Source organism: Thalassophryne amazonica, chromosome 11 (genome assembly GCF_902500255.1).
Source record: "Thalassophryne amazonica chromosome 11, fThaAma1.1, whole genome shotgun sequence".
Lineage (NCBI taxonomy): Eukaryota > Metazoa > Chordata > Actinopteri > Batrachoidiformes > Batrachoididae > Thalassophryne > Thalassophryne amazonica.
Genome location: NC_047113.1, coordinates 15,869,583 through 16,013,761, shown reverse-complemented (window position 1 = coordinate 16,013,761; position 144,179 = coordinate 15,869,583). Strand labels below are relative to the sequence as shown.

General features: G+C 42.2%; 3 protein-coding genes across 5 annotated transcripts; all 3 read right to left on the bottom strand.

Annotated features, from left to right (window-relative positions):
- Nucleotides 1-33,249: 33,249 nt before the first annotated feature.
- Nucleotides 33,250-33,979, bottom strand: LOC117520202 (general transcription factor II-I repeat domain-containing protein 2B-like). Its single transcript, XM_034181520.1, has one exon. It carries the CDS (start codon nt 33,800-33,802, stop codon nt 33,350-33,352), a length of 453 nt encoding a protein of 150 aa, XP_034037411.1. The 5' UTR covers nt 33,803-33,979; the 3' UTR covers nt 33,250-33,349.
- A 50,940-nt stretch (nt 33,980-84,919) lies between these two features.
- Nucleotides 84,920-125,951, bottom strand: lonrf1 (LON peptidase N-terminal domain and ring finger 1). Its single transcript, XM_034181559.1, has 13 exons — nt 125,391-125,951; nt 120,190-120,308; nt 116,632-116,754; nt 112,634-112,822; nt 112,411-112,537; nt 112,257-112,332; nt 111,894-112,008; nt 105,240-105,361; nt 104,939-105,097; nt 97,257-97,419; nt 96,975-97,124; nt 90,193-90,367; nt 84,920-89,069 (listed from the first exon to the last, which is right to left on the bottom strand). Exons 1-12 carry the CDS (start codon nt 125,686-125,688, stop codon nt 90,218-90,220), a joined length of 1,791 nt encoding a protein of 596 aa, XP_034037450.1. The 5' UTR covers nt 125,689-125,951; the 3' UTR covers nt 84,920-89,069; nt 90,193-90,217.
- A 5,840-nt stretch (nt 125,952-131,791) lies between these two features.
- Nucleotides 131,792-143,344, bottom strand: med7 (mediator complex subunit 7). Of its 3 annotated transcripts, none has more exons than XM_034181387.1 (2): nt 143,222-143,344; nt 131,792-132,856 (listed from the first exon to the last, which is right to left on the bottom strand). In XM_034181387.1, exon 2 carries the CDS (start codon nt 132,850-132,852, stop codon nt 132,088-132,090), a length of 765 nt encoding a protein of 254 aa, XP_034037278.1. In that variant the 5' UTR covers nt 132,853-132,856; nt 143,222-143,344; the 3' UTR covers nt 131,792-132,087. The 3 variants fall into 3 exon arrangements, with proteins under 3 accessions (XP_034037278.1, XP_034037276.1, XP_034037277.1); XM_034181385.1 differs by lacking the exon at nt 143,222-143,344 and adding an exon at nt 133,450-133,521 and having other exon boundaries at nt 131,793-132,923; XM_034181386.1 differs by lacking the exon at nt 143,222-143,344 and adding an exon at nt 133,457-133,512 and having other exon boundaries at nt 131,793-132,930.
- Nucleotides 143,345-144,179: the final 835 nt, after the last annotated feature.

Below are 144,179 nucleotides of genomic sequence, written 5' to 3'. Positions count from 1 at the left end.
AAAATTTACAGACCTCTCCATTCTTTGTAGATGGGAAAACTTGCAAAATCGACATTGGATCAAATACTTATTTGCCTCAGTGCCCCTAGGAACTACAAGTAAGCCTGCAGTCTGAGAGCAAAGCGCTCTATTGGGGTGATATGGTACTATGAGGTCCCTAAGATAAGATGGGACCTGATTATTCAAAACCTTATAAGTAAGAAGAATTTTAAATTCTATTCTGGAATTAACAGGGAGCCAATGAAGAGAAGGCAATATGGGTGAGATATGCTCTCTCCTTCTAGTCCCTGTCAGTACTCTAGCTGCAGCATTTTGTATTAACTGAAGGCTTTTCAGGGAACTTTTAGGACAACCTGATAATAATGAATTACAATAGTCCAGACTAGAGGAAATAAATGCATGAATTAGCTTTTCAGCATCACTCTGAGACAAGATCTTTCTAATTTTAGAGATATTGCGCAAATGCAAAAAATCAGTCCTACATATTTGCTTAATATGTGCATTGAAGGACATATCCTGATCAAAAATGACTCCAAGATTTCTCACAGTATTACTGGAGGTCAGGGTAATGCCATCCAGAGTAAGGATATGGTTAGACACCATGTTTCTAAGATTTGTGGGGCCAAGTACAATAACTTCAGTTTTATCTGAATTTAAAAGCAGGAAATTAGAGGTCATCCATGTCTTTATGTCTGAAAGACATTCCTGCAGTTTAACTAATTGGTGTGTGTCCCCTGGCTTCATGGATAGATAAAGCTGGGTATCATCTGCGTAACAATGAAAATTTAAGCAATGCTTTCTAATAATACTGCCTAAGGGAAGCATGCATAAAGTGAATAAAATTGGTCCTAGCACAGAACCTTGTGGAACTCCATAATTAACCTTAGTTTGTGAAGAAGACTCCCCATTTACATGAACAAATTGTAATCTATTAAATATGATTCAAACCACTGCAGCCCAGTGCCTTTAATACCTATGGCATGCTCTAATCTCTGTAATAAAATTTTATGGTCAACAGTATCAAAAGCAGCACTGAGGTCTAACAGGTCGAGCACAGAGATGAGTCCACTGTCTGAGGCCATAAGAAGATCATTTGTAACCTTCACTAATGCTGTTTCTGTACTATGATGAATTCTGAAACCTGACTGAAACTCTTCAAATAGACCATTCCTCTGCAGATGATCAGTTAGCTGTTTTACAACTACCCTTTCAAGAATTTTTGAGAGAAAAGAAAGGTTGGAGATTGACCTATAATTAGCTAAGATAGCTGGGTCAAGTGATGGCTTTTTAATTAATGGTTTAATTACTGCCACCTTAAAAGCCTGTGGTACAGAGCCAACTAATAAAGATAGACTGATCATATTTAATCTATTATTAGACTCTATTGGCTTTGCTCAAAAAGTAAATGAGTCCACCCACCACTTTAATCATATCTTAGATCTTGTTCTGACTTATGGTATGGAAATAGAAGACTTAACAGTATTCCCTGATAACTCCCTTCTGTCTGATCATTTCTTAATAACATTTACATTTACTCTGATGGACTACCCAGCAGTGGGGAATAAGTTTCATTACACTAGAAGTCTTTCAGAAAGCGCTGTAACTAGGTTTAAGGATATGATTCCTTCTTTATGTTCTCTAATGCCATATACCAACACAGTGCAGAGTAGCTACCTAAACTCTGTAAGGGAGATAGAGTATCTCGTCAATAGTTTTACATCCTCATTGAAGACAACTTTGGATGCTGTAGCTCCTCTGAAAAAGAGAGCTTTAAATCAGAAGTGTCTGACTCCGTGGTATAACTCACAAACTCGTAGCTTAAAGCAGATAACCCGTAAGTTGGAGAGGAAATGGCGTCTCACTAATTTAGAAGATCTTCACTTAGCCTGGAAAAAGAGTCTGTTGCTCTATAAAAAAGCCCTTCGTAAAGCTAGGACATCTTTCTACTCATCACTAATTGAAGAAAATAAGAACAACCCCAGGTTTCTTTTCAGCACTGTAGCCAGGCTGACAAAGAGTCAGAGCTCTATTGAGCTGAGTATTCCATTAACTTTAACTAGTAATGACTTCATGACTTTCTTTGCTAACAAAATTTTAACTATTAGAGAAAAAATTACTCATAACCATCCCAAAGACGTATCGTTATCTTTGGCTGCTTTCAGTGATGCCGGTATTTGGTTAGACTCTTTCTCTCCGATTGTTCTGTCTGAGTTATTCTCATTAGTTACTTCATCCAAACCATCAACATGTTTATTAGACCCCATTCCTACCAGGCTGCTCAAGGAAGCCCTACCATTATTTAATGCTTCGATCTTAAATATGATCAATCTATCTTTGTTAGTTGGCTATGTACCACAGGCTTTTAAGGTGGCAGTAATTAAACCATTACTTAAAAAGCCATCACTTGACCCAGCTATCTTAGCTAATTATAGGCCAATCTCCAACCTTCCTTTTCTCTCAAAAATTCTTGAAAGGGTAGTTGTAAAACAGCTAACTGATCATCTGCAGAGGAATGGTCTATTTGAAGAGTTTCAGTCAGGTTTTAGAATTCATCATAGTACAGAAACAGCATTAGTGAAGGTTACAAATGATCTTCTTATGGCCTCGGACAGTGGACTCATCTCTGTGCTTGTTCTGTTAGATCTCAGTGCTGCTTTTGATACTGTTGACCATAAAATTTTATTACAGAGATTAGAGCATGCCATAGGTATTAAAGGCACTGCGCTGCGGTGGTTTGAATCATATTTGTCTAATAGATTACAATTTGTTCATGTAAATGGGGAATCTTCTTCACAGACTAAAGTTAATTATGGAGTTCCACAAGGTTCTGTGCTAGGACCAATTTTATTCACTTTATACATGCTTCCCTTAGGCAGTATTATTAGACGGTATTGCTTAAATTTTCATTGTTACGCAGATGATACCCAGCTTTATCTATCCATGAAGCCAGAGGACACACACCAATTAGCTAAACTGCAGGATTGTCTTACAGACATAAAGACATGGATGACCTCTAATTTCCTGCTTTTAAACTCAGATAAAACTGAAGTTATTGTACTTGGCCCCACAAATCTTAGAAACATGGTGTCTAACCAGATCCTTACTCTGGATGGCATTACCCTGACCTCTAGTAATACTGTGAGAAATCTTGGAGTCATTTTTGATCAGGATATGTCATTCAAAGTGCATATTAAACAAATATGTAGGACTGCTTTTTTGCATTTACGCAATATCTCTAAAATCAGAAAGGTCTTGTCTCAGAGTGATGCTGAAAAACTAATTCATGCATTTATTTCCTCTAGGCTGGACTATTGTAATTCATTATTATCAGGTTGTCCTAAAAGTTCCCTAAAAAGCCTTCAGTTAATTCAAAATGCTGCAGCTAGAGTACTGACGGGGACTAGAAGGAGAGAGCATATCTCACCCATATTGGCCTCTCTTCATTGGCTTCCTGTTAATTCTAGAATAGAATTTAAAATTCTTCTTCTTACTTATAAGGTTTTGAATAATCAGGTCCCATCTTATCTTAGGGACCTCGTAGTACCATATTACCCCAATAGAGCGCTTCGCTCTCAGACTGCAGGCTTACTTGTAGTTCCTAGGGTTTGTAAGAGTAGAATGGGAGGCAGAGCCTTCAGCTTTCAGGCTCCTCTCCTGTGGAACCAGCTCCCAATTCAGATCAGGGAGACAGACACCCTCTCTACTTTTAAGATTAGGCTTAAAACTTTCCTTTTTGCTAAAGCTTATAGTTAGGGCTGGATCAGGTGACCCTGAACCATCCCTTAGTTATGCTGCTATAGACGTAGACTGCTGGGGGGTTCCCATGATGCACTGTTTCTTTTTCTTTTTGCTCTGTATGCACCACTCTGCATTTAATCATTAGTGATCGATCTCTGCTCCCCTCCACAGCATGTCTTTTTCCTGGTTCTCTCCCTCAGCCCCAACCAGTCCCAGCAGAAGACTGCCCCTCCCTGAGCCTGGTTCTGCTGGAGGTTTCTTCCTGTTAAAAGGGAGTTTTTCCTTCCCACTGTAGCCAAGTGCTTGCTCACAGGGGGTCGTTTTGACCGTTGGGGTTTTACATAATTATTGTATGGCCTTGCCTTACAATATAAAGCGCCTTGGGGCAACTGTTTGTTGTGATTTGGCGCTATATATTAAAAAATTGATTGATTGATATTTAAGATCGAAGCATTAATTAACGTTAGGGCTTCCTTGAGCAGCCTGGTAGGAATGGGGTCTAATAGACATGTTGATGGTTTGGAGGAAGTGACTAATGAAAGTAACTCAGACAGAACAATCGGAGAGAAAGAGTCTAACCAAATACCAGCATTACTGAAAGCAGTCGAACATAAAGATATGTCTTTGGGATGTTTATGAATAATTTTTTCTCTAATAGTTAAAATTTTATTTGCAAAGAAAGTCATGAAGTCATTACTAGTTAAAGTTAATGGAATACTAGGCTCAATAGAGCTCTGACTCTTTGTCAGCCTGGCTACAGTGCTGAAAAGAAACCTGGGGTTGTTCTTATTTTCGTCAATTAGTGATGAATAGTAAGATGTCCTAGCTTTACGGAGGGCTTTTTTATAGAGCAACAGACTCTTTTTCCAGGCTAAATGAAGATCTTCTAAATTAGTGAGACACCATTTCCTCTCAAGCTTATGGGTTATCTGCTTTAAGCTGCGAGTTTGTGGGTTATACCATGGAGTCAGGCACTTCTGATTTAAGGCTCTCTTTTTCAGAGGAGCTACAGCATCCAAAGTTGTGCTCAATGAGAATGTAAAGCTATTGACAAGATAATCTATCTCACTCACAGAGTTTAGGTAGCTACTCTGCACTGTGTTGGTATATGGCATTGAAGAACATAACAAAGAAGGAATCATATCCTTAAATGTAGTTACAGCGCTTTCAGAAAGACTTCTACTGTAATGAAACTTAATCCCCACTGCTGGTTAGTCCATTAAAGTAAATGTAAATGTTATTAAGAAATGATCAGACAAAAAGGGGTTTTCAGGGAATACTGTTAAGTCTTCAATTTCTATGCCATATGTCAGAACAAGAATCTAAAGTGTGGCTAAGGTGGTAGGTGGGCTCATTTACATTTTGAGCGAAGCCAGCTGAGTCTAATAATAGATTAAATGCAGTGCTGAGGCTGTCATTCTCAGCATCTATGTGGATGTTAAAATCACCCACTATAATTATCTTATCTGAGCTAAGCACTAAATCAGGCAAAAGGTCAGAAAAATCACAAAGAAACTCATAGTAACAAGCAGGTGGACGATAGATAATAACAAATAAAGCTGTTTTTTGAGACTTCCAGTTTGGATGGACAAGCCTAAGAGTCAAGCTTTCAAATGAATTAAAGCTCTGTCTGGGTCTTTGATTAATTAATAAGCTGGAGTGGAAGACTGCTGCTATTCCTCCTCCTCGACCTGTATATATATTATATACACTCAACAAAAATATAAACGCAACACTTTTGGTTTTGCTCCCATTTTGTATGAGATGAACTCAAAGATCTAAAACGTTTTCCACATACACAATATCACCATTTCCCTCAAATATTGTTCACAAACCAGTCTAAATCTGTGATAGTGAGCACTTCTCCTTCGCTGAGATAATCCATCCCACCTCACAGGTGTGCCATATCAAGATGCTGATTAGACACCATGATTAGTGCACAGGTGTGCCTTAGACTGCCCACAATAAAAGGCCACTCTGAAAGGTGCAGTTTTATCACACAGCACAATGCCACAGATGTCGCAAGATTTGAGGGAGCGTGCAATTGGCATGCTGACAGCAGGAATGTCAACCAGAGCTGTTGCTCGTGTATTGAATGTTCATTTCTCTACCATAAGCCGTCTCCAAAGGCGTTTCAGAGAATTTGGCAGTACATCCAACCAGCCTCACAACCGCAGACCACGTGTAACCACACCAGCCCAGGACCTCCACATCCAGCATGTTCACCTCCAAGATCGTCTGAGACCAGCCACTCGGACAGCTGCTGAAACAATCAGTTTGCATAACCAAAGAATTTTTGCACAAACTGTCAGAAACCGTCTCAGGGAAGCTCATCTGCATGCTCGTCGTCCTCATCGGGGTCTCGACCTGACTCCAGTTCGTCGTCGTAACCGACTTGAGTGGGCAAATGCTCACATTCACTGGCGTTTGGCACGTTGGAGAGGTGTTCTCTTCATGGATGAATCCCGGTTCACACTGTTCAGGGCAGATGGCAGACAGCGTGTATGGCGCCGTGTGGGTGAGCGGTTTTCTGATGTCAATGTTGTGGATCGAGTGGCCCATGGTGGCGGTGGGGTTATGGTATGGGCAGGCGTCTGTTATGGACGAAGAACACAGATGCATTTTATTGGTGGCATTTTGAATGCACAGAGATACCGTGACGAGATCCTGAGGCCCATTGTTGTGCCATACATCCAAGAACATCACCTCATGTTGCAGCAGGATAATGCACGGCCCCATGTTGCAAGGATCTGTACACAATTCTTGGAAGCTGAAAATGTCCCAGTTCTTGCATGGCCGGCATACTCACCGGACATGTCACCCATTGAGTATGTTTGGGATGCTCTGGAGCGGCGTATACGACAGCGTGTACCAGTTCCTGCCAATATCCAGCAACTTCGCACAGCCATTGAAGAGGAGTGGACCAACATTCCACAGGCCACAATTGACAACCTGATCAACTCTATGCGAAGGAGATGTGTTGCACTGCATGAGGCAAATGGTGGTCACACCAGATACTGACTGGTATCCCCCCCAATAAAAGAAAACTGCACCTTTCAGAGTGGCCTTTTATTGTGGGCAGTCTAAGGCACACCTGTGCACTAATCATGGTGTCTAATCAGCATCTTGATATGGCACACCTGTGAGGTGGGATGGATTATCTCAGCGAAGGAGAAGTGCTCACTATCACAGATTTAGACTGGTTTGTGAACAATATTTGAGGGAAATGGTGATATTGTGTATGTGGAAAAAGTTTTGGATCTTTGAGTTCATCTCATACAAAATGGGAGCAAAACCAAAAGTGTTGCATTTATATTTTTGTTGAATATATGTACATTATATGTGCATATGTACTTTTATATATATATATATATATATATATATATATATATATATATTCTATTTCTACCTCATTTTCTTATTTTATTGTATTGTTACAAGTATTATTATTATTGCTTATCCTTGTACTGCTGTTTGATGCACATTTTCCTCTTCTCACACCCATCTTGTGTGTTTTTTAAGAGCTGATGTAACGTGAATTTCTCCACTGTGAGATCAATAAAGTCTTATCTTATCGTATCTTACATGCCAACTCCACACTGAAAGGCCACAGGTGATAATCGGTCCCATGACCTTCTTGCTGTGAGGCAACATCATTAAGCACAAAGCCACCGTGCTGCCCCCTGATGCGGAAATAGTCGCATCAAAATGTATTACTTTTACATCGCTGCATAAACATCAGTGACCAGTCTGATTGTGAAACGGCAAAACTTGCTGCACAAATGTCCCCATCTTGACTATCATATAGCAGGTAAATGAAGAAATGCAGATTATAATTCCATTCCAGGATATAGTATGATTTCAGCATTTCAAATCTTCACCTAGCACAGTTCCCGGTCATAGGGCAGGTAGTTTGCTAGTAATAATAATATTACTTACCACATTTTTTTCACTCATGTGTGATTTTGTTCTTTGTGATGTTATCACCACCTCCTGGTGGAGGAGTACATGGGATACATACCAATTCATCTGAAAACTACACACAGTACAAATATGTAGGAATGTTTGTGCATTACTTTTTTGTATGTTCTACTTTGAGTTTTTCATGAGAACAGGCTGGCTCTGAACAGAGTAGGAGCCAGAACACATCCTTGATGAACTCCAGAATTCGCTGGGAAGAGCACAGAGACTCTGGCCTCACTCTGCATAGCACTTTAAGTACCGGCGTGCAGGCTGGTACTGATATCCAGCAACCCAGTGGGGAGGGATCCCACAAACACAGAATGGACACAGGCTGCAAAGAAGCCCTCTTATTATTCACCAGTTTTCAGCTATTGAACCAGAAAGTTACTTTGTGCTGAATTCTTTTCAGAAACGTGACATGACCTCTTGCCCTGCCCTCTCTTGTGTTGCTTTCTCAATAACACTGTCATCTGTGTTGGCACACAGATGCAGCACTGTGCCCTTTGCATGTGGACATAGCTTAGAGATGTAAGAAAAAGAATTTATGGAAATAATATGCATTAAAAAAGATGAGAGAGGAGCCAAAGCCAGAGCAGGCAGCTGTCATTGGTAGTGATTCAGAAGTCTATGAGGCCTCTCACTTTGTTCGTAAATTATTCATGCAATCTGTCAATGCTGCTGTTGAGGCAGACTCCTCTCCCCATGTGTTCAGTGATGACAGAAATCCTGCACTATGTTCACCGCTATCTTCGGTAAATCCCTCACAGAAGACATACATCCCACTTTCAAAGCTCCAGTACACACGGCTTCGTGTGGGTGTGGGTAGCTGCAGGAGTACATATGCACAAATGAGCCTGTGCTCCCTCTCACAATGACACACGCATAAACGAGTGCGTCCTTGAATGTCTCTTCATGTATTTTTCTCAGAATCTTCTGTTTGTCATTTGGATCTATAAGTGTTCCCTATGCAAAATAGATGCAAGTAAACAAACCGCAAAATGCCATAAGAATATTCCTGCACAAATGTGCACGTTCACACATGCACCCTGCACACAAAGAATAATGACGAGCTTCTTCTCTACTGCAGTTCAGACAAGTGACTGTTTGTCTGAAGGCACCAAAGACATATTCTTTTGGTGCTGAAAAACATGCATTATTGAACTGCCTGAACTTTCAACATCACATTTAAAACTCTTCACATCTACAAACAAAAGAGAAGAAAAAGTGAAAAAAAAAGAAAAATACTTGAAAAAATTCTAAAAATTAGCTTCCGCTAATAAATAGTGGACAATGTGTGTATAGTGTATTAACTTGGCACTGAGCCGTGCACAGACCAAGGCTGTTTCACATTCTCAGCTTTGTCCCTGCTGGGGTAAGTGGAACCACACTGATGTAAGGGTAGTTAGTACCTCACTGCTCTGCTACAGCCCCGCGCCAAACTTCATGAATTTCCTCGTGGATGCTGTTCACCGTCCCCTCGCCTCAGTCACAGGGCGGTGCCCATGCTTCGCTTGTTTTTTGAACAAACCAAAAAAACCGGCGCAATGAACTCCCTTGCCAAATCAGGCGAGCACCTCGTACCCCTCACCACGTTATCTCTGCGACTCAGAACGTGCGCAACATGTGAGACAACTTGTGAGGGGTTGAGACACATTTTTCTTTTTATATGATCAATCAATCAGTTTTCAATCAATTTTATTTATATAGTGCCAAATCACAACAAACAGTTGCCCCAAGGCGCTTTATATTGTAAGGCAAGGCCATACAATAATTACGTAAAAACAACCCCAATGGTCAAAACGACCCCCTGTGAGCAAGCACTTGGCGACAGTGGGAAGGAAAAACTCCCTTTTAACAGGAAGAAACCTCCAGCAGAACCAGGCTCAGGGAGGGGCAGTCTTCTGCTGGGACTGGTTGGGGCTGAGGGAGAGAACCAGGAAAAAGACATGCTGTGGAGGGGAGCAGAGATCAATCACTAATGATTAAATGCAGAGTGGTGCATACAGAGCAAAAAGAGAAAGAAACACTCAGTGCATTATGGGAACCCCCCAGCAGTCTAAGTCTATAGCACCATAACTAAGGGATGGTTCAGGGTCACCTGATCCAGCCCTAACTATAAGCTTTAGCAAAAAGGAAAGTTTTAAGCCTAATCTTAAAAGTAGAGAGGGTGTCTGTCTCCCTGATCTGAATTGGGAGCTGGTTCCACAGGAGAGGAGCCTGAAAGCTGAAGGCTCTGCCTCCCATTCTACTCTTACAAACCCTAGGAACTACAAGTAAGCCTGCAGTCTGAGAGTGAAGCGCTCTATTGGGGTGATATGGTACTATGAGGTCCCTAAGATAAGAAGGGACCTGATTATTCAAAACCTTATAAGTAAGAATAAGAATTTTAAATTCTATTCTAGAATTAACAGGAAGCCAATGAAGAGAGGCCAATATGGGTGAGATATGCTCTCTCCTTCTAGTCCCCATCAGTACTCTAGCTGCAGCATTTTGAATTAACTGAAGGCTTTTCAGGGAACTTTTAGGACAACCTGATAATAATGAATTACAATAGTCCAGCCTAGAGGAAATAAATGCATGAATTAGTTTTTCAGCATCACTCTGAGACAAGACCTTTCTGATTTTAGAGATATTGCGTAAATGTAAAAAAGCAGTCCTACATATTTGTTTAATATGCGCTTTGAATGACATATCCTGATCAAAAATGACTCCAAGATTTCTCACAGTATTACTAGAGGTCAGGGTAATGCCATCCAGAGTAAGGATCTGGTTAGACACCATGTTTCCAAGATTTGTGGGGCCAAGTACAATATCTTCAGTTTTATCTGAGTTTAAAAGCAGGAAATTAGAGGTCATCCATGTCTTTATGTCTGTAAGACAATCCTGCAGTTTAGCTAATTGGTGTGTGTCCTCTGGCTTCATGGATAGATGGATAGATATGATCAGAGAAGGACAGTGCTTCTGGAAGCAACTGAACTCTACAGGAGCCTCCAGCCAGCCCATAGAGTGCCTTGATTAAGTCCCTTTCACACTGGCGCAAATGTAGAGCTGCGTAGTTGAACAGCTATACGCCCACTTTTAGCAGCTCTACGCTGAGTTTTGCTCCCTACACAGCAGTATGTTGAGGGCTACATGCGTAGGACGGAAGAAATTACACGTTTAACTTTTTTTTAGCATAGAGCACTGGACACAGAAAACATGCAGTTTTAAGCAAGTCTGTGCAACACGGCGCTCCTGTACACATCCAAAAACTGAGTGTGTGCATCCAGAGCAGGGGCGTCAGACTGGGGGGGTAAAGGGCAGGGCTGGACTGGGGAAATTTTTCAGGCCGGGCATTTTTAACCAAGACCAGGCCACCACTAGGTATCAAAGGGGAAAAAAATTAAACCTGCTGTGACAGTATGGTTTTTTTTGTTTTTTGTTTTTTTTTTGGTCCCTTAAACCAGGGGTGGGCATCGAGGGCCGAGACACTGCAGGTTTTCTGTGTAACCAATCTCCTCAGCAGGTGGGTTACTGATGAGCTTCTGCTCTGAACATAAACACCTGGTTGTCAATGAAATCACCTGCTGAGGCGATTGGTTGCACGGAAACCCTGCAGTGTCTCGGCCCTTTATGGCACATGATTGCCCACCCCTACCTTAACCGATCAACGTGCACCAGGAGACACATACATTTTAACACTATAAGAAGCATTATGAAAAGTTCTCCCGAAATACAGTTATCATAGGCTTATCAAAAGTACGATCTATTGACAGTAGGTCACATTACTTTTTAGACATAATAAGCCGTCATTTCATTCAGAAATGTTACTTAAATTTAGAAATAGAAATTATATAAAAACATTTGTTATAGAAATACTGTAGGCTATACCATAAATAATATATCATTACTTGTGTGATACAATTCATCATATAAAGCAAGAAATGACTGGATGACTGGACCAATGACTGGATATAAAGGTTGAACTTTTGAAACTGCAATACACAAAAAGGCCACAAGATGGAGACATTTGTCTATCTCACTACAAGCTACAAGTAACATCAAGGATTTCTTTTATTACCAATTTGTGTTGCTAATCAACTTAGAGAATGACTCTCAATTTAAAGTAAAATGTTAGGTATGTGAAATTATGCCAGGACTTGGGAAAATACATTTTAGACAGGGACACCATTATACCACGCCACCGCACCGCAGACTCTGCAAAACAGCATACTTCGTATGACCGACACATGACCGTCACACATACGAGGTCTGTCAATAAAGTATAGGTCCTTTTTATTTTTTTCAAAAACTATATGGATTTCATTCATATGTTTTTACCTCAGACATGCTTGAACCCTTCCGCCACAGGAAAAACACCTCTGTTGGAAGCCTTAAGGACAAGTTGGAACATGCCCAGCTGTTAAACAATTTCTCAGATACTCACTCCACTGAAAGCCATCAAAAGCCATTAATAGCTGAAGTTAACCTTCACTTGCCATCATAGCCGTAGTGGTCCCCGCCTCACTTTATAGTCACCCTTTTTTGACTTCAATGAAAATATATACTTGTTTTATAAAAAGTAAAATAAAGACCTCTTTCTTGACCTCATATTTAACTGTTGACAGCACTGTAACAGTAAAACTTGTCATTTCTAACCTACATTGTTAATAAATGTAACTATTAAATTCTTTCTAACATTTAAATTTTCTCTAAACATTTTACTTGTCGAAATTATTATTATTTTAAGTAGTATTAGTAGTTGTAGTAAAAAAGGCTTCAAAACTGGACCTTTAATCTAGGGGTGTTGTGAAGGGGGGACATCCTTGCCCCACGCCCCCATTCCATCTGGATTCGCCCCTGCTTTGGCGTTTGAGCACAAAGAATGGATAACATTTATTTATGCAGAAAACATGACAGGTCAGAAAGTTTTATTGCGTTTTCACATTATGCGTTCCCCAGAAAGAGTGTTTATGTGCATTTGAGTGGAAAATAGTGTTAGTTGTTGACGCGTTGCGGAGGATCAGCTGTTTTTAACGTGCAGATATGGAGCGGCTCAGGTCAGCTCTAAATAAAGGAGGAAAAAAAGCATAAAAATGTCTTTGTAAAGCTCAGTACAGGTGTGCTGTTATCACCGCGCTTAAGAGGTGAGGACGAGTCATAGCTGCTACAAAAAAAAAAAAAACGCGGATGAAAAGCTCACAGCTCGCTTTACTTCGTTAAAAAAAAAAAAAAAAAATCCGCAGGCCAGTAGGCCATCAGGCCACCGGGCAAATGCCTGGTGTGCAATACTACAGTATCAGTCCAGCGGTGGTAAAGGCAGTGCTTAATTTGTAAAGTGGGATGTCCCGGAGCGCAGAGGATGGGTGGCTCCGGTGCAGAAAAAAAAAAAAGAAGGGGGGGCTTGCGAACAACAATGTGCGCCACACCGAAAATAAACTGGGCATGTATTGTAGGCCTAGTCACACCAAATCCGGATAGAGTACAAATTCCTCAGTGGTCCCTCGTTTATCGCGGGAGTTATGTTCTCCACGTTCACACTGGGCGACGCGAGCGACTGCAGCCACAGGTTGCCATGTAATCCCTATGTAAGGATGCATTTTGGCACCAAACAGCGCAGCGCGACGCTAGTGAAGCGACGGGAGTGAAGCGATTTTGAGCGTTTTGCGCGTTTGTGGCGCGATATTGTGTCACGTCACGTCATAAGCATATGTACATATGCTTATGTACATATGCTTATAAGTACATAAGCATATGTACTTATATTTGTACGTACACACACACACACACACACACATATATATATATATATATATATATATATATATATATATATATATATATATATATATATATATATATATATATATATATATATATATTGGTTTTTACACAGAATGAATGAGTCAACCAATCAGTGTTAGTGGAGGCTCATTTACCCATAATCCCTTTCGCATCAGTCTGTGTTTGTTACAAAACTTCAGAATTAGTGCATTATTTAAAATTAAAATATATGTGTTATATTTTAACTTTGTACAAATGACATAATTGACATTAATGGAGTTATTCTATCCGTATTAATTTTATTTATAAATTAAACCATAAGTCAGCACTGCTTTATTTTCCAAGACCTCCGCCTCACAGCGATACTGTTACTGAGTAGAGGGTTGAGCTTCGCTGCTCCTCTCAACTGCTTTGCTGCTACAAGCTATGCAATAAACAGGATCTTCCAGCAGAGGGAAGAACACACAAAGACAGAAGTGCTGACTCATTGTGTGGGTCATGATTGTCTTTGAGGCTAACAGAAGCAACTGTTGTATTAAAACTTAAATTCAGCTTGTTAATAGTTGCAACTGTACTGGAGACAGTACTGAAAGTTATTGTTTAGCTGTAGCTTCTAATAAATTTTTGAGTGGTTTATCGATTTAGCTTTATAAAAGATAACTTTTCAGTTTGCTGATTATCTGTTATCGAAGCTAACTTTGTGGTTAGCTGTGCCCACCACTGCCCACACCACACCGTTTTGTAGAGAACAGAGCTCACTTCCACAGAGGGAGAAAATAGCAGCTATGGCTACATACGTGGCAGTAATGCAACTGTAAAAACCTCATGAGTTGAATGTTTTAAATAGCGGCAAGGGCTACACGTGACTGTGCGCACACATTAAAAAGCAAACACACGCAGCTGCAAGCAAATCTACGAATGCAACGAACAAGGAAAAAGCCTGAGTACGCGCACATTTCAGGCGTACTTAAACGAAACACAACATCGCAATACGCAGTGTGAAAGGGGCTTTAGAGAGAGTGGCGACATGACGAGCCAAAAAAATTGGTCACATGACTCATGGTGCCATCTTGGGGCAAAAATAGCTGTCTGTAATCTGTCTGCATGTAAAGTTTGCTATTTTATTTATTTATTCACTGAAAATGGTGGGTTGCTGTGCATTTGGATGCACAAATAGTCACAGCAAGGGCTTCAAGATGTACAGATTCCCTTCAGATCTGAACAGAAGAAAAATTTGGTAAAATAAAGTCAGCTGTGTGGGATGAAAGCTGACTTTATCATCAAAGCTTTGCGAAGTAAATTTATTGTTCAGTCCCGTGTACAGTAAAACTCACCTAAACCATCATTGTATAAATCAGATATTCACAGTCAACAGACAAAAAAGTCCCAAAGTTTTTGTATTGTTTTCCATCTAATAAACACTGTGTATAATGGATTTTGTACAGCGGATGTTTCACTCACATCAGATAAATTGTCCCGTCCGATCACAATGTATTTCGAGGTACAAATTAAAGTTCAGTTCTAACACTCGCCGATTTGTGAAAAGTGGGAGAGGAATCATTTCTGTGATTAAAAGTCCGACCGTTTAGTTTTTTCAAACAGTGTTCAGAGTCAGACCCGCAGCCTGACGTGCACCTGTTAAATCAAACACAAAAGGCTGTGATTTGACACTTTTCTGCTTTTAATCCTTCATCTGCCATCATATTTTAATAGTTTTTATAGCGCGCACGCTGATAAATGGATCAGAAAAGTCTGCATCACATTTACTGTTATGTGTCGACGCCGGTTGAGGAGCGGACCTGCGTCTGACGGAACCCAGCGCTAAAACAACCAGAAAGCGGTTCCAATAACAAAACAATTTTATTTTTCCCCCTTTTGTGCAATACAAAGTGTACAAACGTAAACTGCGTCAGTCTGGCGGAGTGAAGGACGGCACGCTCTCCAGCGCCCAAAAGGATCCAAGCCCGGCGCTTCTGGACCCACGTTCACCGCCAAACACCCCCCAGGTGGACACGACAAACCGACTCTGCGAAGGATAGAAAAGGTGAGGTAAGTCAGCAGCTACAACTAATATCCTTCAAAGGCACACACTATCAGCAACACATTCAGGTCTAAATTTAAGCTTTATGTAAATGAGCAGCTTCTCACAACAGGTGGAGGATCATCAGTCCGCACGCCACGGCAGTGAGAAGCGAGCTGCACAATTCTCATCAATGTTCAAATATACTGCGTAACAAAATACCAAGTTACTGTTAACAATTATTCAGACAATCAATCACCTCTGATGTGTGCTGACAGCATGTGTCCCTCACCCGTCCTCCTTCACAGGCACGATGTGTCAAACCTAGGCGCGGTCCTCAGCGTCTCACAAACGAACATCACAAGGTCGAATTCCCGGCAATTCTGCTTGAATCACACATGGCTTAAATGCAGAACGCCATCTCATTATCTGCTTCAGCTGAAAGTCTTTAAGGTTGCACGTGAGCACCATCCACAGGTGCTACACATTACATTGATGAGGGTGAAGGACTCTTCTGCCAGCACCTTCTCCACAGACAATAAATCAGTTTGCATACCACCTGGAGAGCAAAGAAAAGAAAAGAACACCCAAATGTCCAGCCAAACCCCCCAACACACAACAGTACCCCCCCTTTAACAGGAAGCCTCCCGGCAACCAAACAGACCAGGCCCGAGAACAGCACTTCCCTCCGGGGTCCTCGTCAGGAAGCAGACAGCGTAACGCTCCCAAGGTCCACCGCAGACAGCAGGACAGGGCACCGCAGCTGGAAGGCCGGCTGGCATCAAACAAAAACCCCAAAACAGTCCCAGATACAACCCAACATACAAGAAAAACATAAAACCCACCCAAAACCTCCCCAGGGGACCGTCCCATCCAACCCCGGGAAGAAAAGAAAAACTCCCAAATGCAAAAACCCAACACAGCCCCACAAACACAATACAAACATAAATGCACAAAGAAAAATAACAAACAACCCCCCCAGAACGACTTGCAGAGCCCAACACCCCCCAGAAGGCTTTCACTGCCAATTCCAGGAGGAATAGCCAAAGCCGGAATCCCACAGAGGTCCCCAGGTACACATGGAGCAAACGGCGCCCCCCAGAGGACCATACCATTAAACCCCAGGAGGCACCCTCCCCACAACCCAGGAACCCCAGACCCGGCCACACTTGGCTAGTCGGCCCCACAAGCCAATTCCCCCCCAGAGGACCGTCCCATCAACCCTGGAGGTGGAACCTGGAAGGAAACAAAAAACACAAAAGTCCAACCCCTGGAGGACTACATTAAACAACCCCGGGGGCAAATAAAACAACCGATAAACCCTGTTACCTTCCCCGGCACCCCGAAAGACCCCAGATCCCTCCCAGAGCCTCTCGGCGGCTCAATTTTGGCGAACGGCACAAAACATCAAGCCGGGGAAGGGAACAGGAAAAACTAACCCGGCCCCAACCCCAAGGCGCAGTGGAAAACCGGAAATACGTCCAGTGTCTCAACCCGACCATACCCCAGCCTATCGGGAGGGGTGGAACTACCGAAATGGCGAATGGCAACAGATCGGCCCACCCCTCCAACTGAGGTATGTTCCCGCTGCCCCACACCCCGGCAACACCAATGACGAACGGTACAAAGGCCCACCGAGGCTGGAGTGGAACCGGGCCCTAACTAAACCAAAAAAAACGCCCCTAACAACCCCCCCCCAGGTGCAGAAATCTTCTGAGAATGCTCAGCGTGACCAACCTGCACCACCCCACAACCCACAAGACGAACGGTCTTGGGGCGAGTGAGGTTGGGGTTAGGGAAGTAGGGAAATAAAAAAAACAACAAAACAAAACGACCCCAGACCCAAACAGAAAATACCTAAATACACATAAAAAACCAACGATCAACTGAGTCCAGACGGGCTTCGAACTGCCTGTCGTTCACTCCACCAGAAACGCCTCTGACTCCCCAAACAAGTTATAACCCCTTTCAGAAAAAGAAAAACATAAGCCCAAACAATTTTTTTTTTTTTTTTTTGTGTGTGTGTATTGATTCGCCTGTCCCAGAACACCTGGAGAGATGTCACCACTATTTTTCTTGACGCTTATATGACGGGGCAATATAGCGGCTTCAGCTCGTCTGAGCTGCATGGGCTCATCTGCAAGAGGAGCCAAAGGTCCCGTCGGAGGAGTCTCAGTGGGGCGAAGAAGAGGCAGCCCAGATCTGTGTCGGGGAAAGCCCCGAGACGAAAAAACCCGTTCTGATGGCCGCCCTCTCTCGCGTCCATGCTCCTTCATCCGATCATCTAGACGAATCACCAAAGATATTAGCTCATCTAAATCGTTTGGCTCGTCACGGACTGCTAGCTCGTCTTTTAATGACTCATTTAAACCATCCACAAACACTCCTCGTAAAGCTGCGGCATTCCAACCGGACTGAGCAGAAAAAATCCGGAAATCCACGGAATACTCCGCCGCACTCCGCCTCCCCTGCCTGAGATTCAGCAACCGTTGGGCAACGGTATTCGTTTTCACCGGATGGTCAAAAACCAGTCAGAACTCCTGGGAGAAATCCTTAAAGGATCCTAACAATGGCGAGTTATTACTCCACAAAGCAGTGACCCAAGCTAAGGCGTCACCTCGGAGCAAATTTGTCACATATGAGACACGGCTACCATCAGAAGAGAAGGAAGCCGGTCGCTGAGCAAAAACCAGAGAACATTGCATCAAAAACGAAGCACAGGCTTCAACGTTTCCCGCATAAGGCTCCGGATGACAAATAATCGGTTCGGACGCCGAATCTCTGGGTGACGGAGTTATCTGCACCGGTATCGATGGTGCCGCAGCTGGAGCAGCAGGAAGCGAAACGGCTTGCGCTGCAAGCTCCGTAACACGGGCGTCTGTTTGTTTAATTTGGTTTGAGAGATGCTGTAATTGCTCCCATATTTTCTCCAAGTGTTCTTGAACTCTTTCGGCAAACGGAACCGCCTCTGCCGCTGGGTCCATTATGGAATGGCCGGGAACTACTGTTATGTGTCGACGCGGGTTGAGGAGCGGACCTGCGTCTGACGGAACCCAGCGCTAAAACAACCAGAAAGCGGTTCCAATAACAAAACAATTTTATTTTTCCCCCTTTTGTGCAATACAAAGTGTACAAACGTAAACTGCGTCAGTCTGGCGGAGTGAAGGACGGCACGCTCTCCAGCGCCCAAAAGGATCCAAGCCCGGCGCTTCTGGACCCACGTTCACCGCCAAACACCCCCCAGGTGGACACGACAAACCGACTCTGCGAAGGATAGAAAAGGTGAGGTAAGTCAGCAGCTACAACTAATATCCTTCAAAGGCACACACTATCAGCAACACATTCAGGTCTGAATTTAAGCTTTATGTAAATGAGCAGCTTCTCACAACAGGTGGAGGATCATCAGTCCGCACGCCACGGCAGTGAGAAGCGAGCTGCACAATTCTCATCAATGTTCAAATATACTGCGTAACAAAATACCAAGTTACTGTTAACAATTATTCAGACAATCAATCACCTCTGATGTGTGCTGACAGCATGTGTCCCTCACCCGTCCTCCTTCACAGGCACGATGTGTCAAACCCAGGCGCGGTCCTCAGCATCTCACAAACGAACATCACAAGGTCGAGTTCCCGGCAATTCTGCTTGAATCACACATGACTTAAATGCAGAACGCCATCTCATTATCTGCTTCAGCTGAAAGTCTTTAAGGTTGCACGTGAGCACCATCCACAGGTGCTACACATTACGTTGATGAGGGTGAAGGACTCTTCTACCAGCACCTTCTCCACAGACAATAAATCAGTTTGCATACCACCTGGAGAGCAAAGAAAAGAAAAGAACACCCAAATGTCCAGCCAAACCCCCCAACACACAACATTTACAGCACGAAGTGTCAGTAAAAGAGGAAAATGTACAGCTTACCTTTGATTTGGAGGTGATGATTGAAGAAAGAAAAGCTTATTGAAGGTGAAATTAGTCCATAATAAAGCACAATAATAATTTAAAACTGTCACATATGTCATTGCATGACACAGAGTTAAAGAGCAGCAGCTGCATAAATCAGGCTTTAAATTCATTAAATAAATCATCATAAATTGTAAATTTATGTCAATTTGATAGCTTAACTATTTTTATATTTATTTTGATTGCACCTGTACCTGGATGTGTTGCTGTATGTGGTTAAATGATTTTAAAAATGTTGAAAACATAAAAGGTCCATTCAGTTAGACCCAAAATGGCGCCATATTCTGAGTTGACGTCACTCTCCAATCAAGGCACGCTACCACCTCGCTCTCCCCCGACGTGCATGTGCACGCTGGGCTGGATGCACGAGCTGTGCGAACTGGATTCATTGTGCTTATTCATTCATTTGTTGTTTTATTTTTATTTTTCAGAGGACAGAAGTGGATTTAAGTTTAATGCAACTGGTCAGCGCACACCCGCCATGCACGATCAGGAACGGGCTGGCTAACCTGCACAAACCGCATTTGTTGTGTTTATTTATTTATCTTCTTCTTGTGTATGAGTGTTGTAAAGCTCATCTAACAATGTTGGCCAGATGTTGAAGCCATCTATCCATATCGCCATCTGTGGTTGTAAGGTTGTGATGGGTGGGGGGAGGGCACAGTGTTCTCGCTAAGGCTGATACAATGAAGAGTTACATTCACAAATGGCATTTAAAACTTAAATGTGCAAAAAAGAAGCCTTATGTTAACCCTGTCCAGTTCCTGTGTCAACATGTCTGGGCTCAAAAGCATCTGGATTGGACAATCACACAGAGAGAAAGTGTATTATGGTCAGACAAATCAGTATTCCAGATCTTTTTTGGAAAGAAATTAACACCATGTACTCCATACTAATGACAAAAAGGACAAACCAGACTGTTATCAGCAACAGGTCCTAAAGCCATGGTCTATCATGGTATGGGGTTGCGTCAGTGGCCTTGGCAAAAGTAGTTTACACTTCTGTGATTGCAGCATTAATTATGAAAAGTACATTGAGATTTTAGTGCAACATATACTAACTTCAAGCCGACATCTTTTCCATGGGAAGGTCATTTATTTTTTAACAAGACAATGCAAATCCACATTCTGCACATATTACAAAGGCTGTGGGAGGACGTAAACAAGGATACTGGACTCACACTCTGGCAGAGTGATCGCCATCTTGGATTTGCATCTGTAGAACCACAAAAAAAGCTGAAAAATAGCATTAGAATGGTATCATCCTGCTGGGAGAAGCTGTTACTTTTCGGAGTGACACCAAGCCGAGGTAGGGCTGATGACTTCCTGGTATCAATGGAACCACGACAGTGTGCAGAGCCGCATGGAGGAGTCGGACTTCAGGCCCCATTCCGGGGCAGAGCAAGATGCGCAGCCATGGTGATGGAACAGACCCACGGAATCTGAAATTCCTCACTTTTGGATATATACAACACCGTTTGACTAACGAAGCTTAGTTTTGGAAATTTTGCAAAGGTGAAACTTTTAGTTGCAGAATCACAGTCAAGCTGAGTGAATGTTTTAATTTGTAAATGGATCAGTCTATTTTTACTTTTACCAAATATAGCTACAGCTTTTTTTGTTACTTCTGAGACTACACAAAACTCAACTTTAAATAACTTAAATTTTTTCAGGGTTTGTTTGGGGGGTCAGTTTTTCCTCCTTTTCTTTTTTAACTGTTTAGTGTTTCTTTATATTTTAAGAAAAAAAATCCCCACAATCAGGAACATTTGCTGTGCAGACAACCTAAATACAGACACACTTTAAAAACTTCCAGTGATGAGTTGAACACCATGAAGTCCAGTCGGAAGAAAAGATCTCTGCTCTTTAAAATGGGAGAAAAGTGTCTTCAACAATTCCACCAGAGGTCAAAGCTGCAGAAGAGACCTTCATCTGGTTAAATGTCCCGAGAGTCCAGCAAACAACACCTGCTTCTAAATAAAACAAAAGCTCCTTAAACAGGAACTATTATTATTTTTTTAAAAGCTGCCATTTTATATTTTAACATTAAATGAATGGATCATTAAACATGTCCATGAAGTCAAAGTTCAGTCAAAAGACATTTGCACAGGTGGAAGCCCTGCCCCTATTGTGCACACTGTAGTCATTGTTAAATCATCTCCTCTTTCATTTATAATAAAAATTTGTATTTATTTACAGTGTCTCTTTTTCTGGTTAAAATGTAGATATGAAAATCTATCAGAGTTAAAAATGTACAAATTTCCATGCTATTTTATATGTCTAAAAATAAAGGTCTAAGGTTCCTTATGTTAATCAAGAAATTGTCTCATCTGAAACAACAGGTAAGTATGGTTTTGATTTACAGAAAGGCTTCTAAAGAATCTTTTATTTTGTACTATTTTAATTACAAGTGTTCTATTGTAAGAAACTTTTTTACAGTAATCAGAAATGAATTTTGAGGTAAAAAAAAAAAAAAAAAACATTTGCAAGGATTTTCTTCAGAAAACTGCTGTGTATAAATGAGCAGTTGTGTGACATGTTTCTGCACTGTAGTCTTCTGTGTACTCAGTGAGCTTCACTTCGAACTAATGTCATCAATGTTTCTGTCTGACCGGACAAAGATAGCATTCATGATCACTCACCTGACCGGTCATGCTGCAGCATGGGCCATGGCAGAATGGGGTGTTCAATCCGCCACCTGTGCTTCTCTTCTGGCTTTCACAGCAGCCTTGCAACAGGTGTTCCAACACATGTCTCCGGGGTGTGAAGCTGCACGCTCCCTTATGAGGCTTAAGCAGGGCAGACTTTGCCATAGATTCCCATATCCTGGCACCTAAGTGCAAGTGGAACCCAGCGGCGCTCCTAGGTGTCTTCTTCCAGGGGCTGTCGGACAACATCCAGGACCAGCTCATCGCCACAGACCTCCCCGAGGACCCTGATGAGCTCATTGCATCATTGCACTGGCCATCCGGACCGACCAACGCCTACTGGATCATCCTCGCCATGCGCCGCGGTTATCTGACTGATGCTTCGCCACGCCGCCGAACTGCTCATTCTCCTTCAGCCACATCGGAGCCGAATCGCCACATTGCAGCACAGAAGAGTCCTTGCAGCTGGGTCACACTCGTCTGTCATTGGCCGAGTGACGGCACCACCGTGAGGACGGACTCTGTTTTTACTGTGGTCCATCAGATCATTTTCTTACCAATTGTCAGACATGGGTGCCACCGTGCGGCATAAATCAGAATTACAGATGAGTCAGAATTCAGTTATTCCTTCCTCAGCACAAACTGTTATTCTGGCAAAATTAATCTCTGATCATTCGTCAGTTTCCGTGTCAGCTTTTGTTGATTCTGGTTCTGATGCAAATTTGATTTTATCTTCTCTTGCCAGGTCTCTACACCTTAAGCTGTTTAAGCTCTCAAGCCCTCTGGTGGTGTGCGCTGTGGATAGTCATGAATTGGGTCGTATTACTCACCGTACTCAGTCTGTCAGAGTGTCTGAAATACACTCTGAATCTATTAACTTTTATGTTTTTGATAATATGACTCACCCGACAATTTTGGGGCAACAACAGTCCCAATTTTGATTGGTTTAAAGGAGAGATTGTTTCTTGGGGATCTGCCTGTAAAAATTCCTGTCTGCTTAAACCTCTACGTACTCAGCCGGATTCCAACCCGGATCTCGCAGGGTGCCGCCATGCTATCATGACTTGGCACCCGTATTTAGCTAAATCATTACCACCTCACCGGGAATACGACTGTGGCATTGAGCTCCTCCCCGGGGAAAGCCCACCTCAGGGAAAGCTCTTTTCTCTGTCGGCTCCAGAACGCCTCGCTATGAATGAGTACATTCAGGAATCACTTGCGGCTGGTTTTATTAGACCTTTGTCATCACCCGCAGGGGTGGGGCCTTTTTTGTTGAGAAAAAGGACAAGTCTCTTCGCCCATGCATCGATTATCGCAGACTCAATGACATAACGGTAAAGAACCGTTATCCGCTGCCTCTCATCTCCTCCAAGTTTGAGTTATTGGAAGGAGCCAAGATGTTTACCAAATTTGATCTTTGCAATACGCATCATTTAGTCAGAATTAAACAAGGCGATGAATGGAAAACCGTGTTTAACATGCCTTCTGGACACTATGAGTACTTAGTAATGCCTTTTGACTCTGTTTTTACTGTGGACCATCAGGTCATTTGATTACCAATTGTCAGGCATGGGTGCCACCGTTAGGTCTAAGTCAGAATTCCAGTCATGCTAATGCTCCTCAGAAGCATTTACTGAAAATAAAGTGTGAAGGACCTAAATGACAAGGTTAGATGGCGAGGAGCTTCCAGGCATGTGAGAGGCAATCTACCATAAAACTTATATGAAATCAACATGCAGATCCACCTCAGATCTGCTGTGGTGACCCCTAGTGAAAACAAGGGAGAAGCTGAAGTAGACTCCTTGCCCACTTCCTGGCTGTTCTGACGTCCATACAGGCATCAACATAGACAACACTCATTCACTGATGACTGTTCACAGGTAGAGGTGGGCGATACCGGGAATTTTGGTATTGATACAGTACCAAGTAAATACAGGCCCAATATTGCTGATATCGATACTGATACCGATACTTTTTCATATTTAAGCTTCGTAGATCCAAAGGATCCAAAAGACCTAGGACAGAATTTCACCAGACATTGTACGTGACAACAAAATACTTTATTATCACAATCAACATTTTTGTTAAAAAAAAATATCACTCAACTTAAAACAAAATCTCCTGAGGTAGAGGGCTGACAAACCACAATACGAGGGTGCGCTGCTCCATGTTGTGTGACACAGCACAGCGCTGCTCTTACAGACAGAGAGTAGACTTTGATGAATCTGCGTGCGCAGCAGTCAGTGCGTGCGGGAGAGAAAAAAGCTTGAGTATCGATCTTTTTACACAAGGATCATTCAATATCAATACCAGCGTTGGTATCGATATTATCGATATTAGGATCGATCCACCCACCTCTATTCACAGGTGTACAACCCTCTGCATGGATATCGCTATATTTTACTGATTACTTTGCAAGTGTTACGTCAAAGGCGATTCACACATGCATGAAATCACAGGCATGAGGCTGTAGCACGAGTCAATTAGTAAAAGGATTATTCTCATATCAGTTTAACTTTGATATCTTGCTTGATATTGAAATAATCACGTTGGAGGCAGAACTTTTCAGCTGATCCTCATATTTACAGTCATTATGGACACAGAGTCTGAGCAGAAATCTGAAAAGGTTTTAACGATGTATCCGTGTTTGGGCTGTGAGTGTCATGTTTGGCGAGCTATCAGGGATGCTTTGGTAATTAAGAAGTTCACGTTTGCTGAGCCACACATACGTAATTATGTTGTGTTATAAGTGTGCAGAGACAAACATACAGTCAGCCACACAAACACATTTAAATATTGTCCTTGGATAAACACACAATATGAGTGCGTCCGACAGTGATTTAATTAAGACATACCCAGTGAGCAGATTATCAACATAACAGTAACTCATGCCAACTGACTGCTTCCATGACAACGCATCATCAAAATCTGAAGAAGTGCCACGGATGCTGTGATAAATCATCAAAGAAGTGACACCATGCTGAAGACCCACGTTTCACATTTCAGAATAAACTGGGTCTTGATTCATTTTTTGAAGCTTAGTTTGTGACAAGCATTTAGTCCCATCTGAGTGTTTGATATAAGATATATCACATTCTATTTGTGAACTTGGATCTCTCATTTGTTTTGTTTCTGAAATATCATTTGTCAGGGGTTACATAAGTTACACTTTTTTTCTTGCTTTCCTGCCTGCATCCTTCCTACCTTCCTTTCTTCTTGCATTGACTCTTCTCCCTGCAGCCTGCTGTATATTGTTTCTTTATTATGGGACTTAATGTAATGATAAGATCCAAAGGCTTGAAAGTAAATAAGATTTTATCCACAGCTTTGGCTTCTGCTGTTTCCATTCAGATGTGCTCTTATCTTCCAGACACACCTTTGCTTTGCCGTTAACTTCAATCCCGAATGTAGCCGAGGTGCAACACAGTCTCCCGTGAAAACGCAATGAAGACTTGCCTCTGGAAAAATTTTGACTGCCGAGTGATTAGATAACAGAGGCTGATATCGCTTTATTTACTGAAATGTGCACATTTCTTAAATGGAACTGGTCTCCAAATCGCTCTTATCTGAGTGCACCCCAATCCACTTTCGTCTACATCATCTTTTCATGTACTTATTTCTTTCTTTCATCTTTATCGTGATGATCATCACCTCTGTTGTTTTTAGACTTTTAGATGAAAAACGCTGTTTTTCATTATTGAGGTGGTCTTTAACAAACGTTATCTGTCCATTAGAGGTGGGCAATACCGGGAATTTTGGTATTGATCCCATACCAAGTAAATACAGGCTGATACTGGGGGATCAAGAAGGATCTGGTAGCTGGAGGTACTTCCTGTCTTCGGAGTGAGATTGCATCAGAATTTTGGCTCTCTGTTGGGACTGTTTACACAGAGTCTGCTACCTGCTGCTTTGGACTTTGAACTAACAGTCTTTTTCAAGACTTTTTTACTTTTTTACCTTTTTACTTTTTTTTTACTTTTTTACTGTGCTCCAACGCCTAAGGAAGACCTCTAACGGTCGAAACATCGCGACGGAGCACTTTTATCAGCTAACTTTCATCAGCGTTGGAAAGCTAACTAGCTTGCTAATGCTTTCGTTTTTATTTTATTTTTTTTAGCACTGTTGTCGTGCGTTACCTGTGCTGCTCCACAACGTGTTTGGTAGATTTTTGTTTTGTTTTGGCACCGTTGTCGTGCGTTCGCTGTTGTCGTGCGTTGCCTGTGCTGCTTCATGGCCTGTTTGGTGCCTTAATTAAGGCACTCCTTCTGCTGAATCACCTCTAAATTATTTACACATTATTCACTTTGTGTGTTTTTAGGAATCCGCTAGGTTGCGTAGCTACTAGCTCTTAGCCGATTTAGCATGGCGACTTCTCCTGTCTCTCCCACACTTTTCTGCTCTGGGTGTGAAATGTTTAGTTATTCCTCGGCCTCCTTTAGCAGTAACGGTACTTGTAATAAGTGCAGCTTATTCGTAGCTTTGGAGGCCAGGCTGGGCGAATTGGAGACTCGGCTCCACACCGTGGAAAATTCTACAGCTAGCCAGGCCCCTGTAGTCGGTGCGGACCAAGGTAGCTTAGCCGCCGTTAGTTCCCCCCTGGCAGATCCCGGGCAGTCGGGAAAGCAGGCCGACTGGGTGACTGTGAGGAGGAAGCGTAGCCCTAAACAGAAGCCCCGTGTACACCGTCAACCCGTTCACATCTCTAACCGTTTTTCCCCACTCGACGATACACTCGCTGAGGATCAAACTCTGGTTATTGGTGACTCTGTTTTGAGAAATGTGAAGTTAGCGACACCAGCAACCATTGTCAATTGTCTTCCGGGGGCCAGAGCAGGCGACATCGAAGGACATTTGAAATTGCTGGCTAAGGCTAAGCGTAAATTTGGTAAGATTGTAATTCACGTCGGCAGTAATGACACTCGGTTACGCCAATCGGAGGTCACTAAAATTAACATTAAATCGGTGTGTAACTTTGCAAAAACAATGTCGGACTCTGTAGTTTTCTCTGGGCCCCTCCCCAATCGGACCGGGAGTGACATGTTTAGCCGCATGTTCTCCTTGAATTGCTGACTGTCTGAGTGGTGTCCAAAAAATGAGGTGGGCTTCATTGATAATTGGCAAAGCTTCTGGGGAAAACCTGGTCTTGTTAGGAGAGACGGCAGCCATCCCACTTTGGATGGAGCAGCTCTCATTTCTAGAAATCTGGCCAATTTTCTTGGATCCTCCAAACTGTGACTGTCCAGCGTTGGGACCAGGAGGCAGAGCTGTGGTCTTATACACCTCTCTGCAGCTTCTCTCCCCTTGCCATCCCCTCATTACCCCATCCCCGTAGAGACGGTGCCTGCTCCCAGACCACCAATAACCAGCAAAAATCTATTTAAGCATAAAAATTCAAAAAGAAAAAATAATATAGCACCTTCAATTGCACCACAGACTAAAACAGTTAAATGTGGTCTATTAAACATTAGGTCTCTCTCTTCTAAGTCCCTGTTGGTAAATGATATAATAATTGATCAACATATTGATTTATTCTGCCTAACAGAAACCTGGTTACAGCAGGATGAATATGTTAGTTTAAATGAGTCAACACCCCCGAGTCACACTAACTGTCAGAATGCTCGTAGCACGGGCCGGGGCGGAGGATTAGCAGCAATCTTCCATTTCAGCTTATTAATTAATCAAAAACCCAGACAGAGCTTTAATTCATTTGAAAGCTTGTCTCTTAGTCTTGTCCATCCAAATTGGAAGTCTCAAAAACCAGTTTTATTTGTTATTATCTATCGTCCTCCTGGTCGTTACTGTGAGTTTCTCTGTGAATTTTCAGACCTTTTGTCTGACTTAGTGCTTAGCTCAGATAAGATAATTATAGTGGGCGATTTTAACATCCACACAGATGCTGAGAATGACAGCCTCAACACTGCATTTAATCTATTATTAGACTCTATTGGCTTTGCTCAAAAAGTAAATGAGTCCACCCACCACTTTAATCATATCTTAGATCTTGTTCTGACTTATGGTATGGAAATAGAAGACTTAACAGTATTCCCTGAAAACTCCCTTCTGTCTGATCATTTTTTAATAACATTTACATTTACCCTGATGGACTACCCTGCAGTGGGGAATAAGTTTCATTACACTAGAAGTCTTTCAGAAAGCGCTGTAACTAGGTTTAAGGATATGATTCCTTCTTTATGTTCTCTAATGTCATATACCAACACAGAGCAGAGTAGCTACCTAAACTCTGTAAGGGAGTTAGAGTATCTCGTCAATAGTTTTACATCCTCATTGAAGACAACCTTGGATGCTGTAGCTCCTCTGAAAAAGAGAGCTTTAAATCAGAAGTGTCTGACTCCGTGGTATAACTCACAAACTCATAGCTTAAAGCAGATAACCCGTAAGTTGGAGAGGAAATGGCGTCTCACTAATTTAGAAGATCTTCACTTAGCCTGGAAAAAGAGTTTGTTGCTCTATAAAAAAGTCCTCCGTAAAGCTAGGACATCTTTCTACTCATCACTAATTGAAGAAAATAAGAACAACCCCAGGTTTCTTTTCAGCACTGTAGCCAGGCTGACAAAGAGTCAGAGCTCTATTGAGCTGAGTATTCCATTAACTTTAACTAGTAATGACTTCATGACTTTCTTTGCTAACAAAATTTTGACTATTAGAGAAAAAATTACTCATAACCATCCCAAAGATGTATCGTTATCTTTGGCTGCTTTCAGTGATGCCGGTATTTGGTTAGACTCTTTCTCTCCGATTGTTCTGTCTGAGTTATTTTCATTAGTTACTTCATCCAAACCATCAACATGTTTATTAGACCCCATTCCTGCCAGGCTGCTCAAGGAAGTCCTACCATTATTCAATGCTTCAATCTTAAATATGATCAATCTATCTTTGTTAGTTGGTTATGTACCACAGGCCTTTAAGATGGCAGTAATTAAACCATTACTTAAAAAGCCATCACTTGACCCAGCTATCTTAGCTAATTATAGGCCAATCTCCAACCTTCCTTTTCTCTCAAAGATTCTTGAGAGGGCAGTTGTAAAACAGCTAACTGATCACCTGCAGAGGAATGGTCTATTTGAAGAGTTTCAGTCAGGTTTTAGAATTCATCATAGTACAGAAACAGCATTAGTGAAGGTTACAAATGATCTTCTTATGGCTTTGGACAGTGGACTTATCTCTGTGCTTGTTTTGTTGGACCTCAGTGCTGCTTTTGATACTGTTGACCATAAAATTTTATTACAGAGATTAGAGCATGTCATAGGTATTAAAGGTTTGAATCATATTTGTCTAATAGATTACAGTTTGTTCATGTAAATGGGGAATCTTCTTCACAGACTAAAGTTAATTATGGAGTTCCACAAGGTTCTGTGCTAGGACCAATTTTATTCACTTTCTACATGCTTCCCTTAGGCAGTATTATTAGACGGTATTGCTTAAATTTTCATTGTTACGCAGATGATACCCAGCTTTATCTATCCATGAAGCCAGAGGATACACACCAATTAGCTAAACTGCAGGATTGTCTTACAGACATAAAGACATGGATGACCTCTAATTTCCTGCTTTTAAACTCAGATAAAACTGAAGTTATTGTACTTGGCCCCACAAATCTTAGAAGCATGGTGTCTAACCAGATCGTTACTCTGGATGGCATTTCCCTGATCTCTAGTAATACTGTGAGAAATCTTGGAGTCATTTTTGATCAGGATATGTCATTCAAAGCGCATATTAAACAAATATGTAGGACTGCCTTTTTGCATTTACGCAATATCTCTAAAATCAGAAAGGTCTTGTCTCAGAGTGATGCTGAAAAATTAATTCATGCATTTATTTCCTCTAGGCTGGACTGTTGTAATTCATTATTATCAGGTTGTCCTAAAAGTTCCCTAAAAAGCCTTCAGTTGGTTCAGAATGCTGCAGCTAGAGTACTGACGGGGACTAGCAGGAGAGAGCATATCTCACCCGTGTTGGCCTCTCTTCATTGGCTTCCTGTTAATTCTAGAATAGAATTTAAAATTCTTCTTCTTACTTATAAGGTTTTGAATAATCAGGTCCCATCTTATCTTAGGGACCTCGTAGTACCATATTACCCCATTAGAGCGCTTCGCTCTCAGACTGCAGGCTTACTTGTAGTTCCTAGGGTTTGTAAGAGTAGAATGGGAGGCAGAGCCTTCAGCTTTCAGGCTCCTCTCCTGTGGAACCAGCTCCAATTCAGATCAGGGAGACAGATACCCTCTCTACTTTTAAGATTAGGCTTAAAACTTTCCTTTTCGCTAAGGCTTATAGTTAGGGCTGGATCGGGTGACCCTGAACCATCCCTTAGTTATGCTGCTTTAGACGTAGACTGTGGGGGGGTTCCCATGATGCACTATTTCTTTCTCTTTTTGCTCCGTATGCATCACTCTGCATTTAATCATTAGTGATCGATCTCTGCCCCCCTTCACAGCATGTCTTTTTCCTGGTTCTTTCCCTCAGCCCCAACCAGTCTCAGCAGAAGACTGCCCCTCCCTGAGCCTGGTTCTGCTGGAGGTTTCTTCCTGTTAAAAGGGAGTTTTTCCTTCCCACTGTAGCCAAGTGCTTGCTCATAGGGGGTCGTTTTGACCGTTGGGGTTTTTCATAATTATTGTATGGCCTTGCCTTACAATATAGAGCGCCTTGGGACAACTGTTTGTTGTGATTTGGCGCTATATAAGAAAAAAAGTTGATTGATTGATTGATACCGATACTTTTTCATATTTAAGCTTCATATATCCAAAGGATCCAAAAGACCTAGGATAGAATTTCGCCAAACATTGTACATGACAACAAAATACTTTATTATCACAATCAACATTTTTGTTAAAAAAATATCACTCAACACAACTTAAAACAAAATCTCCTGAGGTAGAGGGCTGACAAACCACAATACAAGGGTGCGCTGCTCCGTGTTGTGTGACACAGCACAGCGCTGCTCTTACAGACAGAGAGTAGACTGATGAATCTGCGTGCGCAGCAGTCAGTGTGTGCGGGAGAGACAAAAAGCTTGAGTATCGAACTTTTTACACGAGGATCGTTCAATAGCAATACCAGCATTGGTATCGATATTATCGGTATTAGGATTGATCCGCCACCTCTACTCTCCATATATACTTTCCTGTCATCTGTTCTTTAACCCTAATTGGTACACATGGGGTCCCAGCAGACCCCAGGGGTAGATTTTTGATATTTTCCAGGCCATTGAACCAGAATTTTCTCCCACATGGTTTGTTCCGAACAGAAACTGTATTTTAACATTTTGGGTTCCACCCCAATGTTATTAATACAGCTATGAACGAATAACCACTTCCTAAAACCATCGTACCCTGACCTGTTACGTTGTTTCAGTCAGATTCATCATCACAGCCTGATGAGAAGACATTCTTGTTTTGGAAGACAACATCTGGGAAATACTTTAATTCCCTATCTTGAAAATTAGTGAAGAAGCACAATGTTTTTAAAGAAGTCCGTCAGTGTTTGTCTGCTCCGGGTGCATTTCTCAGCCTGAACCAGACAACTCCAGCGCTTTGTTCTGTCAACAACAAAAATAAGTTATTTCACACCAGCGTTCAGCCATTTGATGTATCTTCAGCATTCTGCTTGCAACAAAAATAAATCTCATTTGATCCACCAAGACAAAAAAAGCATAATAATGACCCGAATAAATCCAGTCTTTTTAAAGAAGTCCATCAGTGTTTGTCTGCTCCGGGTACATTTCTTAGCCTGAACCAGAGAACTCCAGCACTTTGTCTTGTCAACAAGAAGAAAAATAAGTTATTTCATGCCAGCATTTGGCCATTTGATGCATCTTCAGCATTCTGCTTACAACAAAAATAAATCTCATTTGATCCACCGAGACACAAAAAAGCATAATAATGATCTGAATAAATGCAGTCTTTTTAAAGAGGTCCATTGATGTTTGTCTGCTCTGGGTGTGTTTCTCAGTGTGACCGCTTTGTCCCACCAACATCCAAAATAAACGACAGGCGGAAGTCAACTTCACCGGTTCTTCTTCTTCTGTCGAGTTTATTGACAGTTTGCAAACAAACACAGTGCATTACTGTCCCCAATTGTTTGGGTGTAGAGCATTAATGGAGTCTGACATCCTCACCAAAATATATATCTGTGTTAACCATGAGCATTGTTTTAAATAAATGGTTCTGTTCCAGAACATTAAAAAGTATAAAGTTTCTGGTTTCGTTTTCATTCCTATCCCAAAAGTTTCTGGTTTTTGTTTTCATTCCTATACCAAAAGTTTCTAGTTTCATTTTCGTTCCTATACCAAAGGTTTCTGGTTTTCGTTTTCATTCCATGAACCAATTCAAAGCCTTGATATTTTCTGAACCATTCAACTTATTCAGCTGAACCTGCAACCTATGTCAGTGTCTAAAATTTTACTTATTTTGATCATAGTTCAAAATAGGGGAGATGATGGTCTAGTGCAAGGGTGTCAAACTCATTTTCACCGAGGGCCACATCAGCATAATGGTTGCCCTCAAAGGGCCAGATGTAACTGTAAAACTGTATAAATGTAACCAAATATAATGTATAATAAATGTAACTACTCCGTAACATATTGTTAAATAACTTTCTGTATTTATTACTTATTGAAGTTACAAATATTAGATATACATTTGCATAAATGCAAAAATGTGTTTGCTTGTTGCTCTGTTAACAATAATCCTTAAAATCCCATATTTGGCAGGTTAAGAAACCCACATTACTCCACTGATCAATGATCAAACTATTCAAGTAAATAAACATTTAAATAACAATAATAAAACATTTTGGACACAGTTGAGAGGGTCAGAATAATATAAAAATTAATAATACAACCAACCAGATGCTAAGAACATGTGTGACAGATGTAACATTTTACAAAAATAAATGGCTGAACACAGCCTTGCAGGAGTAAACATTTGTCTGCATAAACACATAAACCTGTAAACAACAAATGCATTGCTACAGATAAGGTAGTATATGTAATAAACTGAAAATAACAAAATACGGGTTGTCTCAATTCACAACTATGAGTTGAAAATGATGAGTATATACTGCCTGTCCTTGAACACACCAAGTGGATCCCCTCTCCACCATCCTCATCCATTCATCGTGTTCTGAAAGCAACAAACACAAAACAAAATGCAAGCACAATCATTAAATTGCACTCAGTTTAACTATTTTATTCTTGGTTGAAATACATTTTAATACCATATATTTTAATTAGGTTTTTAAAAATGCTTACCTATCTGTTTTCTGGCCAGATGTCTGACACCTTTTCCTTTGGTCAGTGTGTCAATGTCTGGTTTTAGCTCTTGTGCTGTGGCAATCCGTAAAACAGTGTGGAGGTTGTCATCAGTGATGCGTGATCTGTGCTTGGTTTTGTTCAGATTCATTATTGAAAACATGTGTTCGCACAGATAGGTGCTCCCAAACATAGACAGAACACGGGCAGCATGAAGTTGAAGCTGTGGCATCACACCAGGGGGCAGAAGACGGTAAAAGTCCTCGATTTCAGCATCCTGGAACTTTGCTCTCAGGCCACTGTCACTTTGAAGCTCGATTAACTCCATTTGAAGGTGATGGGGCACACTGCTGACATCGGTGGTGAAAGGACTGGAACAGATGGCAAAGCTCGAGTGCTGTGCTCTGAAGTCAGAGAAGCGCCGATCAAACTCATTCATTAACTGGCTCAGTTTGGTAGCCAACCTGGTACATGAAAAAAAAACACCGGGAACTGAGGCTGAAATGTTTTGACAAACAGAAAAGTGGGCAAGATTGCCCTGTTCCACTTGGCACTTCCATAGGTCAAGTTTACGCTGGAAACGTGATCATGTCCGACATCCGCGTGATCATTTGTTTGCGTCCTTGCAGCCTCTTATTCAGTTGGGCAAGATGGTCAGTTATATCACATAACATAGCAAAATCACTCAGCCAGTTTGGATCAGCCAGTTGAGACACGGGTTTTCCTTTATTCTGCATGAAAACAGCAATAACTTTCCTAAGCTCAAAAAAATCATTTGAGGATTTTGCTCCTACTCAGCCACCGCACTTCTTTGTGGTACGGCACGTCTTCGTGCTCCGAGCCCATCTCCTGCAAGAACGGCTGGAACTGGCAGTGATTCAGGCCACGCACCCGAATGAAGTTCACTGTTTTCGTGACTGTTGTCATTATACGAGGTCTATTAGAAAAGTATCCGACCTTATTATTTTTTTCAAAAACCATATGGATTTGAATCACGTGTGATTACATCAGACATGCTTGAACCCTCGTGGGCATGCGAGAGTTTTTTCACGCCTGTCGGTTACGTCATTCGCCTGTGGGCAGTCTTTGAGTGAGGAGTCGTCCACCCGCTCGTCGATTTTTTTCATTGTTTAGGAATGGCTCAGAGACTGTTGCTTTGTTTGATAAAAAATTTTTCAAAACTGTAAGGCACAACTGAGTGGACACCATTCAATAAATTCAGCTGGTTTTCGGTAAAAAATTTTAACGGCTGATGAGAGATTTTGGTCTGGTAGTGTCGCTTTAAGGATGGTCCACGGCGCCTGACGGCGATCTGCGCTTCGAGACGGCAGCGTCTCGCCGTTTCAAGTTGAAAACTTCCACATTTCAGGCTCTGTTGACGCAGTAAGTCGTCAGAGAACAGTGGGAAGTCCTTACACCGACAGAAACACCCCATAATCTCTCATCAGCCGTTAAACTTTTCACAGAAAACCAGCTTAATTTCTCGAATAGTGTCCACTCGGATATTCCTCACAGGTCCAGAAAAAATTTTGATAAAGCAACGCGCACCGTCTGTGTTGACAGGTTTCCTGCTAGCTCCTTGACTCGCTCCGTGATGGTGTTTCTTGACAAGCTGACATTTTTAAATGTCTCTGTCTGGCCGGGGCACACCTGCTCACACATCTTCAGCATGCACTGCTTCAAAAAGGCACCCTCCGAAAAAGACTTTGAAGCGTGAGCGATTTCTTCAGCCACAATAAAGCTAGCTTTCACTGCCGCATCATTTTTGGTGGTGGCTTTTGTGAACACATTCTGTTGTGATCGCAGTTTGCCTTTTAATTCTTTTGCAATTTGTTGTTTTTCTTGAAGGCTAACTTCAGCATACTTAGCTCCGTGTTTGGTCTCAAAATGCCGATGTAGATTGTACTCTTTGATGACCGACACCGCCTCATAACACACAAGACATACCGGTTTTTCTCCCTGAAGCACAAACATATATTCGCTTTCCCATCTTTCATGAAACTGCCTTCCATCTGCATCAATCTTCTGCTTCCTGGACATTTGTGGATAATTTGTGGATATTTCTCAATCTGATGAATCTCACTTGTGGACACTGCGATGTAGTGGTGGGATGCTGTCACCAGAGGGCTTCTGGCCGTCAGTGGGTAACATAATCACCATGTATTGTGGGAAATGTAGTTTATGGTCAAAACACGATTTAAAGCAACACACCTATTTTAAGACAACCTGTTTTTTACAACCAATTAAGCACTTGCGGGCCTTGAATTTGACACATGTGGTCTAGTGGTTAAGGCGTTGGGCTTGAGACCAGAAGATCCTCAGTTCAAATCCCAGCCTGACTGGAAAATCACTAAGGACCCTTGGGAAAGGTCTTTAATCCCCTACTGCTCCCGGTGTGTAGTGAGCTCCTTGTATGGCAGCACCCCCACATCGGGGTGAATGTGAGGCATTATTTGTAAAGCGCTTTGAGTGTCTGATGCAGATGGAAAAGCGGTATATAAATGCAGTCCATTTACCATTTACCATAGTTGGTTAATTACTGTGGGCACCATAATAATTTTCCTCATGGGGACCCCAGTTTTATATAGTGGTCAGACTCAACAGCAAAATCTTGAGCTTAGTTTCAGTTTTTCATAAATACTGAACTATCAGAGCATTTTATTATTATTATTATTATTATTATTATTATTATTATTATTATTATTCAGAATACTTGTGTCAAAGCAACTGAAGTGAGTAGGGTTAGGTGGAATTTTTGTATTGGAAAGTTGTGTTTGAAGAAGAGGGAAAAGAAAATCTAACAGTTCTTTCAAAATGACAGTTTATTAGCCAGATAGTCTCTTTGCAAAATAGTTGCAAAGTGACCCTATAAACAAAGATATATGTAAGAACGGCCTAAAAGATGTTAACAGCATTAAAAACAAGGCGTTCTGGTGGAATGTACAGAATAGTAAATTTCTTGTACTGATGACAGTTAAGCAAGTGTCTGTCTTTGGCCGACTGAAGTGACTGCTCTTTGTTCTTGTCATCAGTTCCACCACAACTCGAGGTCTGTGGGATTAATGATGTGCACTGGCACATTGACGAGTTTGATGGTTGCACTGGGAGGAAACAGCTGAAGCTGAAATAAATCACATGACACCGACAGATGGGTCCTGGTGACACTGTACTGATGAGCTTCGTACAAACGTGTGCAAAATTTCAGCTGACTTGCACCACTGCTATCAAAACTAATTATTGTGCTTTATTATCCCCCATCGCCTGCCAGGCAAGTAGGGAGGTATTGAAATCCACTCTGTTCATGTGTGAATACACAGGGTGAAAAAGGAAACATGGCTTAAATACAGACATTGGTTGCACATGATCGCGCTGGGCCTCATGTATCAACGTTGCGTACGGCGATATTTGAGCGTATATGCGGTGTACGCCAAAATGGCTGCGCTACTTGATATTTATCAATGTGGTCGTTGGCGTACGGTGCGCTGAAAATATACACCAGGTCAAGAGGTGGTGTAAATTATACGCCAAAATGAACCAGCACTGGAATCCACATAAAAATGTAAATGATCAACATGATAAACAGTGCCATTATACAATTCAATGCATATGTTACATAAATAACACTTTCTTGATTATACTACATAATAATTAATACAAATCCCGCTTTTGTGGGATTGTTGGTCTATCGAGCACAATCCGTGGCCACAGCGCTGACCACAAAGAAAGCGCTGCTCGCCTTTTTCTCCAGAGCCTGGAGCCAGAGCAGCACTGAGCTTAACTTTATGTGGTGTGATCGTTTTAGACAATGAAATTGATCATTACAACTGTAGTGTTGTCATTCCCTTCGCCCGTGCTGCAATCAGGTTTTGTCTTCTCCATTCGTTTGTTAAAATAAAATAAATAAATTTTAAAAATAAAGAAATCTGAAAAATTAGGCGTGTCTTATTAATTGAGCTAGCAAATATCCACATGTCAAGTATTATTGACATGTGAAAAGAGAATACAGTGGTCCCTCGCTATAACGCGGTTCACCTTTCGCGGCCTCGTAGTTTCGTGGATTTTTTTAGTCCAGTTTTGCATACTTTTTTTTACATTGCATTGTGGTCTGCGTGTCTGTTTATAAGAATCTTCTCGCCCAGAAGAAAAAAGAGCACCAACAACTACCCATAACTGTGTTCTTCACTCAGAAAAAGACACCTGCAGCAAGGTTTGACTCGGTGGAAAAAGGCACGGCGCCAGGACGAAGAGGCGCGATCAGAGGAACTGATGAAATACTGGTCAGTCACTATTATTAATTTCTTATGTGTCCAACCTCGTACGTTGAACGTTAAAATTAAATTCGTTACTTCTAAAAACCATCATAATTACTTATAGGAAAACGTTCTATTTTTATTTCTCAAACAAATGTTTGGGCCTGAAAACAGGTTGGTCTTATTTTTCTACTGAGGTTTGAACTTTGAGAGTGTTTACACACGAGAGAAAAGTGAGAAAATATTCATGCCTGATTGAGAAAGTGTATAAAGTGTGTAGTGAGGGGTTTTACAGCTTTAAAACGTCTATAATAATTATAAAAAAAATAATGCTGACTACGTCGCGGATTTTGCGTATTACGGGCTATTTTTAGAACGTAACTCCCGGGATAAACGAGGCACCACTGTAACACTTTTTTGATCATACTACAAAACAATTGATACGACTGCCGCTTTTGACGCTCTATTGGCACGCGTCCTGATTGGTGGAGTTCTTTTTCTTTGCCTTCTTCCTGGCTTCCATGTCGTAAAATGAGGGTGTGTCTGAAGAGGAGTGTTGTGAAAGTGTAGTGACACTGACCCACAAAAGGGGGCGTTAATGAACGGACAATGGATAAGCCAAAAATAACAATTTAATGTTGTGAATCGCACAACGAAATACAGACAATAACAGAGGATGAGGATGGTCAATCATACACAAGGTGATGTGTGGGCAGGCTCAAAGATAGAAGACGTCTGGCCAGAGAAGAGCCGGATCCTACACAGTTTCCACCACCAACGGATCTGAAGAACACCGGAGCCGCCAAGTCCTGCGCCCCAGGTGGCCACTGTCTTCAGCAGTCAGACCCGGTACTGCTGGCAGAAACAGAAACAGTTAATGGTGGGTGTGTGAATACACACCCAGCAATCTTTCAGTGCTTAATTCCTCCAGGAGGGAAAACCTCCACCTCCAGTAACACACTCGTACAGCTCCTGGAAAACCACTTATCTGGTTGGGGTGTGAGGCGAAGCCGTCGCAGTCCACACCAAACGCCAATGCAGCAGATAAGGACACATCGCAGGAAAACGGCTGTAAATGAGATCAGACTTTTGTTTGTTAACGATGCTGCAGAGAAGTTACCTGATTGGTAGCTGATTTCTCGGTGGGGAGGTGGAGTTGCAGTCCGGCTTTTATGGAGGATGTGGTTGATGAGTGACAGCTGGTGTTGATGATGTGTGACAGCTGTCACTCCCAGTAGTTCCGACGCCCTCTTGTGCTTGAAGCCCGCACTCCAAGCAGGGCGCCATCTGGTGGTGGTGGGCCAGCAGTACCTCCTCTTCAGCGGCCCACACAACAGGACCCCCCCCCCCAACGGGCGCCTCCTGGCGCCCAAACAGGCTTGTCCGGGTGACGGTTGAAGAAATCGGCCAGGAGGGCCGGGTCCAGGATGAAGCTCCTCTTCACGGAATGCCGGTGATCTGCATGGGCCTTGGCCCTCGTCCGGGCCTTCAACAGGGCAGAACGGGCAGTCCGCCACACCCAGCGGCACCTCCTGAGGTGGGCCTGGAATGAGGGCACACCGACCTCTCCCTCCACGAGCAGGAACAATGGGAGCTGGTACCCCAAACACACCTCAAACGGGGAGAGGCCGGTGGCAGACAAAACTTGGCTGTTGTGGGCGTACTTGATCCAGGCCAGATGGTTGCTCCAGGCCATCGGGTACGCGGAGGTCACACAGCGGAGGGCCTGCTCCAGCTCCTGGTTAGCCCGCTCTGCCTGTCCATTTGTCTGAGGGTGGTACCCGGATGAGAGACTCACGGTGGCCCCCAGTTCCCTACAGAAACTCCTCCAGACTTGGGAAGAGAACTGAGGGCCACGATCCAAGACGATGTCCGATGGTATCCCATGCAGACGCACGACTTGGTGGACCAGGAGGTCTGCCATCTCCTGGGCCGTCGGGAGCTTCGGGAGGGCCACGAAGTGGGCCGCCTTGGAGAACCGGTCCACTATTGTGAGGATGGTGGTGTTGCCCTGGGACGGCGGGAGGCCCGTGATGAAGTCCAGGCCGATGTGGGACCAGGGGCGATGAGGCACCGGTAGAGGCTGGAGGAGGCCCGAAGTCCTTTTGTGGTCAGCCTTGCCCTTGGCACAGGTGGTACAGGCCTGGACATAATCCCGGACGTCGGCTTCCATAGACGCCCACCAGAAGCGCTGCTGGACCACTGCCACGGTTCTGCGCACCCCTGGATGACAGAAGAGCTTGGAACCGTGACAGAAGTCCAAAACCGCAGCTCTGGCCTCTGGTGGGACATACAGTTTGTTCCTCGGGCCGGTCCCCGGGTCCGGGTTCCGTGCCAGGGCCTCCCGGATGGTCTTCTCCACGTCCCAGGTGAGGGTGGCCTCGACAGTGGACTTGGGGATGATGGTCTCTGTTGGGTCCGACAACTCGGCCTTGGCTTCCTCTTCGTGCACCCGGGACAGGGCATCCGATCGTTGGTTCTTGGTCCCGGGGCGGTATGTGATCTGGAAGTCAAAGCGCCTGAAGAACAGTGACCAGCGGGCTTGCCTGGGGTTCAGCCGCTTGGCGGTCCGGATGTACTCCAGGTTCCAATGGTCTGTGAAAACCGTGAAGGGCACCGTCGCTCCCTCCAACAGGTGTCTCCACTCCTCAAGAGCCTCCTTCACCGCCAGGAGTTCCCGATTGCTGACGTCATAATTCCTTTCAGCCGGGGTCAACCTGCGGGAAAAATAGGCACAAGGGTGGAGAACCTTATCGGACTCCCTGCTCTGGGACAGCATGGCTCCTATCCCTGAGTCAGAGGCATCCACTTCAACTATAAACTGGCGATTAGGATCAGGCTGCACCAGAACTGGTGCAGTCGAGAACCGGCGTTTCAACTCCCTAAACGCGGCTTTGCACCGATCCAACCAGGTGAAGGGGACTTTAGTGGAGTTCAGGGCAGTCAGGGGGCTAACTACCTGACTGTAACCCTTAATGAACCTCCTGTAGAAATTTGCAAAGCCGAGGAACTGTTGCAGTTTCCTACGGCTTGTTGGTTTGGAGCCAATCTCTCACCGCCGCAACCTTGGCCGGGTCAGGGGTGACCGAGTTGGAGGAGATGATGAACCCCAGGAAGGACAAAGAAGTACGGTGGAACTCGCACTTCTCGCCCTTGACAAACAGCCGGTTCTCCAACAACCGCTGCAGGACCTGACGTACATGCTGGACATGAGTCTCAGGGTCCGGAGAGAAGATGAGTATATCGTCTAGATATACGAAGAAAAACCGATGCAGGAAGTCCCGCAAGACGTCATTAACCAATGCTTGGAACATCGCGGGGGCATTTGTGAGGCCGAACGGCATGACCAGGTACTCAAAGTGACCTAAGGGGGTGTTAAATGCCATCTTCCACTCGTCTCCCTTTCGGATCCGAACCAGGTGGTACGCATTCCTAAGATGGAGTTTGGTGAATATTTGGGCTCCATGCAGGGGCGTGAACACCGAATCCAACAGAGGTAATGGGTATCGATTGCGAACCGTAATCTCGTTCAGCCCTCTGTAATCGATGCATGGACGGAGTCCGCCGTCCTTCTTACCCACAAAAAAGAAACCCGCGCCCATCGGGGAGGTGGAGTTCCGGATCAACCCGGCAGCTAAGGAGTCCCGGATATAGGTCTCCATTGATTCTCGTTCTGGATGTGAGAGGTTGTACAGCCTGCTGGATGGGTACTCAGCGCCCGGGATCAAATCGATGGCGCAATCGTACGGTCGGTGCGGGGGAAGAGTGAGTGCCAGATCTTTGCTGAAGACGTCAGCAAGATCGTGGTACTCCTCCGGCACCGCCGTCAGATTGGGGAGGACTTTGACCTCCTCATTAGCTGTCACACCTGGTGGAACCGAGGATCCTAAACATTCCCGGTGGCAGGTTTCGCTCCACTGCGTCACAACCCCAGATGGCCAATCAATCCAGGGATTGTGCTTCACCATCCATGGAAACCCTAAAATCACTTGGGAGGTAGAAGGTGTTACATAAAACACAATCTCCTCCCTGTGATTCCCAGACACAACCAATGTCACGGGCTGTGTCTGGTGTGTGATTAATGGAAGAAGGGTGCCATCTAGTGCCTGTACCTTCAAAGGTGAAGGCAGAGCCACCAGAGGGAGCCCTACTTCCTTTGCCCATCTGCTGTCCAGCAGATTCCCTTCCGACCCCGTGTCTACTAGTGCTGGGGCGTGAAGGGTTAAATCTTCACTTAGGATTGTGACTGGGATTCGTGCAGATTTACGGGGTTTCCCCGTGTGGGTATTATGACCCACCCTTAGCCCAGTCTCTAAGGATGAGTGCTGCTGTTTTGACCGTTTGGGGCAGTTTTTCTGCGTGTGCTCAGTTGAACTGCAGAGAAAACACTCCCCACGGACCAGCCTCCTTTGTCTCTGATCCGATCGCCTTTTGGCCCTGCTCATTTCCATAGCAACGGCAGCAGGGGGAGCTGTCGTCACGTGGAGTGCCCTGGCTGTGGAGCGTGGGGAAGACGGCTCCCTTTCGGATCCGGGAGGAAGAGGGACGGCTTGTGCCTGACCACGCCCTTCATCTCGCTCCCGTCGGTGTTCTGTTAATCGGTTGTCCAACCATATAACCAGGTCAATAAGCCCGTCTAAATCCCGCGGCTCGTCCTTCGCCACCAGGTGCTCCTTAAGGACCAGAGACAGTCTGTTTACAAAGGCAGCGCGGAGCGCAACAGCATTCCAGCCGGCTAGCGCTGCCGCGATGCGGAAGTCGACTGCATACTTAGCTGCGCTCCGGCACCCCTGTCTTATCGACAGCAGCACTCTTGAAGCGGTCTCGCCTCTATGAGGGTGGTCGAACACTTGTCTGAACTCCCTCACAAACCCAGCGTATGACATTAGGAGCCGTGAATTCTGCTCCCAGAGTGCCGTAGCCCAGGCGCGTGCCTCTCCTCGAAGCTAATTTGTAACGTAAGCCACCCGGCTAGCGTCTGACGTGTACATGACGGGACGCTGTGAAAAGACGAGCGAGCACTGCATTAAGAAGTCCGCGCACGTCTCGACACAGCCTCCGTACGGCTCCGGAGGGCTTATGTATGCTTCAGGGGACAGTGGGGGGGTTCGTTGAACGACCAGCGGAATGTCTGTTTTAGGCCTCCGGTCAGCAGGAGGAGGTGCTGCAACAGCGCCCTGAGCCTGCGCTTCCACCTGGGCGGTGAGAGCCTCCATCCTTGAGAATCATGTTCCGCTCGGTGACTAAGTCCAACCGAGCAGTGAAAGCGGTTAAGATTTGCTGCAGCTCACCTAACACGCCTCCTGCTGACGTCTGTGCACCTCGCTCTTCCATTGGCTGTCCAAGCGATGGTTGACGCCCCTCGGGATCCATGACGCTGGCCGAGAAATCCTGTTGTGAAAGTGTAGTGACACGGACCCACAACAGGGGGCGTTAATGAACGGACAATGGATAAGCCAAAAAGTAACAATTTAATGTTGTGAATCGCACAACAAAATACAGACAATAACAGAGGATGAGGATGGTCAATCATACACAAGGTGATGTGTGGGCAGACTCAAAAATAGAAGACGTCTGGCCAGAGAAGAGCTGGATCCCACACAGTTTCCACCGCCAACGGATCTGAAGAACACCGGAGCCGCCAAGTCCTGTGCCCCAGGTGGCCACTGTCTTCAGCAGTCACACCCGGTACTGCTGGCAGAAACAGAAACAGTTAATGGTGGGTGTGTGAATACACACCCAGCAATCTTTCAGTGCTTAATTCCTCCAGGAGGGAAAACCTCCACCTCCAGTAACACACTCGTACAGCTCCTGGAAAACCACTTATCTGGTTGGGGTGTGAGGCGAAGCCTTCGCAGTCCACACCAAACGCCAATGCAGCAGATAAGGACACGTCGCAGGAAAACGGCTCTAAATGAGATCAGACTTTTGTTTATTAACGATGCAGCAGAGAAGTTACCTGAGTGGTAGCTGATTTCTTGGCGGGGAGGTGGAGTTGCAGTCCGGCTTTTATGGAGGATATGGTTGATGAGTGACAGCTGGTGTTGATGATGTGTGACAGCTGTCACTCCCAGTAGTTCTGACGCCCTCTCGTGCTTGAAGCCCGCACTCCAAGCAGGGCGCCATCTGGTGGTGGTGGGCCAGCAGTGCCTCCTCTTCAGCAGCCCACACAACAAGGAGTCTGAATATTTATGGGCGTGTTTATTATAATTACGATTGTTTTCACCCGCCGCATTTATCAAGGTCACATCAGGCATACGCCAGAAATGGGCAGGTGCGCACTGCTAGATACATGTCACGGCAACTTTGGTGTACTTCAAATTTATACCGTAAATTTACACCACAAGTGCGCAACTTTGATACATGAGGCCCAATGTGTCCAAATAACATTATTTTCTTTTATTTCACAGTTAGAAACATTAAATTATATTAAATTAGGACACCGTAACACAACTCACAGTATTAATGCCTGGTGAGACGGAGGAGGAGCCAGGCCCGGAGGCAACCCACAGAGCCCAGAACCTCCAAGAGCTCAATACTCCAACTCCTAGCAGTGTAGTCCTGAATCGTCAGCTCAAGTGGCCTCAAGCAAAGCAGCATGGGCTGTGGAAACAGTTTGATGAAGATATATCTAGGATCATCAATACAATGGCAAAAGAAGATGTGGAAAGCCGACTTAAACTGACTTAACTAGACCACTATTATCACAAACTTTGGCGCCGAGAGGTTTGGTGTCAAAGAGCCAAAGTCCAGTAAGCCCATTTACGTCAAGAACCATAGGGCAGACAAGCTCCACCAGCGACAGAAAGAGTGGCAGATGCTGGCAAAACAGTTTAAAGTGGCAAAGCGGTGGCAAAGGAAAAGCCACCTCTAACTGAGCTCCGATACACCATCCGGAAGAAGCTCAAGGCCCTGCATGGAGCTGAATGGCACAGGAGATGGAGGCTGGAGAGAGCCTGGAAGCGTAGTTCCTTCTTAACCAACCCCTTTAGGTTCTCAAAGCAGCTGTTAGGACAGAAATGCACCGGGCGTCTTGATTGCTCCCAGGAGGAAGTAAATAACTTCCTGCACAACACCCACAGTAATCCAGACAGAGAGGAAGAGCTATAAGCACAGGAAGCCCTCCTGGACATGCCAGCCCCTCTGGTGGAATTTAACACCTCAGAACCCACTTGGAAGGAAGTTGAGGTGGTAATAGCAGCCAGAGCCATCTCTGCTCCAGGTATCAGCCAAGTACCCTAAAAGGTGCACAAGCACTGTCCAAATCTCCTCAGAATCCTCTGGAAGGCACTGGGAATGATTTTGCGAAGGGGAATCATCACAGACCAGTGGAGACAAGCGGAGGGCATCTGGATACCTAAGGAGGACAACTAAACCAGGCTTGAGCAGTTCCAACCCATTTCGCTTCTCGGTGTGGAGGGAAAGCTTTTCTTTAGCATCCTTGCCAGAAGAATGACAGATGTCTTCCTAAAGAACAAATACATTGATACATCAGTACAGAAGGCCGGTATTCCTGGAGTCCTAGGGTACCTCAAGCACACTGGAGTGGTCATGCAGCTAATTAGAAAAGCTTCCAAAGTGAAGAGAGACCCGGTAGTGCCTTGGCTGGACCTAGCCAAAGCACATGGGTCAATCCCCCACAAGCTGGTGGAAACCACGCTCGACTGACACCATATGTCCTATAAGATCAAGGACCTCATCCTGAACTACTATGGGAACTTCAAATTGAGAGTGACATCAGGGAGCATAACATCCAACTGGCATCATCTTGAAAAAGGGAATATAAATGGCTGTACAATGTCAGTTGTCCTGTTCACCTTTGCCATGAGTATATTGGTAGAAGCAGCTGAGTGCAGAAGCCCCCTGTCCGGGGCTGGCATTTGGCAGGAACCCATCACAGCCTTTATGGATGACCTGATGGTTACAACTACATCAGTGCCTGGATGTAGGTGGATTCTCCAGGACCTGCTCATCTGCTGGGCTACAATGAGTTTTAAATCAACAAAATCCAGGTCCATGGTCCTTAAGAGAGGGAAAGTAGTGGATACATTTCGTGACTCTTCATGAATGACGTGAGAATGCCATCATCTATCACTGATAAACCAGTCAAAAGTCTGGGGAAGGTCTTTGACCGCAGCCTTAAGAACACAGCATCAGTTCAAGCTACTATCAAAAAGCTTGAATAGACAAGTCTGGCCTACCTGGCAGGTTTAAGGTGTGGTTATATCCCTAGAAAGAAAGATCAGTTCCTACCTCCATAGACGGTAAATGGACTGCATTTATACAGCGCTTTTTCATCTGCATCAGAAGCTCAAAACGCTTTACAATTATGCCTCATATTCACCCATTCACACAAACACACACATCGATGTCAGGGTGCTGCCATGCAAGGCACTCACTACACACCAGGTGGAACTAGGGGATTAAGGACCTTGCCCAAGGGCCCTTAGTGATTTTCCGGTCTGGCTGGGTTTTGAACTGGGGATCCTCTGGTCTCAAGCCCAGTGCTTAACCACTAGACCATCTGCTCCCCCATAATGGTTGATGGATATGACCAGAAAGACTCTGTACATATCAAAAGAAAATTAACTGAAGTTACCCTTGAAAATTTTAGAAGGGCCTTAATGCAGCAGGATTGGTGTGATATTTACAATGATGACATCGACAAATCATATGAATCTTTTGTCACCATTGTTTTGAATTTATGTGATAGATATTGTCCCTTGGTGCCATTAAGTAAAACTGCTCAAAAAACTGACAAACGGGTTACAAAGGGACTCCAGAATGCATGCAAAAAGAAAAATCTTTTGTATAAGCAGTTTATAAAATTTAGAACTAAGGAGGCTGAAAGTAAATACAAGATATATAAAAATAAATTAACAAATATTATGCGATTATGTAAGAAGCAATATTATTGTGACTTATTGGTTAAAAATAAAACCAACATCACTGGCACCTGGAAGATATTAAATGAAATTATTAACAAGAGGAAAATAGTTAAAGATTATCCAACTTATTTTTATACAGGTTCTGATAAAACTGTAAAAAACAATAAAGTTATTGCAGATCATTTCAATAATTATTTTGTTAATGTGGGTAAAAATTTATCAAATTCAGTTATATCTTCTAAAACACATTCTATGGACAACTGTAAATTAATTAATTCTGTTTTGGATTCAATGTACATTAAAGAAGTAGATGAAAATGAAATGATCAACATTGTTTATAAATTAAAGGGGAAAAAAATCAACTGACAAGGATTAACTTTAGTATGTTTTTGATCCAAAATATTATTCATTGTATTATTAAACCTTTAAGTTATATTTACAATTTGTCACTAATGACTGGGAAATTCCCTTCTAAAATAAAAATAGCTAAGGTAATACCTTTGTTTAAATCTGGTGACAAGCATGTCTTTTCAAATTATAGGCCAATTTCTTTGTTATCACAGTTTTCTAAAATTCTGGAAAAAATATTTGTAAAGAGGGTGAATGATTTTATATCCAAACATCATATACTTAGTGAACAGCAGTATGGTTTTAGAAAAAGTCGCACTACTTCACTGGCTATAATTGACTTTATTGAGCAAGTTACAAATGCAATAGAGATGAAGCAATATATTGTAGGGGTTTTCTTTGATTGACAGAAAGCATTTGATACCATAGATCATTCTTTATTGTTGGACAAATTACAGAAGTACGGCTTTAGAGGATTAGCACTTGATTGGTTAACCAGTTATTTATCAAACAGGTATCAGTGTGTTCATTTTGGAGGGACAAATTCAAAATTGTTGAGGATCACATGTGGGGTGCCCCAAGGGTCAGTCCTGGGGCCGTTGTTGTTTTTGTTCTATGTTAACGATATAGGTTTGGTGTCAAAGTCTGTGCGTTGTATTTTGTTTGCTGATGACACGACTGTGTTCAGTAGTGGGGACAATTTGGAACAGCTTTTGGAAAGGATGGAGAGGGAATGATTAAATTTTAAATATTTGTTTGATTCTAATAAATTGTGGCTTCATTTTGGTAAGACTAAGTGTATTATATTTGAAAATAAGCCTAGGAATTTAAATAGAAACTTATCATTGAACTGCAGGAGGAGCAACAAACTGGAAAAGGCCAATGAGCAGAAGAGGCTCAAATACCATGATTGATGGAGGAGAGGCTGGACAGCCTGCTGTGAGCCAGTAGAGGTGGGATGTCAAAGCTTTGCTGCCCGCTCACTATGTAAGACCTATGCCCTTCTTGGCGTCATGGGACCTGAAAAGAGGCGACCCATCTGATCCACGACAGAGGCTGCAGAGACAGCTTCTAGGTGGATTTAGATCAAAAGAACCGAGAAGTGGGCCAACGCTGCTGGGACACAAGTCGGGGTCTGATCAGCCCCGACTGGGTCGCCTGAAAGAGGGTGTCTAATGTTGTCTAACATCAAAATGACAATACCCACATGCACAACATGGAAGCTTGGAAGCATCAGCATTAGCCAACAGCACAAAAGTCAGGTTTGTTAAAAAGGATGTTTGTCACGATATATGCAGACATTTATGCACAGAGATGGACACTGAAAGACATTTGCAGGTATTTGAATTAAATAAAGATTACAATTCATTCATTCCCTTAATAATTTGCCACTTATCCGGGTCCAGTGTGCGGTGTATAAATAGAACTGTGAGTGAAAGAGTGGGTGAAGGAAGGATTGAATGAAGGAGTGAGTGTGTTAACATGTAGAAATTCAGTTTTTAGATTTTGTATATTATAGATGTGTGTTGCTAAGTGTGGAAATGCAAGAAAATTTTAGATGTGAGAAGGTGGCCCAATGGGTGAATGAGATGATGAATGATGTTAATTATGAAAATTGTTAATTATTAATTATGTAAATTGTAGAAAGGCCCAACCAGGGGTAAGAACTGTGAATTAGCTGTAGCTATAAACTCTTTGTGCATCGCATCAGTTGCAAACACTGCTTGCTCTATGTCTGATTGCATTGTCCCTGTCAAATAAACAAATAGATGAAATGAAATGAAAATGGAATGTGGGCGATTTCATCCATCCATCCATCCATCCATTTTCTTCCGCTTTATCTGGAGTCAGGTTGCGGGGGCAGCAGAGCAAGAAAAGCCGCCCAGACCTCCCGATCCACACACACTTCCCCCAGCTCCTCCGGGGGAACCCTGAGGTGTTCCCAAGCCAGCCGAGAGACGTAGTCTCTCCAGCGTGTCCTGGGTCTTCCCCGGGGCCTCCTCCCGATGGGACGTGCCCGGAACACCTCTCCAGCGAGGCATCCAGGTGGCATCCGGAAAAGATGCCCGAGCCACCTCAGCTGGCTCCTTTCGACGTGGAGGATCAGTGGCTCGACTCCGAGCTCCTCCCGAGTGACCGAGCTCCTCACCCTATCGCTAAGGGAGCACCCAGCCACCCTACAGAGGAAACTCATCTCGGCCACTTGTACTCGCGATCTCGTTCTTTCGGTCATGAGCCAAATCTCATGACCACAGGTGAGGGTCGGAACATAGATCGATCAGTAAATCGAGAGCTTTGCCCCCCTACTCAGCTCTCTCTTCACCATGACGGTCCGATACAGCAACCGCATCACTGCAGATGCTGCACCGATCCATCTGTTGATCTCACGCTCCATCCGTCCCTCGCTCGTGAACAAAACCCCGAGATACTTAAACTTCTCCACTTGAGGCAAAGACACTCCACCGACCTGAAGAGGGTGCTGGGTATTTTCTCCTCCAAACATTCTTAAAACCTTTGATAAGACAAACAGAGTCAAGAAACACCAGTGAGACAGAAAGTCAAATTAATCACGCGCGGAGTGCGGCCAGGCTGTACACCAAGGCTACACTAAAGTCTGGCCTGTGCTCCCGCTCTTTTTATTAGAGATGCCCTCATTACATCATAAAACTTGTCCTAAGGGGGGGGGGGGGGGGACAACGCGAGACAAGTTTCTTCCCGTAACATAAACACATACGTCCCCGTAGGAAGAGGAATCACTTGCCTCTGCTTCCACACACACGGTTGTCACTAACGTTGTCCAAAGTATTACACTTTCACACAGTTATTTACACTTACACAAAACACTATTTACACATAGAAACACTTTTAATAATCGTACGCGTATTCTTAGCCCAGGGGAGCTTGCCCTCCCGTGAAATTTAACTAATGTCCTGCATTAGGGGACTCCGCCGTCCTTGCCAGATTTAACTGCTTTTTTACAGTGCACGTATTTCTACCCGGGATTTCCTTTACGTATTAAAACAGAGGAGTCCGTATCCTCCTTCCGGAATTTAACTACGTGCGTCCCCCGCAACCGTAGAGGAGTCCGCCCTCCTTACAGAGTTTAACTGTGTTTCATTAACAGACGATTCTGTATCATCGCTTACGGAGTTTAACTGTTTTATGTGATCACTTTTATCCCCTACCGGTACGCGTATATAAACAGAGGAGTCCGCACCCTCCTTACAGAGTTTAACTGTGTTTCATTAACAGACGATTCTGTATCATCGCTTGCGGAATTTAACTGTTTTATGTGATCTGATCACCACTCACTCAGTACTGTTTACAAAGAAATTTTACTCACTGACTCGACCTCCTGTCTGTCTTCTTCGGGAAAATCTCGTCAACCAGACGATGCCAACGGTGGTCAACAATTGCAGACACGATCAATCGATCGGACCTTGGCCAAGGATTTACGTCTGGACTTGACGACCTCCGCTGGACACCTCCGGTATTGTTGAGATCCCGGACGTAGCCCCCAGTCAATGTTGGGTATTTTCTCCTCCAAACATTCTTAAAACCTTTGATAAGACAAACAGAGTCAAGAAACACCAGTGAGACAGAAAGTCAAATTAATCACGCGCGGAGTGCGGCCAGGCTGTACACCAAGGCTACACTAAAGTCTGGCCTGTGCTCCCGCTCTTTTTATTAGAGATGCCCTCATTACATCATAAAACTTGTCCTAAGGGGGGGGGACAACGCGAGACAAGTTTCTTCCCGTAACATAAACACATACGTCAATAAGCGCAGCTGTAAGGACAAACAGTTTCTTTCTTTTACTCTTATCGTCGGAGGTCAGCACATCTCGTTCGTCTGTTGCAGTTATCAGCTGTTGTGCATCGGCCTGGAGTGTCCTGGTCTTCACACTAAGCATCACGTCACAACAGTCAAAACAACCTTCAGTTCTTTTACTCCAGTTCAGCCTGACCCCGTCATGCTTCACTCCCAGTCGTTAGCGGCTACGAAAACAAGTTGTATAATAATAATAAGTACATCCAGCTCTTCATTCCCAGTTCAGATTGACCCCAGCATGCTAAAACAAGGTTGAATAACACGTACATTCTCAGGGTTAGTGCAAACAGCACAACACTGTTCTCATGAGAAAGAAGACAAAGGTCCAAATGTTTAACAGTGATAACATATATATATATATATATATATAAAATCCTTAACAGAGGGCAAGGCACCTTTTTCTAGTCGAGAACCATGGCCTCAGATTTGGAAGTGCTGATTTTCATCCCGGACGCTTCACACTCGGCTGCAAACTGCCCCAGTGCATGCTGAAGGTCCTGATTTGATGACGCTAATAGAACCACATCATCCGCAAACAGCAGAGATGAGATTCTGTGGTTCCCAAACCAGGCCCCCTCTACACCCTGGCTGCACCTAGAAATTCTGTCCATAAAGATAATGAACAGAACCGGTGAGACAGGGCAGCCCTGGTGGAAGCCAACGTGCACTGGAAACAGGTTTGGCTTACTACCGGCAATGCGAACCAAGCTCCTGCTGCAGTCGTACAGGGACCGGATAGCCCTTAGCACAGGACCCCGGGCCTTGTACTCCCAGAGCACCCCCCACAGGGTGCCCCAAGGGACATGGTCGAACGCCTTCTCCAGAGCCACAAAGCACATGTGGACGGGTGGGCGAACTCCCATGAACCCTCGAGCACCCGATGGAGTGTGTAGAGCTGGTCCAGTGTGCCACAACCAGGACGACTATTTGTTTTATTTAAAATAGTTACAAAAGGGGATGTGGCAAGTTTAAGGGAGTCTGATGGTTTCTCAGAATTATATGGGGGCTTTTTTTAATTTTTTTTCTGCTAAGAATAGAAATCATGTTTATGCTGCTTCATTAATAAAGGCCTAAAATTATCTTAAATTGAGTATCCTGGAGCTCTAGCGCACAATTGGCCTAGGTAAAATATCTGGTAACACTTCACTTGAAGGTATCATTATAATACAGACATGACAAGGTGTCATAAACTTTATGTAAATGTCATAAACATTTATGACTGCTGTCATTAAGTGTCATTCAGTTTTTATAATGACAAGTTGACATTTTTGGGTTGTCTTGATTATAACAACTTGACTTTAATCAAAGTGACATGACCGGAAATTGTCTTTGGCCTTTTTGGTCTTTGGTTGTATGCCAACTTGTCAACTTTGCTGTGACTGATCCAGCTCAATCAGCCATGATCAGATCATTTCAGATGCTGTTTTGATGCCATCAGAATATGTAGACTGTGATCAGAAGATGCAAAAACTCCACATAGACCGCCGTCAGATGTGTGTCCCATCTAAATGGTGCCCAACCAAAATTATTTTTTGTACCGGGTTGTAAACATGTTTATTTCTGCTGTAAAGTTGAACATTTCAACATAGGCTTCGACTGAGAAGTAGCTTCTTTCTGGAGACGGCCTCAAGCATCCATTCAAGGAACTGCAAGATTTTCCACTTCTGGGTTTGCTTCATTTCAGATGGTAAGCATTTCGGGCTCGGTCTGTATGCTAGAGGTGGGTGGATCGATCCTAATATCAATACCAATATCAGTACCAATGCTGGTATTGATATTGAACCATCCTCGTGTAAAAAGATCGATACTCAAGCTTTTTTTCCTCTCCTACACACACTGACTGCTGCGCACGCAGATTCATCAAAGTCTGCTCTCTGTAAGAGCAGCGCTGCAATGTGTCACACAACACGGAGCAGCGCACCCTTGTTTTGTGGTTTGTCAGCCCTCTACCTCAGGAGATTTTGTTTTAAGTTGTGTTGAGTGATATTTTTTAAACAAAAATGTTGATTGTGATAATAAAGCATTTTGTTGTCACGTACATTGGCGAAATTCTATACTAGGTCTTTTGGATCCTTTGGATCTATGAAGATTAAATATGAAGAAGTATTGATATCGGTATCGATATTGGCGATACTGGGCCTGTATCGGATCAATACCAAAATTCCGGGTATCGCCCACCTCTGCTGTATGCAGGATAGCACATACACCTCTTGTGTGAAATGGCTCATCAAAATGTTAAAATGACTGGCTGCGGCACGACGTGCACTATCCACTTAAATTATCGGTGAGGGCCAAGTAAAAGCAGCCCCTCAGCCAAGTGTATTTCTCTGAACATGATAGGAATCATTGAGCCAGATACATGACATCTTATCTCCTGCAGCAGCACCCCACCCCACCCCATCTCAGTTTCTTCTGCCCTTCATTGCCCTTCATCTCCCTGCAGGGATCCTGATCTGCTTTTCCATCAGCAGGAGAAAGGACACAATCTTTCCCCATGTTTTTTCTCATCACATATCTGTGTCCACGCTGCCTTTTAGACATTTCATTGCAGGCTGAAGAGATAACTCATCCATCTTTTTGACATATTAGACTGTCAACCACACAACGCGTCCTGTCAAAAAATATTTGTTTGCTATTACAGGTCATTGAACCAAAAGTTTCATGCTTCAAGATTTTCCTTTGGTGGGAGGGGCAGCTTTGAGGAGAAAAAGGAAAGAAATGTGTCTCCTGCAACAGGTTTCTGCCTGTTTTTCAGCTCTGCTTCTTTATATCATAGTATTTATGACGTGTCCGCAGGTGCAAACACAGAAAGGTGGCCGACGCGTTCTCCACACCTCCAAGAAGCAGTGCCACAGAAGTGCGTTCACATGAGTTTATCATTGTGTTGATACTCGAGGGGATTGAACAAAAACAGAAACAAGCGCGGTTTATCAAACCCACAGCAGAACACATTCACAGCCTCCGAAAAAACATTATACCAATCCTCCAAAGGAGAGAGAGCCACTAAGCGCTATAGGGAGAAAAAAAAACACAAAACACTAACTTGAGCTTTTTCTCTCCGTCTTCTTTTCCCTTTTATTGTGCTTCCATTCATATCTGCCTGAATTAGCTCCATGCACGCCACACAATGTAAACAAAATGATTTTCACTTCAAAGACAAAGTTTCTCCATTCCGCCAAATCCTAATCGTGACACTGAGCGTTTCCAGTCTGGCTTCTGCTCCTGTGACAACAGAGCTGCATTTGCAAGTCATTTCACCATATAAAAGGCTTCACTCACCATCCATAATTACATTTTAGGCATCTGGAAATGCTTTTCGACTCTCACGAATTACAGTGTGGGGAGAAACACAACAGAGTTCCAAAAGGACAATTTTTAGAAAATAATGAAATTGAGAAAAGTGTTAGTCTCATTTAGAGAATAACTGTCTTATGTGTAGATGACAAAGACTTGCCCCACAGCATTTAAGAAATAATTCTAACATATTTTTAAATTTGGGTGAGCAAGTTAATGGTTGAAGGAAAAAACGCAACCCATTGGTTTCATTTTCATTTTTAGCTTTGGAGCCAGATGGCTGGATGCGTCTGGGATTTGACTGGGTCCTTCACCTTATGTCTGTGGGTCTCTGGATGTGGTCCCTGTGTGCACTGGAGTGCCCCTGGGCAGGGATTAGGTCTATTGGCATGGAATCATGATAGGGTGTTGTTAGACGGTTCTGCTGTTACCTGGTGGTCCCTATATGCTCCTACTTTGGTAGAATAGATTAAAGTAGGAGTATGTAAGGACCACATTCTCGGCAATGCACCAGACCAGATCCTGTGACCGCTTGAGTGGCAGCCAGTCAGATGACAAAGAGTGAGATTATCCCAGTTTCACTCCATTATATTACAAGGAGATTTCCCCAGGTAAGAGATGATTCACGTAGTTAATAGTGGCTTCCAGTGGTGATAAAAACCTATTGGAGGAGCCTCTGAGTGACTACTTAATTTTTCCAGTTTCAAAAGAAACAAGACAACATGCAACTAGGCCTAAATTGAAGGTGGCAAGGGGGACTTCCACAAAAGCAAAATTCTCTAGCAAGCAAGCAAAGAGCTAAAGGCAGTGACACTCTGTTAAGTCACTGACACTTCAATGTCATCTGGGGGGGGCGGGGGGTGGAGAAGCAGTCAAAAGTAGCTATGTGGGGAGGACAGATTTTTAAATCCAAAATCTTTGAGATTATATTAAAAAAGGTATGCCAGTAGTTGGACAACTTTGGACACAACCAAAACATGTGGGTCAAGTCACAGGGGGTCTTAGAACATCTAGAATACCCCTCATCTAGTTTGCCATGATAACATTTAGAAAGTCTGGCTTCACTATAGCAAATTGTATGTAATACTTTGAAAGGTATTGAGCTAAGTCTGCCAGAGCTGGAGGAGTAATTGACAGCATGCAGGGCATTTTTCAAGAAGTCAACAGGGTAATCTTTAGTTCATTCTTCCAGTTGACCCTTATTTTATTAATGATTTGGTCAGATGATAAAGAAAAAAAGGATATAAAAGAAATAAATGTGTCCTTTAGATAAAGGCTCAGCTTTAAGGATTAAATCAAAATTCAATTTCATTTATATAGCGCCAAATCACAACAAACAGTTGCCCCAAGGCGCTTTATATTGTAAGGCAAGGCCATACAATAATTATAGATTATAATATTAATAATTATAGAAATAACTTATGTATCCTAGCTGACTAAGGCACATATTGTTTGATAAAATGGAATGTATCCAATCAGGGAAAACTGAACTTGAAAGTTTTAACTCAAGGTGTATGTTTATAACTTATCCAAATCTTGGAAAGTGAACCCTCGGATACTTTGTGTTCTTCTGTATCACATAGAGCTGCCTCTCGTATATTAGTTTCTCTTTGCCTGTAGACCGCAATTGTGCAATTATGGAGGATAATTATTAAAGATTCACACTTCAACACATGCTCATTTGTATTAATATGTTCTTCAGGATACCACTGGCCTATAATTCCCTCCACTGTGTTCCTTCGTCAGTTAAATCTAAATCCGGCGTTAATCCTAAACATGAGTTCCTCCATAAAGTGGCCAAACCGTGGAACATTTTCTTCATCTTGCTGTTTCCTCTGTGGGAAAAGGTGCTTCTATTCGGTGCCATAGTACATGAATGCACACATCCACAGTGGATTGTGCGACAACTTCTCCAAAAACGCCTGCCATCCTCACTCCGTCATACACGAGCAGGGAGTCAGTGCAAGCCGATGGATCAGTTTAGCACAGAAAAGCTGTGGCATTCTTCAAATGTAATGGGCTTTGATGTAGACGCTGAGCTGTATTACAGAACCCCACTGAAGCCGATGAAACCTCTTTTCATCTGCCTGCTTCCTATGCAGAGGACGCCGGCAGGAAACGCGCCTCAATTCTGCTATGCACTTCTTTTTTTCCCTTCTTGTTCATGAAGTGCAGCTCACACACACGTCCACACACACATCCCCTTTGACACTCATTCAGCTCTAAATTATGTTCTTTTTAGCATCACAGCAAATAAGTGCTTTCTTCCAACCTGTTTAATATTCGCCTGCATTTTCCGTATGATGACCTGATGTGGGACACCATCATCAATGAGGCTGTGTTAATTTGAAAAACCAAAGATCTTTTTAGATTTCTTTCTTAGGCAGCTGTGATTACAGCTATGATTCAAAGTTGTCCCAAAGCTACAGGCTGCCCCCTGGTGGGCGTTTTGTCAGCAGCGTCTTTATTATCTAGCATTACCTTCTCAGAGTGACAGAGGAGGCATGGAGGTTGTGTAAGGTTATGTTTGTCTGTCTGTCTGTCCGTGCAAAAGTAATCTCAAAGAGTCCATGTCTCCACCAAGATCCGAGTTTTCTGTTTACATTTGGTTTGATATTTTCCTTTGTTGTTATTGAGAGAGGCTTATTTATTTGATGTCTTCAATCGAACACTCCCAGATCCTGATTCTTGAACTTTGATTCTGATTTTTTGTTTTTTACCCTGATTGTTGACCTGTGACCTTAATATTTGTTCCCAATGACTCATCTTTGACTCCGTTTGGGAACTTTGATCCTGTTGCTGACCAGTGTTTACTGTGCATTCATCTTTCATTCTGACTTCTGATCCTCATCACTTACCCTGATCTTAACAGAGGACACGTATGAGCATGTAGAAATGCATGCCGTGAAAATTTCTATTTTGCAACATCAGATTTCTACTTTTTTAAATGGCTCTGGATGTATATTTGTCAAACACCTCACCTCTGTGCTGCAAGTACAATCAAAGTTCAAGCCAGTGTGTTGGGGTTAGGGCCCGGTCACATGGCACACAACGATAGCTAAACGAAGGAATAAAGTCACAAAGTCACAAATCGTCGAGAAGAGGTGGATGAATGATCCTGCACTTTTCCCATCACTGAAAAGCCTGCGAATCAAGAGACCAAAAAGGAATGTAACAAAATTTAAACTAATGAAAGAAAAACGAAGCAAACGTCGACCTTGACATTTCAAACAAAATCAAAATGAAACATTCATGATGATGTGACTGACAGCGGGTATGAGGCCAAGCACAGCCAGCCTTGTGCTGGTTGTCTTGATAACAATGTCTGTGCACACGCAGGCCAGCAACAAATGGCTGGAACGTGTGTAAATAGTTACAGTAGCTGACAAGACGTTCTTGCCACTATTGTTTCTGTATGAAAATGCTTTTCGTCCCACACATGGACGAGTCATCAACGATACAAGTAGTATGTTACGTTCAGCTCATCAAAGCTTTAGTTATTGATCCGTTCAGATATCGTCAGCGTTCGTGCACAGCGTTGGACTTATGGGTTGGACAACAGTCAAACGGAACGCTGACGTTACGGGAACTACGCAAACGATGAGGAACCATCAAGACAGAAAGCAAAACGGAATACGGACAAATTGAGGTTGTCGTTGGGAATCATTCACATTTTTTAACAGTTTAAAAATACTGATGAAGCGTCAGCTACAGGAACAAAGCTGGACGACAGTTAAATGATGTCAGTGTAAATGCAGATTTTTTGTTTTGATTTGGCTTTTGCCATGTGACTGGGGCTTTAAAGCTGTACAGCCTTTGGGTTATTTAAGATTTAAGTCATAAAAAGAATTTTCCTTGGCATTTAAATAAGGGATTCATAATATGATATTGCCAATACAATCAAAATTTGTGCTCTTTGGAAACAATTTAGAATTTCAGCCCCTGAAGGGGAGAATTTCAAGCAATCAAATGCCATGTCCTAGATTTGATCGCGACATCATAGATCACGTGAAGGCTTCCCTCTATATGTGTGATGGATGCTGGGAAGCACATGGCAACAGTCAATTGGAGTAAAGAAAGGCAGCATGACATCAACTGGCTGCTCACTGAAAGATAAACCAAGATGACAGAAAATGCTCTAAAACAGCTTATTTCTGTATAAATCTGTTTCTCATATATTTTGTAAAAGTCAGCAAGAATTAAACACCTAAATCTAAAGACACTGTTTCTGAAACCAGATGACACCTCTAAAGTGATTTACAAGACATCTTACATGAGCGAGCCTAAAGCAAATGAGTCAATAGTATTCTTAAAACCTCGCACACGCACATCCGCCTGCAGATCATCTGCAAGATATCATCGGAGGGAAAAGACAATATTCGCCATGGAATTCCCCACATCAAATGTTCTCTTCATTAAAATAAGCTGCAATTCTGTAACATGTTACAACAATAAACCAACATTATAGCACTGAAAAAACAGAATAGTTGAACCAACTTAAATTGTTTCAATTGGTAACATCTAAATGAATTAAGCTGGTTGAACTTACATTTGTAAGTTAGAGTTGATCTAACTTATTAGCTTAAGTTCAAACAACTTAATTCATTTAGATGTTACCAACTGAAACAAATGTTTTAACCCTCTGGGGCCGATGCTGTCGTATATGATGGCTAAGACCAAGCTTTACTAAATTATAAATAACTTTTTAATGATATGAGATAGAAACGTTTTTTTGCTGAAAACTTAACTCTGCTGACTTTCAAGCCAGCCATTGGCCATCTTTGTACTCCTCATAGAAGCTGTGCGATGACATGTGCAATGTGAGTGTCCAATCAGAATTGATTCACCGTCACATGGTTTTCCAAAATCCAATCGTAGGGCAGATTTACCTCAGGTGAAAAGCCAAAGATTGTTTTCAGGAGTGATATGTTACTAGTTGGTCTGTTTGAGTAGCCCCCTGGGGTGCTCCAATGAGTACATACTATTGGGCTCCAAATGCGGCATGCGCCCTGCGCCATTACGCACAGTAATCAGTGAAAGCACCCACCCGGAAACTGAACATTCTTTGAATGTTCATTGAATGTTTGCATGAGAACATTTGCAAACATGGCATGAACATTGGATGAACATCATATGAACAAAGAATGAGGACAGGTAATGTTTCCATGCAAACATTCAATGAACATTATACAAACATATGAACAGTTGAACCAGAACATTAAATGAACATTTGTAGAATGTTTGCATGCAAACATTCAATGAACATTATACAAACATATGAACAGTTGAACCAGAACATTAAATGAACATTTGTAGAATGTTTGCATGCAAACATTACTTGTCCTCATTCATTTTGTGATTTTTCCTATTGAGAACTAAAAATGACGTAAAACAAACTTTATAAATGTTTTAAAATTCAACAGGTTTTATTCAAATAGTAACTTGCAATGTATTCATGGAATTCACATATAAAATCAATAATGCAGAAACTTTTGAAATCACTTACAGATTTAATGATGGAATTCATCTTTACAGAATTAAACATCATGCTCAAAAATAAAGCACATAAAATGAAAAATTTTCAACTTTACAGAAGATTTCTTACATGGCATACCACCGACACTACTCCAAAAGATGTTCAGACAAAAGAATAAATCTTCGAGAAATAATAATGAAACCTAAAAAAAAAAAATTCATCTATTGATCTACAACCAACTACACATTTTAGGAACAAAAATAAATTCAGCTTACATCTACATACAGTTAATAATACTTTGATATTTAAGAGCAAAACTGCGGACAGTTTTAAACAAACAATAAATTCCCTGAGAAAATTAATAGAGTTTTTAATCACAGATTTGAAGACTCAGTATGACATTAGTCAGATACGACAATGCAACTTGCTGAACACACATTTTTAAGAGCGAAACTGAACAGTTTAACAGAAACACATTACAATCAAATTTCCTGAGGAAATTCACATGACAAAACACTAAGTTTTTATCACATAGAAGTACAGTCAGATACGACAATATAATTGAACAATTTTTAAAGCAAAATTGAACAGTTTTAACACAAACACATTACAATAAAATTTCCTGAGGAAATTCATGATAAAAAATATACAAAAATAATAAAAAATTATTAATTTAAATTAATGTTTGATCACCAGAGAAAAAGTTTCTCCGGAAGTAAAATTAAATTTTATCAAAAATATTCCATGTACAAGGCAAATTAAATGCTGCTGCTAATCTGCTCATAATCTTTGATATTATGAAATATAAACACAATGCTAAAATACCCTCAGCCGTATGAGGACTGTCTTCTTAATAATTACTTAATTGGTATCGCAGTGCAAAGTGTGTATGTATATATATATATATATATATATATATACATACCATCGACTGCAGGATGTGTGCACACTGATGTCTGCGAGATGTCTTGTGTTATCAGGTTGTGAAAACAGCGTTTTCCGTTTTCGAAGTGTTTTTCAGTAGCTTTACATAATATATGATAGACATGTTAGAGTTACACGGAAATTAATCTGTTTCGTAGCAGATTCTGCCATGTTGCATTAGCAGCCAGAGAGAGACCAGACATCACGGTGCCTCTCTACTGTGACTGGGTGTCAGAAGAAGTCGGCATGAGGAGTTTATTCGGACATTCCATTGTTAACGGACATTTTGTAATGAAAGAACGTGCGAGCAGAGTCGCATGTCGGGCCGGACCCGACCGCGGGGGGTCGCGACAGGAAAAACACCTCCGTTGGAAACCTTAAAGGGCAAGTTGGAACATGCCCAAGCTGTTAATTTCTCAGTTACTCACTTGTTGAAAGCCATCAAAAGCCGCCTGAATTTTACAAATGGTTTTCAACACGGTGGTGTTTTTCCTGTCGCGGCGCACACAGATTCGCCGAGTCCTCACGGAAAGGACTCGGCGAATTTGCACGCACGTCTTTCATTAAAAAATGTCCTTAAACAGTGGAATGTCCGCATAAAGTCCTCATGCCGGCCTCTTCTGAATCTTCTCTGTTCTCTCACGACGTCCTGGGTGAATTAAGCCTTAAATTAGGATGTTTTCAGGTCGAAAGAGGCCGACGACGGCGCCTGGAAGCGCTGCGCGACGTCCCGCTCCATGGGAAGTCCATACAGCGACAGAAACACCCCATAATCTCTCATCAGCCGTTAAACTTTTCACCGAAAACCAGCTAAATTTCTCGAATAGTGTCCACTCTGATATTCCTCACAGGTCCAGAAAAAATTTTGATAAAGCAACGCGCACCGTCTCGAGCAGCGTGTGAAAAAGGAATTCAGCTGAGAGGGCTGAACCACATCTCACTCAAGGCCTGCCCACAGGGAAATGACGTCACCGACACGTGTGAAAAAACTCACGCATGCGCACAAGGGTTCAAGCATGATTGGTGTAATCGCACGTCATTCAAATCCATATAGTTAAAAAAAATAAATAAGTGTCGGTTTCTTATCTAATAGACCTCGTATTTGCTTGCAGAATTTTTCTCAGGTTAGTTATCAGCGAGGTATACCACACAGGTGAAAGCAGATCAGACAAAAATGATTAATCCTCTGTACCCAACGCTATTTGTGTAAAGGGCCTTTCACACCGCATGCTTTGGAAGTGTCAGAGGCATCACAAATCGGTCTAAAAAGCATTATTTTCAATGAAACACGTAGCTTTTTACAGGCGTTAGAAGTGTCGCGTCAAAAGCTGAGCTAAACAGATGCTTCTACCAGGAGTGTGCGCATTCCTGCTTGTCAACAGAATGACATTCAAAGTTCAACCCAATCCAACTTTTGGCGCTCTGAACTGTGACAAAGCTTCGCACTGTCCAACAGAAACGTGTTGGGTCCAAACATGGAAGACTCCTGGCAGAAACCACTGATCTCTACAAAACAGAAACATGTCACAGGACTGCTCATTTATACAGAGCAGTTTTCTGAAGAAAAATCCTTGCAAATGTTTAACCCCAAAATTAATTTGATTGCGAAATCAAATTGCTATATTAAAGCTTTTTCTTGGTTCATCGACACATATACAACATGGCGATCATTCGGCTTTCCTCTGGGGAAAAAAAAAAAAAAAAAAAAAAATCAGAGCGAAAATCTCAGCCCCCCTGCTGCATGCGTCGCGTCAGGGCGTAGGGAGGCAATGACACAACGTGACTGACGACACATTGGGAGTTGTTGCCTGATGCGTATAAAGCATGCAATGTGAAAGGCCCTTTAGTTGCTAGTTTCCATAAATACAGCATGTCTATAATACACTGTGTAAAAAAAATAAAAAAAAAAGGCAAAACTTTATTGACGTGAAGAGGACCTAACAAACAGAAAACATTAACTCACTTCTTTGAGTGACTTTACTGGAAGCCCCATTACTTCCAGGCACTGCTTGTAATTGGTTCAAGCCCACACTTCTGGTTTAGCTGGCCAACCTTCGGATAATGGTGTCAGCAGCGTCCACATTGTTCTCTCTCCTGGTATGTCTGGGAACCGACACTTTCAGGGATGGTCCAAGGATGTAGTGCATCAACTTTGTCATTCAGCTGTTCGATACTGTGAATGATGTCATTCTGCTTCTCCTGGAACACAAAATGTATATAGATCCACATGTTACAACCTTAATACAGAAGTTCCCACTTTTTTTGATTAAATCCTATGCTTCATAAATGATTAAGCCAATGCTGTTGACCTTTCATCATGAGCACGGACAAATCTGTGAATGAACCGAGTGATGAAAGTGAGCTATGGAAAAAAAAAAACTTGAAAGATCTTGACAAGGCCCTGGCGGGGTCTGGTGGTTGTCCCCCAGAAAAATGTGAAATCTCAAATGCATTCTGGTGCTTACTCAGGTCTATTCCAAAAGAATCTCCAAAAATTAATTTTTTTGTTGGCACAGGTCAGTTTTTCCACCCCAGATAAGGTGGTAAACCTCAGTAGTACAGCATAGAAGTCCTTATGTTTCAAGTGTATGGTACCATAGACAGTATGCACACACTATGCAAATGAAACATTATGCAAGGGACACAATTTTTTATATAAGACATTCTGAAACTTTATATTAGCAATAAATAAATGTTTATTGAGTAACAGGGCCTGTAAATTATTTCTTTAAGGAAAGAAAGTTAGCATATACAACTTCATTACTGACAGATTTTACTCTATTTTCAAATTATATCCCAAACAGAACAAAGTATTTCTTGCCAGAAATGTTTGAATATTTTGCTTGCTGAACATGAATTTTAGAATCTACTGGCACAAGACACTATACAATCTTATTTAAACCATTATAGTACAAACCTCTGCATAATCGGGCTGATGTGAATCAACTGCAGGCAGACGCTCAACCCACTGATCAGATGGAGGATTCACTGATTCAACAACTCTTATGGCAGCCGGCGTGGTTGCTGTTGGGGGGAAAACAAGCATCCAAAAATATTATCACAAGGTTATCTTCATAAAGTCTCTTTCTGGGCACTGACATGACTTAAACTTCAAATGCGTCAACACCTAATAAAAGAGAGTATATATTTTAGTCAAAATATTAATTAGGCCTGTGCCTCTCTGTGGCTAACGTTAGCTCCATGCTAGTCAAAAATGTGTTGGTTTGGTTCCCATTAATCCATGACTGGCATAATCAAGCTTCAAGGAAGTTTCGTTATTTCTGGCTAAAACGAATTTGTGCTCACATCAGGTTCCGTTACCTTCTTTTGATAGTCACAGCGTCGATATCACAGCACAAAGGCCCAGCCATTTGAAGCTAGCTGCTACCTCATGGGTAGCTATGTGGTGGTTCTTTGTGAGGAATCCCAGTCAACAAGCGTCCAGCGTTAGTCTCCTCTTCTGCTCTCAGTGGTCTCTTAATCACAGTATAGAGACTGAACAGGCGAATTAACTTGTGGAACACAAACTTCTATTTGCTAAAACAGAACGGAGTTGAGTGCTATAACTCAGCTAAGTCTTCTTCTTCTGCTCTGTTAAACAGCGGGTTTTAACCCAACTCGGTGCACTACTGCCACCAACTGGTTCGTGAGCAGCACTGCAAGCAACTGTGAAGCAGCAAGCATATTGTTAACAAAATAATTTAATAGTAAATAGATCTATGTACAAAAACTACTTGAAATCAAATGAATTCATTTGAATTGTATCCTCTGATAATGTTGGTCAAACATGTTTTAAAATAAAGCACTATAGTGTTTCAGACGTTCTGACCCAATTATTACAGTAGTTTTGTGAGACAGCATTTCTCTGAGCTGATAAACCTGCTCTGGCTTTACCTTTAACCACAAAGGAACCAAACACTTATGCTAGAAATTTGTTAACTTAATTGGCAATACTTGAATGTATAATGTGATTACAGGAAGTTATACACAATGATCACTGATGCTTTTTTATTTATTTTTTTTATTTTTACCAGAATGAGTATGTTGCATTTTACATACATAAATGATTGTATCCAGATGTTACAAATATATTGTGTACAATGTACATGTTTTACCCTGGATAATTATAATATCATGCCTCACTGCAAACATGAATTAAGCAGCTGATATTCAATGCTTCCTGCTCATGCATGTTGAAAACATTATTTTGTAAATCAATTTTTTTTTCCTTATTTTCAAAAATGCTAAAGATAGGGTTTTTTGTTTTTTTTGTTTGTTTTTTTTTAATTTGGCAAAATGTATGTAACTCAGGTCTGTGGGACATCTGGATAATAAGCTGCTATTGCAATCTGTTTCCATAAAAAAACATATTTTGGTAGCTGACAATCACAGTCTGTAGTGATGTAAATTATTTTGCAAAAATTAATATTCCAATTAACAGAGTGCATGTTTATGCAAGTTGCACCAAGACATGTTTCGGAGTTAGCTCTGTCAGTTTATTACAGTAATCTTGAAATTATACAGTATATTCATTAGGCCTGAATAAATCATAAATCGACAAATTCTTGGTTACCATGGTAGAGTGTTGTGAAGGTGTCGTAGCACGGACCCACAACAGGGGGCGCAAATGAACGGACAATGAGTAAGCCAAAAGGTAACAATTTAATGTTGTGATAATACACAACGAAATGTGTCGTAATTCTCACAGTCAATAAACACCAGGTGACGTGTGGGCAGGCTCGAAGATAGAAGACGCCCGACGAGAGAGAAGCCGCGTCCCACACGGCCTCCACCACCAACGGTCTGAAGAACACCGGAGCCGCCAAGTCCCGAGTCCCCAGGTGGCCTCTGTCTTCGGCTGTCGACCCTGGTACTGCTGGCAGAAAACAGAAAGATGATGTATGAGTGTGAGTCCACACACTCAGTAATTTACAGTCCAAACACAGTTGGGAGGGAGCACCTCCACCTCCAAATCACACACACTCGTGCAGCTCCTGGTCAACCACTTATCGGTTTTGGGGTGTGAGGCGAAGCCGTCGCAGTCACACCAAACGCCAAAAATCCCAGATAAGGAATACCAACAGGAAAAACAGCTGCAAAACAGATCAGATTATTATTCGCAATAATCACAGCAGAGAAGTGTACCTTGGTACTGGTAGTCGATTTCTCGGCGGGGAGGTGGAGTTGCAATCCGGCTTTTATGGTAGTGATGATAACGAGTGACAGCTGGTGCAGAGGATGAGTGACAGCTGTCACTTCTTCTGGGTCTGGCGCCCTCTCGTGCTTGGAGCCCGCACTCCAAGCAGGGCGCCCTCTGGTGGTGGTGGGCCAGCAGTACCTCCTCTTCAGCGGCCCACACAACAAGACCCCCCCCTCAACGGGCGCCTCCTGGCGTCCGACCAGGCTTGTCCGGATGTCTTGTGTAGAATTCGGCCAGGAGGGCCGGGTCCAGGATGAAGCTCCTCTTCACCCAGGAGCGTTCTTCAGGTCCATACCCCTCCCAGTCCACCAGATATTGGAAACCCCGGCCCTTACGACGGACGTCCAGGAGCCTGCGGACTGTCCAGGCAGGCTCCCCGTCAATGAGCCGGGCAGGAGGCGGCGTAGGTCCCGGAGTACAGAGGGGCGAGGTGTGGTGTGGTTTGAGACGGGAAACATGAAAGACAGGGTGAATCCGCAGTGAAGCCGGGAGTTGAAGCTTCACTGCGGCCGGGTTGATGATCTTGAGGATACGAAAGGGTCCGATGAATCTGTCCTTTAGTTTTGGGGAGTCGACACACAAAGGGATGTCCTTGGTCGAGAGCCACACCTCCTGCCCGGGCTGGTATGTTGGGGCCGGGGAACGTCAGCGGTCCGCATGGGTCTTGGCCCTCGTCCGGGCTTTTAACAGGGCAGAGCGGGCGGTCCGCCACACCCGGCGGCACCTCCTGAGGTGGGCCTGGGACCTCTCCCTCCACCAGCGGGAACAATGGGGGCTGGAACCCCAAACAAGCCTCAAAAGGGGAGAGGCCGGTAGCAGACGAGACTTGGCTGTTATGGGCATACTCGATCCAGGCCAGATGGTGACTCCAGGCCGCCGGGTGCGCGGAGGTGACGCAGCGAAGGGCCTGTTCCAACTCCTGGTTAGCCCGCTCTGCCTGGCCGTTGGTCTGGGGGTGGTACCCGGACGAGAGACTCACGGTGGCCCCCAGCTCCTTACAGAAACTCTTCCACACCTGCGAAGAGAACTGGGGACCATGATCTGATACAATGTCCGATGGTATCCCATGCAGCCGCATGACGTGGTGGACCAGAAGGTCTGCCGTCTCCTGGGCTGTCGGGAGCTTCGGGAGGGCCACGAAGTGGGCCGCCTTGGAGAACCGGTCCACTATCGTGAGAATAACGGTGTTGCCCTGGGACGGCGGGAGGCCCGTGATGAAGTCCAGGCCGATGTGAGACCAGGGGCGATGAGGCACCGGCAGGGGCTGGAGGAGTCCCGTCGTCCTCCGATGGTCTGCCTTGCCCCTGGCGCAGATGGTACAGGCCTGGACGTAGTCCCGGATGTCGGTTTCCAGGGACGCCCACCAGAAGCGCTGCTGGACTACTGCCACGGTCCTACGCACTCCGGGATGACAGGAGAGCTTGGATCCGTGACAGAAGTCCAATACGGCAGCTCTTGCCTCTGGTGGGACGTACAGTCTGTTCTTGGGGCCAGTCCCCGGGTCCGGGCTCCTTGTCAGGGCCTCCCGGACGGTCTTCTCCACGTCCCAGGTGAGGGTGGCCACGACAGTGGACTCGGGGATGATGGTCTCGGTGGGGTTCGACAGCCCCACTTTGGCTTCTTCTTCGTGTACCCGGGACAATGCATCTGGTTTTTGGTTCTTGTCCGGGGCGATACGTGATCTGGAAGTCAAAGCGCCCGAAGAACAGAGACCAGCGGGCTTGCCTGGGGTTCAGCCGCTTGGCGGTCCGGATGTACTCCAGGTTCCGATGGTCAGTGAAAACCGTGAAGGGCACGATGCCCCCTCCAGCAGGTGTCTCCACTCTTCAAGAGCCTCCTTCACCGCAAGAAGTTCCCGATTGCCGACGTCATAGTTCCGTTCAGCTGGGGTCAACCTGCGGGAATAAAAGGCACAAGGATGGAGGACTTTATCAGCCTCCACGCTCTGGGACAGCACGGCTCCTATCCCTGAGTCAGAGGCGTCCACCTCTACTATGTACTGGCGATCAGGATCAGGCTGCACCAGAACTGGTGCAGTCGAGAACCGGCGTTTCAACTCCTGGAACGCGGCTTCGCACCGATCCGACCAGGCGAAGGGGACCTTGGTGGAGGTCAGGGCAGTCAGGGGGCTAACTACCTGACTGTAACCTTTAATGAACCTCCTGTAGAAATTTGCAAAGCCTAGGAACTGCTGTAGTTTCCTGCGGCTTGTTGGTTGGGGCCAATCTCTCACCGCCGCAACCTTAGCCGGATCAGGGGCGACGGAGTTGGAGGAGATGATGAACCCCAGGAAGGACAAAGAAGTGCGGTGGAACTCGCACTTCTCGCCCTTCACAAACAGCCGGTTCTCCAACAACCGCTGTAGGACCTGACGTACATGCTGGACATGGGTCTCAGGGTCCGGGGAAAAGATGAGTATATCGTCCAGATATACGAAGACGAACCGATGCAGGAAGTCCCACAAGACGTCATTTACCAAAGCTTGGAACGTCGCGGGGGCGTTAGTGAGGCCGAACGGCATGACCAGGTACTCAAAATGACCTAACGGGGTGTTGAATGCCGTCTTCCATTCGTCTCCCTTCCGGATCCGAACCAGGTGGTACGCGTTTCTAAGATCCAATTTTGTGAAAATTTGGGCTCCATGCAGGGGCGTGAACACTGAATCTAACAGAGGTAACGGGTATCGGTTGCGAACCGTGATCTCGTTCAGCCCTCTGTAATCATGCATGGACGGAGTCCGCCGTCTTTCTTGCCCAAAAAAAAGAAACCAGCACCCATCGGGGAGGTGGAGTTCCGGATCAGCCCGGCAGCTAAGGAGTCCCGGATATAGGTCTCCATTGATTCGCGTTCCGGACGTGAGAGGTTGTACAGCCTGCTGGACGGGTACTCAGCGCCCGGGACCAAATCGATGGCACAATCATACGGTCGGTGCGGGGGAAGAGTGAGTGCCAGATCTTTGCTGAAAACGTCAGCAAGATCGTGGTACTCCTTTGGCACCGCCGATAGATTGGGGGGGAACTTTGACCTCCTCATTAGCCGTAGTGCGGAGGAACCGAGGATCCTAAGCACTCCCGGTGGCAGGTTTCGCTCCACTGCGTCACAACCCCGACGGCCAATCAATCCGGGGATTGTGCTTCACCATCCATGGAAAGCCCAAAATCACAGGGAGGTAGAAGGTGTTACATGGAACACTATCTCCTCCCTGTGATTCCCAGACACAACCAAAGTCACTGGTTGTGTCTGATGTGTGATTAATGGAAGCAGGGTGCCATCTAGTGCTCGCACCTGCAATGGTGCCGGCAGAGCCACCAGAGGGAGCCCTACTTCCTTTACCATCTGCTGTCCAGCAGATTCCCTTCAGACCCTGTGTCTATCAGTGCTGGGGCATGAAGGGTTAAATCCCCACAAAGGATGGTTACTGGGATTCGTGCAGATTTGCGGGGTTTTCCCGCGTGCGTGTTATGACCCACCCTTAGCCCAGTTTCTAAGGACGGGCGTTGTAGTTGACCGGTTTTAGGGCAGTCCCTCTGCATGTGCTCGCAAGAGCCGCAGACGAAACACTCCCCGCGGGCCAGCCTCCTTTGTCTGATGTTTGATTTTAATTTGGCCCTGCTCGTGTCCCTAGCCTCCTCAGCAGGGGGAGCTGTAGCCACACGGAGCTCTCTGGCAGTGAAGCGTGGGGGACGACGTCATCTTATCGGAACCGGAAGGGGGAGGGACGACTCGTGCCCGGTCACGCCTCCCGGCCTGCTCCCGACGATGCTCATTTAAACGGTTGTCTAAACGTATAACCAAATCGATCAGCCCGTCCAATTCCCACGGTTCCTCCTTGGCCAGTAGGTGCTCCTTAAGGACCGGGGACAGTCCATTTACAAAGGCGGCGCGGAGCGCAACGTTATTCCAGCCGGACCTCGCTGCCGCGATGCGGAAGCCGACTGCATACTCGGCTGCGCTACGGCGCCCCTGTCTCATCAACAGCAGCACGTTCGAAGCGGTCTCGCCTCTGTTGGGATGATCAAACACTTGTTTGAATTCCCGTACAAACCCAGTATAAGACGTTAGGAGCCGTGAATTCTGCTCCCAAAGCGCCGTAGCCCATGCGCGTGCCTCTCCTCGAAGCAGATTAATAACATAAGCTACCCGGCTAGCATCTGATGCGTACATGACGGGGCGCTGTGAAAAGACGAGCGAACACTGCATGAGGAAGTCCGCGCACGTCTCGACACAGCCCCCGTATGGTTCCGGAGGGCTTATGTATGCTTCAGGGGACGGTGGGGGGGGTTCGTTGAACGACCAGTGGAACGTTTGATACGGGCCCAGGACCAGCCAGAGGAGTGGCTGCAGCAGCGCCATGATCGCGCGCTTCCACCCTGGCGGTGAGAGCCTCCACCCTCCGATTAAGGAGGACACTCTGCTCGGTCACTAATTCTAACCGGGCCTTGAAGGCGGTTAAGATCTGCTGCAGCTCACTCAACCCGCCTCCCGCTGACGCCTGCGCTGGCTCTTCCATTGGCCGTTCAAGCTGAAGTTGACGCCCCTCGGAGTCCATGACGATGGCCGAGAAATCCTGTTGTGAAGGTGTCGTAGCACGGACCCACAACAGGGGGCGCAAATGAACGGACAATGAGTAAGCCAAAAGGTAACAATTTAATGTTGTGATAATACACAACGAAATGTGTCGTAATTCTCACAGTCAATAAACACCAGGTGACGTGTGGGCAGGCTCGAGATAGAAGACGCCCGACGAGAGAGAAGCCGCGTCCCACACGGCCTCCACCACCAACGGTCTGAAGAAACACCGGAGCCGCCAAGTCCCGAGTCCCCAGGTGGCCTCTGTCTTCGGCTGTCGACCCTGGTACTGCTGGCAGAAAACAGAAAGATGATGTATGAGTGTGAGTCCGCACACTCAGTAATTTACAGTCCAAACACAGTTGGGAGGGAGCACCTCCACCTCCAAATCACACACTCGTGCAGCTCCTGGTCAACCACTTATCGGTTTTGGGGTGTGAGGCGAAGCCGTCGCAGTCACACCAAACGCCAAAAATCCCAGATAAGGAATACCAACAGGAAAAACAGCTGCAAAACAGATCAGATTATTATTCGCAATAATCACAGCAGAGAAGTGTACCTTGGTACTGGTAGTCGATTTCTCGGCGGGGAGGTGGAGTTGCAGTCCGGCTTTTATGGTAGTGATGATAACGAGTGACAGCTGGTGCAGAGGATGAGTGACAGCTGTCACTTCTTCTGGGTCTGGCGCCCTCTCGTGCTTGGAGCCCGCACTCCAAGCAGGGCGCCCTCTGGTGGTGGTGGGCCAGCAGTACCTCCTCTTCAGCGGCCCACACAACAGTAGAGTGCTTAAATTATTTCCTATTGTTCATTCTACCTATGTTTGCACACATAATTTAAATGGAGTCCAACATTAACTTTCTGTATGCCGTAAATAATATTTAATGTTTTCCTATAATGTGAAATTTTACACACACACACACACACACACATATATATATATATATATATATATATATATATATATATATATATATATATATATATATATATATATATATATACACACTTTTATTTAGAGGCAAGCTTTACACATACAACATGAACATTATGTGAATGTTGAACATTAAGCATACATTCTATGAACATTTGATTGATTTTTGCAAATGTTTCCTTACATGTTTGTCTAATGTTTGCGTCCATGCAAACATTAGACAAACATCACATGAACGTTTGCAAACTTGAACAGTAAATGAACATTCTATGAACGTTCAGTTGATGTTTGCAAATTTTCACCTCCATGCAAACATTAGACAAACATCACAAACATTACATGAACGTTCACAAACTTGCTGAACAGTAAACAAACATTCTATGAACATTTGTTTGATGTTTGCAAATGTTCCCTTCCGGGTGGGCAGACGGAGAGCCTCAGATGACAATCTCACATGCTCAAACAAAGACTGTGTAACTATCAGGATTGCTCCACTAGTTTTCATGTGAATGTTACTGGATAACTCTGTTGCTTTTACCATGAAGACAAACGCATAGACGAAACACATAGACCATTTTGTATATATTGTTCAAAATGTGCATTTGTGTTTATTGTTTGAACCTTTTTTGTTGTACAGTCTTTCACACAAGACCTCAAATTACCTTTATAAAGTGTCAAAACAGTTGTTTATTATAGCTTGCTGTGTTTTGAATTAATGTGTGTGGAAAATTATTTTTCACTTTACTTTTTCCCTCATTTTTGATTGTAAACCTTTATTACACTTATAAAACACAACAAAAGCATATATATTATGAAAGCACAGGTTGTCCTGAAAAAAAAAGACATAAAACTTGATTGTGGGATGCAGGGAGAGCTGTTAACAGCAATAATAAAACATTTATGCCAGGCGAGTGAACTGTTCAAAAAATGCCCTCAGACCCCAGAACATTAAGTTGTTGTTTTTTCAGTGAATCCTTGGATTTAGGTAAAAGTAAATTTTGTGAGATTTGAAAGGCCATACAGCTTTAAGAATGTTTATTAGCAAAACTGGAATATAGCATTCATAACCACAACCTGTAACTAATCAATGTTTTCAAAAAAAATGAGTCCTTCATATCTACATGAGAGTGGACCAGAGGTGTCAAGTAACGAAGTACAAATACTTCGTTACTGTACTTTACACTTTTGAGGTATCTATACTTTACTCCATTACTTATTTTTCTGCCTACTTCTTACTTCTACTCATTACATTTTCACACAAGTATCTGTACTTTCTATTCCTTACATTTTTAAAACAAAGAGCCTCGTTACTCTTGGCTTCAGTTTAATGTTTATATATATATTTCACATCATGTGCGTCTGTAATCAACTTTTCTGCAGCGCGGCTTTGCTTTGAACCGTGAACCAATTGAAGCAGTGGTTCGCAGATTGAAGCAATGCTTCGACCATTGCTTCGTTTATTCTTTCTTTCTTTCGCTTAATTTTCCCCCGCTAAAACCCTAAAGAGCATACTTCTGTGAGTATTATTTACCTTTTCTATGTTAAACCGACCTGTTATGGTCTTCTGAAACAGTTGATGGATGTATTTTATAACTTAAAAACGGGAGCGGCGCTAATGCGTTAGCATGTCTATGGCATTTTCAATGTTAAAAGTTAGCATTAAGCAATTGCAGCTCTCATCACCTTCGGGTGCATTTGTTTTCAAATTGTAATATTTCTTAAATTTATTTTTGTTTATATATTAATAATCTAATGATTATTATATACAATTCTAGAGAAAGAGGCAAAAAGAACCTGAATAGAAACACAACAGAAAATATAAAAGCAACTAACAAAGAACATACATAAATAAATACATACATAAATAAATAAATGTTTCCTGTGAACACCTAGTGATTCTTACGCCTCCACTTCATCCCTGTCTTATTTAATGAGTTTGTTTCGGTCAAACCATATTTTCATTTTCATTTTCATCCAGAACTATCTGCCAAACTAGAAAGCTGCTGCATCCTAGTAAGAGCAGAATACTACTGGAATGAATTTGAATAAGGAAAGTTGTGTTTTTTTTTGTTTTTTTTTTTCCTTCACTAAATGGATGCTGCTCTCGCTGCAGTTTATTGTCTGGAATAGTCCCAGATTGCATTTCAGAGCTTCTAGAATTGAAACATTTTCGTGCAGGTGGTGTTGGGGGGTAATTTTGGGTTTTGGGTCTTGGGCCACATGTAGAATGAATCAGTTTTTAAATTAAGCTTTCAATTCATATAGTGGCATCTACCTTTTTTTTTTTTTTTTTTTTTAAAGGTTACTTTATACTTTAAGTAGGTTTTGGAGCACATACTTTTTCACTTTTACTTGAGTAAAGAGGTCAAGTTGATACTTCAACTTTTACCAGAGTGTTTTTAAACTGCAGTATCTATACTTCTACTTAAGTAACAAATGTGTGTACTTTTGACACCACTGGAGTGGACCCTCCTGGATGCCGCCATGCTGCACTTCCATGTTAATACGGTAGCCCAAAAGGGACATACTTGCTCCATCTTTTGCATTTTGTTGAGCAGCAAGAAGACTGAACAAAAAACTAAAATCTCTGGCTGCCCCTCTACGTATAGGCTGCCTGCTGGTTGCTAGTGCAGGCTAACATGTTTGAGCAATGTTGCCAACTTGGTGACTTTCTTGCAAAATCTGGTGACTTTCCAAACCCTCTTGAGGACTTATTTTCTTAAAAGCGACTAGCAACAAATCTAGCTACTTTTCCTGGCGTCACTGGCGACTTTTCTTGTGTTTGACGACTCAAAGCACGCACTGATCTAGTCTCACCAAGCGGCAGCGGGTCTCCCCGTCCGCTCAGTCCACTGCTGTTGCTGCTGCCTGCAAAGCCACAGAGCCCAAAGCATTGAGCACAGGGATATCTAGAGTCCTCCGTGTTCAAACATGCACGCGCGATGCCTCGGCGGTTGTTCACTTAGACTCTCTCAGCCAACTTACGTGGTTTGCTGGCCTTGAGAAGTTATGTTATTTTGAGAAGTGATAACCAATTTTAATGGCAAAATAAACAAACAAGCCAACAATCAAGTTTATTTGTTGTTCTATTATGAAGGTGTTTTGCTCACTTTTTTGTCTCTTCCATGTTTTTTTCTTCAAAACTTTATTTCCACAAGTACATTAACAGCAAACAAACAAAGGAGGAGAAGGCCACAATAACATTCATAGTATTATCATTTTAAACAGAAAGAGATAGAAATAAAATGTACAATAACAAAAGTAAAGGGATTCTTTACCATTAATTCTCTTCAAAAAATACCTTATAGAGCGTGGCGGTTTTATGACATACTGCTTATATATTGTTCAAAGTCAGCCAAAAATTCCTTTTCAATACTCTGCATTTATGAATATGGATTTTACCAAACAATATATTAAAAGGTTGATAATGTATTCAGTGATCTCTCCCACACATCAATTTCTATTTCCCACAATGTTTTTCCCCTACATCTGTCATGATGTCATAATATGCAAATAATATTCAAATTAGCTGATGATGTCATTTAGCAACTTCTGGCAACTTTTAGGACAACCAATAGCTACTTTTCTTACTGAAGAGATGGCAACACTGTGTTTGAGAACCTTCTCTTTTTTTTAATGGACAGTGGTGGGCACAGCTAACCAAAAAGTTAACTGTAAAGTTAACTTTTATAAAGCTGAACCAATAAATCCCTAAAAAATTTAGTGGAAGTTACAGATAAAAGGTAAACCAATAACTTTCAGTATTGACTTCAGTACGTGGCAGCTATTGACACAACTAATCAGTGCTTCTGTCTCAGATCGGCCAGTGATCAGAGAGAGAGAGGAAAGAGAGAGAGAAAAAAAGAAAATTTCACTTCATATCATACAGTTCTGCTGGTCATTTCACTGGAGTCTTACACAGGCAGACAGTTTTGACTTATGGTTATAATTTTAAACAAACTAACTGCGGACAAGTTATTGAAATTAACATCACGTCTGTCATTTTACAAAGTGAAAATATCAGCTATATGTTTTAATTTTAAAGTAATGCACTAATTTTAAAGGTTTTAGTGTTTAGACAGACATGCCGTATTGCATTATGGGTACGGAAGGTAATTGGTCCGCTGATGGTTTTCAAAGTTATCTGGAAAGCTAATCTGCTAATGAAAATGTTAGCTTTGATAATTAGCGGATTAGAGAAACTGTGCCCACCACTGGAAATGGAGGAAAATACATATTATCGCAAGAGAAGGCAAGGGAGCATGAATCCATCGGCAAAAAGCAATCAATCAATCAATCAATTTTATTTATATAGCGCCAAATCACAACAAACAGTTGCCCCAAGGCGCTTTATATTGTAAGGCAAGGCCATACAATAATTACGTAAAAACCCCAATGGTCAAAACGACCCCCTGTGAGCAAGCACTTGGCGACAGTGGGAAGGAAAAACTCCCTTTTAACAGGAAGAAACCTCCAGTAGAACCAGGCTCAGGGAGGGGCAGTCTTCTGCTGGGACTGGTTGTGGTTGAGGGAGAGAACCAGGAAAAAGACATGCTGTGGAGGGGAGCAGAGATCAATCACTAATGATTAAATGCAGAGTGGTGCATACAGAGCAAAAAGAGAAAGAAACACTCAGTGCATCATGGGAACCCCCCAGCAGTCTAAGTCTATAGCAGCATAACTAAGGGATGGTTCAGGGTCACCCGATCCAGCCCTAACTATAAGCTTTAGCAAAAAGGAAAGTTTTAAGCCTAATCTTAAAAGTAGAGAGGGTGTCCGTCTCCCTGATCCGAATTGGGAGCTGGTTCCACAGGAGAGGAGCCTGAAAGCTGAAGGCTCTGCCTCCCATTCTACTCTTACAAACCCTAGGAACTACAAGTAAGCCTGCAGTCTGAGAGCGAAGCGCTCTATTGGGGTGATATGGTACTATGAGGTCCCTAAGATAAGATGGGACTTGATTATTCAAAACCTTATAAGTAAGAAGAAGAATTTTAAATTCTATTCTAGAATTAACAGGAAGCCAATGAAGAGAGGCCAATATGGGTGAGATATGCTCTCTCCTTCTAGTCCCCGTCAGTACTCTAGCTGCAGCATTTTGAATTAACTGAAGGCTTTTCAGGGAACGTTTAGGACAACCTGATAATAATGAATTACAATAGTCCAGTCTAGAGGAAATAAATGCATGTTTCAGCATCACTCTCAGACAAGACCTTTCTAATTTTAGAGATATTGTGTAAATGCAAAAAAACAGTCTTACATATTTGTTTAATATGCGCTTTGAATGACATATCCTGATCAAAAATGACTCCAAGATTTCTCACAGTATTACTAGAGGTCAGGGTAATGCCATCCAGAATAAGGATCTGGTTAGACACCATGTTTCTAAGATTTGTGGGGCCAAGTACAATAACTTCAGTTTTATCTGAGTTTAAAAGCAGGAAATTAGAGGTCATCCATGTCCTTATGTCTGTAAGACAATCCTGCAGTTTAGCTAATTGGTGTGTGTCCTCTGGCTTCATGGATAGATAAAGCTGGATATCATCTGCGTAACAATGAAAATTTAAGCAATGCCGTCTAATAATACTGCCTAAGGGAAGCATGTATAAAGTGAATTAAATTGGTCCTAGCACAGAACCTTGTGGAACTCCATAATTAACCTTAGTCTGTGAAGAAGATTCCCCATTTACATGAACAAATTGTAATCTATTAGATAAATAGGATTCAAACCACCGCAGCGCAGTGCCTTTAATACCTATGGCACGCTCTAATCTCTGTAATAAAATTTTATGGTCAACGGTATCAAAAGCAGCACTGAGGTCTAACAGAACAAGCACAGAGATGAGTCCACTGTCTGAGACCATAAGAAGATCATTTGTAACCTTCACTAATGCTGTTTCTGTACTATGATGAATTCTAAAACCTGACTGAAACTCTTCAAATAGACCATTCCTCTGCAGATGATCAGTTAGCTGTTTTACAAAAACCCTTTCAAGAATTTTTGAGAGAAAAGGAAGGTTGGAGATTGGCCTATAATTAGCTAAGATAGCTGGGTCAAGTGATGGCTTTTTAAGTAATGGTTTAATTACTGCCACCTTAAAAGCCTGTGGTACATAGCCAACTAATAACGATAGATTAATCATATTTAAGATCGAAGCATTAAATAATGGTAGGGCTTCCTTGAGCAGCCTGGCAGGAATGGGGTCTAATAGACATGTTGATGGTTTGGAGGAAGTAACTAATGAAAATAACTCAGACAGAACAATCGGAGAGAAAGAGTCTAACCAAATACCGGCATCACTGAAAGCAGCCAAAGATAACGATACGTCTTTGGGATGGTTATGAGTAATTTTTTCTCTAATAGTTAAAATTTTATTAGCAAAGAAAGTCATGAAGTCATTACTAGTTAAAGTTAAAGGAATACTCGGCTCAATAGATCTCTGACTCTTTGTCAGCCTGGCTACAGTGCTGAAAAGAAACCTGGGGTTGTTCTTATTTTCTTCAATTAGTGATGAGTAGAAAGATGTCCTAGCTTTACGGAGGGCTTTTTTATAGAGCAACAGACTCTTTTTCCAGGCTAAGTGAAGATCTTCTAAATTAGTGAGACGCCATTTCCTCTCCAACTTACGGGTTATCTGCTTTAAGCTGCGAGTTTGTGAGTTATACCACGGAGTCAGGTACTTCTGATTTAAAGCTCTCTTTTTCAGAGGAGCTACAGCATCCAAAGTTGTCTTCAATGAGGATGTAAAACTATTGACGAGATACTCTATCTCACTTACATAGTTTAGGTAGCTACTCTGCACTGTGTTGGTATATGGCATTAGAGAACATAAAGAAGGAATCATATCCTTAAACCTAGTTACAGCGCTTTCTGAAAGACTTCTAGTGTAATGAAACTTATTCCCCACTGCTGGGTAGTCCATCAGAGTAAATATAAATGTTATTAAGAAATGATCAGACAGAAGGGAGTTTTCAGGGAATACTGTTAAGTCTTCAATTTCCATACCATAAGTCAGAACAAGATCTAAGATGTGATTAAAGTGGTGGGTGGACTCATTTACATTTTGAGCAAAGCCAATTGAGTCTAATAATAGATTAAATGCAAGCAAAACCGAGAAGGAAAACAAAATCCTGACTGGTGACGGCATATTCCAATGCCACCACACATCCAGATGAAACTAAATCCTACACAATGTAGCTTTAATTTTACCACCCATTTGTCCATTCACCAGGGACATCCATCCCATCAGTCTCGTTTTAATTCCCAACCACAAAAGCCAAACTGAGGCTACTTCACTTTGCTGCTGCACTTTAAAATATGCAGTAACTGCCTCCATGTCAGTGTCCCGTTATCAGCATATGAGGCATGTTCACACATTTTATTCTCATCTGAAGTCATTTCTGTCATGCTGTGAAATGCAACAGATAATGCAATTTCCATTTAGCTGGTAATGTCACCTTAATGACCCATCACATTCAAATTATTAAGATGCCAAATATCCACATTAAAGGAAAACAGTGCAGAATTTGATTTCAGTAAGTTTATTAATAATATTTAATGCCATCCAGGGGAGAAGGGGGAAAAAAATAAACAATCAGTTGATGATAATGTGCCATTTTAGTCTGGCAGGTGACAGGAATTAGTACAATGTAACTGTGACCTTTGCAGCTTTGGTTTTGCTGTTCATCACAAAATTATTTTTTGGACAATAGAAGAAAAAAAAAAAAAGCAGTACATGTCTCTCATGCACAGACCAACAAACCACATCTACCAACATTTCCTGCAAGATGTCCATAACAGGAACATGTCACCACGGCGCTTTTCACAGTCTTTCCAAGCACACGTGTCAAACAAGTTCTCACAGGGATGAGCTGCCAACAACATGTGGTTGATTATGCTTCATCTTCTCTTACAGGATTCAAGCTGTTGTGGGGAACATTTTTCGACACCACTTTATGGACATATGTAAAGGGGCAAGAGCTGCAACCGGACATTATATTAATTAATAAATAAAAGTAAATTAGTATGAGACTCAACCTAAAGATGGCATCTGTGAAAATGATGCACTTCTTATAAAGCATCAGTAAACAACAAAATGGTGACATTGTGCAAGAAAACAAATGGTCTTCACTGATGAATGAAAAAGAGTGCAAAAAAAAAATCTGTGAATTTGAAATCAGACGTCCTCATATGTCGCAAAATTCAGGTTTAATTCAGGTGCAATAGTTTCAACTGTAAAACTAAGCCAATGGGGCAGCACAGTCTTGTTTGAACCCCTGCGTGAAATCGCAGGATATGACCAATTCCGGGGACAGGCTGCCAGTGCACAACACAAACACAGCAGCGCTTCACACGGAAAAATGATGTACTGTTTTGTTTTTGGCTGCAATCCCCGGAGCAGTTGTGAACAGTGCAGTTTTTTTTTTTCGGTTCCCAGTGGAGAAGGGAAGACGAGGTAAATGGGAGAGGTTGTGCTGGTAAATTTTAGTGAGATGTAATGTGAATGAGTTGAAGGTGGATGGAGTAGCTGCATTCTCTTGCTTGCACAACCACCTTGACATGTTTGAGCGCAACACATGTCCGCTTTCCACCACATCTTCACTTTATCTTTGCATTTTCACTTTGTTTGCCTGGTAATTTGCCCAAAAACTCAGAGAGAGTGCCATGTTTCTGATGGGGACAGACGACTGAATGGGCGATATTGAGGCTGTCCCCAGAAGTATAGTTTTTGCATCATATGCCCTTTCATTTAACCCCTTTATTGCCCACCCTCACATGAGACAACGGTGCCCAATTTATTATTTATTAACCAATCTTTTGGATATTATTTACAGCTGTGCGCAAACATTTACATACTTGGCCTAATTTTTTCTTTTTTCTTTTTTTGACATTTTTCAGAGAATATGAATAACAATTTTTTTTTTCACTCATGGTTTGTGGTTGGGTGAGGCCATTTATTGTCAGACAACTGTGTTTACTCTTTTTAAATCACAATGACAACAGAAACTACCCAAATGAACCTGATCAAAAATTTACATACCCATGTTCTTAATACCGGGTATTACCCCCTTTAACAATCATCAACATCAATGACAGCTTGGAGACTTTTGTGGTAGTTGTGGACGAGACTCTCTGATGGTGAAGCTGCCACTGAATAAGTCTTGGACTTTATTTACATCAATTATGAAGGAATACTAACAGTATGGCACTCCATGGTAAATCTGCACGGAGTAGACCATTCTCAAAAACTGATTGTGCAAGATGTTGTAGTGGAGGTATCCATTACAACATTAGAATAGGTAGTCTACTATGAAACATCTTAATTGCATCTGTCCATTTAAAGTAATAAGTTGGACACTAAATGACTGGGAGTCCTGTCCAGTATTCAAAAACTCTTCAGGGTTTAATGTTGATGTCAACAAGTTGTCACAAGTTGATGTTACAGTTTAGCTTATAAGTCAAAATAAACACAACAAAGAATAAATAGACATATGGCAAATTACCAAATGATACACATATATATATATATATATATATATATATATATATATATATATATATATATATATATATATCAAATGACGCCTGTACCACTGCCAAAGCAAGAGTACGGCATGTAGAAGCTGTAAGAGCACTCAAAGGCACCACTTTTGGGTAGATGAACCAAGCAACAAAGAGAACAAAAGGCCGTATGTAGGTGTTATGGCCTAAAGAGATCATACACTATAGAGGAACTCCATCCAAGCCACACTCAAACAAAATGTAATGAAAGGTAGGTCAAGTAGCTTTATGGCTCCTTCATACATAACACAAAGTTGGACGAAAGAAGCAGAAACTGGCTGGGGGAAAAAAAAAGAAATTGGCGAATCACGAAAAAATCCAGCCCGCTGTCGGGAGGGGCAGACGGTCGGTCAGTCGTGAACGATCCCGTGGCGACGGTTTTGCGCACGCTCGTGTGCATGCGCACAAACACAGTGTGACCACGTGAGAGGTGCGATACCACATTGCGCTCAAACAGCAGCAGCAATTACATGTTGGACAAATGTACATAAATCAACAAAACTGTGTAAGGACAAAATAATGAGAGAGCACAGAACACTATAAGAACAATGACTGTACTGTTTAAATGTAAGACAATTCTGTTCTCACTAAAAAACAAACAAAAAAAGCACTGTTACTGTTTTGACACTCTGGCAAAACAATTTCCTTTGGAATTAATAAATTTCTTATTGTTATGATGTGTAATTGATGCCTGATGACTTGACGGTCTGTGTTGAAAATGACAAAACAAATGGATTTTGTTTTGCCTGCTACAATATTTAATTCCTGTTATAAAGAGCAGAGAATACAATAATTATCCTCCTCCTGTTCCTTTATGTTCATGAACCATGGCCATGGACATAAACAAGGAAGCAATGGACTGACGTGAATGAAGCAATGCTGAACACATCAGCCAGTGTAGCCGACTGAACGGTCGCCCTAAAAATTGGTCCCCCTAAAAATCAGTCCCCCTGATGACGCGGTTCATGGATTATCACCTCGTTCCTGCTTCAAAATGCACTCCAGTCATCATCTATCTCAGCGACAGGTATCTGAAGCTTTTGTACAACAATCATTTCCACATAAATTCAGCATTATTTCATCATAAAAGGCGGCGGAAGCAATCAGAGCCCTCACAGCTAAACGACCTGCTAGCTGATCCGTTCACTGCTCATTGGTTATTTCATAGCGTCACAGCATTTCGTCGAGTTTCTCCTTAAAACTTTTATCATCTGATGGTTAATAATCCCATTAATCCATTTGATTGCTTTGGGTGAAGAGACTCCGTGCTGCTGTGGTCCGAAATGACTAGGGTTGGGTATCAGGAACCGGTTCTTTTCGGGTATCGTTAAGGAATGATTCAATCCACCGACATCAATAGCCTTTTTGCTTAACGATTCCCTTATCGGTCCTTCAGAGTGACCGTTGTTTTGAGGGTGTTTCTCGAGAAAATGATCGTTTCTCTACATTGATTACAGACCCTGCAGCAGGTCTGTAATCAACCATTTCTGCAGCGCGGCTTTGCTTTGAACCTTGAACCAATGAAGCAGTGCTTTGATCCACTGCTTCGTTGGATCTTTGCTTCGCTCCTCTTCAGAAGCGGCAACTCCACTTCTTACCTCCTCTCAAAGTCATTAAAATGTCAATCGTGAATCATTTTTGTGCAGATTAAAGTGACTAACTGGGACTCCTGTCTTGTTGCGAGAAAGAAACGAGAATCGTCCTCCGTTCTGCTGCTCCAAACGCTGCGCTGCTCTTCAAAGCGAACTGCAGTTAAAATCAAATGACACCTCTTTCCAAACATAATATAAACAATAAACTGCAATTGATCAAAATGTTTTTTTCCTCCCAAAATGAGATGTCCTGCACTGATGTGCAGCAGCCCAAGACTGTATGGCTGCAGACCTGCAGACTCCAGCAGCCGTCTGAGTTCAGCTCATATATACAGTAGTGTTCAGAATAGTTTGCTCTACACACTCCACCATAGTTTTGAGTTTGTAGTGTCAACAGAAGTAGCAGATGCAACTATTATTGTGAACACCCCCTTTTCTACTTTCTTTTACTAATAGCCCAATTTCATAGCCTTAAGAATGTGCATATCATGAATGCTTGGTCTTGTTGGATTTGTGAGAATCTACTGAATCTACTGGTAATCTTGTTTCCCATGTAACAATAAGAAATATACTCAAAACCTGGATTAATCTTTTTAGTCACATAGCACTACTATTATTCTGAACACTACTGTATGGAGAGACATTCATGCCATTAATATCTGAAAGAAAATGCTTTTGACAAAAACTACAGATTTTGTTTATTTCTATTTATGTCCAGAGATCAAGGATCCAGTGACCAATTTCATATTTATTTACTTTAAGACTCAATAAAATGTTGTTGACAATCTTATCAATACCCATCCATAGGGACGGACCGTTCGGTCTGCGACACCGGCTCCGCGTGTCCTGCGTGCCGAAGGACACCGCGTCATGTGGACTATCACTCACGTGGTGGGTGTGACACTTGGCTTGCCAGCTGCTCACATGATCTGACGGATATTTTCACATGGGGCAGCCTGGCTGATGGTGTCCAGTGCAGACTGAGGCACTGGTGACCATGTTGCAAAGGTGATATGTGTTATTATTTATTAACATGTTAGGAGAGCCCGCCGATACATGTGCATCACGGTGGCATGTCGACATGTGATGTTCTGCATGGCACGATATGTGTTCACCAGCTGTGCATAGCGATGATGCAGCGGTCAGATGCAGGTTTGAGTGCATATTCATCACCGTGTGCGCTGAGACGTGGTTAGGGCAATCCAAAGGTGACCTAGTTTGTTTTATTTTTACCCACGTCATCATTGTTTGCAGACACGCGTGCACCACCATGCCTTGCACATGGGTGATTGGAGCACATGTGACAATATCTGCTCCCCAACTTTTGTTGCGTTGATGCCTTCCTGCGGCACATTGCTGCTGGCCAGTAAATCCACTTCCAGCAGGACATGCTGGATATGCCATGGTGGTCCACAGCTGACAGCTGTTCCATCATGGACATGAGAGCCATCCAGCTGTGCGCGCTGCACTGACAGCGGTCACACTGCACTGCAGCCAGCGTTCGAGCCTTCACAAGCCGCACCTTGACTATAGGCTCATGATCTGTGTGTGTGGGCGGGGGGGGGGACCACACTCACATGGCATCTGTGTGCTGGGGGGGTACACCGCACACTCACACACCATCTGTGTTGGGGGTGACACACACCGCACATTCGCATGCCATTTGTGTGACTGGTGTGGGAGGTGAAGGGCACATTCGCAGGCCATTTGTGTTACTCCGTAATGGCACACTCGTGGGGCACTTGAAAAATGTGGGGCCATTCGCACAGCCAGCTCGAAAGTGGCCGCCTGCGCTCTACTTTCGTGTTGGCAGCGCAAATGGCCCCAGCTTTTCTAAGTGGCCCGCGAGTGGTGTTGGATGTTCATGTGTGGCACCTGGACTCTGGCTGATTCCTGCTGAAAGTGAGTCGAATGGGCACTTGCACGCCATTTGCCATCATTTGGCCACCGGTGTGAAGGCCATCTTGATTGTGCCTTTCGGCCAGGGTTCGACATGGTCGATGATTCCGTGCAGCGCCTCGGCTGCGGCATAATGTTTCCAAACTGTGTTTGACATGCCATGCGAATGTTGCGAGCACGATCAGATGACAGTGCGACCTCATCTTGCCCGCTGTTTGAATGGATTTCCGACTGGAGCGGCACGCAACTGTAGAGTGCATGTGCTGTGGCCGAATGGATGTGGTGACTGCTGTACGAGGCGTTTGAGTGCGGCTCCGATTTTTCACAAATGCCATTCGAATCCTCCTTGCGCCATTCCGCCTCATTCGTGTTATGTGTGAAGGGGCCCTTACAGGCGATGTTCCCAAAAATGAAGCAGATGCTTCATTTAAAGCACAGAATTCAAACTTGCTCACATCTGATTTAAATAATAATAATCAGGTTGTGACAATGATGGCAATTTGCTTATTTACAATATACAGTTTAGTATCATATTCATGAACATGTATTGCACATTGTACATAAAACACCCAAGACATACTGAAAAACAATGCTGTTCAATCACTGACCAACTGTTCCTTTCTAGAAGTGTCCCACACAAACAGAATTAAGAGAAACCAGCTGTCTATAAATCAACAAATTATTGCAATAATAATCCATACCAAAAACGATGCTTTTAAATATTATCCAATTGTATAAATCGGAATGAATGGCTGTAAAAACATTTAAAAAAATTAAATAAAAAAACATTTGGCCCTCCTTGCAAAACAAGAGTCATTTATCTTCAAAGTGCATAGTCCTGATAATTCCACCTACGGCCATATGCAATTTTAGCTGTCAATGTCAATAAAAATTTTGTTATAGTTTAAAAGAAAGAAAAAAAACTATAATAAGGCAAGCAAAGACTATTATGCATGGTCTATCTTATCTAATACCACTGTGTGGGCAAAAGTTTTATGATCCATTGGAAAAAATAATCGACACAAGGGGCCAAATGTATGAAACACTGCACAAATCTTAATCTGTTAACCAACGCTACTGCATGTGCACGATCCATTACAGTTGATACACCCAATTATTTCAATCAAGGTTGGATGAAAATTTTTTAAAACTGCTATAATAATGTCATTATTATCTCTGCCAACGAGGTAATGTTTGCCTGGCTTATTATTTATTTGGTCTACTGCAGAAAAAAAATTAAACAAAACAAACTCTGAGCCTAATCCTGAACTCGGAGTTGGTGAAGTCCAAGAAGAGAAATGCTGGATTTTCAGTTGCAGAACTGGTTGTCAGTGTTAGTTCAATCTGAGAATGTGGGTATGTTAATGCAATATGACAACAATAAAAAGCCATCAACTGCGGAGCACTGATACTAAGATTCACCATGGTAACTGGGGTGGTAGAAGAGAAAGGGAGGGGGGAAAAAGGTTATATTACTTTCAAATATGCAATTATGGTGAATGCGAGCACATTAAAAAAAACAGCTGCAGCAAAGGAAAGACAACTTTCACGAAAGAAAATTACTGTGAGTTAATATGTCAGTTTGAAGGCTGCTATGTGTTCACCCCCCCTCCCCCATATGTTCATTTAACCACACCTCTACTAATATTACTAGTTAAAAAAATGATAGAATGTCACTGAATAACATTTTATTTTCATTTAGGTAGAATCCCATTGGCACAACATGTACACTGAAGCAACTAAAATAAAATATCAAAAACACTGTTCAAGGCTGTAACCTCATGATTCCTTTGTTTCACTTTCACTAATATGTGACATATTAAATGTCATTCTGCTTCTGTCAACCTGTCGCAGGTTCAAACCCAAACAGAATGCCACTTTAACACACATCAACATCCTCTCACGTCATATCCTGCTTAGATATTTCAGTTCACCTTACAGAAAGAAGGCAGAGGCATGCAAAAAGGGTGGAGAACTATCAACACCTGTGAGGGAGGCAGAAGAGTCCTGAGCCAAAACAGTGTGGCATGTGTGTCTGAATGCTAAAACCTTCAAAATTAGTGCATTACTTTAAAACTAAAACATATAGTTGATATTTTCGCTTTATAAAACGACAGACTTGACGTTAATTTAAATAACTTGTCCGGAATTAGTTTGTTTAAAATTTTAACCATAAGTCAGAACTGCCTGCGCATGACTTGGGTGATATGCTGGCGAGTCTGTATGGTGTGTAGAGAAATTGTCTTCATTTTCCCATTCCCCTTCCTCTTCTTTTTGCTCTTTCCTTTGCTTTATCTCTGGTCACCCGGTGTCTTTTGCTGAGAGAAGTCTGATCTGACACAGAAGCGCTGGCTCAATGTTGTGTCAGTAGCTGCTAGTGTACCGAAGGCAGTACTGAAGTTATTGGTTTAGCTTGTATCTGTAACTTCCGCTAAATTTTTTTAGGGGTTTATTGGTTTGGCTTTATGAAAGTTAACTTTTCAGTTAGCGGATTAACTGTTATCAAAGCTAACTTTCTGGTTAGTTGTGCCCACAACTGGTCAATAGCCGAAATGCTTCCAAAGTAAATATAGTCAAACTTTAGTAATTTTGGCCACTGAGAATGAAAATGTTAAATTGTTGATTGGCTCTAGTTTTTAAGATATACTGCTACCATCCTACTAGGGGTTAATATGTAACCCTTTGTTGATTTTTAAAGTGTTATTAAAAGAAAGCAGGTGAAATATTATATATAACAATTAGAAAAGACCTATGTTACAGTTAGCATGATAACTCTACCATAAACACAATATAATTATGTCGATGTAAAATGTAAAAACTCAAATATCTTGGAAACATGAGCCAGGTCAGCCACTTTATTATTATATTTGAACTCAGCTTGCCAAAATCCGTAATAAGCAGAACATTTCAGAATACAAAAACCTCTAAAATGTATAGACCAGTGTATTCAATACATGCCTTGTCTTATCTAATGTACAGTCTACTGCTACAACCTGCTGCTATCATATTGGTACTGATTACTTAATGACCGATGATTATCTGATTGCTTTTTAATCTTCGACTATTTATTCTCCAATGATTGGTTATTTGACTGTTTTAATTATTTATTTTCTACCTTTGATGTTTGTTTTAGATATGTTTCAGAGATTGTCAGATAAATTTTATTTTATATTGTTGTCTGGCCCCTTCAATACAATGACAAAGTCTAAAGTCAAGTGCTTCAATTATCTGCATCAAATGGAAAATGCACAGTGCTGTATAAATGCAGTATAATTTAAACCGCTTTCTGGAACAAATGATATGTTTTTCAGTTAAGTGGAGAAGTAGACCTTGGGTTAAGGAGGACTTCATTTGATTTGGGGATAGTTGTAGATTCAGGATCACATTTTCATATTGCTACAATTCTGTTGTTGATTTCTATGTTATTTGCATTTTGTACAAACACTGCCTTCATTGAATCCACTGTTAAGGTCAAATAAACATATTGCACTTTGGCAAAGGTTTACATTCTCTGAATGGCCTCTGTGGTTGCACCTCACTGCTTTCAGGTTTCCTTTTGCCCCTTTTATAGTAACATATTGTGCAAACTGTGAAATAAGTGTGAGAGGTTGCTGACTTTTTATGAGGATGGAGCCACAGAATCGCTGCAGATGATACTTCATTATGCTGAAATAATGAATTAATGATCAGCTACCATATAATCTTTTCAAATAAGAGATGTAGCACTGTGTAATCCTGTGAGGATCACCGAGCTCAGGTTTGTGAACAATGACATTATGGAGAGTTAAACCAGCAGCCTTCTGAAGAATCACAATTCAAGATCACCTCTGTGACTGAGGATGTTAACTGGCTCATTAAATCTGCACTTCTCTTGTTACACTTCTATCAATGAAGTTGGGTGGAGGTTATGTCTTCACCCCGGTTTGTCTGTTTGTGAACAGCCTGTAACCCAGATTTGTCATATATTGTAATGAAATTTTTACAGAGGATTCATATCCTGATAGGCAAGAGCTGATTCAGTGTTCAAGGTAAAAAAAAAAATCTTGGAAAAATCCCTATCCTTTAACACTGAACAAATTTTCTAAAATTCATAACTCTGTCAAAAAAGATCAAATCTTTCCTATTTTAGAGCATTACGTATCATTGGAACCTTTATCGGCTACCAAAGTTTAATCCAGATCTGATCCAGTGCCGCCGACCAAGCGGTCCCCCAACTTTTGCATACAACTGTGTGTGTATATTTTATATATATACACACACACACACACACACACTTCGCACAGGGATACCAATTAAACAACTGCAAATTCTAAAGAAGACAATGCTCAAATGGCTGGGGGTATTTTTGCATTGTGTTATATTATTTTAGCTTAGGAAAAGCCGCTTCTAACAGTTGTATGACCTTGAAAATTTTTTCCAAGGTAAAAATTTGTGGAATTGGAAACTTGTGTTGGCGGACGTTTGTGCTCTATGTGCGCGGCGCTGTAGTTCTTTTCACTGGTTTTCATATACAGTAGATTAAAGTTTTCTGTTTAAACATTTGTGGTTAAATATTGAAGTGGTGATTGTGTCTGTACACATGCATAGTCTCACAATGTGTAATAAGCACAGCGAAATCCAGCAAAAAACCCTTTTCTGTATATTTTGTGGTTTGCATGTAGAGTTTTAGTTTTGAAGTAAAGCGGAGTTTTATACATCTGGCCCCAGTGTCTCTTTAAAATAATATTGTTTGACATATGATAATTTAACATTTTAACATTTTTGGGGGGGAGTTATGACAAACATCTTTGCTTCACCATGCAGCCCACTTGTACAGCACTTGTATCATGTTTAAAAATTATTCCAACACTTTGGGACTCAGTTTTGTAAAATCACTGATTTAATCCTTCACTGTGCATTCATTCATTAATTTGTGTGTGTTTGTGGCAATATTCAGAGATATACTCAACAAAAATATAAACGCAACACTTTTGGTTTTGCTCCCATTTTGTATGAGATGAACTCAAAGATCTAAAACTTTTTCCACATACACAATATCACCATTTCCCTCAAATATTGTTCACAAACCAGTCTAAATCTGTGATAGTGAGCACTTCTCCTTTGCTGATATAATCCATCCCACCTCACAGGTGTGCCACACCAAGATGCTGATTAGACACCATGATTAGTGCACAGGTGTGCCTTAGACTGCCCACAATAAAAGGCCACTCTGAAAGGTGCAGTTGTTTTATTGGGGGGGGGGGGATACCAGTCAGTATCTGGTGTGACCACCATTTGCCTCATGCAGTGCAACACATCTCCTTCGCATCATCCGTGAAGAGAACACCTCTCCAACATGCCAAACGCCAGCGAATGTGAGCATTTGCCCACTCAAGTCGGTTACGACGACAAACTGGAGTCAGGTCGAGACCCCGATGAGCACGACGAGCATGCAGATGAGCTTCCCTGAGACGGTTTCTGACAGTTTGTGCAGAAATTCTTTGGTTATGCAAACCGATTGTTTCAGTAGCTGTCCGAGTGGCTGGTCTCAGACGATCTTGGAGGTGAACATGCTGGATGTGGAGGTCCTGGGCTGGTGTGGTTACACATGGTCTGTGGTTGTGAGGCTGGTTGGATGTACTGCCAAATTCTCTGAAACGACTTTGGAGACGGCTTATGGTAGAGACATGAACATTCAATACACGAGCAACAGCTCTGGTTGACATTCCTGCTGTCAGCATGCCAATTGCACGCTCCCTCAAATCTTGCGACATCTGTGGCATTGTGCTGTGTGATAAAACTGCACCTTTCGGAGTGGCCTTTTATTGTGGGCAGTCTAAGGCACACCTGTGCACTAATCATGGTGTCTAATCAGCATCTTGGTATGGCACACCTGTGAGGTGGGATGGATTATCTCAGCAAAGGAGAAGTGCTCACTATCACAGATTTAGACTGGTTTGTGTTTAATATTTGAGAGAAATGGTGATATTGTGTATGTGGAAAAAGTTTTAGATCTTTGAGTTCATCTCATACAAAATGGAAGCAAAACCAAAAGTGTTGCGTTTATATTTTTGTTGAGTGTATTTGCTGCCACAGTATTAATGCCTGCAGACTTTAGCTTTGGGAGAAGTACTCAAGGATGAGGCGCAGGTGTCCCAAGCGGTCTCTGAGTGATGTCAGCGACAAGACTGTGGTTTGATAGGCAGGGTCCAGCTGGAGGACAGACAGCAGCCACCAGCACCAAGCTGGACCATTGGAAGAGGTCTGGAAGACAAAGACAAAGAATAGTAATGAACAATAAAACAAATTTCTTTTAGCTTGTCCTGTCTTGTTTTGCTCGTGTAGATCCACATACTGATTTGGTACAGATTTTACCCAAGATGCCCTTTGTGATGCAACTTCAGATGTACATTGCAAATGGGTCATAGGTAACACTATACAGTTGTGCTCAAAAGTATGTCAACACTTGTTACGTCTGAATTTTGTAATCTACACTATAAGTCACCAAATGTCCGTCCGATCATACATCACGCCAAAAAAACTCTGCCATCATTTTCGTTCTGTGTCATCTATGTAGACTCTGGAATAACACAGGGGGGCTTCTTCTGTGAAGCTTTATGGTGGCTGTCAGACATGCATTACCACCACCATGTGGATGGGAGTGTGAAATGTCCCTCTGTTCCTGCATCACACTTATCTGATTGCTTCATTCTGTGTTGTCTATCTAGACACTGGGGTAATATGGCTGGATTGGGGGGGGAATTTTCATGTCCCACTCATACATATATGGCATTTGGTAGTATCATCTCAGACAAAAGTATTAGCATGCTAATACACGCAACTCTTCTGTGACGTTTATGGCAAATGGCAGAGCAAGAGCTGGATTATCACCACCATCTGGCTGGGAGTGTTAAAAGACGATGAATCAGAACACGTAGCAATTCTCACAGTGAACAGGCCGTTCAGCCGGAACCATGAGCATTTAAAAATCTTTGTGAAGAACCGTAAAGACAAAGAGGAAACTTTTATCAACAACATTGTGTACCCAGAGGTTCTTTGATAGGAGAGTGAAGTGTGACAGTGTTGATTAGTGGTGTGCGATACTGCAAGATTTAGTATTGATCCAATACCAAGTAAATACAGGGCCAGTATCGCCGATATCAATACTTTTTAATATTTAAGGTTGATGCATCATCACATTGGTAAATCTGAATGAATTTTCATGACCTTTAAGTGTTTTTTTCCTTGGGATTATTAATTAGTTAAAACCCAGAACAGAATCTGGGCAAAGATTATTGGTAAATAAATACTTGTTCAGCCGCAATAGAATAGTAACAAAACAATTTTCGCCATACATTGTCATGTCTGGATTTTTTTTTCTTAAATAAAAAAAGTGCACAAAATTATTATTCAAGAACAAATGAAATTTGTTTTTCAGGTAGAGTTCAGGAACTAAAAGACAAAAATGAAATAAAATTTGTCCCATCATTGCACTTCTTTTCTGGATTTTTTCTTAAATAAACAAAGTGTGAATGTGTGTTCAGGAAGTACAAAATCACTTCACAACAAATATTATAAAACAAGTACAATTTCAAGTACAATGTTTGTTCAGGAAATAAAATACAAATAAATAAATAAATAAGTTTTTCAAGTATTGATCTCATTACACCCGTATCAGTCAACAACAATTATTTGGATATTTGGATCGATCCACCCACCAACACTGGTGATACTGATGTAGGAATAGCTGTATCAAAATGTACTTTTACATCACTGCATAAACATCAGTGACCAGTGTGATTCTGAAATGGCAAAACTCTTCGATCAAATGTGCTCTTCAAGACTGTCATATAGCAGGAAAATGCTGAAATGATGACTATAACTGCATTCCAGGATATGTGATTGCAGAATTCAAAATATTCACCTGGCAAATTTCCCACCCATGTGGTGGGTAGTTTGCTAGTGAAATCAAATTATTTAAAATAAAGCATAACTCAGGCTTCTTTACATTAAATTTTTTTTAAATTGTACCCTTTAAACTCAGAATAAAAACTAATCTCTACAACATGGTATAATTGAAGTTAACATACAAAAGTCGGGAACTATGGTGGTTTAGTGGTTAACACTGTTGCTTCACAGCAAGAAGGTCATGGGATCAATTCCCACCTGTGGCCTTTCTGTGTGGAGTTTGCATGTTCTCCTCGTGTTTGCGTGGGTCCCCCCCGGGTGCTCCGGCTTCCTCCAACATCAAACGACATGTAGGGTAGGTGAATTGGAAACTTTAAATTGTCTGCAGGTGTGTGTGTGAATGTGTTTGTCTATATATGGCCTTGCAACAGACTGTTGCCCTGTCCAGAGTGTACCCTGCCTCACGCTGTATGCCTGCTGCGATAGGCTCCAGCCCCCGTGACCGTTAATTGGAGTGTGTATAGAAAATCGATGGATGGATATAAAAGTCAAAAAAGAATGAATGTGAGGCATAACTGAAAAGCACTTCGAGCATCTGATGCAGATTGAAAAACGCTATATAAATGCAGTCCATTTACCATTTGAGTGTCAAGAAAGGGGTCTTAATTTTTAACTCTTAATTTTGTTTGTTAGTGTGAATATAAAGGATTCCCAAAATATTAGTCTGAACGTGATTAAAATTTGTCCGTATCGAAGGAAATTCTGAATTATTGGCACATGCCAAAAACTCAAATGCCAGGACGCCATCAGAGTGACATCACAGGTCACGTGGGGGGGGTTTCACCACTAGCTGAGATGCATGAAGAAGGCAAGATGGAGGAGAGAGACAGTAGAAGTGGAAGAAAGCGAGGAGGACCGGCGATATACACAGAAAGTGCGAAGAAAAGACATCATTTGGAGCAAGAGAAGAAGAGAAGATCAATGACGGTGAGAGATCGTTGGGAGCAACTGCGACAGAAGACTGCAGATCAAACTCACGAGGATTTTGCAGCACTGATTTTGGACAGGTGAGCTGCCTGGCACCTGGTGACTGTGTCTGACGGTGTACAGTTATGGTTATTATCTGAGTCTGTTATTATCTGATTATTTGAGTTATTACGTGCATTTCCGGTTTGAATTCGTCTGCAGGTTTTGATGTACACTGGGGCGAAATACACTATGGCTTTCCCTCAAATTATGTATATTCCCACAAATTAAAAATTCCCCCAAAATTTTAATGGGTTCTAAATATGATGTAGTTTATATATATTAAACTTCAGACTATATATATATATATATAGTCTGAAGTTTATATATATTAAACTTCAGACTATATTTTATCTACTGAAGATTGCCTGTATTCCAGCTTTAAATAAAATGTATTGTTATTAATTATCAAATACTGTTGACATTTCAAAAACATTCAGTGGCCAATATGGCAGCCCTTTTTGCCAGTAACTGCCATGAGCCTTTCATGTATAGTCTTTCAGTTTATTGATGTTGACAATCAATTTCTCATGCATTAGCAACCACAGCCTAATGAATGCAGTTCAAAGAGGTGGACTGTTTTCTCTCATTGTAAATCTCACAACGGGGTTTAAGTTAAGTGAGGAAGGGGGCCGTGTCATTATTCAGTCATCTCTGAGACCTTTGCTGGCTAACCAAGCAGAAAAAACAGAAAAACAAACAAAAACATATTTTCCAAATTTTAAGGGCAGTTGCTTATCATTACATGGGTTTGATTGAGGATCTAAAGTGCAAGTGTTTAATTTATTGATATCAACCTGAAATAATGGGCAGCGTGGTAGCTTAGTGGTTAGTACTGTTGCTTCACAGAGAGAACTGCTGGATCACGCACATGCACTCCACAAGCTCTTCCCACCCATCTCTCAATCTCAAAGGCCGAGGACCCATAAACATGTACGAGGTCTATTAGAAAAGTATCCGACCTTATTATTTTTTTTAAAAACCATATGGATTTGAATCACGTGTGATTACATCAGCCAAGCTTGAACCCTTGTGGGCATGCGAGAGTTTTTTCACGCCTGTCGATGACGTCATTCACCTGTGAGCACGCCTTGTGGGAGGAGTGGTCCAGCCCCTTCGTCGGATTTTCATTGTCTGAGAAGTTGCTGAGAGACTGGCGCTGTGCTTCGTCAAAATTTTTTCAAAAACTGTGAGGCACATCCAAGTGGACGCCATTCGAGAAATTTAGCTGGTTTTCGGTGAAAATTTTAACGGCTGATGAGAGATTGTCCACTCGGATGTGCCTCACAGTTTTTGAAAAACTTTTGATGAAGCACAGCGCCAGTCTCTCAGCAACTTCTCAGACAATGAAAATCCGACGAGGGGGCTGGACCACTCCTTCCACAAGGCGTGCTCACAGGCGAATGATGTCACAGACAGGCGTGGAAAAACTCACGCATGTGCAGGAAGGTTCAAGCTTGGCTGACGTAAAAACATATGAATCAAATCCATATAGTTTTTTAAAAAAATAAAACGGTTGGTTTCTTTTCTAATAGACCTCGTATGTCACTGCCGAGATAAGTGAATGTCGCTAAGTTCTACACTTTCACCACATTTCTCAAGGCTCAGTCCAGGAAATCATTAAAAGCCTGGATTTTCATCTTGAGCCAGAACAACCACAAACCCAGACACTCAGATTCCTTACTCAGCTTCTAAAGTGCTGCAATTAGAGTATCCATTGACGCCACAAATATTATAGCATCATCCTAGAATTCAAAGTCAGTAAACCTTTCCTCACCAATTAAAAGCACCTCAGGCTCTGGTATTCACAACCCCACCCAACACTCAGTCCATGCAAACACTGACCAGTGTAGGAGCCAGAAAATTATTAAATTAATGAACACCACTTTTCACTGGGAAAAACTCAGTCTCTGCTCCATACAGCACTCAGTATCTGTTTAGAGCCTGATTATAATGTCCAGTAGCTTCTCAGCATCCCCACAAACTCCCATGATGTCCTCGAGAGCAGTACCATTAACTGAATCAAACGGCTGACCCTTAACTGGATCAGCTGGGTTTACAACCCCTGGCAATAATTATGGAATCACCGTCCTCGGAGGATGTTCATTCAGTTGTTTAATTTTGTAGAAAAAAAGCAGATCACAGACATGACACAAAACTAAAGTCATTTCAAACGGCAACTTTCTGGCTTTAAGAAACACTATAAGAAATCAGGAAAAATAATTGTGGCAGTCAGTAATGGTTACTTTTTTAGACCAAGCAGAGGGAAAAAAATATGGACTCACTCAATTCTCAGGAATAAATTATGGAATCACCCTGTAAATTTTCATCCCCAAAACTAACACCTGCATCAAATCAGATCTGCTCGTTAATCTGCATCTAAAAAGGAGTGATCACAACTTGGAGAGCTGTTGCACCAAGTGGACTGACATGAATCATGGCTCCAACACGAGAGATGTCAATTGAAACAAAGGAGAGGATTATCAAACTCTTAAAAGAGGGTAAATCATCACGCAATGTTGCAAAAGATGTTGGTTGTTCACAGTCAGCTGTGTCTAAACTCTAGACCAAATACAAACAACATGGGAAGGCTGTTAAAGGCAAACATACTGGTAGACCAAGGAAGACATCAAAGCGTCAAGACAGAAAACATAAAGCAATATGTATCAAAAATCGAAAATGCACAAGCACAACAAAACAAATGAGGAACGAATGGGAGGAAACTGGAGTCAACGTCTGTGACTGAACTGTAAGAAACCACCTAAAGGAAATGGGATTTACATACAGAAAAGCTAAACGAAAGCCATCATTAACACCTAAATAGAAAAAAAACAAGGTTACAATGGACTAAGGAAAAGCAATCATGGACTGTGGATGACTGGATGAAAGTCGTATTCAGTGATGAATCTCGAAACTGCATTGGGCAAGGTGATGATGCTGGAACTTTTGTTTGGTGCCGTTCCAATGAGATTTATAAAGATGACTGCCTGAAGAGAACATGTAAATTTCCACAGTCATTGATGATATGGGGCTGCATGTCAGGTAAAGGCACTGGGGAGATGGCTGTCATTACATCATCAATAAATGCACAAGTTTACATTGATATTTTGGATACTTTTCTTATCCCATCAATTGAAAGGATGTTTGGGGATGATGAAATCATTTTTCAAGATGATAATGCATCTTGCCATAGAGCAAAAACTGTGAAAACATTCCTTGCAAAAAGACACATAGGGTCAATGTCATGGCCTGCAAATAGTCCGGATCTTAATCCAACTGAAAATCTTTGGTGGAAGTTGAAGAAAATGGTCCATGACAAGGCTCCAACCTGCAAAGCTGATCTGGCAACAGTAATCAGGGAAAGTTGGAGCCAGATTGATGAAGAGTACTGTTTGTCACTCATTCAGTCCATGCCTCAGAGACTGCAAGCTGTTATAAAAGCCAGAGGTGGTGCAACAAAATACTAGTGATGTGTTGGAGCGTTCTTTTGTTTTTCATGATTCCATAATTTTTTCCTCAGAATTGAGTGATTCCATACTTTTTTCCCTCTGCTTGGTCTAAAAAAGTAACCGTTACTGACTGCCACAATTTTTTTTACCTGATTTCTTATAGTGTTTCTTAAAGCCAGAAAGTTGCCATTTGAAATGACTTTAGTTTTGTGTCATGTCTGTGATCTGCTTTTTTGTACAAAATTAAACAACTGAATGAACATCCTCCGAGGCCGGTGATTCCATAATTTTTGCCAGGGGTTGTAGAAAAAGAATGAATGAGTGAGTCCATGAATCAATCAATATATGAACCTGAAATAATTCAGTAAATTCTATTTGAGAAACTGGAGAAGGCCAGTTTGGCATAGAACTTCAATGACCAAAACAGTCACCAACTGTCTGTTTATCTTTTCAAACTACTGATAAACCATTGCAGCGCTGGTTCCAACCTGAATGTTGTCCTCCTTCTCAGGGATGGTGCCGTACTGTCTGGTAATCTGCTCCCGGATGCGGGTGTTAAGGTGCTGATACCAGTCCTGAGCTTGCTGGTACACACTGTCATGGAGATGCTGCAGCAGTTCCAACTCCTCACCATCAACCTGGCAGACAAGATTCAGTTGACAAAAAAAAAAAAAAGCAATCAGCTCTAACTATATTGTAAGGCTTAGCCACATTATCATTGTGAATCTTTTCCAACTGCTGGAATTGTTTGTGATGTTTTAAACCCTGACCTTCAGGTCCTCCAGATATTCAATATCCGCAGTGTGGTATCCATCTCTCTGACCTCTCTTTAGCACCCGAAATCTGCTACCCCCCACTGTGTCCACAAAGGATCTTCCATCAGGCAGCAGTTCCAAACCAAGGATCTCCAACATACAGCCATAATCAGCAAATCTAAGACCACAAGCATTTGACGAAATTATGGGATTATATAAAGAAAAAAAAAAACTTAATTCAGCACATTATCAAACAAAAAAAAAAATAATTTATCAAATAAAGAAACTGTACTGCATATTATAAGACAAACCACAATCATACCACATTCGTAACTCGGCGCCAAAGTGTGTCAGCTCTCCACCAATGCAAAAGGTGTCTACTCCAGGCCAAGCCTAACATTGTCAAATGTATAATGACAACCGGTGTGTTGCCCGTGGGGATGCATGGGCTCTAGATTGGGTAGTGTTTATTAAATAGGTAGCTAACATTTTTCAAGGGTGGTAATAAATTGTGCAAAGTTTCTATGAGTTGGAATGGCGTGAGAGTCCATAATATTTTTAGAACGTTAGACCTCAACAGTTTTTATAAGAACTCAACCTGTTTATTTCCTGTTAATTATGCAATTTGTATATTAAGTTACTGCCTTAATGTATTTCGAAATTGATAAGGTTCTTGTTATCATATACACACTATTATTATCATCATTAATATTATTACTTCTATTTTGTAATTTGATTTTTAAATGGACCACAATGGAAATAATTGTTTTGACATTCTTATGTCATCCATGTATTTTTAATGCATTTACAAATATATTATGTTCTCACATTGAACTTACTAAATAAAATCACAAACACACACTGTTAATATACAGATGATTTACCGCCCTCTGCTGGAATGATATGTGAGTCCAGAATGTAATTACCACATTGTTCAGTGATGTTAGTCAATATCTGTATTTTCTCCAAAAATATTAGTCCTATCAACATTCCGTGTTGGCAGCATTCATCCTTGATCCAAAATACATAAACATACCAAACAGCAAATGTCAGCTCTCTCCAGTTTGTCCGTGATCGAAGTGGAGTCTTCCATGGCCGAATAGCTATCTGTGGTGAAAATTTCATCGAAATCAGTGTAGTAGTTTTGATGTAATTCTTAAAAGCCTACAAAGTGAATTCCTGAACCAAGATAAAGTGGTGCCGTTCACGGTTTTCTTTCACCAAAACATTAAATCTAGGCTTGCATCTCAGATGTACCTTCTGGCAAATTGTAGCTGAACTTTCACGTCGTCTTTTTAAGAAAACCCTCCCCTGTACCACTTCATCATGAAGCTGTATAACTGGGGATACAAAATGCAAAACATGCACTAGGCACAATTTCTCCATCACAGGCAGAGAAGCCTGTAACTTCTTCTGGGTTGTCTGGGTGTCTTGGTGACTTTCCTCACTCTTCTTCTTGCACAGTCACTCGGTTTTTGAGAACTGCCTACTCCACGCAGATTTACCATAGGGTGCCATACTGTTTGTATTTCTTCATATCTGATGTAAATAAAGTTCAAGACATATTCAGTGACTTGGAAATGTTCATGTATCCATCCCCTGACTTGTCCGGAGAAAACTGGCAATAAAACTGATTATTTACCAGTATTATACCAAAGGGGCTGATTACTTATGCAACCCATCATCTTGGATTTTATATTTTTAACCAATTTATATCAAGTGGTAGAGATTTTACTTTCAGTTTGAGTCTAAGGAAGATAATTTTAGAAATTTTGTATTTGAAATGCCAAAAAAAATTGCGTGAAATACCAAGAGGCTGACTACTTTTGCAAGTCACTATCTATCTGTGGTGAAAGTTTTGCCAAAATCCATACAGTAGTTTTGACATAATCCTTCAAAGCCTATAAAGTAAAATCCTGAGCCAGACTCCGGTGTCGCAGACTGAACGGTCCCCCCTAAAAACTGGTCTGCCCTGCCTTCACTGTGCATGCGTCATCAACCGCAGTTCACGAATTATCACCTCGTTTCTGCTTAAAACTGCACTCCAGTCATCATCTATCTCAGCAACAGATATCTGAAGCTTTTGTACAACAATCATTTTCACATAAATTCAGCATTATTTCATAAAAGACGACGGAAGCGATGAGAGTGCCGGGGCTACACGAGCTGCTAGCTGATGCGTTCACTGCATGTTGGTCATTTCAAAACGTCACAGATTACTGCCTCGTTTCTGCTTAAAACTGACTCTAGAATGATTGACTGATCGCGAATCTAGAATGATCGCTTTGGGTGAAGAGACTGTCTTAGACGAGCGGCTGAGCTCCAAAATGACGCCTGCACACTGGAAGCAGGGCAGACCAATTTTTAAGGGCGGTTCGTCACCCTCTAAAAATTGGTCCACTCTTTGCATCTGCGCATGCGTCATTTCGGACCACAGCAGCATGTCTGAGACGGAGTCTCTTCACCCAAAGCAATCAAATGAATTAATTGGATTATTGACCATGAGGTGATAAAGGTAAAACCTGTTAAATCATTCTAAAGTCAGTTTTAAGCAGAAACGAGGCGAAATTCCGTTATGCTTTGAAATGTCCGATGCGCAGTGAATGCATCAGCTAGCAGCTCGTTTAGCCGTGCCACTCTGATCGCTTCTGCCGCCTTTTATGATGAAATAATGCTCAATTTATGTGTAAATGATTGTTGTACAAAAGCTACAGATATCTGTTGCTGAGACAGATGATGAGTGGAGTTGCAATTTGAAACAGAAACGAGGTGATAATCCGTGAATTCGTCATTGGGGGGGACCAATTTTTAGGGGGACCATTCGGTCTGCAACACAGGAACACCTCCAAAATTGAATGGAGTCTTCTATGGCCAAATATGTATCTGTGATGCAAATTTGTTGAGAATCCATGGAGTAGTTTTGACATAATCCTTCAAAGCCTATATAAAGTGTAACTTGATCCAGAGTACAGATCCGGATCCAGATCACCTCCAACATTTAATGGAGTCTTCCATGGCCTAGTATCTATCTGTGGAGCAAATTTGGTGATAATTCATGCAGTAGTTTTGACGTAATACTGCTAAAAGTAATTCTTCAAAGTTTATATAGATAAAGTGAAACTCGATCCAGAATTTGGATCCGGATCATCTCCAAAATTAAATGAAGTCTTCCATGGCCTAATATCTATCTGTGGTGAAAATTTTGTCAAAATCTGTGCAGTAGCCTTGATGCAATCTAGCTAACAGACAGACAGACAACTAAATGCTGATGATTTTATCACATCCTTGGTGGATGTAATAACACGAACAACTGTGTTGAACTAACATGAACCACAATAACAATATTTAAAACCCCAAAACCCCAAACTCCCATGGTGCATTAAGTAAAAACATAACCCCTGCTAAATTGGGAATTATGAAAAAAAAAATGTTTCTGGCTAGACGGATGCCTCAGAGTCTACAACTCTTTATTAACTTGATACCAACCTCTGCACCATATTTCGCTTTGCCACCATGGAGTTGTTTGACTATCTCAGTGACTTCCACCAGGGAAATTGATGATGATCCCCCATCAATTCCAGCTCCGTCTCGACTACAGAGGGCACTCCAGGTTGATGCAGGAGTTCCTCAAAGTGTTCCTTCCAGCGCTCAATTACCTCCTCAGTTGAGGTCACCAGAGTCCCATCCTTACTGTAGACAGCTTGAATGGTTCCCAGTTTTCCTCTCCTGTTGTCTTTGGTGCCCACCAAAAGTCCCTCTCCATGGTTACTCCAAAGTCCTCCCACACTCACTGCTTTGCCTCCCTCACAGTAGAAGCTGCTGCCCTTCAGAACAACTGTCGCCAGAGTCCTCAGAGCTAATATACCCCAGAAATACTCCTTCAGTGGGACAGCTTCCCTGACCACCAGTGGCCACTACGGTGTTCCAGTGTTGCCAGCTCTTGAGGGCCGTAAGACCAGTGGTGGGCACAGTTACACTAATATGCTAACCGTAATTAGCAAAGCTAATTTTTTTTTTTGTTAGTAGGTTAGCTTTTCTGCTAATTTTGAAAACAATCATCAGACCACTTAGCTTCCACTAAATTTTGTTCCGCTAACATTTTTTTGCTGGTATACTGAATAAAATTAATGGTCAAAAATCATACATGTCCTATCTGTTGTGTGTTTTGCAATAGTCAGATGGCTGTGAGCTCAGTCCTCCCCCCGCAGAAGAGAAGAGAAGAAGAGCGGAGCGGAGCAGGACGGCTGCTGTTTACAGCGATTTACTTTCCACATGCAACTAGACAAACAGTGGGCAGAAGACATGAAATGCAAAGCACTTTTCACTCATGGTTTCACTTATAAACAACTAATTCCGGACAGTTTATCGACACTAACGGTAACTCTGTCATTTTTACACAGAGAAAATATCACACATATGTTTTAAAGTAATGTGCTAAATTCTGAAGGTTTGACCTTTAACAGACATACATGCCGAAAGGCATTATTGGAAATTCAAATGTCTCTTTCAATCACTCCCCCAACCCCCTTCAAAATGCTTAGAACACTGCCATCTACTGGATGGGAGTGTGAATAACGACCAACATTGGACGCTATTTGTGGTGAATCACAAATCACAAACAGAATTTTCAGTGTTGCAAATGCTTTTTTTTTTTTTTTTTTACAAATGAAGAAAATGACATTTACAAATAAATAAACCAACCAACCACTGAAGGAGATTTTGGCCTTTTGGTATGTGTGTCGATTAACGGTCAAACCTTCAGATTTAGTGCATTACTTTTAAAGATACGCGCAATGTTTTCACTTTGTAAAATGACAGAGTTACCGCTAATGTCAAACTGTCCGACGAATTAGTTGTATATAAGTGTGAAACCATGAGTGAAAGGTGCCTTGTGTTTCATGTCTCCTGCCCACTGTCTGTGCTGTTGTATGTGGAAAGTAAATGACACTTTTTTGGGGGTGGGGGGCAGCAGCAAACAGTGTGCATAAAGACAGAGGCTCTGGCTCGTTGTTCATTTGGGGTTTGTGATTGCTTTTGATTTTACTCAGAAGCCTCGGCGGTGCTTATGCTTGAAGCTGGCTTATCAGTAGCCGACAGTGTACTGAGTCAGTACTAAAAGTTAGAGGTTAGCTGTAACTTCAGCTAAAAATTTTTTGCGGCTTATTGGTCTGGTGTTATAAAAGTTAACTTTTTAGTTAGAGGATTAGCAGTTATTGAAGCTAAGCTTTTGGTTAGCTGTGTGCAGTGGTCCCTCGCTATAACGCAGTTCACCTTTCGCGGCCTCACAGTTTGGCGGATTTTTTTTTTGTGCATTTTGCATGCTTTTTTTTTTTTTTTAACAGCGCATTGTGTTCTGCGTCCTTATCAGGCTGGCCGGTCGCTGCACCGGTCAGCATCACCGATTCACTTACCGAGTCTGCGGGCTCGGTAAACGCAGCAGCGGGCCACTCACACCGCCCTCCTGTCTGCTGTGTGGAACTGCGTCAAATAAGGCAACAGGTCCAGAGACTACGCTCGCTGTTTTGATGCGAATGTTGACCGCAGCCGCAGAGCTCCGTGGCCACCGAGAGAGGACTTGGATTCTTTGCAGGTCCCGCATCTGTACCTCCGGAGGCAGTGAGTGAAGGGAGAGCATGCGCATTGTGTTCTGTGTGTGTCTGTTTATAATCTTCTCGCCCAGAAAAAAAAAGAGAGTGTTTACACAGGAGAGAAAAGTGAGAAAATGTTAATGCCTGTTTGAGAAAAGTGTATAAAGTGTGTAGTGAGGGGTTTTACAGCCTTAAAACATCTATAATAATTGCAACAACTAACACTGACTACTTCGCGGATTTCGCTTATCACAGGTTATTTTTAGAAGGTAACTCCCGCGATAAACGAGGGACCACTGTACACCACTGTGTAAGACCTTCACGCCTCAGCTCCCCACTGCAGCTTCAGCAATGGAAGCTTTGAACATTGCCCATTCTGGTTCAATGCCCACAACCTCCACAGGGATGCCAGACAAGCTCTGCCAGAGGTGTGAGTTGAAGATCGGTTGGACACTGGGCCCCTCCAGATGTTCCAAGTTCAACTGCACTATCTGTTTGGTCTTACCAGGTCTGTTCAAAGTCCTCCCCCACTCTCTGATCCAACTCGCCATCAGATGGTGATCAGTTGACAGCTCTGCCAGTCTCTTCACCCAAGTGTCCAGAACATGCGGCCTCAGATCAGAAGATACAATCACAAAATCGATCATCAACCTTTGGCCGAGGGTGCTCAGGTACCATGTACATGTCTGAGCATCCTTATGCTTGAACATGGTGTTCGTTATGGACAGCCCATGACTAGGACACAAGTCCAATAACAAATGACCGCTAGGGTTAAGATCAGGGAGGTCGTTCCCAATCACACCTTCCCAGGTGTCTTTTTCATTGGCCTCATGTGCAATGAAGTCCCCTAGCAGAACAATGTAGTCTCCCACTGGAACCCTATATTGGATTCCATTTAGGGACTCCAAGAAGGCTGAATACTCCTAACTGATGTTTGGGGCATACGCATAAACAACGGTCAAAGTTTTTCCCCCTGACACCCGAATGCACAGGGAGGCAACACTCTAATCTACCGGGTTAAATTCCAAGGTAGCGGCGCTCTGCCGGGAACTCCTGAGTATCCCCACACCCGCCCAGGCTGTCACACCATGGACAACTCCAGAGAAGAATAACGTCCAACGCCTATCAAGGAGAGTGGTTCTGGAGCCGAGGCTGTGTGTGAAGGCGAGGCCCACCAGATCTAACTGGTGCGCTCCACCTCCCGCACAAGCTCTGGCTCCTTCCCCCATTGCAAGGTCACCTTCACCTGCTAGCCTCTGCTCCGCCAGGGCCCTCGACTTTCACTACTACCCATGGTACAGTACAGATGGGACAGCACACACGACCCCAGTGGTTCCACCTATGGGTGGTGAGCCCATAAGGGTGGAGATGGAAAGCAAGCCCAGCCAATAGGCGCTCACTGACGAGCCCTCCGTCTGGGCCTGGCTCCAGACAGGGATCCGGGCTTCCTCCAGGCCAGGTCACATTTCCTCTTCCTCATATTTCCATGGAGTCATTATGAACCATTTTTAGTCTGGCCCCTTGTGTAAGACCAATTTGCCATGCGAGATCATACCAGGAGCATAAAGGCTTCAGGTAACACAGCTCTCAGGTTCATAGGAGCACACAAACCCCTACACCACGATAAGCTGATGGTTCCCGGAGAGGCAGTTTCACTACATTTCATGCAGTTTCGCTAAAATCTGAAAATCTGTTCCTTTATAATAAGCTCTCTCTCTGTCTCTCATCTTAATCCTTAAAAAAAATAAATAAAAATAATTTGATACATACACATACATATATATACACATACACACATACATATATATACACATACACACATACATATACATACATACACATATACATACATATATATACACATACATATACATACATACACATACATACATATACATACACATACATACATACATACATATATATATATATATACATACGAGGGCTGTCCATAAAGTATAGGTCCTTTTTATTTTTTTTCAAAAACTATATGGATTTCATTCATATGTTTTTATGTCAGACATGCTTGAACCCTCGTGCGCATGCGTGAGTTTTTCCACGCCTGTCGGTGACGTCATATATGCATACATGCATGGGTGCGTTGTATACCCTTTTCCAAGCTCATAGCTGCACATTCCAAACTTTTTGGTGCCAGTCTCCATGCACCGGCGCATCATCAGTCGATATCGCGGCTCAAAGACGTGAAGAGGGCAAGGCACTCCAGGGTAAGCCACCGTGCAAACAAATATTGGGATGTCCTTATTGAGGCTACAAAGGCAGGGGCAGGAGAGAAAATAAATACACACAGAAGAATAAAAATAAGGAATTGAGAAGGTATGGACCTCGTAAAGGTACCCCAACGAATCACAAATATGGCCTGTGTGACATCTGACATTCAACACATACTTACTTAGACAGCTCAGCGATCTCAGCTTCATGAATTTGTTTCCTCTCTGCCAACTGAGAGGGAAACAGCCGAGTCACAATGTCCTGAAGCAAAACTGTCAGGTGGTACTTTCTGTTTTTAAAGTACTGCAAAGACAAAAATGACAGTAATACACTATATTTATAACAAAGCGATACCACATCAGACATCAAAGTAATATAAGCAGGTGAATGCCCAAATATCCAAACTGTCAAACAATTCACTGTGTGGCAACAATAAATAAATGCGAAAATTTGTACTTCACAAATGCAGTATGCACAGTGCATAGTGCAATTTAATATAACAACTGCAGAAATATTGGACACCTTGTTTTCATTCTGGACCAATGGTAAAAGTTCAACAGGGTTTTATTTAATAGAAAGCAAAGTTATATATACACACTTGCGTGTTTTTAGAGGAAGAACCACTTTTATTTTCTGTTAATTACATAATTTTTTAATGTTAATTTACGGCCTCAATTATTTATAAATTGTTTAGGTTGTTGTTATCATAGACATTATTATTATCATTATAATGTTATTATTTGATTATTACTTCTATTTTGTTATTTGAGTTTTAAATGGACCACAACAGACATAAGTCTTTTCAAGAAAGTTTTCACTTTCTTGTATGAATTTTTAATGTGTTTACAATTATATTATGCACCTACATTGACCTTACTAATGTATAGATGTTTTACTGCCCCCTGGTGGAATGGCTTGTAAGTCCAGAATGTAATTATCAACATCCATTGTTCAGCGTTGTTTGCTAATAGCTGTAGTTTCTCAAAAAAAAAAAATTGTCCTATCAGTGTTCTGTTTTGGCAATGTTCATCACTGACCCAAAATACATAAGCGCACGCACACACAAACACACACACACACACACACATAAAGCTGGTGTGTCAGCTTTGTGACACGGATAAGACAGCTGTCCCCCAGAGCAGGAGCCAGAATCACATTTGTGTGCCAATTGCGACAGGCACAGATCCTGGCCAAAAAGCCACCAAAGGGAGACTGAGGTGCCAACACTGCCTCCAGGTGGACAACAGGAGGAGTGACAAACAGTGGAAGTGTTTTTGCTCCCTACGCAGCAGTATGCCGAAGGCTACACGAAGCTGACACAAGATAGTAAACATGTTTTAATTTTTTTCTGCATAGAGCACTGGACGCAGAAAGCATGCAGTTTTTAAGCAGGTCTGTGCAAAACTGCGTTACTGTTTGCAAATCTACACAATACTGTGCAACTGTACACATCCAAACCTGAGTGCATGGATACAGAGTGAATCAACTGGAGGAGAACAGGTGTAGTGTGTGTGTGGCTGCACAATCTCCGCAGAGCCTCTGTGTACTTAACAGGTGATCAAACGGCACGAGTATGTGGTGAAATAATTCCTCAGATGCATGTGCGTGTGTGTTTATAAAACAGCTGAATGAGCCGTTTACATGCACTTCAGTAATCCAATCAGAAAACTTACATTCTTTCAACTCATAAATTCAGAAATCCAAAGAACAGAAACAGCAGGTCTTGGAAAAAAAGAGCAAAGAGGACACAGCTCTCTCTCTCTGATCAGAGTTAAAGAGTCACCACACTTCATTCACAGCAGCATTTACAACAGCCAGATTCATCAGCATTCTGTACCCAATGAAAATGGTCCACAAAGACAACAAAAATAAAAATAAAAGCTAAATAAAATGGTGTTAAATTACTCAGCGTTGGGCTTCAAACCAGAGGAACCTCAGTTCAAAAGCCAGCCAGACCAGAAAATCACTAACGGCTCTTGGGCAAGGTCTTTAATCCCCTAGTTGCTCCCAGTGTGTGGTGAACGCCTTGCATGGCAGCACCCTGACATCGGTGTGTGAATACACTTGTGTGAATGGGTGAAGGCATAATTGTAAAGTGCTTTGAGCTTCTGATGCAGATGGAAAAGCACTACATAAATGCAGTCCATTTCATTTACTTGGGCTAAAAACAATTTATGAATAGAATTTTATGTGGTGAAAAATAAGCATGCACAGTTGTGAAGACAGACGTGGGAACCAACCTGTCTTGTGTCTGTGTGAGCCAATCACTGCTCAGTGCAAAGAGCTCTCAGCCAACGAAATCTTCACTACTGTTTGTCTGCCTCCTTTTCCGTGAGAGTGGAGGAGTCAGACAGTCTCCTGATAGTGCTTTAGGAACTGGGAGGGGCCCAGTCCCACGGAAGAACTTGCTGCTCATTGAGGAGAAATACGTGCTTTCACATAATACCACCAGGAAAAGTCACTAAATTTCCCGCTAGTTGCTTTTTTGAAAAAAATAAAATAAAATAAAAATAATCATCATAATATTTTTTTAAAAAATTGCTGGATGAATCTAACTAGTTGCTAAATTTAGCAACAAACTAAGTTGGCAACACTGGACCGGAGCTTGTACAAAGCTATAGCCACATTGTCACAGAATACTTCTCGTTTCTTGCACAAAATCTTTCAAATTAAGAGCACAGGACAAACGGATGACACCATCACAAATCTGACACAGAAGTGGAGAAAAAGGTGAAAACTCATTGTTATAATATGCTGGCAGTCATGGAATTAATTTATTTTAGGTGGGTGCTTTATTGACTAAAAAAACAATAATAATCTTGGGTGGGTGTTTAACCAACTTTCTGAAAAAAAAAAAATAGGGGGGGGTGTATGCTCAGCCCTGGGCCCTCAGACGCATGAATACGGTATATATGTATACACACACACACACACACACACACACACACACACACACACACACACACACACTAGCTGGGGTACCCGGCGCTGCCCAGGTTAACCTATTTTAGACATGAGCCAAATGCCAATCAATTTAATCAAAACAATTGCCCGACATTTGTTTTTGTAATGCTGATGTCTTTAATGGGCTAAAGTTTGTCCAGCAGAACTATAAGAGGTGGACTCCCCAAACTAAATGGAAATACTTGGTTAAAAGACAAACACATTTGAAGTCCTTCATTCAGACTTTGTTTTGCAATCAAATTTATAATAAAATTACACACAAAAGGTAGGTAACAGTAAATATCAATGAATCAAAACTGAGGTAGTGATGTATTTCACTGTTTTTACTTTGCAATTTTACAAACATAAAAGGAATGTATTCAGACAGGAAGGCAAACTGAGTTGTACAGGACAGTCAGGTGCTTTACAGTTGAGAACATAAAGTAGCTGATGAAAGGGATTAAATAAACAGAGATGGCCAACACATATACAGGGCTGGAAATTTGAATCCGCCTGGTCATACCAACAGCTGGCTATTTTGGGGGTAATTTTCAGTTCAACTTTTACAAAATGGTACCAGTTTGTTCCCCATGTCATGAGGATTCAGAATATATATAGTTTTTAGGGCTACATATTATAGTCTGGGAGTTAATCCTGGACAGACAGAAAGACAGACAGAAGTGGCAGCATGAAAAGCACATGGTACAACACTGTATGGTCTTACATAAATGGCTATTTTGGGGGTGATTTTCAGTTCAACTTTTTTAAAAAATGGTACCAGTTTGTTCCCCATGTCATGAGGATTCAGAATATACAGTGGGGCAAAAAAGTATTTAGTCAGTCCCTGATTATACAAGTTCTCCTACTTAGAAAGATGAGAGAGGTCTGTAATTTTCATCATAGGTACACTTCAACTGTGAGAGACAAAATGAGGAAAAAAAAAATCCAGGAAATCATATTGTAGGATTTTTAAAGAATTTATTTGTAAATTACGGTGGAAAATAAGTATTTGGTCAATAACAAAAGTTCAACTCAATACTTTGTAACATAATCTTTGTTGGTAATGACAGAGGTCAAACGTTTCCTGTAAGTCTTCACCAGGACTGCACACACTGTAGCTGGTATTTTGGCCCATTCCTCCATGCAGATCTCCTCTAGAGCAGTGATGTTTTGGAGCTGTTGCTGGGCAACATTGACTTTCAACTCCCTCCACAAATTTTCTATGGGTTTGAGGTCTGGAGACTGGCTTGGCCTTTGTTGCCTGAGCAGTGTAGGTGGGATCATTGTCATGCTAGAAGACCCAGCCACGTTGCATCTTCAATGCTCTCACTGATGGAAGGAGTTTTTGGCTTAAAATCTCATGATACATGGCCCCCTTCATTCTTCCCTTAACACCTATCAGTCGTCCTGTCCCCTTTGCAGAATAACAGCCCCAAAGCATGATGTTTCCACCCCCATGCTTCACAGTAGATTTGGTGTTCTTGGAATGCAGCATTCTTCTTCCTCCAAACACGACGAGTTGTAGCCTTTGTTACTTTGATCCCAGCTCTCTGCAGGTCATTCATCAGGTCCCTCCGTGTAGTTCTGGAATTTTTGTTCACTGTTATCATCATTTTGACCCCACAGGATGACATCTTGCGTGGAGCCACAGATTGAGGGAGATTATCAATGGTCTTGTACAGTATATCTTCCATTTTCTTACAGTTGCTCCCACAGTTGATTTATTCACACCAACCTGCTTGACTATTGTAGATTTACTCTTCCCAGCCTGGTGCACATCTACAATTTTCTTCCTGGTGTCCTACGACAGCTCTTTGGTCTTGGCCATGGTTGAGTATGGAGTCTGGCTGTTTAAGGCTGTGGATAGGTGTCTTTTATACAGATAACGAGTTCAAACAGATGCCATTAATACAGGTAAAAGGTGGAGGACAGAAAAGCTTCTTAAAGAAGAAGTTACAGGTCTGTGAGAGCCAGAAATCTTGCTTGTTTGTGGGTGACCAAATACTTATTTTCCACCATAATTTACAAATAAATTCTTTAAAAATCCTACAAGGTGATTTCCTGGAATTTTTTCTCATTTTGTCTCTCATAGTTGAAGTGTACCTATGATGAAAATTACAGACCGTTCTCATCTTTCTAAGCAGGAGAATTTGCACAGGGACTGACTAAATACTTTTTTACCTCACTGTAGTTTTTAGGGCTACATATTATAGTATGGGACTTCATCACACATGGTACAACACTGTATGTCTTAAATAAATGGCTATTTTTGGGGTAATTTTCAGTTCAACTTTAAAAATAAAATGTCATGAGGATTCAGAATATACAGTAGTGTACAGAATAATAGTAGTGCTATGTGACTAAAAAGATTAATCCAAGTTTTGAGTATATTTCTTATTGTTACATGGGAAACAAGGTACCAGTAGATTCAGTAGATTCTCACAAATCCAACAAGACCAAGCATTCATGATATGCACACTCTTAAGCTATGAAATTGGGCTATTAGTTAAAAAAAAAAAAAAAAAAAAAAAGTAGAAAAGGGGTGTTCACAATAATAGTAGCATCTGCTGTTGACGCTACAAACTCAAAACTATTATGTTCAAACTGCTTTTTTTTTAGCAATCCTGTGAATCACTAAATTAGTATTTAGTTGTATAACCACAGTTTTTCATGATTTCTTCAAATCTGCGAGGCATTAATTTTGTTGGTTTGGAACCAAGATTTTGCTCGTTTACTAGTGTGCTTGGGGTCATTGTCTTGTTGAAACACCCATTTCAAGGGCATGACCGCTTCAGCATAAGGCAACATGACCTCTTCAAGTATTTTAACATACCCAAACTGATCCATGATACCTGGTATGAGATATATAGGCCCAACACCATAGTAGGAGAAACATGCCCATATCACGATGCTTGCACCACCATGCTTCACTGTCTTCACTGTGAAATGTGGCTTGAATTCAGAGTTTGAGGGTCGTCTCACAAACTGTCTGCGGACCTTGGACCCAAAAAGAACAATTTTACTCTCATCAGTCCACAAAATATTCCTCCATTTCTCTTTAGGCCAGTTGATGTGTTCTTTGGCAAATTGTAACCTCTTCTGCACATCTTTTATTTAACAGAGGGACTTTGCGGGGGATTCTTGCAAATAAATTAGCTTCACACAGGCGTCTTCTAACTGTCACAGCACTTACAGGTAATGCCATTTTAAAGCACTGGAGATCATTGTAGATGAACAGCCTATAATTTTTTGCACCTGCGTATAAGTTTTCCCCTCTCCAACTTTTTAATCAAACTACGCTGTTCTTCTGAACAATGTCTTGAACATCCCATTTTCCTCAGGCTTTCAAAGAGAAAAGCATGTTCAACAGGTGCTGGTTTCATCCTTAAATAGGGGACACCTGATTCACACCTGTTTGTTCCACAAAATTGACGAACTCACTGACTGAATGCCACACTACTATTATTGTGAACACCCCCTTTTCTATTTTTTTTTACTAATAGCCCAATTTCATAGCCTTAAGAGTGTGCATATCATGAATGCTTGGTCTTGTTGGATTTGTGAGAATCTACCGGTACCTTGTTACCCATGTTACAATAAGAAATGTACTCAAAACCTGGATTAATCTTTTTAGTCACATAGCACTACTATTATTCTGAACACTACTGTATATAGTTTTTCGGGCTACATATTATAGTTTATTAGAGTTTATCCCAGACAGGCAGACAGACAGACGTAGCCCTCTTATATATATATATATATATATATATATAATTAAACAATTAAACAGCTGTTTAAGTAGAGGGGTCCACAACCCAAAAAACAAGCTCTAGTAATTATGCCAGTCCTTTCAGATTAAAATAATTGTGTTTAAGTAAGTGCAGATGGCTACCTCTTGCAGAGGCTGTTTGCACAGAGGACAGCGGAGGTTGTGATCCAGACTCCTCTCCATACAGTTTTTGCAGAAGCTGTGACCACAGGGAGTAGTGACTGGTTCATAAAACAACCTTGAAGAAAAACAAAGACATCTGACTGAATCAGGGTGAAAAACCTGGTTGATAAGGTCTGGAAGGATACATCAACCTGGTCTCATCCCACAGGCATCACCACACTTGTTTCCACAAAGGTGACAACTTTTCAAATGTGCTGCTATGCAGATGCCTGTGGGTTGAACATGAACAAAAGGCAGCGAGGGAGAAAGGCAACAAGCAGATGAGGCACAGACAACAATGCATTATTAATTTGGGACACTAACCGAATACAGAGAGGACACTCGAAGTCTGACACAGTGAGCACGGACAGAATTTTGTCTCTGCTGTGATCGCTTTCACCTGAAAATGACACAAGTTTGGCCTTCTGAAGAATAAGAAACGTCATACTGCAGTCAGACCAAGATCAGTGTGCAATACCTCTTTCATGTCTCTCATCCTTCCTTGTCATCAGTTCCTCATCCTCTTCAGCAGCAGGAAGGAAGGAAACAGCTTGGCACAAGCTGAGGCAGCATTCAGTACCCGTTTCATGCTTCACTTTGGAGCCCTAAAGACAAGCAGCACAATGCTTCTCCCTCAGCCAAATGATAAAGCACATATGATAAATGTAAAAATGTCCCGTTACTCTTGATGCAGAGCATACCTGTGGTGCCTCTCCTTCATGCCCTTTGCTATTTGGCTCGTTCCCATGTGGATATTTGAGGTCCTCAGCATATGTCTGGGAGTCACTGAGACTGATAATGGGAGAGTGCTGTTTTTTGAGATGCTCAGACACTACCTGCAAGATGCAGGATGCCTCCTCTGGCACAGTCAGACCCTCGGGCTCCAAAATCTGTCATTTCAAACCAAAAACAACAGAGAGGATTCATGATCGCATCCAAGTGTTTGATTTCCCTTGCAGTTTTCAGTAACTGGTAAATTTGAAAAATAAAAACTAAACAGTGCCATAAAAAGCACTGTTGATAATGGAAATTAACAGCCAGTTCAAAGCACTGCACAGACTGTGTGTGTTCCCTCTCTGTTTGTTCTCAGACATGTAGCTGCATTGAGGATGAATCCTTTGTGTTTTTAATTCTTACTATCAAATTACCCGACCTATGGGCAGGAACTCTGCTAGGTGAAGATGGCAAATGCAGAAATCATGTATCCTGGAATGGAATTATAAACCTCATTTTGTCATTTACCGGCTATATGATATCTATTTACCAATAAACATTGCCAAAATTCTGTTCTGGGTTTTAACTCATTAATAATCCAATGGAAAAATTTAATAAATAAAACACTTAAAGGTCATGAAAATTCATTCAGATTTAGCAATTTAATGATGCATCCACCTTAGTTATTAAAAATTATCTGTATCAGCGATGCTGGCCCTGCATTTACTTGGTATTGGAGTGGTACCAAATCTTGCAGTTTTGCACACCACGAATCACCACTATCACACTCCACTCTCCTATCACAGAACCTCTGGGAACACATCTTTGCTGATAAAAGTTTCCTCTTTGTCTTTACGGTTCTTCACAAAGACTTGAATGCTCACGGTCCCGGCTGAATGGCTTGTTCACTGTGAGAAATGCTACATGTTCAGATTCATTGTCTATCAACACTCCCGGCCAGATGGTGGCAGTAATGCAGTTGTCACTCTGCCAACCACCATAAAACTTCACAAAGGAGTTTTGGCTAGTTACCATGCTAATACTTTTGTCTGAGATGACAGTACAGAATGCCATATACATGTATGAGTGGCATACGAAAATCCCCCCTACCCCAACCAATGTTAACCCAGTTTCTAGACAGACAACTCAGAATGAAGTGGTCATATAAGCTGTTTCCGTGTGATACCGGAAGAGGAACGGATGGACAGTTCACACCCCCGTCCAGATGGTGGCGGTAATGCCGTTGTCGGCCTGACAACTAGCATAAAGCTTCAAAGAAGAATTTTGTCTGAAATTATAGTACCTAATGCTATATACGCAACTATGAGCACATGCGAAAATTAACCCCCCTATGTTGCTCCAGGGTCAACCCAGATCAAAAATCCCAGCGATTGGTTGAGACATTTTGGCGTGATGCAGGATCAGATGGAGGGATGGACATTAGGAGAATTATAGTATAGATTATCCACCTCAGTAACATTCCACTGAACTCGAAAAATTAACGTGTTGTTTGGACACACCTTTTAGACACCTGTCAAGTTTGAATACAATGCAAGGTGTCATCAGCAGAGTAATAGAAAATCATATTTTAAGTGTCCAAAAACTATCTGAAGTTTGACTTCCTGTCATTTGGGGAAAATACTGAATTGAATCAAATAGAAACGTATGAGCATTGTGTTCTGTATAATTTGCAGTTGTTTAATTATTAGGTTCCAAAAACTGAGTTTGCAGCTAGCAACCAGACTGTGACATCACGGTCTACTCTAATTGGCTGTCACCCCCGCCACTCAAATCTAAACTGAACGCTAACATTTGCTAAATGTCTTTCAAATCACTTCAGAGGTATAATTAGGTTCTAAAAACAGCGTTTTCAGTTTTAGAAGTGTTTACTTCCCGCTAGCTTTTACATAATATATGACAAAGAGGTTATATATACACACAAAAGACAAAGAGTTTCCACCTAGCTAGCAGCACGTGACGTCACCACGCTAACGTCCACGAGATCATGCCATAAAATTAGGTGCAGAATGCAACTTTTTAACCTCTGAAAATGCCTCTTAAATTAGGTCAAGGTTAGCCATCTTCGAACGTATCCGAGGTCTGTGTCGCAAGAATGTTCCCTGTGAATTTGATGAGTGTGGCAGTAATAGAACTGGACTTATGCTGCCCACAGACAAACAGACATACGCCAGGTCTTCGTAATACCCGATGGCCATATGTTGGCCTCGGGTAAAAATCACATCAATTTTGCTAATCTGTGAGATTATGTGAGTTTTCTTTACAAAGCATTAATATCTATATGTCCCGGACATGAACGAGTGAAGCTCTTCAGCATTTCACCATGTCATTTTGGTCTAGGGATGGGTACTGATAAGATTTTAGCACTATGGATGCTATTATCGTTTCCGCTTACTGACCCGATTCTGTATCGATCCCCTTATCAATACCTCTAGTGAATTTTCTGTGTACTAAAAGTAGGCTTTACAGGTTTTCTATGTCAGCATCATTTTATTGAGTCTTCAAGTAAATAAATATGAAATTAGTCACTGGATCCTTGATCACTGGACATAAATAAAATCTACATGGTGGATCCTTGATCTCTGGACATACAACCCCAATTCCAATGAAGTTGGGACGTTGTGTAAAATGCAAATAAAAACAGAATACAATGATTTGTAAATCCTGCCAAGCCAAATTCTGCATGTGTTACAACAGCATGGCTTCATAGTAAAAGAGTGCGGGTACTAGACTGGCCTGCCTGCAGTCCAGACCTGTCACCCATTGAAAATGTGGCGCATTATGAAGTGCAAAATACGACAACAGAGACCCCGGACTGTTGAACAACTGAAGTCGTGCATCAAGCAAGAATGGGAAAGAATTCCATCTACAAAGCTTCAACAATTAGTGTCCTCAGTTCTCAAACACTTACTGAGTGTTGTTAGAAGGAAAGGTGATGTAACAGTGGTAAACATATCACTGTCCCAGCTTTTTTGAAACGTGTTGCAAGCATCCATTTCAAAATGAGCAAATATTTGCACAAAAACAATAAAGTTTATCAGTTTGAACATTAAATATCTTGTCTTTGTGGTGTATTCAATTGAATATAGGTTGAAGAGGATTTGCAAATCATTGTATTCTGTTTTATTTACATTTTACACAACGTCCCAACTTCATTGGAATTTGGGTTGTAAATAGATATCAACAATACCTGTAGGCTATAAATAGAAATAAACAAAATCTAGTTTTTGTCAAAAGCATTTCCTTTCAGACATTAATGGCATGAATGTCACTCCATACCTCTGAGCTGAGCTCAGCCGGCTGCACGTCAGTATCAACATAATTCATAAAGAATGCAGGACATCTCATTTTGGGAGGAAAAACATGTTTTAGTCAATTGTAGTTTATTGTTTGTATTACAACATTTGGAAAGTGGAATAATTTGATTTAAAACGGTGATTCGCTTTGAAGTTATTAATTCTGGCCGGACTCTAATGGAGAGCGGCACAGCATTTGGAGCTGTGCGAAAGCAGAGGATGATTCTTGTTTCTTGCCTGCAACAAGACAAGAGTCCCAGTTAGTGACTTTAATCCACACAAAAGTGATTCAAGATTGACATTTTTAAATGGTTTTGAGAGGGGTGAGAAGAAATCAACCAACGAAGCAGTGGGTCGGAATACTGCTTCGTTGGTTCAAGCTTCAAGAACAGCCGTTGCAGAAGTGGTTGATTACAGACCCCAAACCTTTAACCTGTGCATTCTGCAGCTTCTCGTCTAGATGACAAAAGCATTTATTGCTGCCAACCTGTTTGTGTGAGACTGCATCTCACTGACTGCACTGATGACAACCTCACGGAAAACACTCATTAAAATGCAGTGCAACCATGGACACGGATGTAAACAGAAATATGCATCAAAATCGGCCATGGTCTGTTGCTGTTTACATGCAGTTACAGGTGTAATAAGTGTAAAACAACTGGTAAACAAACCTTCTTGATCTGACTCTTGGCAGGAACAAAATCACCCTGGAGTTTTAGACAACGATAGAACTGGATGAGTGCTTCTGTCTGCTGGCGCATTTCCAGCAGTAGATTCCCTTTACGAAAGAAGCCCTGCATAAACAGAACAATCACCACTCTCATAACTCTATCACACCCAAGAGGAGTAAAGTTCTGTAACATGACCTCATTAAAAGGTCAATGCCCAAATTATATGACAGAAGTTTAACTTCATGCTGTAATCCTTTTTAGTTTCCTTGAACGTCATTTGTTGTTTATTCTAATGCCAGCTAAGTACTTGATTGAAAATGTAAGAATTTGGCAAGTAGTGTATTACATCAAACAGAAATCACATGGGGCTGTATAACTGAACATACACGTTTCGCAGTTAGTCACCCAGTGACAGGGAGTGGTTAGGTGACATGATATAAGCACCCGTTTGCATAACTTTGTGAGATAATATCAATAAAAGCGTGAACTTGTTTAAAATAAGCCAGCTTTGCACATTAAGAGCCCCTTCACACATAGTATGAATAAGTACAAATCAGGGTGAAACACAGCGGAACAGCTCGTATGAGCAAACCACGAAAACAACGAGCCAATGTGCAGGCATGAACGATCCTGCTGCGGCAGTTTCGGCCACGTGACGGTGTCGTGCACAAGCGTGGACGAAACCGTTGCAGTGGGAACACAATGGGAGCAGCTGGAGCATGTGTAACCACATTGCGCAGCTGCTCTGACAAAAATAAATAAATAAATACATGCCACCCACGGGATTTGAACCTGCAATTTAAAAAAAGCTCTACATGCCAGAAACTTTACCACTGCGCTACCATCGCTGTCCTGTAAAAGGTGCAGAAAAATGCCTGAAATCAACAAGGAGACACACACCATAAAAAAACCACCGCATTTTATTGAATCCCTCTCAAGCGGACAATACCCATATGAACCTTCTGTTCCTCTGTAGATGACCCATGGTCACAGATGTAGTCATGAAATAACATGAATGGAGCATTGCGCTCTTATCATGTCCACATCTGCTGAACCCAGGGTGTCTAGTCGGCCCAGTGCGGGTGTCCGGCCTGACACACGTGTCTTGTGGACGGCGCGCCGCAGGACAGACACTGTGTTCTGTCTGTGTGTGTTCTGCAGCTGTGACGTCCAGGACCAGACATGTCAACAGCTGCTGTTGTTGGAAGCCAGCCACACCCCCTGTCCGTTCAGCACACAGACCAAGGTGTCACTCTGTGATCAGATGAGAAGCGCCTCACCTGCGAGGGGGTGCGCAAACCACACGCACACCATGTGTAGGGGGGAAGGAAGGGAGCACGGGAAACACACGCACACGTGTTGTGGGGGAGCCGACACTCTGGCATGCCACATGTGTATGAGGTCTGTTAGAAAACTAACGGACCTTTTTATTTTTTGCAAAAACCATATGGATTTGAATCACGTGTGATTGCATCAGCCAAGCTTGAACCTTCGTGTGCATGCGTGAGTTTTTTCACGCCTGTCGGTTGCGTCATTTGCCTGTGAGCACGCTTTGTGGAAGGAGTGGTCCAGCCCCCTCGGCGGATTTTCATTGTCAGGAAAATGGCCAAGCGACTGTCGCTTTGCTGCATCAAAATTTTTTCAGAAACTGTGAGAGATAGCCAGGTGGAAACCATTCGGAAAATTCAGATGGCTTTCGGTGAAGATCTTATGGGTATCACACAGATTAAGGAGCATTACAACTGGATTAAAGACAGCCCACAGCGGCTGAGGGAACGCCGCGCTTCGAGCGGCCATCGACAGGCTAAAACGACCAGATCATTTCCAAAGTGAAGGCTGTGTTGATCCGGGACGTCGTCTGACTGCCAGAGAAATGGCAAGAGAGGTGGACATAGCACTTTTCTGGCACATTACACTGTTACAGGAGATTTTGTAATGAAAGCCGTACGGCGGAATTTGCGTGTCAGGACGGAGCCACTAATGGCGCAGAACAAAAAGCACCTCCGTGTTGGAAGTCTCACGGGACATGCCCAGCTCTTCCACCATTCGGAAGATTCAGACGGCTTTGGGTGGCTTTTCAGTCGAATGAGTATCCGAGAAATTGTTGAAGAGCTGGGCATGTCACAACATGTCCTGTAAGACCAACACGGAGGTGCTTTCGTTCCGCGCCATTAGTGGCTCCGTGGCGAATTCCTCTGCTCATGTTTTCATGACAAAATCTCCTTTAACAGTGGAATGTGCCGGGAAAGTGCTATGTCCACCTTTTCTGCCATTTCTCTGGTAGTCAGACGATGTCCCAGATCAACACAGCATTCAGTTTGGAAATGATCTGGTCATTTCAGCCTGTCGATCGCCGCTCGGAGCGCAGCGCGCCCTCCGCCATTGTGCGCCATTTTTAAACCGGCTGTACCACTCCTTAATCTCTGTGATGCCCATAAAATCGTCCCTGAAAGCCATCTGATTTTTCGAATGGTGTCCACCTGGCTGTCTCTCACAGTTTCTGGAAAAATTTGATGCAGCGCTGCTCCAGCCATTCAGACATTTTCCTCACAATGAAAATCCGACGAGGGGGGAGGACCAGTGCTCACTCAAAGCCTGCTCACAGGCGAATGACGCAACCGACAGGCGTGAAAAAACTCACACATGCACACGAGGTTCAAGCTTGGCTGATGCAATCACACGTGATTCAAATCCATATCGTTTTTGCAAAAAATAAAAAGGTCCGATACTTTTCTAACAGACCTCGTACTTGGCAACTTCACACTCGTGGGGGCACTTAGGCAAATTTCATATCCAGCTTGAAAGTGATTGTCTGCTGATTGTTTTCATGCTAACAGAGCGCATGGCCACACATTTTCTAAGTGCCAAGTGAGCGGCGTTAGATGTCTGTGTGTGTCACCTGGAAGTTGGCCAACACCTTCCGCAAGAAGGATCGACTGGGCTCTCACAGGGCACTCTCTGTCTTTCAGCCGCTGGTGTGCGCAAATAGTTGTAGCAACACATGTTCAAGGCGTTGGAGGCAGCTCCGATTTTTCACAATTGGCATGCAATTCCTCCTTTGTGCACTAGTTGACTTAAATCATGTTATGTGTGAAGGGGCCCTAAGGGATGTTTTCTGTTGTACCAGGTGTCCTGTTACATGCCATTTGTTGGCAATTCCAAAACAAACCAGGAAAGCTAATGTGCTGAATTGGGCAAAAATGACTTGTAGTCACACTGAATGACAGCTGGAAATTAGAATCTATACAGCATGTTTATACTGCCTGTGCAGAAAAACATGGATGCTTTATCTATGGCAAACAGTCTAAAACACCGGACACAAAACGATCTGGAGCGTGGTTACTCACACAATGCTACATATATAGAGGGGGAATGTTCTGAGAGCAAACCTGAGTGCTGGCCACAAAAAGGCTAGAGTAATGCTCCACATTATTCAAGGGCATGCTGTGGGAGTTTTGTAGGCACATCATAAAATCAACCAATCAGAGTAGCACCTGTCAACCCCTTTAAACAAGAGCCAAAATGAATAAATGAACCAGTTACCAGCAGCCGTCTCACCTCAGTCCAGTTGGGACGAAGGCAGCAGAGGTGGTCAAAGTCTGACAGAGCATCAGACAAATGCATCAGGCCCCAGTTGGCTTCAGCTCTGTACACCTTTAAACTGTGATCATCTGGAGCTAAGTGTAGAGAAAACATGAAAAGAAGCAGAGTTAAAGACAAATCACAACTTTATATACTGGCAGCTTTTTACAACTTTAAGAGCTTGTACCTCAAATACAACTGAGGCCACAGGTTTACATAAACCTTGGTTACACCATGTCAAACACAGATCATGTGCTGGGGTAGGGCTGCACGATATATCGTTTAAGTCATTGTGAGCTGTGCATGCGTAATAGTCACATCTAGGGTTGGGTATCAAGAACTGGTTCTTTTTGGGTATCGTTAAGAAATTATTTGATCCACCGATATCGATAGTCTTTTTGCTTTTTTTTCCTTCAGAGCGGCCGTTGTTTTTGAGGGTGTTTCTCGGGTATCATTTCTCTACGTTGATTACAGACCCTGCAGCAGCTCTGTAATCAAGCGCTTCTGCAGCGCGACTTCACTTTGAAGCATGAACCAATGAAGCAGTGCTTCAATCCCCTAGCTTGTCACGCGACAGAATCCAGAGATCGGCACCAGCACAATGATCCACAAGGCCTATATAGACCTTCATATTAATAATATATATTGAAAAAAATTGCAATGCTAGTTTTTAACCGTTATTGTGCAGCCCTGCATCAAGATGTTTTACTGGAGAAGAGCATGTCCACTGCATGAAATATATGGCATCATGAAAAAGGAGCATCAACTCAAAATTTTCCAAACAACACCAAAACTGACAGTGCATCATTAGAAGGTTGATCATTTAGTCACTTTTAACATTTAGCTGAAGATCAGAGGAGTATATCTTAAAAAAAGAAAACAGAAATTATGATAATCACATATTGAGAGGAAGAACATTTACGTACTGCAGATTACCACATCTAAGTGTACACATAAGTGGACACGTCCTGAGTTCTTTGATAAGCCCTCATACGTATCATTGTTATGCAGATGATATCCAGCTGTACATCTTGTTTATGCCTCAGAATGTTACTAAGGTATCTGTCCTTCAAAACTATGTTAATGTCAAAAAAACTGGATGGCTGCTAACTATATGTCACTTAGTACAACAAAAACTGAAGTTCATGTTGCCCCAGGTGACTTTTTCCCCTCTGTGATTAAAACCTTGGCTCTTTGTCCTCTTTTGTTCACTGAACAGTCAGATATCTGGATGTTACATTTAACCAGGCTCTCAATTTTGTGTCACGTTAGTAGTCTTGTACAACAATTGCTTCTTCCATTCATGGAACACTGCCCACCCTAGAAACATTGTGTCCCAAGCTGAGCTGGAAATGACTGTCCATGTTTTTATTTTATCAGGCCTCAGCTATTGCAATTCGCTGTTTCCTAGCCTTAGTGGTCGCTGGATCTCTTACAAATGGCCCAGAATGTTGCTGCAAGGCTTCTTACAAGGTCCTCTTAGAGATGTCATCTAACACTCATTCTGTCCTCTTGGCATGGGTTCCCCATACAGTTTGGACTGCAGTTTAAATTATTGGTGATACTTTAGAGCCCTGCACGGTCAAATGCCTCTCTACATTAGTGAACTTTTGCAACCTTAAGCAGGTGTCTTAGGTCCCCAAACCAGAACCTTTTGGTTGCCCCTAGGTCAAGGCTGAAGACCAAAGGAGACTGTGCATTTGAGGTTCTGGCTCCCAAACTGTAGAATGTGCCACCACTGCATCTACATTCTCTGTGCTCTGTTAAACCTTTAAAACAGAACTTCAAGAGCCACTTGTACAGGCTTGCATGACAGCAGATGCAAAGAATGTCTTCTTGGCTGGCTATCGTTCATGTGTGTCACTCTCTCAAGGACCTTCGACCAAGCACTGAAATGACTGAACAATGTAGTGGTCAAGGACAAATTTGAATTGAATCAGTCTGGGGCAGTATGGTGGCTTAGTGGTTAGAACAGTTGTCTCACAATGAGAAGGTCATGGGTTCACTTACAGCCTGATATCAACTCCAAAAACAAAGTATGTTCTCCCCATGTTCGTGTGGGTTCCCTCTGGGTGCTCCAGCATCCTCCCACTTCTAACAACATGCAGGGTCAGTGAAATGGTGGCACTAAGTTGCAGAGATGGGACAAAGTCACCAGCAAGTCACTCTCAAGTCATGACTCACATCAAGTCCCAAGTCAAGTCTCAAGTCATAATGACCACCAATTGTTTGCAAGCTGACTTGAGACTTGCAGATTGATGACTTGAGAATGACTTGACGGTGACTTCGTCCCACCTCTGCTAAGTTGACTGTAGGTGTGAATGTGGTTGCCCGTCAATATTTGTCAGGCCTGCAACAGATTGGTGGCCTGTCCAGGCTGTACGCCGCCTCTCACCCAGTGATTGCTGGGATAGGTTCCAGGCCCTGTGACCCTTAGTCATAATAAGGGGGTATAGCAAATGAATCTCTGAGTGGGAATTTTGATATAAAAAATAACCTGTTCATCTGTGAGTGAGCAGCGTCTGCAAACTTGAGCATACAAACAACAGCCCATCAGGGGAAAAAAGAAAAATTTCTGGCCAAAGATTATTACACAAGCTACTGAATATAGGAACCATGATATCAGCAATATTTATTGTAACTGACTATCATGCAGATAATTCAGCACAAACAGTGCAAAGATCATCACTGAAAAGAGGGCAGCAGTAGCCTGTTTACTTTTGAGATACTGCAAAAAGAAAATAAGGTCAAATGCAAAGCAGTATCAGCTAAACTGCACACATATCCATCCATTCCTTCGGGTTCAAGAGCAGTCTGCTTAACTCATGATAAAACGCAGCAACATTTGGTGACTGTTGCCTGTGTTCATATCTAAAGTTACGCCCAAATAACGTTAGGATATTGACTTAATCCTTATTTTTAGAATTATATTTTGAATAATTTACCCTCATCATTTCTTTTTTTTAAATCATGCGTGTCTGGGTGTGTATCCTGGAAAAGTCAGTGAGACTTCACACCACTTCCACATTGCAACTGTTTAGTAATGTTTGTTATGGGTAGAAATGAGTGAAAAACCAAAGCTACTCTTCAGCGGTGTGTGTGTGTGTGTGTGTGTGTGTGTAATATGTATGGATGTATTCAGCCAAAATACACAACAGCATCTGTGGTGTGATGAAGCTGGTTCAAAATAAAGTAACATGGTTTCTCAAGGAAAAAAGACTTTCCAAAGTTTTTCCTTATGAACCTGTGACTTTAATCACATTTTTTTTTTCTCATAACTCTATCACTTTTGTCACAGAAATTTTATTTATCTTGAAATACCACTCCGTCTTCCAGGTCCATTTTTAACAAGTAAATGGCTATTTGCATGGCGGCTGTGTCCATAACTCTCATTTCATTATTTGCATGGCAAGACTGTGGCGGCAAAACTTGGAACTACTTGTATAAACAAACATACTGCATTCAAGATGTCATAACTCCTTTAATATTTGTCTGATTTTGATTTTTTTTTTTTTTTTTTGAAGCTGAAGATGTCTTCTTTACAGTACACTAATCGATTTCATCATACATTCAATGAAAAGAGCGTGGCGAAGCATCAAAGCAAAAATGTCTCACACTTCTAGATCTAGTCTACAGTCTGCATCACAAAATGTTTAAAAGAGGATTTACTATATCCCTTGGATTACACTGGTGTAAAAATGATTTAAACATCATACATCCTGTAAGAAAGGGCTAAGAATAGGCTTACACTGTCTTTTGATACTCTGACACGAGAAACTTTACCATATACTGCTGTATTATGCAGTTATCTTCCTGTCAATATTAGAACTGCAAAGACTCAAAGATTTTACAACAAAAACCTATCAATTTTATATGTCTACCTGAAGTTTTACTATGTCAATTTTAGAATAAAATGTTTAATCTTATATACTGCAACTACCATGCTTTTATACATTTATATTAATACTGTAGGTATATCGTGCATATCTTATTGTAAATTGCATGTTTAATTTTAATATGTAATCATCCATTTCATATTGTATATACCCTCCATCACAAAATGAGGGCCAGGTTTAAGATTAGTATTAAACTGGTTGTTGTCAATCTACATTCTACTCTTAACTGTAAACCCTCAATAAAATAAAGATCATTATTATTATCGTCATTAATTTTTTTTTTTTTTTTTACATGCAAACATATGCCACTGACAGGTCTTGCCAGGCGAATAGTGGAATGAGAGTTATTTGCATAACCGCCGTTTGTTTATACAAGTAGTTCCAAGTTTTGCCACCGGAGTCATTCATTCATTCATGCATCTTCTACCGCTTAGTCCATTTAAGGGTCGCGGGGGGGCTGGAGCCTATCCCAGCAGCCATAGAGTGTGAGGCGGGGTACACCCAGGACAGGACGCCAGTCTGTCGCAGGGCCACAAACAGACAAACAAACACAGACACACCCACACACACACCTACGGACAATTTAAAGATTCCAATCCACCTAACCCCCATGTCTTTGGATGTGGGAGGAAACCGGAGCACCTGGAGGAAACCCACACCACCAGAGTCTTGCCGTGCAAATAGTGAAATGACAGTTATGGACACGGCCGCCGTGCGAATAGGGTTGGCCTTTTAATAATGCCACCAGAGGCATGCACTCTGGTGAACACCTTGGTCTCTACAACTATGTTTGCATGTGTGTTATAAAGATATTTTCAGAATCTACTGTAATATTGACCAAATTTGCCAGGCACATTGGGTCTATGTGTGAGAAAGAAATGATATTTTGGTTTGGATCAATCAACAATCAATGTTGGAGGTCAAGGTCAGATTTCTGGCCCCATGTAGGAATTTTATGGAGATGTGTTCACAAATTTAATAGTTAGTGAACTTAACTATTTAAAAGCTCATGACATATTAATTATTTGTATGTGTGTCTTTAATTAGTCATTATCTATAAAAGGATATGGCTGCACAATGAAGTATAAAGTTTAACAAGAAAAACATGATTAGGTACACTTCAGCTTGTAATGTGAACGCAGCAACAGGCTCTCTCGCTGCTGCTGATCGCAAAATTGTCGCGCATCACTGCGTAAAACCATTAGAACACCATTCACTGGGACGCGGGTGCTATTTGTTTACAGTTTTAGCAGTGAGTGCGCATCACAGACACTTCAGTACCTCTTTCGATGGCCTCGTTTGCGATGCGTAAAGCTTCTGTAAACTCCTTGGCTCGGAGCTTGTCCTGGACGTGGCGCTTGAGCTTGATCTCCTCCGAACAGCACTTTTCAACCACACCGATCAGCAACACGTTATTCCTGGCGCTTCTCACCTCTCTCGGCTTGAGCTTCTCCTTGCACGACGGACATTTGGACGGCAGGTAGCCAGACACGCACTTACGGCAGAACGTGTGTCCGCAGGAGACAGACACCGGCTCGGACATGAGGAACCGACAGACGGGACACTCCAGCAGCTCCATTACGTCACCTGTTTCTGCTTCAGATAATGATGAGCTTTTTGTTTGTTTGTTTGTTTGTTTCTGCTGGACCGCACATCTGTCTGAACCGAACCGAACCGGCTTCCGTTACGCCAGCCTCGCGCTTAAACACGCGCATCAATGTATTAACATTGATCCACCGACATTACTAAATTAGTATTTGACGTGGAACGCGCGTCCGGTTCGTGTCCCGTTACGTCTCTTGCCGTATACGTGTCCACCTTTAAATGCTGTTTGCGGGCGCGAGCCCGAAAACCGGGTTACTGTGCAACCTTTACGTTACATAAATAAAAAAGCCCACGTGACACAGCGAAGAGTCTCCTGATTGGCTGGCGGGCAAGGGTTTCCGCCTTGTTGTGAAACGCAACGACTCCGACTTTCATAACAGTTTCTGCGATTTTTACATTAAAACCTAATAAGTCAAACTGGCTGCTAGTCGTTCATGTGCTCACTGTGATTCTGACAAGCCTAATTAGCAGCTCAAAATGCATTTAAATACCTGTAAACAGTCCTATCCCCACAAAGGAGCAGACGAGGGGGCGGGGCAACAGGGTAGTGACATAAACAGTTATGTCATTGAATTTCAGTGATATAACTTAAATTTTAAGACAATCGAAAGTGGATTTTTCCAGACTTCTCTATTTCAAGAGAGAACGTTAGATAGCTTCTCTTTATCCATTTGCTGAACCAGAAACTACATAAGTTTGCTTTTTATTCTTGTCATTGTTCACTTTGTAAAATAAAAATGGGGGGGGGGGGGGGGTCACTTGCATTTATTTTACATTTAGAGATTTTCTTTTAAATTTGAGAAAGCTTTGGAATAATATTTTGAATCTGTAGGATATAACGACAAAGCAGGGGTGGTGGCAAATGGTTTGTGTGCTCGGTTTTGGTGCAGAAGGTTCCCTGTTCAAATCCCACCCCTGCCACATTTCTCCATGTTATGTGAAGCTGCATCAGGAAGGGCATCGTAAAACTTGTGCCAATTAAACATGCAAATCCACCTTGGATTTGCTGTGGTTACCCCGAGTGCAAAAACAAGGGAGCAGCCAAAGGGACTTACTAGGATATAATGACAAAACACCCCTCTTCTGCGGAGCAACATGAGCAGATCCAGTTCATTGGGGATGGCGGATCACTTTCGGCTCAAGTTCCGCTCATATTGCTCCCCAGATGAGGGATGTTTTGTTTTTATACTTCAGCCAGTTACTGTATTTTTTCAAAAATTATATGTTAAGCAAGATTGAGGATCCATGTTGTGTGGAACTACTGTCCTTCCGCCAACAAAGATAGCCGAAGGAAAGTAGTTCGGCACAGCGTGGATTCGGTAGTAAACCTGCAGATCTGCATCCGGCTGAGGTATAAAAAACTAAAACTCGTGTTGCATAAACCAGAGCTCCTATCAGGATCACAGAGAACATCTCAACAGTGATCAAACCTAAAACAGTTGCTTCAAGTTAGTTACACTTCAAATGAATTAAGTTTGTCTCCATTAAGGTAACAACTTGGATTAAACAGTACTGGTATTTTGGATCAATTTTGTTAATTTAAGTGTTACCAACTGAAGCACTTTTTGAGTTAGTCCAACAATTCTTTTTTCTTTTTCCAGTGGAGCCATCACGTGTCATGATCAGGGTCTATCAAGTTGCATCATGTCCCTTCAGACCACGTGTGCAGTGGTCACAATAACATGCAACTTGATATATGAGAAAATGGCTTTTAAATGTAGAAAACGGCAGACAACATGAATAACTTTGACAGCACTAGAGTAGGTAGGCTACACTTTATTGAGCAGCTTTTGTCATTCTCTGTTGGCAGTAAACTATGACAAAGGAAAATCATAATATTCTGTGAGTTCTCCGATAGAGTTCTACAGACTATAACCATTGTGAACAACTGACTGAGGTGCAAAGTGGATAGTACTAGCTACAAAAAGGGAACCTATTGTATTTGCACTTATTCAATTTCCTTGTGAAAACTGGTATTCACCCCACAAAATAAGATGACTGGAACATTCCCAAAACTCAACAACTGCTCCTGAACTTCCCGATATTGGGTTGGGAAGATCTGTAACCTACGGCCACATCTCAAACCATACTGAAGAGTACATTCCTGACTACATTTCCACTCTGATCAGCTTTGCATCATGTGAGGTCATCCCATGTGAAGCCAACTCTAGTGCCAGTCTTCAAGCCAGCATAAATGGAAATAGTTGTGTTGGGAAGGACAATCAGCAAAAAAGATCTGTGCCAAATCAAGCATGCAGACCATGAATTGGATTTCCATACCAGATCACTTCAGCACCAGTACTGTTAATCAGTAGGGTACCATGTGGAAGAGAACTGGCTGATATTATGGAGAAAGGAAGACAGGTTGTATGTACAAGACACCAAGGAAATGGGGAGTAAAACAGCACTGGAGGTGGGTTCAGACTTCAAACTATTATATCTTGGTATACATGGAAGGAGAAATGGTGTTGGGGTAGTCATGGTGGATAAGTATATTAATAATGTAATATAGGTGGTTCAGAGATTGACACAGTGACAAGTATGAAGCTGGAAAGTGAAGGAGTGATGATAAATGTCATCAGCACATATGGCCAAAAAGTGTTGTGTAAGAAGAGGAAACAAAAAAATTATTTCTGGAAGGCATTTAGATGAGGTGGTGGAAAATGTACCCAAGGAAGAATGACTGGTGGTTGGAGTGAGCTTCAATGGGCATATTGGTGAAAGGAAGGGAATGCAGGGCAGTTGATGGTAGATTTTTAAAAAGTTGGAAATTTCTTTGGTAAAAAAATTTCAAAAGGACCACAGGGAGGCATACAAGAGTAGAGGAAGATTCACACATGGGGAACATATCCTGTGTGGTTGTGTGCTCCTCGTGCTTGCCTGGGTTCTCTGGAGGTGCTCCAGCTTCCTCCTACTTGCATGCAGGTTAGGTGAACTGGTAAGTGGAGTAAGAAGCTTTAGAAGATGAATGGATGGAGGTTGAATTTGCACATTTTACTTTGGATGCCCTTGTTGACACAACCTACAGAGACTGAGGCACAGTTGCCTTGAACCTGAGATCTTCGTGTTTGGAGGAAAGAGCCTTCCTGCATATGGTTGGGCGATATATTGCAAAAATATCGTCATCGCGATAATGACACGTGCGATATGTCTATCGCAGACACGTGCGATAAATTCATTTTTATATGTCAGGTTCGGCTTTGTAGCACGCGTTTTGTGTTTATCTGTGTTAGACCAATCAGACGCGATCGTAAATGCGCCCAGTCTCCCACCCCCGTACATACTGTTTGCCTATTGGCTAGAGCAGCTCCTCAGCAGCATTGCACTGAATGAGGCATGGCGGACGCGGGAGAGAATGAACTGAGCGAGGACAAAAACAACGAACAACTTGTACCTAAAAAGAATAGCACGTCTGGAATATAGGAATACTTCAGCTTCAGGAGAGAAGACGTAACACAGACGCAGGTGCTATGCAGGTCATGTCGAAAAGTTGTGGCTAAATCACAGTCACATGGAGCACAACCACAAGAATCTATATGAAGTTTTCAAGTCAACTACTCCCAAAACAACCAACACAAAGGCAAGTCGCAAAATTTCAAATCCACAAGCGACCATAAATGACAGTTTTGCGAGTGTCACTCCTTACGAGAAAACTTCGAAGTGCCACAAAGCTATCTCCACAGCTGTTGCACGTTACGTCGCAAAATCCAAGATACCACTTAGCACCGTGGAGAAAGAAGGATTTTTGGATCTAATGAAGGAAGTAGACCACAGATATCAGGTTCCATCGCGAACATACTTCTCTCAAGTCGCCATTCCACAGATGTACGAGGCATGTGTAGCGACTGTAAAGACAGAGCTGAGTCAAGTGGACTTTTACACCAGCACTACAGATCTATGGACCAGTCGCACAACTGAGCCGTTTATGAGCTTTACTGTTCATTTTCTCAGCAAAGACTTTGAACTGACAACACGGTGTCTGGAAGTCACGTATTTCCCCAAATCCCACACAGGGGAAAATATAGCGAGTGCTCTGCGGGATGTTTTGGCAAACTGGGGCTTGAATGAAGACAAACAAGTGGCTATAATGACAGATAACGGCGCTAATGTGGTAAAGGCTACAGAACTCAACAAGTGGGCCAGACTACAGTGCTTTGGCCACTGCCTGCATCTGGCCATTGGTGAGTGCTTGTATTCTATATGTTGTACATTTTTACACAATATTTGCATATTTAACATTTAACTTCATTTGACTGTCAGTTGAAATCAATTTACTGTTGTATAGCCCAACACTACAAGTTGCCTCAGAGGCATTTTAATTTGATAATACTATGTTCTTTCAGCCCAAACTAAATCTGCAATTGTCCCTTGTTTTTGTCCCCTCCACAGAAAATGCTGTTAAAGGTGATGAGCGCAATTCCAGAGCTGTAGGACTATGTAAAAAGTTAGGACATTTCTCACACAGCTGGAAGAAGACGGCACTGAGAAAGGCAAAGCAAGAACACCACCTCCCAGAGCATGCACTCATCATAGAATGTCAGACTAGATGGGGATCCAAAGTATGATCCAAAGAGTTCTTGAGCAGCAAAAAGCCATATGTGATGTATTATCAACAGACAGGAAGTCAAGACATTTAGTCCCAACTTGGCAAGATCTACTGTAGATGTCCTAGAATCAATTAACCAGGCTCTCCAGCCTCTGCAAGAGTTCACTGACACCCTTTCTGCTGAAAAATGTGACTATCATACGTGAAACCGGTGCTTCACTTGATGAATACATCTCTTCTTGCTGCAAGATAGTGACCTGACAATGCACATAAAGAAAAAGATCCTGGACTACATGAACACCAAATATGATGATCCAGTAACACAAGAACGTCTGGATATGACCTGCTTTGTGGATCCCAGATTTAAAGCGGGCTACATCAGTGGTGACAAGGTGCTCAACATCAAAGCCAGAGTGATGTCTGAAATCAAAGCACTTGTGTCAAATGTAAGTGTTCATTTGTATAAAATAACTAAAATATATACACATTTAATTATTTTTTTTCTTATATTCTAGGCACAAATCCCAGGCAGTGAAGACCACATGGAACCATCAGAAGCTACTCAAAAGAAGGCCCGGACGTCCTTAGCCAGTTTCTTCAAAACCTCTCCAGCTCCATCGTCTGTGGTACCTTCAGACACTGTAGAGGCCAAGCTCAACAGCTACCTGGTGTCTCCAACCATCAATGCTGGCGAGAACCCTCTCTCCTGGTGGCAGCTCCATCAGCTTAACTTTCCACACTTGAGCAAACTCGCCAGAAAATACCTCTGTATACCTGCTAGTAGCTCACCCTCAGAGAGACTTTTTCGTGCCTCGGGCAATGTAGTTACGTGCCAGCGTACTTGTTTGAAACCAACCAAAGTGAACATGCTGGTTTTCCTAGCAAAAAACCTTAAGTGCAATCTTTCAGGGTTCCAGTATATTGTTAATTTAATATGTAAAGCTTGGTCACTTTATAAGATTACTTTTTATTTTGTTTACAGATAACCAGGCACTTTTAAGCTCTTGGTTCAAGATACTGTTTACATTGATGTTAAATTAACATGAGAAGAAAATCTCAGTTCAACTTTAGCACTTTATGCATTTTTATTTGGTTTAAATTTACTGGAAACAGTAAAGCTCTTGGTTCAAGATGCTTTTGGCAATTACGAGGCTGTTGCTTCTTGGTTATGCAATAATAATATATTTGACTAAGAGAAATGTCTTATTTTTGTCTTAGCATGGTTATATTCTTAAGTTTAAGTTTGCACAATTACTTCATAATACATATTGCCTGCTTATTTTTCCACATTAAAATTGATTTCTTTCATTAAATATATCTTTAGGGGTATGTTAATTATTGCAATAATATCGATATCGCAATATCCTACACCCATATCGCATATTTTTTCAATATCGCCCAGCCCTACTCCTGCACACACCCACAGTGTACCATATACTCACAGAACTAGTTAGTCATGTTCACTGCAGGATCAATTTTTTCCCCACACACTATGAAAGTTTAATTAAATTCCTTTATTGTCAGTGAACTGATTACAGAACAATGAAATTTGTCTCACCAATGCTGCTTTACTTCTTTTATCTTCCTGATGTAAATGACCTCATTATAAATACAGTGCAGCATATTCTCTTAAACTGAACAGTAAAACATTAATAATAATCAGCCTGTCAGCATCACAGATGACCCATAACTCCAGTTTTCATTTATCCATAATCTGCTTCAGACCTTCAATGTTTCAAAACAGATTCAGACAAAGCTTCGTGATAATGTTTATGCCATTAAGTAAATTGAGAAAAAACAAAAATAGAAAAAAAAAAAAAGCATGATTCAAGCAATTTCATCAATAATGCTGCACATGGCTGCATCTTTGTCCCACATTTTATCTTTCTTTAAGACAGACTCGCTCTTGTCCTGGAGACCTACTGTCATACAGCTGACACCAGCTTCCTGCATGTCCATCGGTTCAGTTGTCAGTCTCAGGCCCTGTCCAGTAGGAGGACCAATGCCATTGGCTGCAGCGACACTTTGTGACCCATCACCAGCACCATCCTGCCTCTGCATCTGTGGGATGACATCAGGTAGAGAAGCAAGGCAGCCTTGGATCATCTCCACCACCCTCTCTAGGTGTTTCTGGAACCTCTCAGCTGTCTCCAGCCTCTGTCTCTTCTGCACCTCCATCATTACCCTCAGCGTCTCCCTGGCTTGGTGCGGCCTGTACTCATTTATAAGGTGGTGCATATGAACAAACAGAAGCTTTAAGTCCTCCAGCTTCTCCTCACGCTTTATATTTCCAGGGCTCTTGATGAGGATGTCCAGCAGATCTAGAAAGTTCACGAGAATGGACATGTTGAGCTTCTTAAGCTCACGTTTGTGGTCAAACTGCATAGGATGAAGCCTCTCGATGCCTTGGCTCTCCAAAGGACGAATGATAAGGTCATCACACTGGAACTGGTTCCCAAACATCATGTAGCTGTCCCTGATGGGTGGAGGTGGTTTGGGGGCCAGACCCTTGCGAATGTTTTCATCGGTGTACTCTTTGATGTACTGCATAGGCGGAGGGGGAAGGGCACTAACCTGCTGTGGTTCACCCATGATGCTGAAATAAAACAGTAACAACACTTGAATCAGTCTTCAACTTATCTGTTCTCAAGGTATTTGTACAGTTTTGTTTTACGCTTTTTACTCTTTTAATTCATTTATTAGTAATTGGAGTGGGCTGCGGCCTCAACTTTACTTAAATTCTGGGTCTTTTAGTGAAGTTTAGGGCTAGTGGCCAGCGATCACCTTAGTATTTCTCTGTTTTTCTTGTTGTTTAATGCTGGCAAATTATACAGTATTTCTTGTCTTTCTGATGCCTGATTCTGTTTTTTCTCTCTGTTTAAGGTGCAGCTCAAACCAGAGATGGGAGTTGTATTCGTGTTGGCGATCCTCCTGTCCTGTGTGGCAATAGCATTTCTTGTATATTTGTCCATGAATTGTTCTGTGAATTGTTCTGTAATTTATGTCTGTAGCATGGCCCAAGCAGAGGGTCACCCCTTTGAGTCTGGTCTGCTTGAGGTTTCTTCCTCAGAGGGAGCTTTTCCCTTACCACTGTTGCTCTGGAGGTTGGTACGGTTAGACTTTACCTGTGTGAAGTGCCTTGAGGCAACTCTGTTGTGATATGGCGCTATATAAATGAAATAAAAAAAAATTTCTACATGGTGTAAGTACAGTGGAAGGTAGCAGTCAGCTGCAAAGAAGTTAATTTTCATATGCAAATACTTCTACTTTATTATGCAACAACTAAATAGATCCTTATCATCATGCACTGTGTATTTTAGTCCCATTATGTTTCACTCTATTGAATGCCTCCCTTAGTTCCCAATCGTGTTTTACTGGATAGAAGAGTGTGCTTCCGTCGCTGAGGAGTGAATCGACATACTCGCTGATCTCAGCAGTGTGTCAACACACCTGGAGTGAACTGCTTGGCGGACAGAGAACCTACTCTGCCCAAACGATGCAGATCCAGTTTGGTGACAAACTAGAGCGCAAACTTCAACCAACACTAGTTTCCAATTCCAAACATTTTTACCTTGGAAAAAATTTCCAAGGTCAAAGTCAGAAGTGGCTTTTCATAAGATAAATTAGATGTAATCAAATGTCAGTACATTTTTAGTTCATGCACTTGAATCAAAGGTTTTATTTTTGTTTGTGGTGGTGTCAGGTTTTTGTTTTTTGGGGGGGATTTTTTTCAGTTTCTGAATTCTTTTTCAGATAATATTGGTTATCTCTGCTATGCACAATTCGTCATTGGTTTGTCGCACTTGGTTTCTGACTGATAACTGGAAGAAAGTAGAGGCGCACTGATCAGGACTTTTTAGGCTGATCACCGATCACTGAAATTTTGATTGGCCGATACCGATCAAGTACATATTTGGATCATGCCCAAAATAAGAATATAGGTGTAATGTATAGGACTATTTTTGCATTAAGACTTAATGATAAAGAAAAAAAAACACGCATTCAAATAAAGACACTAGAATAAACTGCCAACTTTTGTTTTATTACACTGACTTTGTTCTACCAGCAAGCTTTTTTTGTCCATGTTTCATGTTGCTCAGGTTACAGCCTACAGAACGTTGAGAATGTAAAATACAGCCCTCATTGTATGGGATTAAAACTGTCTCATTAATATTTGTAAATGCACACAGGGTGATCTACAAATAATCATTTATTTATTAGATTATTAATATATAAACAAAATAAATTTAAGAAATATTACAATTTGAAAACAAATGTACCCGAACGTGATGACAACTGCAAATGCGTAATGCTAACTTTTAACATTGAAAATGCCATAGACATGCTAACGCGTTAGCATCGCTCCCGTTTTTGTTATAAAATACATCTATCAACTGTTTCAGAAGACCATAACAGGTCGGTTTAACATAGAAAAGGTAAATAATATTCACAGACGTATGCTCTTTAGGGTTTAGCGGGGGAAAATTAAGCGAAAGAAAGAAAGTATAAACGAAGTAACAGGCTCGAAGCATGCTTTAATCTGCGAACCACTGGTTCGATTGGTTCAAGGTTCAGAGCAAAGGCGCGCTGCAGAAAAGTTGATCACGGACCCGCTGCAGGGTCTGTAATCAATGAAGAGAAATATATAAGGTATAATGCAAAATGTACACCAAATCTACAGTCTGGATCAGATCCAGATTAAATTTTGTCAGGCGATAGTGAGTGCCAGTCTGCACCTCACTTTCAAATGAGAGTGATTGGGGTACATTTGTTTAAGAGATAATGTAAAAAAATACATCAAATGGGGTTTTTAAATGGCCACAAAATCTATAATCCGGATCAAGGGCCTCATGTACAAAGACATGCATGTAAGCATAAAAAATTCAGATGAATCAAAGTGTGCGTACACATAGATCCAAGCATGTTCCTTTTGTACATTCCGCTGAATGTGGATTTGAGTGCACCATTAAAAGTACCAAATTCCTCCCTGTCCACGCCCCTATTTGAATATGCAAATGTATTGAAATAGACCCTGGGATGTGGGGATTCCCCTCTCTGTCCAGAATGATGATGGTAAGAAAAGGAATTTAACAGAGGTTGAGCTGCAAATGGAGTAAATAAAGTAAATGCAGTGGAGATATATTTTATTTGGTACCCTGTCAACTGGAACAAACATGAAGTGGAAACAGTGCATACTAGGGTTATGACAAATCTCAAATGTATTAGCCTGGGGTTATAAATGATGAACTTTTACCTAAAACTCACAAAAATGACTTTGGTTTTGCCAGACCTTGAAAAAACCTCCCGCACCTAAGACAGTTTCATATTTCACATTAAAACACCTAGCGGCTCCAACATTTCAGTTTTACATACAATACACATGAGGAATACATGAAAATGAGTACATATAGCATTTGTCATGTTTTTAATAGTGTTTCAGATTTGTGTATTAGTGTTAATAAATTTGCTGCTAAGATATCTGTCTGTTTTGCAAGTAGAACAAACCTCCATCAACCTTACAGCTCTCTCAGCTACTATGAGTAGAGAAGCATTTCACAGCTTTGGGACACTTAAGTTTGGATACTGATGACAGCAGGACTTCATAATCTGTCTCTGAATAGTGTTGGTTAGAAAACCAGACCCACGACCAAGTAGTTGCAATGAAATCGCAAGTTACCCTCAGCTGTTCTCGCCACTTTGCAAGAAGGAAAAATGCAATAAGTGCTAAAATTCCTCATGAGTTCCACCTGGCACTGTGAAGTGATGGCAGCTTGTGCCATTTGATGTGAGGCCATTTTTCCTCCATTTTGTAAAACTTGTATGCTTCACGAAGCTCAAAAAGGAATTTAAAATCATGTCTCCAGCCAAGGTTCTCATATTCTGGTATCACTTCTGTGCCCATGTGTGCATTTTGTAAATCATCATACTGTTCCAAAATCTCATCAATAAACTCGTAGTTAATGTTAGGTGACCATGACCGTATAGGAAAAAAGAAGTCCAACACATGTCGCAGAACAAGATCAAGAATGTGGTGCTGGCAGCCGATGTATTGAGGTTCATCGAATCCCTTGTGTCGAACTGTTCTCTGAAGTCTGGCTACAACACAATTTTTGTGACCAGTATTGACTGCTGTTGTGTCAGAGATGATCATCTGAATACTGTTCCATGCATTGTACTCATCAAGCAGGTCCTATCTTGATATATATTGTTGTTGCAGTGGTTCTACTGTCACAAGCCAAAATGCCAAGTTGTAATGTTCTTCTGTCATTTTTCAAGTACACAACTTGGTACTCCTTAGTCAATTTTCTTACCATCAAAATGTAAACAAAATTTCTCTTCAGAGATCAGTTCCATGAAGCGGTTCTTAACTTGTTCTGCATCTCTGATTGTTCGACGCCAGACAACAGACTGTGATGGTGTTGGGACACTAACTCCATCTTCAGCCAGACTTTGAAGCACCTGTGACGCTTTTCTGGTTGACAAAGAGTGTTTAGACACCAGTTTGGCAGCAGAATTTGTTGAGTGGCATGTTCATGTTTATCTATAAATGGACTGCATTTATATAGCGCTTTTCCACCTGCATCAGACACTCAAAGCACTTTACAATTATGCCTCACATTCATCCCAATGTCAGGCTGCTGCCATACAAGGCGCTCACTACACACCGGGAGCAATAGGGGATTAAAGGCCTTGCCCAAGGGCCATTAGTGATTTTCCAGTCAGGTGGGGATTTGAAACCATGATCTTCTGGACTCAAGCCCAACACCTTAACCACTAGACCATCACCTCCCCCATAATCTATTTTACCTTAATTTTTTATTTCTTTTAATTATTGTTTAATAATATATTTTAGCAATATTGATTTTTATATATTTTCTTATTTCCTGATACTTGTTAATTCTTTTCTTGTTACATTATTTTTAAATAGTATTGTGTAAAATCGTGTATTTTTTAAAAGTGATGTGGTGCTAGGTGCGGGAGGTTTTTTCATGATCCAATGAAATAAACTTAAAAAAAAAGTGATTTATGGGTAAAAGTTCATCAAATGAACATCAGGAAAATGAAAGTTTTGAAAAAAGTTTTGTAGTCATAACCCTAGTGCATACACACTAAAGTTAAAAAGAATGAGATGTGGTTGACAGTGTGTGACATCACAACTATATGCTAGGGCTGCAGCTATCGATTATTTTAGTAATTGAGTATTCTGTTGATTATTCTGGCAATTAATCAAGTAATCGGATAAAAAGTACTTGTGCGTTTTTAAAACATCGACAGTCAGGGCTCTCCCTAAGCAATGGCACAATGTCACTGCTCCATCGTGCAGATTGTCAAATTTAGTGTATCCCTTTCTGTTTTCCTGGGTAATTATTTAATTTTTTCACATCTTTATAAGTTTTGAATCTTTCCCAGTGCCAGGAGCTCAGCATTCCCCTGACACTGGTGTCTGCGAGGTGAAGGTTCAGTGAAGGCAGGGTGCGATGATTTTCCAAAACTGACTCCAAATATGTCTAAATTAAGTACTTTTATTTATTTTCAGAAATGCGCGCCATTCTCAAAACTGTACATGAAGCGCTCGCTCTCCCCCACTCCCTCCCTCTGTCTCGCCGTCTCTTTCAAATGCTGAAACAATAAACAAGGAATGCTTAAATACGTTTGCGAGTACTGGCATTTTTTGTGGTGGGGCATACAACGGACTCCGAACTTTAAGATCCTGATGTTACGAGCCCTGACAAGGCAGCAGCGCGTCCTGCTGTACATTTGCAAAGACAAGTGCCGTTTGCTTTTCATGTACTCTTTAGAGAACGGAGCACATTTCCGAAAATAAATAAAAGTACTTCATTTAGTCATATTTGGAGTCAGTTTGGGTAAATCATCGCACCCGTGATGGAAGGGAGAGTGCTTAGACAGGGGAGGGCTGAGCTCAATAAACTGGACTGTAAGCGAAGGCAGTCAGTGTAATCTTCAGTCAGCCAGGCTGCATGTTAACGTGAGCACAGCCTGGTCTCTGGAGTGCAGCTTTTCCACAAAACCACATTGAATCCGCTCTGCACCCGATGAAACTCGATGAAAACCTGAACGTAGAGCGGAGCGCAGGCTGCGGACCAAATCGTGTGGTTTTTTTTTTGAAAGACAAACACACTGCTTCTCTTTAAATGCATAGTAAGTCTACTTCAGATGATCAGCGTGGACCCTCTTTCTCTTAAAAGGCTTTATTTTACTCTGTGTTGTGTTGGAAAGCTGTAGCTTTTGATGCTACATTGATTAGCTCTTACACGGCTTATGCTCTAGTCGTCTTCTGTTTTGTTTTTTTTCTGGAAATGTTACAGCACCACACACAGGTCTGCTATATGTACTACAATGTTAAACAGAGCTTTGAGGCACAGAATTTGCCTCAAACATTTTTTATAATCGAATTATTTGAGTTACTCGACTAATCATTTCAGCCCAACTATACGCACACATTTAATGACAAATACTGAACACAGAGAGACAATCAGGGGCTTGTTAAGAAGCTCTAGGTTCATGATCAAGAAACAAACATAAATAATAATAATAATAATAATAACAAAAACATATTTGAACGCACACATGCCCAAATGTGCCCGTGCTGGTTTCATTCTTAACAATTCTGCGAACAAACTATTTACTCATCGCGCACGCACGAGACGGGGGCATGAAATGTGGGGTGACACTGGGGCGCGAGGTCTGGGGGGTTATGGTTAGGGGGAGGGAGACAGTTATCTTATGGTTTGGGCAAGGGGTTAGGATTAGAAAAAGTAAAATTTAAAAATGCGCCACAGTAATGTCACTCACTTCGTGACTGGAGCATGGAAAAAAAAACCAAAAAAAAAAACCATGAGACTGGGCTGCCCCAACCGCGCTGTTAGTCAGGATGAATGAGTCATGCGTTGAACCAGACCACCTAGCCACAACGATAGATGCATTTGCACATCACATATGGTTTGAACACTGACAGAAAGAAAATGTTTCCTATTAACAGAAACAAATTAATCATGTGATGGCACCTTGATAGCAATATGTGTGTAGTCAATAGCTCAGATTACACTGGGGAAACTGGCCCTCTCTGCAAACTGTACTTTAATGTTCGGATGATTGCATTCCACACAGCTGACATGGCTCGGCTCAAGGTTGATAGGCGCACTCCTGACAGCACAGACAGCCCCTGGCTCCTTGCTGTACTGCGCTCTGGGCCAGCCGTAGTTCTGCACGCAACTCCAGTAACAGTGGCCTTGTTACACGAAATCGGCTTACAAGCCAATTATTGTCATTTGCAAGTAAATCCTCACGTTACCTGATTACACGTGGACATCGGCTTGCACCATTTGCAAGGTCCTCTAACATTGCTAACGCAGCCATTGTTAGTGCCATTTCGCGCATCACTTTATGCACGCTTTTATGTCCACCCATATAATTGCAAATACGTGGGTGTGTTAACTGCTCATAAGTGTGTCACCAATGGATCAATAGCTATAGAAATGTTCCTATAGGTGCACTGACACGAGCATGCCTTTTCTTCACGACACATCATGACACAGGTGTGTCATCCAGCATGACATGATGTGTCATGCTGGAGAGTAAACTCATCTTTAACTGGTACAGACAGGACGCCAGAGGGGCACCGGTGCGTGCTATTGCACACAGAGGTAACTGCTCATAAGGGTGTCTCTGATGTGCGCATCATTCTGATGACTTCATGTTTTCACACTATTAACGGTTCTCAGCATCACCTGTATGTGTCTTCAGTGGATCAATAGCTGTAGAAACATTCCTATGCCAGCCTGGATTTTTACATCATGCACCGCACATTTCCATGGTTATTTCACTTTTGATACATCTGAGCGTTAGCATGGAGACAGATGTACACCTCATTTTGTGCATACACAGCCTTTGTACATGAGGCCCCAGATCTGGATCAACCTTTCTCAGTCAATGAAGGACACCATCCTATGAATTTTTGAAAATTTGTTCAATGTTAAAGGATAGGATTTTTCCAATATTTTCCCTGACTTTTACCTTTGATCAATTTTAAACTGAGATTAAAATATCAGCAGAGCAGCTATTCTAATCATCCGAAGAAAGACATCAATGACGCCATCAAAAACTAGTGAACTACAAGAAAATATTCCGTATTCTAAGTCAAGCAGAAGCAGAAATAATAGCAGCGTAAAGTAAATATTAGCATTTTTATTTTTAGCTAGCCTAATTTCTATTCAACTGTACATACTCCTGGGCAGGAGAGAGTGTGCGGGACTGAACTTTTTCTGTTTGTTGCAAAAGCAGAAGTCGAGACTGGTAGCCTTGGGTCTTGGATGGCAGCCTGTGTTCACTGCAACAGACAACCAGTCACCACCTTAAAAGTAATCATCTATCTGCCACAGCCTGGTGAAGTATGGACATGTCCTTAGTATTTTCTAGCCATGAGGGACCTTATTATGTCCTTCTCTGACTGACATAATAAGGTCCATCCAAAACCTTTTAAAGTGCAGTTTGGCACTGCAATGATCCATTTCAAAAAAAAATTTTTTTCCTTGTCAGTTCCCAATCACATTGGGAATTTTTTTAACAGTATCTAAATTTTTCAAAACAGGAACAAAGGTGCTAATAGGGCAGTGCAGTCTTGTTGAAACCCCAGCGTGATATCGCAGGATTTGACCATTTCTGGGGACAGCCTCCCACTGTGCAATACTAACACAGCATAACTTCAGATACATGGTGTATTGTTTGTTTTCGGCTGCAACCACCGAAGCAGTCGAAAAAAGTGCTGGTTTTTTTTCCGTTCCCAGTGGAGAAGGGAAGACGAGGCAAATAGGAGAGGGCATATTGGTAAGTGTTAGTCTACACAGCTAGCCAGAGTAGCTGTTTTCTCTCGCCTGCACAACCACCTCGACATGTCTGAGCTCCGGGTCATAAACAAATCACAACACATGTCCGCTTTCCACCGCATCATCACTTTGTTTGCCGTGTAATTTGCCCAAAAACTCAGAGAGGGCTGTCCCCAGATGTAGGATTATTGCATCATATTTTAACTGTTTAGCGCCCACCCTCAAATTAGACTGCACTGCCCAATTAATGTTTTACCATATATGAAAGCAAAAAAAAACAAAAAAAAAACTGTACATTACTCCCATGTTGTTATTAAAGCAACTAGCCATGGACCTATTACTGGTTTCATTAGCAAGTTGCTTTGGTTGCACTCTCAGTATTTGTTTTATGTGTATGACATTTTTTATTCTTGTTTGACCTATGTTTTTGTTTATTGCATTTCTCTACATAAAATGACAAAAGCACCAACAGTGGACTTTCCCCACCACCTCCCTAATTTATGTATTTGTTGTTGGAGGCACTGGATTTGTGCTCAAGTGACACACAGGATCAGTATAGTGACTTATAAAGCCACTGTGGTGGCACGGTGTCTTAGTGGTTAGCACTGATACCTCACAGCAAGAAGGCCGTGGGGTCGCTTCCCGTGATCGCTTCTCCCCATGTCTGCGTAGGTTTCCTCTGGGCACTCCGGTTTCCTCCCACAATCAAAAATACATTATTTAGGGTCTGTTCCTTTCTCTGTCCCTGAGCAAGGCAGCGTCTCTACATCTGGGATTGGTCCCCGGGCACCAGACTGTGGCAGCCCACTGCTCATAGTGGCTGGATTGTGTCCAACTGTAATTAAGATGGGTTAAATGCAGAGGACAAATTTTGTTGTATGTGTGAAATATGTTCATTCATGTCAGTGTGGACATGGCCGCGCAAGTGTGCAACAATGCGAGTGTGTGTGCAAGCGTGTGGATGGGGACATGAGAATGCGAATGTGCGTGTGCACACGTGTGGATGGGGACATGACCGTGCATGTGACCTGGACACGGGTGTGTGATCCAGACGCATGTGACATATGGAAGGGAACGCACCCATCGGCTTTTCTCAGTGAGAAAATGTCGCAGAGGCAGAAGGTTGTTTGCTGCCCTCACCGTTGCAATAATACCATTAATCCATTTGACTGCTTTGGGTGACGAGACTGTGTCTCAGACGTGGTGCTGTGATCCGAAATGACGCATGAGAACTGATTTTTAGGGGCGGACCGCTCGGTCTGCGACACCGGATTTGACCCGAATCCTGCTTAAATCGGATTGCCAATCCCAATTTGAATGAGGTTGATGTCTCAGTTAAGATAATTTACCAGGTAAGAATTCCTGGCAGGGGGGAGCTGGAACTTATCCCAGCAGTCTCAGGGTGCGTGAGGCGGGGTACACTCTGGACAGGACACCAAACTGTCGCAGGGCCACATATAGACAAATAAACACATTCACACCCACACTTACAAATTAAAGATTCCAATTCACCTAACCTGCATGACTTTGGATGTGTGAGGAAGCTGAAGCACCCGGAGAAAACCCACAAAAACACGGGAAGAACTAACCCTAACTCCACACAGAAAGGCCACAGGTGGGAATCGATCCCAAGACCTTTTTGTTGTGAGGCAATAGTGCTATCCACTAAATCACCGTGCTGCAAATTCATACATGCAAAGTGCAAACATAAATACCGTAAATACCGAGGATACAAAATATCAAATACTATTTTCATATGTGGTACTTTAAAAAGTATGTAAAGCTGCTCATCAGGTAAAACATTTAAGGCTTAGTTTTTCTTAAATGCATAAAGGTTTAGAAATTTTGACAATACTTCCACCTCCGGGACACGTTTAACACAATTCCTGTAACAGTGAAACTCACAACAATGCTGGATAATAATTTGCCACATACAGACACGACTTTTGATTTGTTATTCCTCTCTTAAGATACGCAAATGTGAACAAACACGACTCAAGCACAGCTAGCCGTGTAGCTAGCACTAAATGTGCTGCGCTAATAACAGTTCTCTGCTACTCAAAATCTGAAGCTAAGCAAAAGTCACAGCCGTAATTATGTTTAAAAAGCCGACAAACCTCTGTTTCTCTCTCTTCGTAATGAATGCACACGTTTTCTGCTAAATCTGGAACAACACCAAACAATTCGCTGGATGGGGGGTTTCAGCGGAAACCATTTTAAACTGATATGTCTTAAACCGGTACGACCGCTAGGTGGCGGCGAGTATGCTTTGGCCGAAGACAGCCGAGGTCTACCGAGCCGTGAGTATGCTTTGGCCGAAGACAGCCGAAGTCTAACGAGGCGCGAGTATGCTTGGCCGAAGATAGCCGAAGTTACGGGACACCTGACCCGGAACTTGGGAACTTGCTGCTTGGCTTGCTGATGACCACAAATTATGTTTCAGGAAATAAGAACCAGAGCTGTGAATCATCGAGAATGACATGAACTGAGTGCCATAAACTTATGTTAATATTGCAAGGGGAATTTCCCAACTTCAAAATTTCATTGTATTGTTTGTTCTCTGTTTCTAAGAAAATAAAATAAAATAAAAAAAAATCCGCCCTCCTTCACCACTTTTTCTGTCAACGATGATAAACTAATGTTTTTATTTATGGGGCCTAAATGTCCCTAAGGCTCCTTTGCAGTGAAACTTTTTAAAATGTGCATTATATTGACATATCAACAGTCTGCATGCTGTATACAGCAGGTACATTTTAAGTGAAAAAAAAACGCACACCTTAACTCACATGCACTCAACACTGGCCCGTTTGGATTCTAATTAAAGTTCACCCTCTCCAGCCACTACTACGTAGTAAGTAAAGTGTGATGTTTGCTACCTGACCTGAGTACCATGTGAACTGTGAAAATAGGGGCTCCAGTGAGCGGGTCATGATCTAATATATAAGGCTGACTGTGTGTATGTGTATGTGTTTGCGCAAGTGTACTTTCAACCTAAGGGCCCCAGTGACCTCCGCCTTGGTACCCCCAGTCATAATATCAAGTTTGGTGTCGATTGCTTAATTAATGTGGCTGTGC

Bases quoted from the DNA above. Each gene is read 5' to 3' on its own strand.
- LOC117520202 (XM_034181520.1), bottom strand. From the start codon at position 33,802: ATGAATGAGTTTGATCGGCGCTTCTCTGACTTCAGAGCACAGCACTCG.
- lonrf1 (XM_034181559.1), bottom strand. From the start codon at position 125,688: ATGGAGCTGCTGGAGTGTCCCGTCTGTCGGTTCCTCATGTCCGAGCCG. The intron at 112,333-112,410 runs GTATTGCACACT...TGTCATTTTCAG, and splicing joins GGATGAGAGACATGAAAGAG to GTGAAAGCGATCACAGCAGA. The intron at 105,362-111,893 runs GTAGCCATCTGC...TTGTCTTTGCAG, and splicing joins GCAAACAGCCTCTGCAAGAG to TACTTTAAAAACAGAAAGTA.
- med7 (XM_034181387.1), bottom strand. From the start codon at position 132,852: ATGGGTGAACCACAGCAGGTTAGTGCCCTTCCCCCTCCGCCTATGCAG.